Source organism: Megachile rotundata, chromosome 3 (assembly GCF_050947335.1).
Source record: "Megachile rotundata isolate GNS110a chromosome 3, iyMegRotu1, whole genome shotgun sequence".
Taxonomy (NCBI): Eukaryota; Metazoa; Arthropoda; class Insecta; order Hymenoptera; family Megachilidae; genus Megachile; species Megachile rotundata.
In genome coordinates this window covers 5,104,057-5,248,235 of record NC_134985.1, presented here as the reverse complement: position 1 = coordinate 5,248,235, position 144,179 = coordinate 5,104,057, and the positions used below count along the sequence as shown (strand labels likewise).

The following is a 144,179-nucleotide window of genomic DNA, read 5'->3' as shown; positions in this document are numbered from 1 at the left end:
GAAACGGTACTTCTTGGGTTTTTCCGGAATTTTTATGATGGGTCTGTAGCGGTACGCGGATTGGGATTAGGACGGATGACTTCAGGATTGCTTTATGATGGATGCTAAAATGTATTTTCCTATTGCCTTTTTAAGAGTCGAGGTTAATGATGAGACAGGTATAGCGACCCTAAGTTGTACGGTGCTGTGCCATCGTACAAAAATAATACCTGATTTTGATTATTGATAATTCTAGCTAACATAATATCAGCAAGCTTTATATATACTCATTGATTTAGTTAGTTAATAATTCAAATATCTAATAACATTGTAAATGAAAAATATATTTTCTATCCTTTTCTAAAAATTGCCCATTTCGGAATATTCCATACAAAATATGTACATTCTTCTATTTATTCAACTAAATAAAATAATACATAAATCTCGTGATCAATAATTCAATTTAACATTTAATTCATTAACTTGTAAATCATATACATTACTGTCTCGAAATAAGCAATACGCTTGGGACCGCTAGTTGCTTATTTCGAAGGTGGTACGCTATTCGGCTTGCGTTTGTTTTTTATATCACTATGTGATAGGATATTGTCAATTTGAGCTTCGTTGGCCTTATGCCGCTCCGCCGCACCTTAGCTTTCGCTTATATCGGCAGGTGTTGAAAATTCATAGACTCACCATTGCACAAGAGTCAGGACCCAGTCCAACCAACAAGGTAGGAAGACATCATTTGACTCCGTTGCCTGCTGTAAGGAATTTTATTCTAGGTTCCGTTACTGCTATTGGGCTAGACAGCACCCAACAGACTGGAGGGAATCACATCACTATGTGATAGAGTCAGAAAATAATACCGGGTGTCCCGTAACTAGTGTTATTCCCTGAAAGGGGTAGTAGAGGACGTCATTCTGAACAAGATTTTCCTTTGCAAAAATGGGGTTTGAAGCTTCGTTTTTGAATAATTAAGCAAAAACACGGACCAATCAGAGCGCGCTCAGACGCGAGAGCGACAGCTTCGAAAATGACAGTCGTGATCGTGAACAAGCGTATCGATACCACGTCGGTATAACGTCGGTATGATAGAAAGCTGTTAGATAAAAGTTACATTGAAAAACGAATGAAAAAATGTGAATTATTATTGAATTATCATTTATTAATGCATAAGAAATGAAGAAAGTAGTCCTTACTCGCGTAATCAGAATAAGTCGAATTTATTCGATACATTTATTTGTTAGCGCAAAGAAATAATAGATAAAATATGGAAAATTATTCTCGTTAGATATTGTGATGTTGAAAAAAAACAAATTCTTATTTTTAAAAAATGAAATAACCTTTCCATTCAACAAATAAAAATTTGAATTTGAATAATTAACAAATTTAAATGTAACTCACTCATTGAACCGTAAATAATCACGATGAAAATACATCTCTATCACCGGGTTGATCCACCGATTCTAACTGATAGCATAAATAAATCACTGTACAGAAACTCTCAAAAAACGCTCAAGTAACTTCACTGTTATCTTTCATTATTAGTTTTTATTATCACTTTTCTCTGTCACTTTTTACTAATTTTCACTAATTTTCTGTATTAGTCCGACACGTAAATAGGACGAATGAAAACACGTGAACGAATTCATAAATAATTTACACTATATTATCTTGAAAGCAAGAAAACAGAATTTTCGGTTAGAAACAACGATACATTTTATTTCGACACGTTTCTTTCGACAATAAACGACGACTGTTGATCGACGTCGCAGTCGTTCAACAGATCATCGTTGCATGGCAACCGTTCACGACATATGCCTCGCGATCGAGAACGAAACAGCGATCCGTGGCCAGTGTAACAATGTCTTCTAATAAAATATGTAATATAACTTCGATTTCTCAATTCGGATACTTTATGATGGGAATATAGCGTATCGTCAAACATACATATCTATGAATAATCGTTTACGCGTTTTCATTCGGTCCGTTTACCGGTCGTGCTTATGTTGTGCAATTATTAGAAGGAGACAGTGAAATAAATTGAGAGTTCATTGACCCTGCTAGGACATCAGCTGTTGATACTCTGATCGGTGGATCTACCCAGTGACACAAATATTTTTTATCGAAGCTAGTTTCTTCATGAATCAATGGGTAAGTTTTATTTAAGATGTTTTTGTATTTTTAAAATTAAATGTACGCAGCAATTGATTTATTTCATTTCAATGAGGTACTGCATTAGATATTCCATTCCAGTTTTATCCCATTTCATAGACAATTCGTTTTGAAATGTGAATTTATTCGTTTACTTCATTCGAAGAGTCGAAAAATTAATTGTCTTGAATTTATTCTTTTTTTTTTTTCGAAGGCGTAAAATAAATACAATATACTTGGTCTGGGTAAACAACAACTAATTGGTTTATCTCTCATTCATGAATTACAAAGAATTTAATATTATTCTTAACTTCTTAATTCATTATTCGATTTAACTTTTACCTAATAGCTTCCTGTTATACCGACGATATACCGACGTTATACCGACGTGGTATCGATACGCTTGTTCACGATCACGATCGACTATCATTTTCGAAGCTGTCGCTCTCGCGTCTGAGCGCGCAAAATCCTCGCGCTCTGATTGGTCCGTATTTTTGCTTAATAATTCAAAAACGAAGCTTCAAACCCCATTTTTGCAAAGGAAAATCTTGTTTAGAATGACATCCTCAACCACCCCTTTCAGGGAGTAACACTAGTTACAGGACACCCTGTATACATACATGTTCTGTTCTCTTCCCGCGACTCTTTCCATAACTTCTGCTTTAGGAACATCTCACTCCGTCGCCGATCTCTCACTCGGTGGCGGACTTCAATCAAAGAAGTGGGGATAAAAATTTGCTAATTTCGAAGCTCCAAACTGTTACTTGTTTCGAGGCAATACTGTAATAATATAATATTCGTAAATTAAAAAATGTTCATTTACTACCGACAGCTAAATTAATTCTTATGATAACAATGTCGCGGTAGGTAAAAGAAAAATACTGTTGATAATTAGAAACTAAAATATTAATTGGGAAAAATAAAAATGAAATTGTCATGGTGATACGAATGAAATGCAACAAAAATTCTTCAGGGATGTTACAGACCTGTACGATATACGCAAAATTTTATACCCCGAAAGATTTGCTAATATAAAACGATTACTGTACTAAAAAAGGAAGGAGGACTTCAAGGCTCTCGCTTCACATTTTCGTAAAGTTACAACATATTATTAATACACAACAGACGTACGGTTTGTCACGATACAATGGATATACATTGTTTTATAATACAATGGTATGTTCTGATGTTTTTCAAATAACACTTGACAGTAATAATAATAATAATATTTTTAGTCTTTAGCTTTCTTCGCTGCAGAGAGAAATCTGTTTCGTCTACTTTGGATAACATCATTTATAGCAATAACAACGTCCGCACTTACAAAATACCACATAACCTGGTATCAAATGAATAATGTAAGCTCGGTATGGAAGTTGAATTCATGTTAATGGAATATTTATCTAAATATAACTATAAAATGCAGATAAAGGAATTTCTAAATCGAGTCAGGCTTCATTGGAAAACGAATAATAAAGAGATACTTCGAATCATGCGAATACGTGCCTTTCACGGAAAACATCTAATAATAATTTTTACGGGTGAGGATAATATTGAATAGTTTGAAACTCCGAAAGTGTTTTAGTGAATTCATAATACGTTTTGCAGCTTTTGTTTACCCCTCAGCGTGTATGGCGATGCTATATCCCATTTTTCCTATTATTTTGGACAAAATTTTACCATTAAATGAATCTCGCCCAGTAAAATTTCCAGTAGATGTGGAATTCTTTATTGACGAAAAACAACATCCAATTATCAAAATATTTTTGCTATATTTGTTGCTGATGATTAACGTAACTATATTTGTTGGGACGGAATCACTAATGATTATGATCATCTCGCATATCACTGGTTTATTCGAAGTTGCTAGGTATTACATAAATTATTATTTGTAAAATAATTATTTGTATTATTTGTAAGATGCACGTACAATCTACATAGAATGAAACAAGATCTTCGAAAATAGTAAAGAATACTTCAAACGTGACGTGACTGCTATTAGTATATGAATACATCGTACGTCTTAAATGATATGTTGTTTTTGAATTATGAGTTTCTTAATCCTTATAAGACGTGAACTCCGTTTTTCAAACCCTACTGAAAACAATGTGATTATTCATTTCTTTCTCCACATTCTCATACATAATTATTCAATTGAAATGATAGAACATAACCTAACCTAACATGATAGAAGGGTCTAATTATGCATTATGAACACGCAAAAAATAAACAGATTTATAGATTTAAGATCGAACGCATGTCTTTAACGCAGTTTGCAAACACGGAATATGTAATTTTCAGTAGTGTGAAATGAAATATAACCAGTAAACAGTTTTTTAAAAGGAACATTAGAATTTTGTTTTCTAGGTTGCATCACGCAGCAAACACTACAAGCCAGATAAATTGTTTTGGTTAGGTCTTAATATATTTAAATAAATTAATTTTATACTTTTATTATCCTGAATTATCTACAGTATTCTCTCCGTAAGTGTGAAAAGGTCTCTACCGTCAGAGTAAAAATTTTATCTTCACTATTCAGAGAATTCCTCTCAGAATTAGTCAAACAACGATGAAATATCGGTGAAATACATACTAATTTAAGCGAAGGAAAAGATTACAATTTTTATATTTCTTATTATTTTTTCATGAAATTAGCAGAATCATAATTACTTATATAAGAGGTGATTAAAGTTTTTAATATGTAAGAGGACGGCGAACAAAAAGAAAGAAAGGTAGAATGTTGAAGCGGTCGGCAGACACGAAAGACTCGTGCATGTTCTTTCTTTTAAATTCAAAAATCGAAATTCTTTATTTTTTATTTTTCGTGAATGAAACTGTTTGCCGAATCTCAGTCCCTCTTTGTTTTTGTGCCGCTATCCTTTTCTACGTTTGGCTCACTACAAAGAATGTAGTACCTATTTTATAAATGTGAAACTTCAAACCTGAAGTTTTCACACTTATGGAGAGAATACTGTATTTCGTGTTTCTAATAGTTCGTTAATTTATCGTTCTTAGTTATCATTTCCAAAAAGCCATTCTTTCGGAATCCTCTGTGTCGCATCTTGGGCAAGATTCTGCAAATAACGAAAGTATCAGTTATATAGTTAATGGTGTTATTGCACATCGAATGGCACTTCAGTGAGTATTTTTCTTTTATATGTATACTAATCAATTCCGGCCTGCAATAATTTAAAATTTTTAACTAGAGATTCTCAGCCTTTTCTTCATGTTAATGCTTTTGTAAACAGTGGTTTTCTTTATTGACACCATAACATTTTCTGCTACAATGTACAACGCGCACTATAATCTTGATAGAAACAATAAACCATAATTAACCTAAAAATAAAGATTAAGTAATAAATGTGAATAAAATTTTCGTGTGGTTCATTACTTTTTCACTTTTCGCATAATTTCAGTCGTGTTTCATTGTGTTCCTGCAACTTACTACTTTTAGTGAACTTATTCTATACAAAATACATATGTATATTTGAAAGAAATATTAATAATTGTTAATTAGTCTTTTTCCCCTATATTGTAAAGATATACAGAAAGACAAACAAACGTTTAAATTTTCTAAATATGTTTATTACTATCGGCTGATTTCCTTCTTCACTACCGAATGAAAACAAAAATAGTAATGTCGGTCCCCGTGTTGTTCTGATTCTTTTTATGGGGAACGAATTCCTACCTCTTGGAGAGAAACTAATGTCACATTGTTGCACAGTGCCAAGGTGGCCAGGCTATATGACCAGGTTCCATATAGGCCAATTACCATTCTAATCGTGAGAGGCTAACTTTCATTTTTAGCGTGGGTTGTTAATGGGGCTGCCGAAGACAGCTACGGTCACCGCCATGTCGATAATAAACTCAGTCACTCACTTTTATAAAATTTACCTGTAATCAATGGTACTTGCTTATGCCAATCTACTCGTGGTGACTGTTTAAATATCGAGGAGCAATCGACTGTATAATTATAAATCCACCTTATAATTTTATCGACCCGAAGAAGGTCATGCTTAACGCGTAGGGGACCCTATCATGACTTTTGTAAGGAAGTAATATTTTACTTAACTTATTACGTATATTTTTGAAGATTTGTACGTGACATAAACAACCACGGCAAGATATACGCTTTTAATAGTATGTTTGGTGTGATTGCCGTAAGCATTCATTTGTTTTGCGTGAGTAATTCAAATTGTATCACATTATACCAGATAGTATGGACATAATTTTTTTTTAAAGAAGTCCATAGTAAGAATTTAGAAATCGTTTTGTTTGTTATAGCTGTCTCAAACGGTGTTTCGAACAGCAGATATTAAAGACACAATCTTATCCATGTTACTGATCGTTTCTATATTGGGATACATGTTTTGGATGAACCTTCTAATAGAATACATGATCCAAAGCGCTGGCAGCATCTCCCATGCAACGTAAATGTATTATAGTGTTATTTGCACAAATGTTTGTGTGCTGATTTTTACCGTGTTGATCCCATACCGTGTATGTGTTGAATTTGATCATATTTATGTTTGCAATGGTAAAAGTTCTCAAAGGTTAGACTAAACTAATATGTATGTTTGTCGCAAATACGGTACATAATTTTGACGGCATTTCAACGAACTTAACGTAAACTCTCAAAGTTTAGAAGAAATCAAATATTCATGACATTATACATTCTTAATAGCTCCTAATATTGTTTTCATTGATTTTTACCATTATTATCATAGTCTTTAATGTGCTCTAACATTTCAATATTCAAAAACTTGCGTCGTTATTTGTCACGCTATGTTAGAATCGCAATCGTTTAGTCATTTGTCCAAGGATTTCACTTGCAATGTTAAGAAACTATTAAAAGAAATTTCTTTCAAATAACACTTTTCAGGTCGTACTCCTTCTCGTTTAATTTAGTAGTGTATAGTTGTCTATAATTATAGGTATAACACCAATTGGTACGAAACATCTGTAGCAACGCAGAAATTACTACAGCTGATCATATTGAAAAGCAACAGTGGATTAACTGTTAAGTTTCTGAGCGTCTATGTTCCGTCAGTCGAAGGTTTTGCTATGGTATGTTTAATATCCAAGTACGATCCTCGAAAGACAATATTCTGTATTGGATCCTCATTTTTTAGCTTCTAAAGGCGTCGATATCTTACTTTACTGTTCTGCTGTCTTTACAGTGAACCTTCTACTTCTTTGGTAAAGTAAAAGTTTAAAGTAAAAGAAATAATAAATTTCTTTTATTTAGTCGTGCATTATTATTCCTTATTTCCGCCCTAACGTTACGATGTTCAATGTATAACTATTAAAAATTAATTGCTAATAAAATGTTAAATAAAATGTATAAAGCAATGTTATACTAATTCCTCGTTATCAACTGCGTAATAAAAAATTACATATTATTAAAGATTAAATTGCTTAAAGATTTGAATTATATATTTTACATCTTTTTTTAGTTGACCCTCATTAATTTTAGATACATTTTTTGTGGGACAGGACTCTTCATATGCCAATGTGACCAGGAATATTTATTAAATTAATAAAAATGTGAAAAAAACTATGTGTAACTATAAAGACTGACAAGGGACATCACCAGGTGTTACACGCGGATTTTAATGAAATTTAAATATGTGGTAGCTTTTCAAAAATCATTTGACACGTATTTTTTCATATCTGCTGGCATGCATGTTGAGGGGGTGAAAATAGCCCTCAAAGTTCGGGGCTGAAAACACGTTTCCTTCAATATCTCGGAAACTAGAGGGTGTAGGAAGGTGAATTTTTTTTTAAACTGTGTAATTTTTAGTCAGAAATTTAGCCAAGGACGAAAATTTCGGGAGAAATTATTTACTTAAATAATATATTAATAATTGAATTTTCTTCAATTTTTCACTTTAAATGCAGTTCGTTTTTTTGCAGTTTTGCAATAATTATTACCTCGTAGAAGTAATGATCATCCCCAGAAATAGCCACGGTCAAGGGTTGACGCATGAAGAATTTCCGCGTATTTTGGAAACTATTCGTAGCACGTACTTATTAAAAGTAGTCTTTAAAAATATTAAAACTTGGCAAGAAAGCAAAGGTAGATCCGAATAAACTCAAGGTTCTGGGGTAAGTGCCGAGAGGTCAAACTCAGTCCTCTTACCAAAGGCAAGGATGCCTTCCCCACTCCGTGGCCAGATCCTTAAGGAACAACGTTCCTATATCTTTAGGTAAAGGAATAACAAACTGACAAAGAACACAGTCCTGCGACATCTGATGACCACTCGACTCCAAGTCAATAGCCATCATCTGTCGCCTCACTTAGACTCTCATAAACAACCTTTCGCTTAAACCTCACACGGTCTATCCCTATCATAAATCGTTCAAAGGCAAAATAGCACAGGCTAATTGCCCTCGACGACGCTCCAAAATACGTTGACGCTAACATACTAAGCTAAAAAAACACACTGACCCTGACTACGATAGTTGAAAATAGTCGGAGGCGAAAATACTGAGGTATTTTTAATTTTGCGCCGCCTCCGAAAAGGTTGAAATGTATTTAATATGCTACCTAACGAGTAAATAGGTTTCATTCATATCTGTTACGTAATTGTATGATTGAATGAAATAGAAATTACTTCATTAGGAAATAGAAATTATTTTATACTTTTTAGTGCATTTCGAAGTCGGCGTATTTTTTTTCTTAAAATTATTTTATTTCACGCTTTTTAGTGGAATGGGGAGAATTGTATAGGATACTGTGAGACAGTTCTTCTGGGCTTTTTTTTTGTCTGTGTAAATGCCATGAACATAATTAAGTAAAAGACAACATGGATATTGGTTTTTCAATTTTTATTTTTCGCTAATATCTCGAAAACTAAAGCTTCCCGTCAATTATGCATAAGGAAAAGGTTGTTCAGAACCATGCCCCTAACAACATAATCGTTAAAATCGTTCGAAGTTGATTTCAAAGGTTAACAACAATTTTTCGCTAATATCTCGAAAACTAAAGCTTTCCGCGAAATTTGTATATGAACAAAATTGTTCAGAATCATATTCGTGATATGATATTAAAAGCGCACTAAAATCGAAAAAAGTTTATTTAAAAAGTTGCCGGTTGTTTTGCAATAACAATACTTTGCAATTAAAAAATGAAAATTTTTTTTATAATGGTACCAATGGGGAGTCAGAACCTACCAAATGCAAAAGGTTTCGTTCCGACTGGTCCACCCAGCTAGGCGTAATCGGCGAACATACATAGAAAAAAAAAAAAAAAGAAAGAAATATACTGATCGAATTGAGTAACCTCCTCCTTTTTCGAAGTCGGTTAACCCTTAAGTGCATAGGTAACAAAAAATCCCGTAAATGCATAAGTGGGGTCCCTAATGGACCCCAGATTAAAATGTACTTAATTGAGAAAACAGAGGAATGACATCTAAGAATCTTTATTGTAGAAGTAAAAACAAGTATTTTAATCCAAACATATAATCGGAAAGTCATAACAGAAAACAAAATTTCCAACCTTTCGCTTAGACGTCACGCAGTCTATCCCTGTCATAAATCGTTCAAAAGCAAAATAGCACAGGCTAATTACCCCCGACGACCCTCTAAAATACGTTGACGCTAACATATGTGTTCAATGAGATACTAAATATTAGGAACATGAATGCATACATGAGGTCCATTGAGGACCCCACTTACCTAATTCTGTGCTAACTTAGTTTAAAGCAACAATTTATATCTGTAAACACATTGAGCATAACATAAATGTAGACAGAAGCAAATAGCTGTACTTTCAGTTCACAAATGGCGCGGTTAAAAATGTTTACACAAAAAATGTAACACTGGGGTCCTTTGCGGACTCCACTCATGCATGTAGGAATAGTATTTGTAGAAGTATCCTTTTATTTATTTAATAGCACACAATAACAATTATAAACAAGAACACAATGGAACACAATATCGTATTGAACTTTAAACGTAAATCGTAAAACGTAAAACTAATTCGTAATTCGCGGCGTTTATAATACGTCTTGACCGTTCCGTTTCCGTTTCTAAACTAACTCCACAACAACACTTTTTTCTAAACGCTAGCAACTACTTCCGCTTAACATTTCACACTGCTTTCATAAATCGTCATTCACACTTGCAATCATACATATTGTTCGCGCCCGAATGCTCGGATAAGTATGATGATTGAGGTAGGGAAAAGTGATGTTCACAATTGCAAAGTGGACTGTATATAAAACTTTACTGTTAAAACTTAGACGCGTGACTTACATGTATTAAGGGTCTGTCCCTTCGAAAATACACGTTCGAGTCCGTAAGTGTCCGACGGTCGGAACACTAGCAAGCCCCTGTGGCTGTTGAGAAATTTCTGACGCTTTCCACGAAAATTAGGAATAAGGTAAACCCTTGAAGGTTCCCCTTCCAGAGATGTTAGACATTTTGGCGCTCAAGTGGGGTTGAGAACTTTCCCTATTTTTACCATGTGACAGGCAACTGTGATGTTTTGCACAGTTTTCTAATTTCTCTGCCTGCCACATGGTTTATAACATTGACCTAGACCCGAGTCAACCCTGGCCCAACGATGGGCTGACGATCCTGCCATAAATAAACTATTATTTATGGGCCCCTAATAAGTTCTCAACACATATCATACATACAATTTCACAACGATTATCAAACTACATTACAAACATTTAACAACTAAACAAACATAAAATACAATTCACTCCCACATGCATTTAAGGGTTAAAAATGCACCAGTCGGTATATTTTAGCCGTTCGAGGTTGTGATGGATCGGCGAGGGAATGGGGTAGATGTTGCCTGAGATGGAGGGCGACCAGGGAAAGTGGCCATCCACAAACTGAAGCTCACACCCACGGACGATTTCTACAACTGGGAGCCACTGTAAGTGCACGCGTCCGGGGGAACCCCCCCCATAATTTGATCAACCTCTAGAGAGATCATGGGGGCCCCAACATGACCTCTGGTTTAAATCACGCATTTTGTACATTCAACGTAATATTTCACTTAACGGATTACGTACATTATATCTTTGAAGATTTGTACGTGACCTACACAACCGCTGAAAATATCATACGTTCTCGCCATTGTATTTGATGTGATTGCCGTAGGCATTCATTTTTTTGCGCGACTAATTCACATAATACCACATTATACTAGATATAATTTTTTTTTAAGAAGTTCAAGTAAGGATTTAGAAATTGTTTTGTTTGTTATAGCTGTCTCAAACTATGCTTCGGACAACAGATATCAGAGGAACACCTTATCCGTGTTACTGATCACATGTCTCTTGGGATAAATGTTTTGGATGAACCTTACAGTCGAATATGTGATCCACAGCGCTGGCAGCATCCCTCTAACGACGTAACTGTATTGGCACGTTGTATGCACAAAATCTTTCCTTGCTAAGTTTTAACGTGTTCATTGTCAACTACCCATGTGAGATATGGAACGCTTGAGGAGAAAGAAAAAACTTTCAGTTTCACCTCTGACTTTTTCAGATTTTACTTCCGCGTGACAATGATCTTCGACTGTACGTTTCGACTCGCAGATACCAACGGAACTAGTGCATTCAAAAAACTCTCACCCTCACGCGACCTCACGCAGTCTAACTCGGAATCGTTCTTCCTTCGTCTAAATCGAATCGATTTTTACTCTAAACTAATCATTTAACGATACACGCGTATTTCTCAAGAGTTCTTCAAACTCGACCATCCGACGTGACACTCGAACCGATCATCCAAACATTCTGTCGCGAACACTACGTAGCATTCACTCGGATGATTTCACGCTGTCAACTAATTTATTCTTTTCATTCTCTCCCGCATTCTTTAACTTAGCCTAAACGTGGCAGGAACGTGGTGGTCGCTCATCGATGCCACAACTTCAAAGATCACCACAGCAACTGACAATTTATTTTTTATGACATTTCGACGAATTTAACGTGAAGCTTCAAAGTTTAAAAACAATTTGAAGGATGTTCGCGACATCTACCGTTGACGATCAGGAATTCTATCGATTGCGATCCGATAAAACCGGATGTTATATTACTCTGTTTTAATTCCCTTGAAATGTTAGTTCCTTAAGAGTTCATATGGTTTCGTGTAGTTAAGTCTTAGTTCTTTAAACAATTCTTAATTCTTAGTTATATATACAGATTAATTGTGAATAAAGTGAAATGAACAGAATGTTTGAGATTACTGTTTAACACAATTAAATGCCAATAACATTACCTATTTTTTATAATTACAGGAAATGGTCCTTCGTACGGATGTTGAAGAAATCATTGTTCAACGCGAACAAAAACGTGAGATACACTAGTTAAGTCTTTAAGTACAAATATCTTCTTTCCCTCATGTTGCGAACCCGTAACGGATCGTAACTTTTGGAAATGACCGCGGAGTTGACCGACTAATTCTATTGGTTCTACGCTATTTTCTTTTGCGAATTTCTAGGAAGTTTTGTCGGTAAACGTAGGGTCTGTCTCGGTTTAAACGAGTTTTGCTCGTTTCAAGTTTATTCAAAAAACTGAACGAATAACTAACAACATAATTGGTAATATATCAGTCCAACGTTCATCACCATGACACATTATGACTCGTTTCAGTTGTCTTTGATAACGTCCTACCATACCGTTCGCTGCTAGACGATACGCAGTAGTTTTCAAATACGTTGAACCTACGAAAGAACTTAATTGACTGAATAATTTGGATTCAAATTGTCTACTCTGATCAGCAGTAATTCGTAGAGGTGTACCAAAACGTGCGATCTAATCGCTTAAGGGGTAACACCACTCTAGAGCCCGAAAAAGAGGCCTAATTTTGACAATTTTTTTTTGGAAGAACGATAAACGGAAAAGAATCTCTTTTCAGAGGGTTTATTTAACACATATTGAACTACGATAAAATAATTTTTGATTGTCATTTTCGTACAAAATGGAGGCGACAGAGCCGATCGGCGGAAACAGCTTTTGTAAAAACACTCCTACGGGAGGACGGATTTTTCGTTATGTATGAGTCGTGGGATAAAAAATCAAAAGAATTTATAATCTATATACAATTGGTTTTGGAAGTACGTAGGGGTTTTTTGATTAATCAATTTTTGTGGAAGTTATGCGTTTTTTAAGGAATGAATCGACTTTTTGCATGAAAAATGAGCACTAAATTGTTTATAAAAAAAAAAGTTTACATTCAATCAAAAAACGGCTACGTACTTCCAAGGACAATATTGTTGTGCAGCTACTGTAAAAATTTCAATTCAATCCATGCAGTAGTCACCGAGAAATCCGTCCTCCCAGTATGACGAAACTGGTTTCGAGAAAAACGCGTTTGAAGTTTTATGAACATTTTGATCCTTAAATTCTCTGTTCACCGCTAATCTGCAATGCCTGTACTATACATTTGGCTATTCAAATAGGTGTTTGCTACCTTCTCTAGCTTTTTGGATACTTCTGTTTGTTCTGTAGGAAACAAGTAAACTTATTATTTTAAACGATAACAATAATACGAAAGCGATGAATTGCAACATACCGCGCGAGTACTCAGTGCGCGCTCTGAGGCGCTGCGGCAAAATTGATAATTGAACCATTTAAAATTTGTTTTCCACTATAAATCAAACGGCATTCTGTTCTTAAGACCTTAAAGTATTGTTTTAGCAAAGAAAAAAAAAATCGACTTTCTGAAAATCCTAGTGGTGTTACCCCTTAAGGGGGGAGACCAGTATGACACCTTAAAAAAAATCGATTTTTTTTTATCATCTTAAAAAATTCTCCCTTCTTTTCTGCGTATAATGGCGAAAACCGGGTTTAAAAATTCGAAAAACTCCCGTCGCTAGACCTGTTTCCGTATCGCACATAGCACTATCCCGCGTATGCACATATAACTTTAACCTCGTTTTTCTCGGAACACCATTTTTTGACCTTGCAACCAGCCTCCAGCCTAAACGGAGGTTCAGATCACCTTGAAATTTTTTGTGGTAGTATTTCAAATCAGTGGCTATCGGCCTAACCTAAAACATCCCAGAAAACAAATCTAATTTTGGAGAAAAAAAATAAAATGTTGGAAAAATTTGCGTAATTATGTGTTTTGCCACTTTGATAATTTTTATATGCCATTGGGTTGAATAATCAAATCAGGTCGGAGGTTAGGCCGAAAACAGCATCGATTTCCTTTACTTATAATTTTATTTTATGCATTTCTGACGACTCGTTTGATCTGTACCCTGGTTACAGTGAGGAAGTGCGCCGAAGTGTAGACCATCCATCTTTTTTTGTTTTTAACTATACCGTCCTTATTTGTACTGATTTTTTTTTTTTAAATATTTAAATAAAGGTTTATTTTAACCGAATTCATCAAAAGATTTGATTTTTCTTAAGCGACAAAACTCTGACGATCTTTTAAATATAGGCCCGTTTTAAGTTGCGTCATACTGGTCTCCCCCCTTAACAAAACTCTCGCGATAGTTTCTGTTTCAATGTTCTCAATCGGGAATACTCCTGGCTAACGAGTAAATTGATCCACGCAAGTGAGACAGTATTTAAGACGTCACGATTATGTTAACGGATCGACTAGGTCAATATAAATATGTTTGAATCCAGTGAACAGGGCTTACGCAATGCATACTTATTTTTGCGCTCTGACATTCCAAACAACTTCGAACATTTCTTGACCATTTGTGACAATCGTTCTCCGTTGACAGTCACACGAAGTGTTTATTTATATATTTTACTGTGACTTTAATACCCGGATGTGAAAGCCTATGCACAGATGCGATTGAAAGGAATCCGATTTCCTCAACTTAACCCCTTGCCCTACAACAACGTGTCACACTCGTGACGCACACTACAGTTTGAATGCGATAAACTAGCCTCGAATTTTCATTGCAATTGAGTTTTTTGTTCAATTCTGATTGTAGTCTGCGTAATCAAGAATCCCTGAACGCATAAAGTACCTAATATTTTAATATACTTCAGTTGTCTTCACGTTGGAAGGGTAATAAATTGGTTGCGAATGACGTAACTGTTCAGAAATTGTAGGTTAAGGAGTTAAGTTAATGAAAAATAAATAGTTCATCCCTTATTCGCGAATAATCGCATACTATTATTAATTGTTTTATTCATTACTTCATTTAACTTTGACGCAATCACACTATTATGGTACTTGTTCACGACCGCAATAAATTGTCACGCTCGAACCCATAGCTGGCACGGCAGGGTGGTTTTTTTTCGTTCATAATATACAGCCAACATCCTCTGTAATTATGCCCATTTGTACCCATGCGTATATGTTTAAACAAACTTATTACTTGTGCCATCCTTTCTTGTACTATTGATCGCATCAATAAACATATGAATTTAAACAAACAAGATCACTTATCCGCTTAAAACACTTGTGTTTCATCTATTTGTGTATAATTGAGACGAATCGTAGAACTACTTTTTTTATTATACAATTCTCTATAAAATTACGCTCCCTGTAAAGCTATATTTTGCGTTAAATTTTTGGATGTTAATTATTGCAAATGTTGATATCCTTTGCGGTGATGTTGATTTTAGAATGATCCTCTTCTAAACGCACATTGATGATTTCGTAGCATATATTATAAGATGAGATGTTAAGATATTTATATTCTTATCTGATGCTTGAAGCAAGTTAATATCTAAAAACTGATTTTTACTAAGCCTGAAATAGAACAAATGTAAATTATACTGCTCATTAGTCTCTAAGGAAGTCAAATTAGGAGGTTATAAATTTTAAACTTGTATTGAAGTTATAGTCTAGTCAAAAGATGCATATGAATATTTTCAATAATAATATTGCAAATGCGTTTCATTCTAATTACTGTAGAAATATCATTTTATTATATGGCAATTTTTGGCTCAACTATATGACTCTTGCTCAACACTCTTACCAACCTCATTCATACAATACCCTTACCCACTCATTTGTTTTTTTAAACAACCTTACATATTTTACAGTAGCAGAAAATTAAATATATCCTGGTAATGAAAAATAAATAATTGCAAATAAATATATCATGCAAATAATTAACAGATAGCAATCATTTAAGTCATTGAATTTCTTATATCAAATTATTTATCATTTTATTCGAGTGAAATAACCGAAATAAAGAAATTATTTGGAAATATTTTACTTGTATTAAACACAGAATAAAATTATATTTGTTGCATCATTTATATAGTAAAAATAACAGTGTATTTGAAATAATAATTTGTTGATGAATTATTTATTATTTGTCATTTTATTTGAAACAAAATATTCCTGATCTGACTATATGAACAGATTACAATATTTTCAGATATGGCGCTTTTATAAAAACCCATCACCTTGAATAAAACTTGAAATACAAAAATTAAATATTATTCATTAATTCAGCACACTTTGCAACAAATATTCACTTCCAATGTGGCAATGAACGTATTAACAATTTTACGCTATACGGGTGACGGGTAAAATTGTGTTAGGTACTCATACTATTTACCACGATTAGAATTTCAAAATGTTCCACAATAAGTATTTGTTATAGTTGTAATAGAAAACTTATTAACACAATGTTTTGACTCTTGTTTTCAAGTATTTTACACTGTGATACATTTCACACTGTGTGAAATTCTGATAGATACACTAATTAACACAATTAGAATTTAAATAAATGTCATAATAAATGTTTGTTATTGTCGGAACAGTTAACCTGTTAAAATAACACTTTGAATTTTTGACTTTCAAATCTTTTACATTATCAGAGTGAAATATGAAATCTTATCAGATATTAATACTAATTAACACAACTAAAATTCCAATACGTGTTATGACAAATACCTATTATCAACGTGTTAATATAACATTCTTTGCTCTCGAATTTCAAATCTTTTCCACGATCAGGACATAATGTGAAAATATATTGGATAAACAATTAAGTGTAGTTACAATTTCGATACAATTCAAAATAGATACATACTGCCCCCGTAGCCGTCAATACATAAACACAACGTTTCACTAGAGTTTCACATTGACACCATAAAGCTTGCACACCCTTAAACACTGTTCTATATTAAAATACAACACTGATAAACCATGTTCAACACTCCAGTGGATTGCAATGAAAAGGCAGCAGCAACGCACAGTACGTCCTTTCCCTTCGAAGAACCGACGCCGACTGAGACTAGAAGGGGGTAGTAACACTTATACAAACACTGTATCCAAGGGGTACGTAGACTCGGTTGCAACGGAGCTATAAGGTAAAGAGAGGGGGACATGCTAAGACATGTGAAAAAAATGCGTAAAGAAAATATTAGTTTTCCGAGGGTGTTGAACTTGATGTATCTTCTACCACCTGCGATTCTCTGCAGGGGCATTTGGTATAATTATCTACCCTATTTCAACGATTTGCTGAAAATATATATAAGTTACATATAATTTATACAAAACATAGAGATATGGAAGGTATACAGATATAGGGGATATGTGTCGCGATATGGGGAATATAAGAATATTGATGCTTTAAAGTTAAAGGACTATAAATATATGGAATTCAGTGATAAGGGGCACCCAAGAGTATAAGGACTGAAATCTGAAAATATAAAAACCTATCTTCCCTAGGGATAAAATAATTTTCGGAAAAAAAATACACCGACTTCGAAATGCACTAAAAAGTATAAAATAATTTCTATTTCCTAATGAAGTAATTTCTATTTCTCTGAATCATACAATTACGTCACAGATATGAATTAAACCTATTTACTCGTTAGGTAGTATATTAAATACATTTCAACCTTTTCGGGGGCGGCGCAAAATTAAAAATACCTCAGTAAACGTTGCTGCCAATAACCAGTTGATTGTGGTATGGCGTATTGGAAATTAATAAATCTCGAGAAAGAATACGAACCATTATAGATATACCTGGTAATATACGTAAATGTAATGTCTGCATCTTCATTTGATCAACGTTTCTGATATAAATGAAATTGAATCGACTTCGTTCGCGTGTAGAAGCCATGGATCTAAGAACCTTTTTTTGTCCGTTCGTACAGGCCACAGGCTTAATTAACAATAAGAATGAATCAGTGCCTCGTCGCCGAGGCGATGGTACCCACGGCTCTTATCTTCTGTTTAGTCTATGGCGGGGCCTCATCCCGCTGGTGGCGATAAGGCCGGACTGCAGGTGGTCACATAACTCCTCCCTGCCGAAGTTCAATAACGTCCTCGTTATTGATTGTTTGGGTAGGTTGTCGTACTTTGCTTTTTCTCCTGTATGTGAAGTAGATTAAGAGGCCTATAATAATTAAAGATATAACTGCGACACTGGTTACAGACATATAAAATTCAATTCCAGGCTTTTGAAATGTAGGTATGTTTATTGCAGGTGTGGTTAAGGTTTTCAAAGGTTCCAAATTCAATTGATGATTCTTGATGATTAGAGGCAAGATTTCTGGTTGCTTTAGCTCTCCGAGATTCTCATCAAGATTGTAACCTTGTACTTGCACATCGTTTCCTTGGACAAAGTATGTTCCCTGGAGGATGGTTTTGTTTTTGTTGTATTCAATAGTTATCGGATAATTGCATGATATTAGTGTCGAGTTATTGGATAGCTGATACGCCAATACTAGAGTTACATTCGTTAAGATGTAGATTGGTCTGATCTCTCCTGTGATAATTCGATAACATAGATAATCATGATTATATATTAGTTGACATTTATGAGCAAATAATTTGACTGTTGGTCTTGTTAGTTTCCATGGTGTAGTTATAATTTCTGTTTGATTATTATGGCTGATTGTAGCAAGTCTTTGAAATAAGGAGAATTCGATAGGGTTAAGAATCGGGATTTTAAGTGTATAAATAATGGAGTTAGGGGCGGTTACGATTGATCCTTGAATAAACCGGAAATTCAATAAATTATGGTAATGTAGCATTCATTCTTTCCGAGAATAAAGTTCTAATAAATGTGCTTCTACATCTGACATTTGTTTATAAGTTAGTATTTCTAGGTCAAACACCTCTCCTGAGAAAACGAACGATCTTTTAATTTTTTTCAAGCAGATTTAGAAAATGTTGTTTTTGTGTGATAAGAATAATAATGGCTTCGAAGTGGTCAAGTCGAGTACTTTGTTTACTAAGAAGAGTGTTTGCAAGATTTTGTAAATTTTTGTTAATTATTTCAGTGTTACCATTTATGGTATTGCTTACCGTATTCATAATGCTTACTATCTTACTAAGAGTTAATATATTTTCGTGTTGTTGGCGTTCGAGCGAAACCAAATAATTGTTTATTTTGTCAAGATCATCAGCATCTGGGTTTCCAAAAATGTACTTACTTACTGTACCCAATCCATTTATTAATCCTCTTTTCACCTTTTCGTTTCGTGGTGCAATTTGTTGTAGATTTTGATCAATTTCGTTACACAAGGATTCGGTTTGCCTGAATAAACTTGAATTTCTGAGCTCCTTTTGCCCAGATAATATGGTATAGCTGATAAGAATTTTGTTGTAAGTATGTTTAAGGAACATTATATTTATGTAAAAATGTAGATAGTGATAATTTTCCATAATCCTTCCGGTTCCTTGATGATAGTTATAATGTGTTGTGTTTGGATCAATCTGGATACTCTTCGCGAGTGTAATTGAGATCATCAGGATCAATAAATATATTGTTTTCATCCTCCTGCAAAAACGAAGACTTTTCTTAATCTTTTGGCATCTCTTAAATTATAGCGGCGTTGCTGTCCGTGTATATGGCAGTCTAATGAGGGGCCTTGTTGTCTCTCTACAAGTAACCTCTGATATCGGGGGGCGGTTTTATCACGTTGTTGTTGATGCGTTATAACGAACATTTCCCTACTTTCCAACGTTTTATCCGAATTGTTAGGTAGACGCTGCTGTTCTAGTTGTTTTTGGTATAATTTTTCATACAACGGTAAAATTTCATTCTTTCTAATTTCGTTATATTTTTCAACGGTATTGCTATCGGGATCTATAATATGTTTATGTAATTCGTCATAGGGACCGTACAAGAGAGTAAATGGGGCGTAATTTGTTGAAGAGTGCATACTTTGGTTATATATTAGAATAGCTGTAGTCATGTGCTTTTTGGTTGTTTCCCTCGGATTTTGATCTATTAATATACTCAATTTTTCCTTTAAAGTAGAGTGTAATCTTTCTATGGGTCCATTTGACGTATGTCTGTTAATAGTGGTTTGATGATAGTCAATTTTACGAATCCTGCAAAATTCCTTAAATACGATCGAATTAAATTCGCTACCGCTATCTGTAGTAATTTTATCGGGAAAATTATGATGCGAAGAAAAATGTCGTAACTTATTTAATATAGTGGTGGCATTTCAGTCAGGCAAATGATAAGCTTGAGCGTATTTAGAGAAAATATCAATAATGGTAAGAAATTTTTCCTTATTGCAATGAAAAATGTCCATGTGTATATGTTGAAGCGGTCTTTTGGCAATTATAGGTCCGTAAGTTTCTGTCTCGTAAGGTCTTCTTTCATAGTTATACTCAAGACATGTCTCGCATTGATTTATGTAATTTTTAATAATTCTATCCATATTAAGTGTATACAGTTTCGTCTTAAAATGCGCTATTGTTTTTTGTATTCCATTATGGGTTTGGTTATGGTATTTTTCAAGTTTTTTCACAAAGCTATTTCGATTGACTGAAGGTGTGCAGGTATTTGTCCTAATCAACTTTGATTTCTCGTTGAAATGTTCCTTTAATATCTTGTAAGCGGTAACTCCTAATTTTTCATTTGCAAAGTAAATGCCATATTGCTTATCTGGTTTTACATTTTCATTAAGAAATTTAAGCAATTGCGTTTCTGCGTTTTGCTTATTAATTTTTACTATATGTATAGATATCCGCGCCTTCCTTTGTAAGTAATTTACATATTTTGAACATGTGCGATGTAATTCACTTCGCTTTTAAAACTTGCGATTGTACTTCATTTCATACATGCCACTGTTTTTGAAGATTTTGCAGTGACTACAAGGCCCACATGCAGTTCATGTATACTCCTTTGATTATACTAGGGGTAACTACTCTGAGCATAAATTTGGTTTTCGTAAGTAATTTATATTTCCAGCGTTACTCGCAATAATCAATATAATGTTGTGGAAAAGAAAATTATAGGATTATTTATTTTTGTTGTTTATTTCAGCTGTCTCAATCGGTGCTGCATTTAGCAAATTTCAGAGGAGCAATGATCAACTTCCTATTAGTTATTGCTGTAGTACAATATATGTTTTTGGTGAATCTTGCAATTCAGTATGTGCTGGATGCTGCTGCTAGGATTTCTATAGCCATGTACATGTCTTGATGTTATACGTATACAGAATTATTCACCTTAACTTGTTACACATTCGGTAGTAAATAATTGGAACCATTCATGTTCTTCTTCCAACTTCTCGAATCAATTATATCAATACTAACTCTGTTACTATTCTTATTTTGAATATATTCATTTTATTTTCGCACATTATAATATACTAGAGCGAACATGTAATATAGAACTTTTTATCCATTCCGTGCTGGTATTAGATAAAGATCACACTTTGTGATTAAATACTTTCACTTCAAATACATGATTTATAATTTATTTAGAATATTGTAATATTATTTAATTTATTTAGAATATTATAATCGCTATAATTTTCAATGAAAGGTTATAGAATTTAAAATGCGTAAGACAAAAAAATAATAAACTTAATCTTGGACGAATTGTTTTAACAACATGTTAAGTATTTATAACATTCTGTAATGAAAATTCTAGATGACATGAACGGAAAGTTTAGCACGAAGCGCATGTGCAATACCATGAAACGTATTAATTTGTTTTTCATTCTCTTATTTAGCACGTGGCTATAATGTTATGTGTAACCTGATAAATTACTATTTTTATTGTAATTTAAAATGATCGAGAAGGTATAGATTAGATGCGTATATGTATATGATATTCATACGTTGATATATATTATAAATAAATGTATTGTACTTTTAAATCATCAGTAAGAGGTCTTCATAATTTGTCGCTGACGAATGATTACATAGGTATTCGTTGATATTCACAGATACAGTACAAACTGGTATGAAACATCTGTAGCTACGCAGAAATTACTACAGATGGTCCTATTAAGAAGCAACAACATTACTGCTTTCAAGCTGTATAATATCTTTGATGCATCATTACGAGGTTTCTCGGTGGTATGTTATTATAAATTCTATTAAAAAATTACTCACCCTTTAACTTTTTGCACTCCTATATCGAATAAAATGATATTTTAATTTATTTATTATTTATAATAAAACAAAAATATATTTGTCACATACCCCATTCTGTTTCAATACATTTAATTCAGAAACCCTTTCTTGATTTATTTTATGAATGAAGAAGTTGGCAGGACATACAAATTAAGGAGTGCAAAGGGTTAAAATGATATATTAAACGAAATATTCATATTTCAGCTCTTTCAAACGTCGTTATCCTACTTTACGGTGTTGATATCCTCATAATAATGTTCGGTTAACTGCACGGTGTTGATTCCGCAGCATGCCCATTTCTGCAATGTTATAATGTAAGGCGTTATATGATTTTTCATTATAAAATAAGATGTGAAAATCATAATTTGATAAATTATTATTTATTTCCAAAACAAAACGAATATGAAATAAATGAATTATTTTCCTGCAGGAACGTTAAGCTAGTGAGTTAAAACTGGTAAGTCTTTCTGACACGAAGTTGTATATAAAACAAACTACAACCTTGAAAGTACTGTAAACTATCGTTATAACATTGCAAGACAATAAGGATTGTACCAGTTTCAATTGCATTACATAATGCTTCTACAACTAAAATGTTAACGTTACTTAATGTTACTTATGCATACGTATTATATATTTGTATTTTCTCTACCATCAGCCAGATAATCCTTGTACGATGGCACAGCACCGTACATCATAGGGTCGCTATACCTGTGACATCCTAAACATCACGGCTCAAAAAAGGCAATATAGAAATACACTTTATTATCCCACCATAAAGCAATATCGAAATCATCCGTCCTAATCCCAATCCGCGTCCCGCTACAGACCCACAATAAAATTTCCGGAAAAACCCAAAAAATACCATTTCCCTTGTCATCCCTACTACTACATTTCTTCCTCCACTTTTTACTTCCACCCTTGCTAATTCCCAGGACTCCTAACCCAATCATAACTCAAAATTTCCCTCTTTTTTGCATAATACCCTCCTCTCTTTCCCATCATCCGATAACAGATACCTACTGAAAAAGTTTTCCTTCTTAGAGACACACCAAAACACAGACAGAACAAACCAAACCACGAACATAGACATTTGTAATCATTAGTGCTAAGAGTTAGTTTTAAATAAACTAAGTGTTGAGTTTTAAATACTATCATTTTTTACCATCATACCAAACTTATCCTCACGACATTAAGTTGCCGTCGAGCACAACGATCGAGTAGGAACTCAATTCATTTTTTTTTTATATATCACCATGCGAGTTCGCAATCGTACATTCGTCTATTCGTGCAAGTATCTATAATTTATTATAGAATACCTCGTGATTTGGCTTGATCTCATACCGCTATCCTGGAATACTTTCCATACTGTCTTTTTTAGTGTTAATTCGAGTATCTTAAATGATTATTCGTATGCCAATGTGAACAGTCTAAGAGATAATTCGATATCTTTTCTGTTGCTTTCACTCTAATTCTTGATCTCACTGTTAAATTATTTCACTCAAGAACTCTGAAATCCAAGAACGGAAACATTGGTGGTGAAATAATATAAATGTTGTACCTTTATTATAAACATTGAAGAACATATAAATCAAAATAGTATAACGGATTAGATGAAAACGTAAAAAGATTGACTTTCTCATACTCACGCCATGATTCTTGGTATACAATTTCCCGCGCAATTTTAAGGATTTTTTTCACCACTTCAAAGTGGATATGCGCCGATGGAGTAAATACGCGACAAATATTTTTTCGAGTTCTTTAACATATAAAAATTTCATTAAAATCGGCTTGTATTAATTGGGTGACGTCCCTTGTAGGAAACCTGATATTTTAACTTCCTTACCAGAAGTTTTGAGGGCAGGACTCATGTCTGCATCATGAATTCGTCTCTGGTACTAGAAATGACTTGGTCAATTAACATAATACCTCAAACGATGACGATATACTTACCCTGATCGCGAATTACCTATGTTAGCAATGCTTCTTTTACGATTTATGGATGTCCGTCGAGGACACTTACCGTGACACCTTCCCCATACAATTCTGCCTAGAGTGCGTGGTCTCGAGGACGTCATCCCTGATACTAGGATCAAATCCCCACACCTCAAGCTACGGTCCCGCTGCGCAAATCCTGGGAGTCCAGTCAAAGAAACGCCCAGCATCGCGCATTTCTCCATCACTACAGGTGCATACAATCGATAATTGCACTTTATCCAGGTTCCTGGGATTGCGCAACACTATATGCGGTTGTTTCATGGATGCGTGGTTTCGTGTTCTGGCCGTGGCATATCTTCTCTTTCTTCAGGCAAATATGGTACACACGTGAATCCATAGATAATGATATGGTTGTCAGCGGCTGTTCCCGAAGTCTACCATTATACGCTGATTGCCGCAGTATCCTTTGCATGTTGCAATCCTCCGTACATTCAAATATTGGCTTAAACATCTTCTTCTCATTAGCATCGAGAGCGACAGTTATAGCGTATTCATCTCAACAAAAAGTCTTGTGAAGGTAGTTTAAAGCTCCGCTCGAACTAATTGGCATTAACCCAATAAATATCATTAGTAACTTACAGGTTAGACTATTTGGGCGCAGACCACCTGCGGGAGGTAGTAACCGATCTCTTTCAGTAAATTACGAACCATGCTTATGCGATGTAGAAGCTCATACTCCATCACAAACTCACAGGTGGCACTTCAGAGTTCCGATATAACTCCTGAATCCTTGCTCTGTCGTTTGTGAGGTCTGAAAGGTGGTAGATGTAAAAGACATCAGTACGGGGTTGGTCTTGAAAAAAAAGGTACACAGTGCACCGTCTTTCCGAAGTACTGCAGTAAGTTGCAAGAATACGAGGTGTGACACAAAAGTAACGAGACTAGTCCAATAAATCATTGCACCTGCAGAATCAGTTCTCCGTGACATTATCACCTTCAAAGTAGTTCCCTTCAGCATTCACACACTTTTGCATTTGGTGCTGCCATTGCTGGTAACAATTCTGGAACGAGGTTTTTGAAAGTCCCTTTATAAGATTCTCCGTTTCTGCCTGAACCTCTTTAACTGAGGTGAAATGGGTTCCCATTAAGCAAAATTTAACTTTAGGAAATAAAGAAAAGTCTCATGGAGCCAAATCAGGTGAATAAGGAGGATGCCCCATCACAGTAATATTTTTACTGGTCAGAAACTACTTGGCAGACAGTGCCGTGTGAGCGGATGCATTGTCCTGGTGCAACGACCATCCATCGCTTCATAACTGTGGCCTTTCTTTCCAAATTTTTTCACTAAATCTTTTTAGGACTTTAATGTACTAGTGTTGGTTAACAGTCTGACCACTGGGAAACCACTCAATCATTACAATTCCATTAATGTGGAATTTTGATTTTGACATGCGTGCTTTTTTGGGTTTTGGGGATCCTGGAGACTTCTACTCCATTGACTGGCGCTTACATTCTGGGTCATAGGTAAAAATCCAAGTGTCATCACATGTTACAAAAGATTTCAACAAATTTTACAAAAAACTTGATGTTTATATGCTGTTCGATTTTTACGTTAGACATTTTTCCGGCAGAATGCAGTTGCACGTGTTTACTAAATAACGCAATACTTCCAAATGGTATGACCGATTCAATCGAAATTGGCAACATGGATAGAGGAGGTATGTAGGATGATGCCACAAAAAACAATTGCTGCCAATTCCATTGTTTTTTCAAGCTACAGACCTAGTCTCGTTACTTTTGTGTCACACCTCGTATAGTCATTGCATTATTGTTTGGTCGGAAGGACTAGATTAATATGAGGTATTTCTTCCTGTTTCTAAAACCTTTATCAACAGTTGATACTTAGCAGTATATAGTTGTAGAGTTAAAGGTTCTGGAGCACCTCCACTGGATTCTGTGCGGATAGTTCAGGATCCGCCAAGCGCAGGTTTCCGTTAAGCAGTAGCAAGCCGTTGTAGCAAAGATGACTAGATTTATATCCATACAGCTTCATAACCATGTATGCTCTGAAAGCAAGTGTCTCACAGGGGTCGCGGAACGAAGAAATCATCAATGTGGACAGTTACCTGATGGTTCAGATTGGGTTTGCTGGCGACGAAATTCAGCGGAACCCATACAAGGTTGTTAAAGTCTTAAGCGGGACACCAATTCTTTTGTCACCAACGAGATTTTATTTTTAGAATCCATCCAAATGCGTATCAGGATTAGTTGGCTAGCAATACTGTGGATATACATATAAGCGAGCAAGGCCTAAAAATACTGCCCGCCATTGCTCCCTGCCTGGGAAGGCGTGTTATACCGCAGTGTATCATGGAACATCATGTCGTGTTTCTCAAATCACTGTTGACAACGCTTAGGAGAGAAACAATTTTCAATGAAATGCTTACCTATGCAACTCAGGCATTGTTCGAACAACAAGGTAGAGCTTTTTTACCGTATGGACCTTCTTGGTGAACAGATCACAGTAAAATACTGGAGGCAACCTACGAGATGGCACGTAAGAGGCTGATCCAGGTGTCCAATTATGGAGGGCTTATGGTTCCAGTCGATTAAAACAGAAAAATGGGCACTTAAGATTCACAAATATTTTCGACGGTAGGTACTATTGGCTCAAGCGAAATTGCTCTAATTGTACTGGCGTAGATACATTCATTTCTTCTTATATGTTCAGGAAAGTATTAGCATTAATTTTAATATTTTCATCTAGCAATAAACACGTTTTAATACACATTACTTATTGTATAATTGCTTAATATTCACATGTGCTTCTTATTTTAACTGGAAGTGTCACTTTCCGTATTAGTTTTTTGCGTTGAGTGAATACCATCACTGAATTTTCCAAATTTTATTTTTTAGCTATATTGTTTAAATAATTTTGTTATAAATTGTTATAATATTTTGAACATTCTTAATTAGCTCCATAAAACTAACAGTAAATGTCAACAGTTCATTTTATTGAATTTTGAAAGTACTACTTTTTCGAATTTTCGTCCGTTAAATTGAACTCTGACGATCTGATTTCAGATTCAGATTCAGAGACTTAAAAGCCGATATATTAAAAAAATCGAACAGTTGAAAAAGTATTTCGCAAAGTGTTTCATGCGTAATACCAAGCGACCGCAGTAATTTAGAAGTTGTTTGTCCCCCAACAATAGTTAATTTGGTTTGTTCATCTGTATAATAAACACCTTGTACAGTAGCATACGAAATTCCAGGTTCTATACTTTTGAGAAATAATGAGTTGCTTTTCATACCACGTCGGAAGTAGAAGTATCAAATATATTTTTTAATAAGTATAATCTATGACATTTTTTATTAGAAATAAATAAACTGCGTTTCTTCATTTTTTTTTTTTTCAAAATCTTCAACAAACTAAACATTGATTACACTGTCCAACAGCCAATTGGCGTTTCTAATTTCGACCAGTTATTCTTATAGGTTTTTTCGTGCTGATTACGAATCTGCAACCCGTTTTTCTCCAGCATGTACAGTTTTTGAGAAATTTGAGTTTGAAAAAAAAAACATATTTTTAAAATTTGAATTAATTTTGTGAGGTAACTATAAAAGATACTAAGATTCTGTTTACATCAAAAAATTCTATAGACTTTCCCGAATACAACGATATCTGCGTTTTATGCATTCTGAATGCTTAAACATGTTTAAATGGCCATTGAACGCCGAGAGACACGGATTTTGCATCAATTTTTACGTATATTTTTCAATTTATCTTAAGGAGTAAGGGTCTAGCGGAAAATTGAACTATACCACGCGATAGAGCAGATTTTCACCTTTAAAATGCACCCATAGAAAGTTGCAAAATCGTTTTTTTTACGATGCCAGAAAGCAAAACAACAACGCGCGACACGAGATGAGGCCAGTGGTGCTCCGCATCAGAGCGGCCGTTCCGTATCGCGCCTCTATTAACGCGATGCGAGCGCTTTAATAAACTGCATCAGTTTATTACAGTTATTATTATTACTACTATTATTGTTGTTGTTTTTATTGTTAATCTTGATATTATATTATTTATTCCTTGCTATCAGTTTATTTGTTATTAAAACAATTTTTTCTAGTAAAACTAGATTTATTATTGATATAATTTTATATGCTTATAGAATGAGCATTTTTTCTAAGTAATGTATTTTATGATGTAATTAAAAACATTTTTGTGAAAGCTCATAATTTACTTCAAGAATTTTGTTAATGTCACTAATATATAATAAAATATAATTTATGCGAGATAATAGTTGGTTTATATTTTAATAATCCTGGTTTATGATCCTCCTTACTCCAACTTCCTCCATAGAGGTTTTTGCCGTTGTATTTTTGAGAAAGACACTCATTTGTTCATGTATTGTTCATAATGACAAATGCCGTATAGTACATATGCGTTTAGACAACGCAATTCACGTGTTTTCAGTTTCCCTTCAGTCTTGTCAGATCATTGAAACAGACCATTAGCGATTTGAATTTTTTGAAAAAGTATTACATATTAAAGCCTAACTGTAAGGCGTTTAGTTTGATTATAATTGCCTCATTACTAGTTAATCTGTTATTTGTTAAAATATATTTATTCAATTTCATATACTATTTTACTAGTTTAGTTTAAGCATTTTCAGTTTATTATAATTAATATCGTCTAATATGTCGCGTATAGTGCTTCAACAATCCGAACTCATTTTGTTATGTGTGTGGTGAATTAGTGTTAAAAGATGCACAACGGACTATAACTCCAGAAATTGAAATAGCTTATAATGAATATTTTGGTATTAAACTTGGTGACCAGGACAAGTATTGGGCTCCTCGTATATGTTGTCGAAGATGTGCAACAGCACTAACTTCATTTATGAAAAATGGGAAAAGAACAATGCCCTTTAATATACCGTCAATATGGAGGGAGCCATCAAACCACAATACGGATTGTTATTTTTGTTTAATCAATATTACGGGATACAAAAAAAAGGACAAAAAGAAGATTACGTATCCTAATGTTCCATCGGCCATTAGACCTGCTCAAGAAGACAAAGTACATCCACCACTTGTGTCCCCTGCGTGTGATATATTAAACGCATCGAGTTCATCCGGTGACACAACTTCAGAATTTCTTCAAGGCAGTGAAGTGCACTTGATTAATCAACAAGAGCTAAATGGTTTAGTAAGAGATTTAAATCTGACCAAAGAAAAAGCAGAAGTATTAGGTTCCAGACTCCAGCAATGGAATTTGCTTGAAAAAGACACAACAATCACGCATTTCCGAAACCGGACAGACGAATGTAAAAAATATTTCACGACTGATGATAGGATTTGTTATTGCTGTAATATAGATGGACTATTCGCAAATTTGAAATATCATCATCAACCCGAGGAATGGAGACTGTTTATAGATTCCACAAAAAAAAGTTTAAAAGCTGTACTACTCCACATTGGAAATATTTATCCTTCCATTCCAGTCGGATATGGCGTGAAAGTAAAAGAAACATACGAAATTTTCAAACTACTACTTGAAAAAATAAATTATAGAAAATATATACATAGTATATATTTAAATATATACATATGTACATAGTAGCAGACCTTAAAGTAGTAGCAATACTAACAGGTCTACAAGGCGGTTATACAAAATATTGTTGTTTTTTATGCGAGTGGGATAGTCGAGCCAAAAGGGAATATTATAAACAGAAAACGTAGCCAACAAGGCAAATTTCCATTCCAGGCGAAAAAAATATAAAATATGAAGCACTCATTGATTCCAATAAAATATATTTACCTCCGCTACATATCAAATTAGGTCTAATGAAAGCGTTTATAAAAGCTGCAAGTAAGAATAGTCAAGTTTTTGAATATTTAAAAATGAAATTTCCTGGTCTATCAGAGGCCAAGATAAAAGAGGGCATTTTCGTGGGTCCGCAAATTAAAACTTTAATTGGAAACGAAGATTTTTTTAATATAATGGCGCCACATGAGAAACAAGCGTAGGTAGCGTTTGAAAATATCTGCAAAAACTTTCTTGAAAAACATCGGTCAACAAATTATATACAAATAGTAAAAGAGCTAATAGATAATTTTCATAAATTAGGATGCAACATGTCATTGAAAATGCACTTTTTACATTCACACTTAGACTTTTTCCCATGTAACCTTGGTGACGTCAGTGACGAACACGGTGAAAGATTCCATCAAGATATTTCCGTTATGGAAAACAGATATTGTGACAAAGATAGTGCTGCAATGCTAGCGAATTACTGTTGGAACTTAATAATAGAATCACCCACACCTCACAAACGTCAGTCTAGAAGAGAAAAATTCTAGGTAAGTTTACAAGTTATAAATATTCGTTTTGTTTCACTTTTACTAGAAAAAATTGTTTTAATAACAAATAAACTGATAGCAAGGAATAAATAATATAATATCAAGATTAACAATAAAAACAACAACAATAATAGTAGTAATAATAATAACTGTAATAAACTGATGCAGTTTATTAAAGCGCTCGCATCGCGTTAATAGAGGCGCGATACGGAACGGCCGCTCTGATGCGGAGCACCACTGGCCTCATCTCGTGTCGCGCGTTGTTGTTTTGCTTTCTGGCATCGTAAAAAAAACGATGTTGCAACTTTCTATGGGTGCATTTTAAAGGTGAAAATCTGCTCTATCGCGTGGTATAGTTCAATTTTCCGCTAGACCCTTACTCCTTAAGATAAATTGAAAAATATACGTAAAAATTGATGCAAAATCCGTGTCTCTCGGCGTTCAATGGCCATTTAAACATGTTTAAGCATTCAGAATGCATAAAACGCAGATATCGTTGTATTCGGGAAAGTCTATAGAATCTTTTGATGTAAACAGAATCTTAGTATCTTTTATAGTTACCTCACAAAATTAATTCAAATTTTAAAAATATGTTTTTTTTTTCAAACTCAAATTTCTCAAAAACTGTACGTGCTGGAGAAAAACGGGTTGCAGATTCTTAATCAGCACGAAAACACCTATAAGAATCACTGGTTGAAATTAGAAACGTCGAAAAAAAGTTAAAATTTGTTGGACAGTGTTATTTTAAGTATATTTTCTTGAACTTGCATTCTTTTCTATCAAGAAATTGACAGAATTTACATTGCCTTTTGTTAAATAAATGGTTCTTTTTCAATCAAAATAAATGGACCAATACACTCTTACATACCTTGTTTATGAAAATAATAGTATTTTATTTACTTATTAATTAGGATTATTAATATAAATTTTGATAACCCGCACCGCAGCAAAACGCGTCTTCATGTTAACTATCCGACATATTCGCAAAGCGCAATTCATTTGTTCTTTTTGCAAACGCGTTCTGCAAGCGCTGCACACACATACATATATACATACATATTCACGCGTAGCACACAAAAAATACTTATATCTCAATACCTTTTTCACTTGTGCTTAGTGCATTGAGGCAACAGTAGATATGATAATGACCTCATATTACTGAAACATACAAGTTAATGTTCCTGAAACCACAGTTCAATTCATAGCAATTGATCAAATGTCTGGAGTTAACGATAAGACTATTTACTGCATTCGAAAGGTTTCTAAAATATTCTTTCTTATCGATACTCACTTTTCAAGATTGAGAGCGTAATTATAATTACTTACAATTTTACTTGATTTCGCAAACAGACAGCAACTCGAAAAATTGTATAACTTTTCCTTACAAGGGTTCCTAAACTACAAATTTCGTAGTTACTATTTTCTTATTGAAACTGATAGGTAAGGAGATATTCATGATAAAGTGCTTCTTTTAGTACTTCTCAGTACGCATATTATTTTTAACATAAATCACGTTGACAGAAGTTTCGAATTGTTTATCAAAGAAGTACAGGTTCATATAAAAATTTTGTCTACTAGGAATGATTTCACAAGTTCGCCACATTTTTGTCTCTTTCTCTTAGAGTAAATATAGTCTAGAAATCATTTCGTTACATAGTTTGTTTGTTATTAAGTATACAGGGTATTTTTAAAATAGGTGGAAATGTTAAGCTAACTCCCGGAAATGCGTGGTAGGGGACATGAGTCTAAACAACATTTCTCTTTACAAAAATAGGGTTTCAACCTTCGTTTTTGAATTATTAAATAAAAACATGGGCCAATCACTGTTGCGCCTCGCGGCTGAATGCGTGCATCAACAAGCGCTTTGCTCCGAGACAGTCTAAACTTTTAATAAGAAGCCCGTATATCAAAAATTAAATTAAATACTGAACAGTAATTAATCGAGCAAATTAAATTTCCATAACTCCTAATGTACACAAAATTTATAAGCAATTAAAATAACATTCATTCATTGCTTAAAAGTAATCCTGCTTCATTGAAAACGGACTCTTGTAAGTAGATCATTACATTGCTCGTAACAATTTGTAAACTATATACCCCACAATAGTTGATATCAGAGCTAGTTCACTTCATCATCATTTTTCATTATCACTTTTCACTGCAATATTTTCCTGTCACTTTACACCAATTTTGTAATGTAATAACGATGTGTTACGTCCCTGGTACTAGAACCTGGTATTTTACAGCGCTTATGAAGCAAAGAGCGGCTTTTGCTTATTAAGCGACTCGTTTTTACTATAACTAATTCTAAAAGAATGTGGGATCGTGGTGGCGTGTGGTTAAAGAGTGAAATCTACAGGTTAATACCTTTCATTAATTAGGTTTATTCAAATAATGATAAGAAAAAGAGTTATAATTAACAATTACTTTAGTAAATATAAAAATGTATATGTGACTGAATTCTATAAGCAAATTGGAGTATAATAGACTTGTTGTTGACGCAAATCGCAGAACGGCAGCTAACTACTTCAATTACGCGGTTTTAATAATAATAATATGCGCAACGCGAGAAAATAACGCAATTTATAATGCAATTTAATAATGCACGAAAATAACGCAATTTACAATGGATCTAGATCCTAACAAAACTGACAGAACAATATTTGGTTAATTACAAAACTCTAAAATTTGTATTAAACGTGGAACAGTTATTCCTTGTTTTGACTCTAAACTAATTAGATTCATGGCCCTTTTTGTCAGAACACAAATCGACACCCAAAACCTGATCGCTTAATTGGGGAGCCTGCGTTAGCTAGCTGCAAGAATTACCCAATGATGCAAGAATCAAGTGACCGACGTGTGACCAACAGGGTTGCAAATAAAAATGACTCGACTTTAATTATTTATTGAAATTACTGAAACGCCACCCAAAAGACACGGGCTTCAGAGACCAAGCCGCTCAATGATGGGGAGCCTGCGTTAGCTGGCTACTAAACTACCCAGAGCGAACTCCGAGAATCTGACGGCGAATTAGTAATTCAGGAAAATAAGAAATATGTATGAGTGACTGGCGAGCTCTCGTTGATGTCTTAGTTTCTTCTGGGGCTCAGCATAGCACTCTCCTTACGGAGTTTCAGATATAAGACCGTTTGAACGGGGAGCCTGCGTTAGCTGGCTACTAGAACTACCCAACGATCGAGTATCCAAATGGCTGATACCCGCTGTCCAGTCAAAACTAAGAATCTTGTAGGCTCTTACCAGTTAAAACTGCTCCAGTTAGTCGCCTCCTAAGAGGTCCGGCACGTAGTACTTCCAAGATTGTTTTGCGCTCGCAGCCGCTGCTGCACGCCCTTTTATACCCAGAGATTCATGGGTTTTTCCCGCTCAAAAAGTAGTTATTCTTTTATTACGCTTTATTTAGTAGTAAATATATATTAGTTTGATTAATAAAAATACGCTTTGATTTATTATTAATTAGTTTTTCACAAGTTTTCCCGTTAAATCGTATTTTTAATAATTTTTAGATACGCAAATTATAAGTGTTTTAATAGAAGAAATAATTAATCGCAAACAATACATAAAATAATAGCTAAAAATATAACGCAATTTATAATGAGTGAATAATTAATAATATATATAATATAAACATTTAAATAATAATTTATAATAACTTTGTTTCGAAGTATATCTTCTGTCTCTTTCTAACTAACGCGCGCGCCATCGATCGCTGATCTACTCTAAACAATGTTGCACGCGTGAGCTACCCCATCCCATTACCACGCGAATTTTTATGGTGCAGTCGGTAATTTGCGGTCGGTAATACAATAGAAAAAGATATACGTATTAGCACATGTTTTCATTTATCTACAGGATTCAATACAATGTAGCCGGGGACGTTACAGATGGGTAAACAAGCAAACACGCGTGAACAGTTAGTCAATTTCTATGAGTTTTTCCCTTTTACGTTGTGCTTCGGACTTTCTGTCCTAAACTGCCGATCGTATCTCCAAAAATTTCGAACGGAAAAAGGCAAAATTTCTGGACGTCATCTTCGGTCGTTCGGACTGTCGAATTATGGAATCACAAAATAATTAAACAGTTCCGTGTTTCTGGCTCGGCGGTCATTTCATAGGCGTCCGAGAAAACCCTTATCCCTTTCCCTTCCTAAAAGGCAAAAACGGTTTTTACCTTTTTCTGAGGAAAAGCATACCCCCACTTCAGTTCGGGTGTCAAATGTCTTTGTTGCTAGGAACTCTTCCGTTTCTGCAATCGGCGGTTTAGGAGAGATCGCCGGGTGTTCAACATCAAGGAGAAAATAAAAAGTTGCTAAAATTATTTATGAATAATCATCTATGTGTTTTCATTTGCATTCTTTATGTGTAGTTATCTCATTCGGAAATTACTGAACAGTACTACCAGAATATTACAGTTAAAAATACCAATTAGGAGTGACAATGAAGTGAAATGAGTTCGGCGACCAGATTGTGACTTCAGATATTGTGCAGTGTGTTTCTTTACAAAAGATTAGGGTCGATGAAGTCATGAGAACACAATTTTACTGGAACAGGATTATTTTTAAATAATAGGTGAGTCTGATTCAAGTTTTCTTAGCACGTATTCACAAAAAATGAGTAAGTCAACATTATTTGTAACTCTTCTGTTAATTATTTAACTGAAATTTGGCGTAAGGGCTTCTTATTAAACGATTACCCTATCCCGGTGCATAGGCACTTGATCATAATCACGCTCATTGTCAGCTACACGGCTCAAAACTGTTACTTCTGCTTCTCGGCGCGCGTAATCCTCGTCCTGTGATTGGTCCGTGTTTTCCTTAATAATTCAAAAAAGACGCTTCAAATCCTATTTTTGCAAAGGAAAATCTTGTTCAGAATGACATTCTTTACCAATCCTTTTAGGGAGTAACACTAATTACGACACACCCTGTATAGTAGGAAGTACCACGTTCTTGGACACTCGTTCGATATGGGTAGTTCGACGAATGTATGTTGTATCGTCGAAATCTTTCCAACATGGAGAAATTTCGTGTTTCAAGGAATAGATGAATTCGATTGAGGAAGAGGGTAAATAAAAATTGTTTAGACACAATTGAGCCTGAAAAATCGTGATAGTTTATTGGCTCTAGCGATTCGAATTAGGGGAAAAAGCCTTGCGGCATAAAAAACCCCTTACAAAATTATGTATTCGTTAACGATTCTACGGTGAAAATGTGTACGAGTATGTGTACGTTGTGTTGATTGCGTATTGAATGAGGAGAACAAGGTCTCGCTCAATGTTGTTCGATTGGAGGAGAACAGGGTCTCGCTCAATGTGGTTCGATTTGAGGAGAACAGGGTCTCGCTCAATGTGGTTCGATTTGAGGAGAACAGGGTCTCGCTCAGCGTTGTTCGATTTGCGTGATAATTCACGTTGCGTGAGATTATTCACGATGATCGATTCGAGGAGTGTAGGACTCACTCGAATCATGTATGATTTAACCACCCTACCGTGGCCTGTTCGAGGAGTGTAGGACTCACCCGAACAGTGTGTAATGTACGATTTAACCACCCTACCGTGGCCCATTCGAGGAGTGTAGGACTCACCCGAACAGTGTGCGATGTATGATTTAACCACCCTACCGTGGCCCATTCGAGGAGTGCAGGGTCTCGCTCGAATGGTGTTGTGAATGATTTCCGAACCATCCTGCATTGGTTATGCTACGTTGCGTTATACGGAACTTTCGAACTCACGATTGACTTTTTTGACTCTCGATCCGAACCGTGCAAGCTTCAACGTTCGACTGTCCTTTTCGTTGTACGAAAAATCGCCTAAATACCCTCGCGTTTCCGAAGGTAACGGTTAGGAAGAACTCTATGCTTTTGTTTGCCCAAAACTGTTTTTAAAACGAAAAACTCAGCTGTTAACTGATTTATGGTATGTACATGTCTACGGTAAGATTCGTTCGGACCGGATCTGTTAGACAATAGGGTACTCGGTGACCCGTACTCCGAAGTAAAAACTATTGACGGTGGCCTACGCGCCGACCGCTTGGGCCCTGCAATAAATTGCTTAGCCGCGGCATAGGTTTCGGTTCGCGGCCGAACATATGTCGGCCGAAAAAGGATATGCTAGAGTCTCGTGGCCGCTTGGTTAAAACGAGTCATGCAGTCGAAAAATATTGAAATATAAATTTTACCGTGCGTGTGGTGATCCCTCTTGGTCGGTGTTGCGCTATACCTCCCTGCAGCTTAGAATTGACAAATAAGAATAATTGAGAGTTACGCGGGTTATAGTTACAAAAAAGATATTTTATTGAAATATATAATAATTCTAATTAATCAAATAAGATATGTTCGCCGTGTTTAATGATTTAACGGGATTTCAACATACACAAACAAAATAATATAATTTTGTTTGTGTATGTTGTATATTTTATAAAACCTAATTTCCTTGTCAAACGTTCCAATCTTTTCAATAAATCCAGTTTTTAACATTTGCCTATCCTGTGAACAATTTCTGTCACCTCTACCGGACTTTATAACTTTCAACTATTATCCGATTAAAGTCTTTTCCCTTTTTGTCTTCTATTTCAATAAACGCGTGCATATAAATTCCACATTATCCACTCCTAACCCTCCGGTTATATCAATGTACGAAGGAAATTTTTTCATTTTGTAATTATCTTTGTTGCTTGTAAAAATTTCTAATCTTCTTAATAAATCTTGCTTTTAACGGGTCAATGTATATCCTGTTTAATTATGTATATCCTGCTACAATAGTAATTACTATTATCCTTCAGTTTATGATAATCATAATTTTCTAATCTACTTCCTTGCTTCACAATTCATTCTATCAATACCATACATCCGTACCAGAACTTTCAAATTTGATATTGGATACATAATTGTAAGGAAATATAAACTCACCAATATCTATTACGGCTATATTACTTTATAACTTTCCACTACTGACACTTGTTTGCTACTGGACACGTCTACTCTCTTCGGAGGAAGTAAACCGACTGAAGGCGATCGAACAATGCCACCGCCCCCCCCCCCCCCCCCCCCCCCCCCCCTCGTAGACTTGCTTCGGAGAAATATAAAATATAAAAATTATTCGAAAAAGTTTCTTCTCTTATGACTTCTTGCACCCCATAATTTTCCCACCGTACCAAGACGAGCTGTAGGTATTGCTTTACTCATACCCTTCCTAAATATGAATAAGTAATTTTAGAATTGTAGAATCTGTCAATCATTTTACTCTGGTAAGAAACTTCCTGCAACATTTTATCAAAATATTCTTTGAAAATATGATGTTCTTGCGGAGCTAAAGAAAACAGAGGGTGCATAAGTAACTCCGAGATCAGTTGTGTTTGAACCCACACACGCGATGGTGCAATTGACTGATTGCAATAAACTCTGTGTCTTTCTTTTGTCAGTGCTAGGACTTTGGCCGTATGAAAGCAGAATGCTCCGACTGTTTAAAAATATTTTTGTCGGCTTTAACATTGGCCTCTGTATATCAGTTCAGGTATCGAGTATAAGCTTTGTTTAATTTATTAATTCATACGTCCATGACATTTTATTCACGCTGTAGTAGAATAAGGTAAATGTAGTTTTTCGTAACTAATTGTTTATTTCATTCTTTTATGAATACTAATTAAAATAACCGAAAGATCTTACACGATCGCAGGTTATAAGTACATTTAGGTAACAAGTACTGAAGTGTCTATTGCGAAGAGTAAGTACGGATTTTTATATAAGTCAATAATTACTCATATTCCTCAGACCATCAGTTTCGCGAAAATATGGCAGAATTTACGGTATTTTTATTAAAATCAACAGAACAAACGGTACTTAACAGTATAATAACAGGAAGTATTTAATTTTTATTAAAATTATAAAATAAAGAAGATATTAGTCCAAGTATAATGTTCACTCGTAATTTATTGATAAATATACAATGTGCTGTTTGAAAACTAACTGACTCAGGAGCTTAGAACTAACATTTAGTTATCGCTATATTATGGAGAAATCTGTAAATATCAATAACAAATGAGTATTTTTAAATATCCAGTTTATTACATATCCGGGTAAGGAAATCATTTACCTTATCAAGCCAAAAACTCGGGCAAGGTAGTATTTTTATTAGAATATCCACGGATTTTGTTTTTTACATTGGATCATTATTTTGTGTAACGATGTCACATCATTCTGGTTTTTCTATTTTATTGCTAACCAATTATATATGTTGCTTTTTTACTCAATCAATGTAACAGTTGACGGTATAATAAAATTATTTAGGTTTTAGCCGTTACCACTGTGGAAATGACATTGTACCGTGTGTTAAAGAACCTGACGATTATGACTGTGACTATGGGGACACTTGTAAAATATCATGCACTTTGCTATCATGTTAATACAGTAAGTTACAAAATATAACAGTAAGTTAGCAATATAAACATTACTGTAAAATGCAGGTAAAAGGAATAATGGATCGAATTAAATTCCATTTGCAAACGAAAAACAACGTGATACACCAAATTATGCAGAAATACAACTCTGTGGGAAAACAGCTGTCAACACTTTTTGCGTGTAACTGAAGATTTTAAGGTTGGTAACTTGTAAAGTACAAAGCTAATGATGTCGTATGTCTTACAGCATTTGTTTATTCGGCGGCGGGCGTAATGATATTATGCCATCTTTCACCTATTGTTTTGGACATAATTATGCCCCTCAATGAATCTCGTCCAATAAAGTTACCAGTAGATGTGGTAACTTTCTTCGACAAAGAAAAACATCCTATTATTATTACCACTTTTTACTATTTATGGATAGCGATAGTTTCAACTACATATGTTGGAACAGAATCATTAATGATTATGATCTGCTTACATGCCGCCAGCTTATTTGAAGTTACTAGGTAATATTATGTGACAAATAAATCAAATAAACATTATTCATCATTAAATATACATATAGAGTGTTTCACATTGAGTGCAAGAGCCGAAAATGTTTGGTAGGCGGGACGATTCTGAATAACTTTTTTCTTTGCCAAAATATTGGTTGAGACTTCATTTTAGAGTTATGAGGAAAAAATCACTGACTAAGGAGAGCTCGCGTGGACCGGGCGCGTGTGAGCGACAGCTTCAAGTGTGACAGCCGATCGGTATAATAAGATGATACTATGAGGGTCGGTTTAATAGGAAGCTGTTAGATGAAAATTATGTCGAATAATGAATACAAAAATGTAGTGTAAACATAATTTTATATTTTCGAGTATTTTAGAATATTGGGGTTTGCCATAGTAACAATAAATGACCAAGGAACTATTACTTGTCCGTTTTACCAGTTGGTAGGCACATTGAGCCCAGGGTTGGCGTAGTTGTATTTCTTTTTTTCGGTACATGTAGTTTGAAAAGTCGAGGCGATCCTTGGGTTTATTACTGTCACGGTAATTTGTATGTCGAGGGCCGGATGGGTCACCGGTCAACGGTTTTGGGCCGGGTGACCGCCGCAGGGGAAAATGGGAATTCCCGATTTCGGGAAACGTCATCCCCATTCCCACTCCGTGTTTTTCTCCCTTCGCAGCGTCCTGGGAAGACATAAATACTCTGTACAGGAAGATGCGCGAGAGTCTATCCAGAAAAATTGAATTGAAACATTAAGTACCCTCCGTATCCGTTATTTGTTAAACTGTTGCTCGGCCTCTAATTTATTTTTTTTCTATTTCCCACCTTTAACCCGGAATAGTCTACAAATGTTTCCTGTTAATAACTCCAAAATAAAATCTGAACCAATATTTTGGCAAAAGAAAAAGTTGTTCAGTATGGTCCCGCCTACCACCCCTTTTCGGCTATTACATTAGTTGTATATTATATGGCATCCTGTATATTATTTATGTATACAACATCCCAATTTTATTCAAACAGATTTTTGAAACAATTACAAAATATTGTAAAAAAATGGGTCATTCCACACCAAGTCGATCAACTTTTGATTTCATTATCTGCGATATTGTTTTAATCAAAGTATGTTTTAGTCTGAATTGGTTGTGTGGATTAATTACGCGAAGTGTAACTTAAACTACCTTATTAGAATAAACACTTAATTAATTTTTACAGACTACAGTAATAGTAATAAACTAAGAACTAGGTACTATAAACTAATACACTATAAAATTAGACTTTGTACAAGAGACATTGACTGGTTGATTGATTTTTTTTTTTCCCCAAGATGGCGATGAGATGTTGAGGTAGGGCAACCACAAACCCGAGGTGATAGTTCTCCCTAAGCACAATAAGTGGCGGCCTCCTCTAGAGTCGTTCCTGCCAGCCTTAGCCGGCTTACCGACAGACATGAAAATAAAATGTCGTTAGCGACCTGAGATTAGAAATACTAATAGTGACCTGAGATGGGATGTGAAAAATTTACAAAAAACCACAAAAAATGGAATAAGTAGAGAAGAGATGAACAATCACGGCCAGGGGGAGGGGCCGGTTATGAACGAGTGAAATAAGCAGCCCGTGAGAAAGGATACGAAATTCACAGGAAAAACATTCCAGAGGAAAATAGATAGAAGAAACTCAAGAGAAGCAAAGCAAAAATAAAACTCAGGATGATAATTAGGTTAAGCATGGTTGACTAGTTGGTTGAACCTATTAATAAGAGGAAATCTATGTTTAATTCTGTATGGAATGTTATGAATATTGAAGTTTTTAAGGTCGCGAATAAGGAGATTTTCAGGAACATCAATGTTAAATCCTTCAGAAAGGCGTAAGACATATTCGTCTAAACGAGGAGTGCGAGCCATAACACATAGGTCAGCTGTTCTAATTACGAATGGGAATTCGGGAATATTCAAGATAAATTTGATAATTTTGTTTTGCACACGCTGAAACAGAAGCTTGCGCGAGTCTGAAACACAATCCCACCGGGCCCGTACGTGAGCACGGGTCGGATGCACATGCGGTACAAGGCCAACCTGATGTTAGAGTTCAGGTTCGAAGATCTCGCGATGTGTGGCTTAAGTACTCCGAAAGCCTTCCAGGTTTTGGCTATACGGTCGTCAATGGCCGGGATCCAGTTGAGTCTATTATCAAATATGACTGCAAGGTATTTCACCGAATTGGATCACTCAATCGAGATGCCGTTCACCTTAACACGTTGAACGCCCAGCGTAAATCGGTGGAGTTTCTCCCAGGGCCCAAATCCGGGAGTGTAAAGAGCGCAGTAAGGAAAAGCGATACAATGCAACGCGTCATTTAACACTAGAAAGACTGAAACTTTGATTCATTTTGACTGCTTTGGGGCAATATAGGTATAACACATATATATATACCGGAAATGAAGGAGGGGGGAGATAACTACAATTATTAATAAACGCACTTATATGTTGTACAAAAAGTCACAAAATTCTAAGAAGCAGTGTCATTCTATACACAATTGTTTTTCTAATTGAAATTGAAAAGCAGTCAAAATGACTGCCTTAGGCAATCTACTGTTAAATGTAACCACAGTTTATTTTGTAATGTATGAAAGGATGTTTTTTGGAAGATAGGTTTTTGGTAGGTATTTTTGTTTTTAGAAGATATTTTTTATAAAGAGTTTTAGAAGATAATTTTGTGGAAGATGCATACAAAGTATAAAGGGCCTCGAAGTGGGGAATGTGGCAAGCGTTCCGCGAAAACAATCGCGAAAGCGATTATGCGTTGGGCGATTCTAGTAATCTGGTGTAAGGTGGAATGTGACTTCCTGAAACCGAACTGTTGGTCAATGAGAATTTTTTGTTCTTTTAAATGACTATTGATTGATCGGGAGATGATTATCTCAACCGTCTTCCCGAGAATAGGGAGAGGCTGATGGGCCTGTAGCTCGAAGCCTGGTCGGCAGGCTTGCCAGGCTTGTGGATGGGGACGACCTTCGTCTGTTTCCAGTCGACAGGGAAATAGGAGTTAATCAGACAGAACTGGAAAATGTAGAAGATCTGTACTATGAGTTTTTTGGAGGCGTGTTTATGCATAACAGCAGAAACTCCATCCTTCCCAAGAGCTTTAGAATTTTCAAAGCCTGAGATAATATCAGAGGCAGCCCTCGGCGTTAGATCAACCCATGATGTTGGGGAGGGGGTTCGGTTCCTGGAGAACTCCATGATGAAGTTGTCGACCGTTGATTGAAGGGGAGAGCTAGCAGCGCTAGCCTCGATGTAGACTGACTCAAACTGGTCCGCGAGAATCTCAGTTTTTTCAGGCGCACTAGAAATAAGCTGGCCACCCCTACTCAAGACAGGAAGCGGAGTACTTGTAAATTTACCGGCAAGAAATTTATAGACTGGCCAAAAGGTAGGGTTAGGTTTTTGGAAGGAACCCAGTTTATTAATCCAGTCCTTATGTGTAAGATATGAAATTTGTCTTTTGATGGAAGCAGTGAGGTCGCGAACAAACCGATGTAAAAAGGAGGATCCAAAACGCTGGGCGTGCTTTCTAAGATGCCTCCTTTTCCTGATGAATGAGAGGAGATAAGGATCATTTTGAAGTAACACGTGTCGAGTGCGAGATGTGTCAATTTTCAGGGTGACTATGCTCCGGAAAACATCATCGATATCCCGCGGACCAGCGAAGGCAGAACGCATATTAAAGTTGCCCGTCAGAGATCGATACTTCTCCCAATCAATCTCGACATCAATCCCACGGGAGGGGCTCTCCGTAGATGCAGCAAGGGCCACTGGAGAGTGGTCAGAGGGACCCGGGTCACGGGTGTCACATATGAATGAAAGGTCCGAGTCTACCAGAAAGATGTCTAAGGTAGAGGGGTTCACACCAGGGGCCGACCTGTTGAAATGGTTTGGGAAAATCACGTCATAGTTGTTGTTGGAGAAGTGCTGATATAATATCTTCCAGCTGGGGTTGGCCCTGGAATTGTTACAATGGCGGTGCTTGGCATTAAAGTCCCCACCGATGACAAATGGAGAACCAATACTGGTCAGATTTTCCAAATGGGACGAAGAGAGAGTGGTGGAGGGTGGGACGTAGGCCACCACCACATAGAATTTTGGATGCCTCAGTTTAACAGCGCAGAACTCGTCAATTCTACCCGTCAACTCTATTCATGTTGATCACGGAGTGAGCGAGATTTTTATTAAGCAGAGTAGCAACCCCGCCTCCAGTGCCAGAGATTCTATCCTGTCTAACCATGGAAAAGCCTGGGATGCTGACGACATCAGTGGGAAACAGAAAGGTTTCTGTAATCAGCACAATATCAGGTTGTTCCTTCGAGACGAGAAGGAGAAGCTCATTTCTGTTCCGTTTGAAGGACCTGATATTCCAAAGAAGAATGTTGGGGAAGAAAGCCATAGATTTTATTTTAAGCTATCAAGAACTGAGATAAAGACTTGAAACTTTTGTGCATCAGAATTACAGCCACGAAGACGAGCATTGAGGGTTTTGACGGTCGACAACATTAAGTCAACATCTACCAGCGAGTGGAGGGCCTGGAACTCGCTCATTAATTCATTGAGCTTAGCCCCATCGTCGGAAGGAGCCGACTGAATACGGGGCAGTGGCCCATACCTAGCAGCATCAGCGTATGATAACGCACGAGGCGCGGGCTCCTCAAACGAAAGAGGACCCATGGGGCGGGATGGCCTGGCGGGACGGCTAGGAGGGGAGGTCAAACTATTCAGATTTTGCCGGTTTTCGAGGCTCGGAAAGTCAATCGCCGACGGAGGGGCAAGAGGCTTGGACCTCTTGGAATCTCGACGACTAAGATAATCCAGTGGCGAGGGGCAGCCGGAGTAGTTGGCTGTGTGCTGCCCGCCGCAGTTCGCGCACCTCGCAGGGGTATCGGGCGTCTTGGAGCAATCCGTAGTGTGATGTTTGGCACCGCATTTAACACACCTCGGGGGCATGTTGCACTTTGACGCCGAGTGCCCGAAGGCCTGGCAGCGGAAACACTGAGTATGATTTTTATTGGAGTAATATCTGTCCCAATAGACCCTGGTTGAAAATAAGAAGCCAATTTTATTGACTTGGGAGAGACTGGTACCAGCAGGGAAGTTGACACGGAAGATTGGCTTGGAAGTCAACTTGCCAATTTGCGATATGGAGGCTGGCAACAAGCCGTGATTCCTGATTTCAGATAGGACAGTGTCCGTAGGGGTGGCAGGGAGGCCACGAAGAACAACGCTAAGGACCTTCTCGCTGTTCCTTGTAAACGTGAAGAAATTCTTATTGTTATCTTTAAGGAAGTTGATCATTTTATTATGCGAGTCAAGATTATCAAATTGGATGCGGATCCCTTCTTTGAGCAACTTAAGTTTGAAGGTTTTGCCGAATAAATCTGTGAGTTGCTTCTCGAAAACCGAGGCTGAGCAAGAAAAGTGGGAGGCATAGATTAGAGGAACTTTCTCCGAGGTTCGGCGTGAGTGGCTGTTGGGTTCCGCCACCGGTATATCAATGTCGGTATTAGAGCGACCGTCGGTAATAGTACCGGCCGAGGACGAATTCTGCAAGGGAGCGCTGGAGTTCGCCTCCAAACAATCGAATGCGTCAGCAAGAACGCTGAAACGGTTACTTGTAGGGACGCATGGGATGGCGCCCATTTTTCGAAGGCGGCGCAAAATTAAAAATACCTCAGTAAACGTTGCTGCCAATAACCAGTTGATTGTGGTATGGCGTATTGGAAATTAATAAATCCTGAGAAAGAATACGAACCATTATAGATATATCTGGTAATATACGTAAATGTAACGACTGCATCTTCATTTCGCAACGTTTCTGATATAAATTAAATTGAATCGACTTCGTTCGCATGTGGAAGCCATGGATCTAAGAACCTATAAACGGAGCCCACAACGCGGAATTACCAAATTTGCGGCAGATCGGCTCTATCTTTATAGAATATGCGGCGATCGATGCTTTCCGTCGCATACTCTATGAATCTAGATAGACCATAGTTCCATTCTATACGCACTAACACCTACTTCGCGGCATGCTGTCGAGTTATATATATAGAAAAAAAAATAGCTATACAAGCTTTGCCTATGTTCGGCTGTCCAAAGGTTGACATGTTCGAGAAAATCTTTGAATTTTGCGCCGCCTCCGAAAAGGTTGAAATGTATTTAATACACTACCTAACGAGTAAATAGGTTTCATTCATATCTGTGACGTAATTGTATGATTGAATGAAATAGAAATTATTTTATACTTTTTAGTGCATTTCGAAGTCGGTGTATTTTTTTTCTTAAAATTATTTTATTCCAGTTTAGTGTGATATCAATTTTCGATACTCATTTTAACTCATTTTACCTTCCGAAAGCTCATTTTAAAGGTAAAATTTCACGAAATATGACCGTATTCTTTTAAATTTAAGTTCTTTACGCCCCTCATTGAAAGATATAAACTTCATTGTTAGAGTTAAAAATATTATTTTTTAATAGTCCAATCTTTAAGTAAAAGAAAAACAAGACGTAGCTAAATCGGCTAATAGTTCCTGAGAAAAAAATTCGTGACTGAAGCCTGCTTTCGCCAAAACGGCGAAAAATTGCAAATTTTGAAGGTTTGTTATTTCTTAAAAAATTGGAAAAGGATTCATTTAAATTTTTGCATCAAAGATATTTATGCAAAATTCATTTTCATCGAAATGGTGACTTGTACTCGCCTTAATTTCACGTGGGCTATAACATATTTCGATTAAAACCAACTTGCAGATGATGATATCAAAAAGTGATGGATTTAGAGTGGAATGAGCTAACATAAATGATTAATTGTAAGAATATCTTCAATGAGGATACAATTCATAGCTAATAAGAAGACACTGTTTATAACTAAATAGGTGGATTACCGATTATTACACTGATTATTACTGATTATTACTGATTATTACACCGTTTATCTAATCGAAATCTTTACAATTATTTTCAGTCACTTTTTCCAAACAGCTATTTCTGTCGAAGTAACTAACTCTTGTATTTCCTGCAAACTTACGAATAATAAAAATATGAGTTACTATATTAAAGGTGTGATTATGCATAAAGAAACTATTCAGTGGGTATATTTTTATACGCATGCTAACAAATTCTAACAATTTTAGTAAATTACATAATATACAAACAACAGAGAACATATCAATATTGTACAGGGTGTTCGGCTACTGGTGGGCATAATTTCAGGGGGTGGTAGCTGGGGTGATTCTGAACAACTTTTTCCTTTACCAAAATGCTGGTTAAAGCTTAGTTTTTGAATTATTAATGAAAAACACTGACCAATCAGAGCGCGAGAATAGCGCGCGCTCAGATGCGAGAGCGACGGATGCAAGCGTGACGGTTGACCCTGCTCGTGAACAAACAAATCGCGCGATATCGGTAACATAGTTACCATCATCGGTAATATGTCAGCCGGTAAGTAGTTATAAAATTCACAACTATTAATAAGTATAAATTTATTAACGAAACTAATTGTATGGATGAAGCGAAAATAAAGGTAAAGATCAAGCGCAGTTTTTTTAGATAATTAAAAAAAATGACTATTTGTTTAACGACATAAAATTAAAGAATATTTGGACGCTTACCTCATGAGTGAATTTACGATGCGAAAATTCTTCATTAATTTTGAAGTATATCGTCGTATGACAAGAAACCTATTTACTCGCTAAAATCCACAAGAGCATATCAATACCCGCTCTATGGGATTGTCAAGTAAAAAGGGTGACTGTCATATTTGATGTCTTCCGTATAATAATAGTACAATTTCCGAAATCCACACTAAACAAACACACAATCACATAAGCACCACGATTGTCCAGTCCTTAGTATCGAAACGTTAAAAATATCCACCTTTTTTACACATCAATTCGTTTACGAAAGTTCCTCGCCATGTACACATTACACATTATGCGCGATGAGTAAAGAATCAGTTATTGCAAAATGTATTATTGCGATCGCATAACTCGTATTACCGACAATATTAAATTTATTTATTTATTTGTTTTGATGAGTCGAAAAATTTATGTTTATGACACGAATTACTTTTAACGAATATGCACAGATGCGTATTTGCACGGAACATTTTACTATAAAGTTTCAAAATAAACAAACATCACAAAAGAAGAGCGAAACAGTGACTCTATCTCAACGGGAAAAAAATTCCACAATAACCTAAGAAGCTCGCTCGTCGAGAAATGTAACCTGATCAGCCTGAGGAGGGGTATAGTGGGAAGACAATACCAATGCCAGTTTTTTGTTTCTAAAATTCTGTACAAAACGTCAGTTGGTTGTCGATAATCGAACGAGAGTGCTTAGAAGAGAATGGTGCACATTTCAAACATTAAAGTAAATTAAATATTATCGGTAATATGTGTCATGCGATCGCAATAATACATTTTGCAATAACTGATTCTTTACTCATCGCGCATAATGTGTAATGTGTACATGGCGAGGAACTTTCGTAAACGAATTGATGTGTAAAAAAGGTGGATATTTTTAACGTTTCGATACTAAGGACTGGACAATCGTGGTGCTTATGTGATTGTGTGTTTGTTTAGTGTGGATTTCGGAAATTGTACTATTATTATACGGAAGACATCAAATATGACAGTCACCCTTTTTACTTGACAATCCCATAGAGCGGGTATTGATATGCTCTTGTGGATTTTAGCGAGTAAATAGGTTTCTTGTCATACGACGATATACTTCAAAATTAATGAAGAATTTTCGCATCGTAAATTCACTCATGAGGTAAGCGTCCAAATATTCTTTAATTTTATGTCGTTAAACAAATAGTCATTTTTTTTAATTATCTAAAAAAACTGCGCTTGATCTTTACCTTTATTTTCGCTTCATCCATACAATTAGTTTCGTTAATAAATTTATACTTATTAATAGTTGTGAATTTTATAACTACTTACCGGCTGACATATTACCGATGATGGTAACTATGTTACCGATATCGCGCGATTTGTTTGTTCACGAGCAGGGTCAACCGTCACGCTTGCATCCGTCGCTCTCGCATCTGAGCGCGCGCTATTCTCGCGCTCTGATTGGTCAGTGTTTTTCATTAATAATTCAAAAACTAAGCTTTAACCAGCATTTTGGTAAAGGAAAAAGTTGTTCAGAATCACCCCAGCTACCACCCCCTGAAATTATGCCCACCAGTAGCCGAACACCCTGTATATGTAAAGTATTTTTATCACGAGTAATTTATATACTTCGAAAATGTACACTGTAATCTGCTAACTCACTTTATGCTTATTATTATTACAATTAGACTTTACTTAATCGATACTATTATTTTTTAAGGTTTTCCAGTGAATGTGAAGCCCAGTTTAAGATAACATATATTCCTTTGATTATATTGGGGGTGATTTCTCTGAGCATAAATTTGTTTTCCGTAAGTTATTTCTGCTTTCAGTGCTATCCGAAGTAAACGATATAATATTGTAAAAAGAACATTACAGGATTATTAAATTTTGTTATTTATTTCAGCTGTCTCAATCGATACTCCATTCGGCAAATCTTGCAGAAAATATGCTGCACTTACTATTAGTTATTGCTGTAATACAATATATGTTTTTGATAAATCTTGCAATTCAGTATGTGGTGGATGGTGCTGATAACATTTCTATATCCATGTATATATTTTGATGTTTTATGTATACGAAATTGTTTTCCATACTTTGTTACATATAATTCTTATTGCAATTCGGTGGCAACACATTGAAACCATTTATGTTGTTCCTGTAACCTTTTTAAACAATTGTATTAATGCTAACATGTTTCCTTTCATATTTTAAATTAAATTGTACTTTTTATTTTCACAATAAAGGGTATATTAGAGCGTATTTGTAATGTAGAACTTTTTAATACATTCCGTGCCAGATCGAAATATTATGTATGCCCAATGTTTTATGATTAAATACTTGTACTGCACATACATGGTTTGCAATTTATATAATACAATAGCACAATGACTCTAATTATCAAGAGACGGTCGAATAGTTTAAAACCACAAGTCAACAATGTAAAAAATTTAATTTTCAACTAATTATTAATTAATTTAATTGATTTCTCATTCTTTTATTTAACACGTAGCCATAATATGATGTGCAATTAGTTAAATTGCCATTTTTAGTTTAATTTGAATAGTTCAATAGGGTATGGATTTCATGCATATGTTTATGATATTCGTACGTTGGTATATGATGTACATAAATGAAACATATTTTTTAATGACTTAAGATTATGAATAATTTGTCACAGTCGAATGATTACATACGCATTTCTTGATATTTACAGATACAATACCAACTGGTATAAAACGACTGTAACCACGCAGAAATTACTACAGATGGTTATACTAAGAAGCAATAGAGGTTTTCCTATTACACTTTATAATATCTTTGATGCATCATTGCAAGGTTTTTCGGTTGTGCGTTATTATACATTCTGGTAAAAAATTACTCACCTCTCAAAATGATATTTTAAACCAAATCTTCATATTTCAGCTTTTACAAGCGTCGTTATCCTATTTTACGGTGCTAGTATCCTTATAACAATGCTCGTCTAATTGCACTCTTTCGCGGTACCGCGAAATATGTAGTATAATGTGGTGGAATAAATAATGTCGGATGTAGAAACGAGATGACCGTCAACAATTAAAGTCATATTGATTTACAGTCTACTTATTTATCTTAAAGAAATCTCTTCAAGGATATTTGGAACGGAAACCGATCTACGTATAATTTATTGTCGCACTTTTGAATTGTATATTCTTTAGAAATCCAGAACGTGATTTTAGCTTCTACAACTCTTAGGGAAACTACGCACACAGAAACAATAACTTTTCTGATCTTTATGGCTTTTTTCACATTAAAACATGTTATTAAATGTTCCAAACTTTGCATTTTCAATGTTCAAAAATCTTAAAATAGTCAATTTCTGATTTCCGGATACTTTCGTCTTTCCATTCAGTCTTGGGAAAACTCAAATGTATATCACAGAACTGGCTTGCTTCATCTCTGACTCTCTGTTTAGTGCCGTACCAGGGTTCGTCTGGTCAAACATAATTCCAATACGCTACTTCCAACTGTGTTGAGCTTGAACCATATACTAGTTATTACGTACACCACAGCAACATGATCTACAGCGGACATAGAATGAAAGCGTCTACGGGGTCTGATTTGCTAGTCAAGCTAGCTTATTAGATTTTATCAAGATTAAAAATTACACTGACTGGTTACCTTCATGACACCCATGTTAAACTAACTCCCTGAGGCTCTTTCGTTGGTTAGGTGGTGAGCCGGCAGAGAGGTGCATTAGTTTACAAGAAACTAACTGTCAAGTTCAGCTTCGACAGTCGTACAAATTTCACTTCAATTTCAGTAAAACAGTCGATCAAATTTGTATCACACTCATGTAGCGATTAAGGGGTAACACCACTCTAGAGCACGAAAAAGAGGCCTAATTTTGACAATTTTTTTTTGCAAGAACGATAAACGGAAAAGAATCTCTTTTCAGAGGGTTTATTTAACACATATTGAACTACGACAAAATAATTTTTGATTGTCATTTTCGTACAAAATGGAGACGACAGAGCCGATCGGCGGAAACAGCTTTTGTAAAAACACTCCTACGGGAGGACGGATTTCTCGTTATGTATGAGTCGTGGGATAAAAAATCAAAAGAATTTATAATCTATATACAATTGGTTTTGGAAGTACGTAGGGGTTTTTTGATTAATCAATTTTTGTGGAAGTTATGCGTTTTTTAAGGAATGAATCGACTTTTTGCATGAAAAATGAGCACTAAATTGTTTATAAAAAAAAAGTTTACATTCAATCAAAAAACGGCTACGTACTTCCAAGGACAATATTGTTGTGCAGCTACTGTAAAAATTTCAATTCAATCCATGCAGTAGTCACCGAGAAATCCGTCCTTCCAGTATGAAGAAACTGGTTTCGAGAAAAACGCGTTTGAAGTTTTATGAACATTTTGATCCTTAAATTCTCTGTTCACCACTAATCTGCAATGCCTGTACTATACATTTGGCTGTCCAGATCGGTGTTTGCTACCTTCTCTAGCTTTGTGGATACTTCTGTTTGTTTTGTAGGAAACAAGTAAACGTATTATTTTAAATGATAACAATAATACGAAAGCGATGAATTGCAACATACCGCGCGAGTACTCAGTGCGCGCTCTGAGGCGCTGCGGCAAAATTGATAATTGAACCATTTAAAATTTATTTTCCACTATAAATCAAACGGCATTCTGTTCTTAAGACCCTAAAGTATTGTTTTAGCAAAGAAAAAAAAAATCGACTTTCTGAAAATCCTAGAATGGTGTTACCCCTTAAGTGTATGTGTGAGAGAGTGATTTCGGAAAGACGAATGAGTAATTGACTATTTGGCACGGAGCGAATGATAGCCTGGGTAAGGAAAGAACGAGAGGGAATGAGTGAAAGAGCGAGAAGAAAGCGCGTGAACCGTTGGTTACGAACGGCGAAGTGTGGGTCAGATGATAAGTGGACGTAGAAAAGTGACTGGTGTAATAAAAATGTAATAAAATATAACAAACTACAACACTTATTTAAAATAAAAAGACATTAATTACATTTACAAAATACATCTTAATATCTTTATTGCTGTAAGGAAGCGCGGTAATCAGGTATTGACTCAGGTATTGACTACTGTATGTCTAATTTGATCATGTTATACCGGGTGTTTCATAACTAGTGTAACTCCCTGAAAGGGATGAAAAAGAACATTATTGTGAACAAGATATTCCGTTGCAAAAATAGGGTTTGAAGGTTCGATTTCTAATTATTCAGAAAAATCACGAACCAATCAGACCACGAGGATTACACGCGCTCAGAGCCGAGAGTGACAATTTCGAGCCTAGCGACTGAACGCGAATGTGATCGCGGCTTTGCCTCAAAACAGTCTAAGCATCTAGTGAGAAGTCTTTACATCGAAACTCAGTTAAATAAGGAACAGAATAATTAAAAGTAATGTTCATCTATTTATTTCTCATGAAGCAGGAAAGGAATTAGTTATGTATAATTATTTGAAATTCTGCAAATGAAATTTCTGGAATACTACCATTCGTTATAAGCGAAGAATGTGAAATTAAATATCGCAAATTTTTTTTTTCTGACACTAATATTAACCTCTGAATTACCCCTTTTTGATAGAAAATAGTTATTTCTGCTTACAATTAGAGAAAAGAGTTTCAATGTAATATGTAATAAATATATTAACCCTCTTACTGTACACTTACAGTTGAAATTTAGTGAAATAGGATTCACCCATTGTTTGAAAATAATCCGCCAGTGAAAGTGTTGGATCCTTATGACTTGATTTGGTCGTTGGTCGCCGACACAGTTCGCGTCTTGCCACGAGCCGACTCGATGCACAATATAAACTAATTATTTATCACTGGAGCAAGATACGAGTATATCATGGTGCCATTGACGTCTTTGGCAGTTTTAAACTTCTGCTTGAGACTACCGTTAACGTGTTTTTTCCCTGTAGCTAACTTTGCTCGCCTGTCCAATTGTAATTTAACCAGGACTGGTCTCTACCACTGGAACAACGGCAAATTCTGGAGTACGAGCCAGAATTTACTGTACAATACAGTATTATATAGTATTATATTATTATAGTATCATAGTATTATGTTGTACTGTATATTATCGTTACATTAATGCTTTGCAAAATGGATCAATGTAAATTTTTCATGGAATGATTTTTCTTCGCGTTAGTCTTGAGTTGTTGAACAGTTTCAGCGCGATATCAAATAAAGTGATTTCAATCAATGGGAAAGTTAAACTCTTCAGCTAGAACATACAGCTTCAAGAGAAAGAGAAACGCATGTCGTACATAGCAATTCAAATTAATTCACTTCCTACATGGAGATGTTATATGATAATATGACAAGTGGGGTTAACTGATCCTAATCGTCGTAATTGTGCAAGTAATGACTAATATAATGCAACCGGACAATCTGATTGTGCTCCAGCACAATGGATTTGTCTATATGTAGAAGCTGTAATATTATGTATCTTCCAAAATTTGAACAGTTTGGTTTAAAAAGATGATAATTCTGTCGATTAATAGAACTCCTCATGGTGCATCATATTGTAAAATAAGGTGTCACCATTGCATATGCTATAGTTGTTGTTTGAATGTCTGATATTGAAACTGTGCCGCAATATTTTGTTACAATAAAATGCGTTGTAATAAAATTGTCATTTGCTGTAATAAATAAAATCTTATATTATCTGCGAATTTAAAATTTACATAATTCAACGTTAACGGGTGGAGAAATAGGAAAATCCTACTGGTATAACTTTTTTTGTCGCGGTTATATATATATTATTTATAACGTTTTATTATTTAATTATTAAACGTTTAGATGCTTCCGCAAAGGAAGTCTACAATTATGTTCAGTCATCACGCTTGCATCACAGTCATCGAAACATTTGGTACGTCAAAATTAATGCTGAATCTTGGGTTGCTGCGTCCATTTCTCTGGGAATTTATAGTGGCAAAAGTGCAACAGCCAATTTTAGCTGAAGATTTTCTGAAAAGGTATGGTCTTCTGGTTGACGTACGTAGCAAAAGACTGATGACGGACTAACGAAACTTATATTCCATTGAACAGATAAGTACCATTTTACAACCGTCTCTTACTACACTTTGCAATACTAACCCGTACCAAGATCTTTTAAAATAGTTTATTGAAATTACACGACCGATACAGCGACACGACGTACCAAAACATAATATACAACACCACATCGCCACCAATAGGCTAGAATGCGCAGAATGAGCTCGGAGATTCGCTCCGGAAAAGCTGAAAGCGGCATAAAAAGATATCGATCACCTTCTGGCTCAAGGGATTTGTAGATCATCTACTAATCCTTGCGTTAGCGCTCGGCACATTGTATCCAAGAAAACTGGAGACTGGAGGTTGTGTGGAAACTACAGAAAACTTAACAGTTAGTATTCTGTCCCACATATACAAGACTTTGCACACAAATTAGACGGGATGACAATTTTCACAACTTTAGGTTTAGAGAAAACTTATCACCAAATTCAGATAGCGCCAGAAGACTGGAAAAAGACTGCGATAATAACACCATTTGGCCTTTTTGAATACAACGTGATGAAATTTGGCCTTAAAAACACTACGCAAACTTTTCAGAGATTTATTGACGTCGTACTCCGAGGATTAGATTTTGTACTTTGTTATATAAATGACATGCTGATAGCTTCCGCCAATGAGCTGGTACACAAAGAACACTTAAGACAGGTCTCCGATAGGTTGAAGCCGTATGGAATTTCTATTAATCTCAGCAAGTACAATTTTGGAACTCCATCAGTATCGTACTTGGAGTACCTGATCAACTCTAAGGAAGCCAGTCCAATACCGGAAAAAGTGGAAAATATAGTAAATTATCCCAAACCAAGCACGGTCGTGGGTTTGCGCCGATACCTTGGGACGTTAAATTTTTACCGACCGTTTATGAAGCATGCTGCTAGGAGACAGGTTGCACTAAATAAATATTTAAGAGGTTCAAGAAAAAAAAGTAAGGGACCTATCGAATGGACCCCGGAAGCAGAAAAAGCTTCCGAAAGATGCAAAAGCTCATTAGCGAACGCAACGTTGTTGGCACACTCAAAAAGTAATAAACCGTTGCTTTTACAGACACACGCTTCTGACCCGACTAGTGGAGCAGCGCTCCACCAAAAAGTAAATAGAGTATGGGAACCTCTCGGCTTTTATTCAAAAAAATTTACATCAGGAGCAGCGTTAGAGCAGATATGACAGAGAACATACTACAATTTTTAACACGTTGACTGCCACGCGTGTTTACAACAAAATCCCCGTCAGGCCACCCGTGCCACTGTAAGATGCGTGTCATATATTTATCTAAATATGTTCGGAAATCCTTTGGAAGAAGTCACCCGAATACGGATCACGTGGCCCGATGAGAACTCTTGCTGTCACCCGAATATGGGTGACGTGGCCCGATGAGAACTTTTGCTGTCACCCGAATACGGGTGACACGGCAGTCAACGTGTTAAAGCAATTAAACATTTCAAACATTTCGTAAAAGGACGTCACTTTACGATACAGACAGACCTCAAACCTCTGACTTACGCGTTCCTCCACAAATCTGATGAAACTTCACCAAGACAGTTACTAGACAACTAGACTACATTGGACAGTTGTCAAATATAACCCATATTCCCGGATCTGCAAATGAGGTAGCTGATGCTTTGTCACGGTTGGTGTGATAAGTCGACCAGTCCTGGTAAGTAAACAGCAGCTAGCCGAGCATCAGAAGATTGATACAGAACTAATACAATTATTACAGGGTAATACAGCTTTGGACCTGAAACAATCAAGTCTGAACGATACAGACGAAACTGTTTACTGGGACATTTCAGGTACCAACATTAGACCATATGTGCCAGCAGCGTTACGGAAGATTCGATAGCATGCATAACTTTGCTACACGGTATTTCGCGGCTAGCTCGGTAACGGCCCGCGACCCCGCTTCGCCCGCGAATTCTCGATCGGCCCTTCCTGACAGTGCCCGCGACGATGACCGTCGCGGCGCCTCCGCGGATTCGCGCGCGCGTAGCACTTCGGCGCCCGATCCGAATCCGTTCGATATCGCTTTATTTAATTTGATAATTGGGCGCCAGACGCTTCTCAGCGTCGCGATAAAGAACTTAGTCGCGAAACGAGACTCTCGAGCGGAAAGATGGGAAAACCGTTTATGTCGGTCTCGGAAAAACGCGGAAGATTCGAATCGGCGGCGGAACGGCTCGGTAGCTCAGTATCCGAACGCAATGGTAGAGTGGCGGGATTCTTTAAGGGTAAAGGAGCTAGACGCGGAGGCGGACGAGAGTACGTGATTCGGGATAATTCGCGAGAAACCTCAATTTAGCGGTATTTGTTAACAGCGGTGTTTTATTTAAAATCTAAATAACCTAGGCGTACAGTGTGATCCAGTATCGGAATTCGATTTAACCGTAACACTCTCGGCGGAAGGCCGAGATACGATCTCCGCGAGATTTTAACCACGGAAACGAAATATACAAGTTCCTAAGCGGAATACAATTTTTGATATTTCCTCGATACCCGGAATGGTACGCGACGCGACTAATTTAACGGAAACGCAACGCAAATACTTAACAAAACGCGACGCAATTATTTTAACGGAACGCAACGCGACGAAACGCGACGAGACGCGACGGGACGCGACGAGACGCGATTATACTAAACGCAACGGAATCTAACGCACTTAAACTTATGCGAGACGCGATTTAATTCTACACGCGGAACGATTCTGTATCGGCGACCGTCTAGAGAGAGAAAGCGAGAAGTTACGCGACAAACACGAAATGTCCGGCACGACAAACATGCACTTTACGTTCTAATCCCGTACCAAGAATTCGCGAAATCGAGACGTGGGAGAGTACAATATTGGCAAAGGCCTACTCGAGACGATACTTTGATTGTAGCTTACGCTGTACCATTCCCCGGTACAGGTTCGGTGATCCGGCCGAGTGGCGATTCGAGAGATCGAGAAGCGATCTCTCGACGACACGAAAAAGTCTGGACGTCGGGATCCGTGACCGTCCCGGACAGGGGCCCCCGGGTTTTTTTTTACCCTTCTAACTTAAACTAATTTGCCTACGAGACAAAGCCACTCCCGTCACACTTTGCAGAACCTGCCCGTGAATGGCAAGCCAGGTGGTCTACAACCCACGATATGACAATCTCGATTTCGCGCTCTTTTACAAATATATAGCGGTAATTGAGGGGGCTTACCAAGGTGTCCAGACACTGGGCGCGGAAACTCGGGATGGTCCTTTTGCTGTCCTCACGGAACGATACTACACGAGATACTTTTACTATGCGGAACTAAGCAATTGCCAGATACAGAATAGGGATCCGCGAGCCCTTGCACCGGTATTAGGACACTTCGTAGCTTACCCCCACCCTCTGCCGGAGTTTCCGAATTCTGTCGAAGTCTTCTTCGGCAGGGCTTCTTCCGTCTCCGCAGCCTCTCTTCTTCTATCGTAGGGCCGGAGCGGGAAAGCGGCAGGGAATCGGCACTTTCCTTCGGCGTACGTCGGTATCTCGCTGGGTTCTCTCCTCTTACTCCGCTGCCTCTCTTCGTCTATCGGAGGATCCGAGCGGGGTAGCGGCAGAGCAGCGGCGTTTTCCCTCGACGTACGTCGCTCCTTCGTTGACAGTGACGTCATTCTCCGGCGGTACATATAAAATAGTATAGCGGCAGAATTGGTTCTTACGATATTATACGCGCTTCGTTCTCTCTCTAGACGGTATCTGACGGCGACCTATGACCCGTCCGGTCTCCCGAGGAGGCTCCTTGTGACGGGTATAAAATACCACGTCACAACTTTTTGTATCTGTGTGGCAGGACAGCAAAAAAGCTTATCACTAGTAGGTTCGTTTGGCCAAGCATGGACAAAGATATTTTGCAATGGGATAGAACCTTTCTACCCTGTTAACGCAGTAAAATATCAAAGCGCACTATAAATACTCCCCAATATATGGTTATTCCAGAAAAACGTTTTAAACATGTTCACATAAACATTGTAGGTTCTTTACCGCCAATAGACGGATACAGATATTGCGTCACCATAATTGACAGGTTGTCCAGGTGGCCTGAGGCTGTTCTCATCAAAAACATGTCAGCTAACACGGTAGCAAAAACTTTTTGTGCTGCATGCAGTACCAGGTTTCGAGCTCCAACTACTGTGACGACAGGCAGAAGATCACAATTTGAAGGAGCAGTTCTCTGGGAGCTTACCAATTTAATAGGCTGTAAGCATATTCACAGAACGAAATATCGCCTAGTCTCAAATGGTGTGGTGGAAAGGTGGCATCGATCCCTAAAAGCTGCAATAATGTGCCAGGAGAAGAGCAACTGAGCCTAGATTCCCCTATGGCGTTGCTCGGTTTAAGGAACAGTTTTAAAGAAGACATCGGTGCTACAGCAGCAGAATTGCAATATGGAGTTCCCCTCAGGTTACAATTTTTGTTTAGACATATTTCGAGAACAAATGCGACAGATTAGACCGAGACAAACGGCACACCACAGTACACAGAAACATTTCATTCCAAAAAATTGATATAACTTGTGACGGGTTGGTAGGAGAACGGGGAAAAAGTTCCCTGATAAAGAGGACGACTAGGGAAAGTAGCCCGCCACTATCCGACGTTCACACCCACGGACGATTTCTACCTTAGGGCGCCAGTGCAAATGTACACGTCCCACAGTGGTTCCAAATCGTAAAAACTTGGTCAAAACCTCGAAAATGAATTTTTCATTGGGGCTATTTTAACAACTGAGTTGTACACTCTAATACTGTATCTATGGGAAAACAGAGGAGTAAAGGTTTTATTACTTATACCTGCAAAATGGTGAGTGTTCACTTACCGCGTTCATTCGTCACACAGTTTTTGTACAGTGAAGTTCAGTGTGCAAGAACAAAGTGTAAAGTGAATAATTGTAAACAGACTATATTAATTTCAATTCTGCAAAATGTATGCTGTTCCTGGAAGTAAATAGAATGTTTTTCAGTACTATTATATTGAAAATTGTTAATGGTAACGGTGTATGATAGGGATATTCAATATAAATAATAAAAGGTGAAACTTCATGCGCGAATGTTAAAAATGTGGACTAAAAGTTGTATATTCCACAATATCCCGCTAAAATTTTTGTTCAGGCTTGTAGCTGATACTATTAGCTTGCAATATTTGCAAAAATTAGCTGCCACTAAGTGCCATCAGGATCGTATGACCATTTTTTATAATGTGACGTAGGCGCGATGTAATGAATTTTTTTTAAGCTGATGAAAGTGTAACGTCCCCGGAAAGAATTTTTTTTTTTGGTTCAACATCACGACAATCTTGGACCCACTGACTAGAATAATCAATTATCGACTGTAGTTGCCAATTACCGACAGTATGTCAGATATCGATTATCGATCTATCAAATTCGACAGTCGGTAATCATAATATATATATACTAGACTACTGTTGATAACAGTGAAGTCTGAGCGTGCGTATATAGATTGATTGTGCTACACCAATAAAAATCAATCGTTCATTCTATGATTTGAAAAGGTATAAATAGCATTAGCCTCGAGCTTTTTTTTCATTTTATGCTGTTAAAAACTTCTATAACTTTGATAATATTTAGTTTGTTTATTTTATCGATTATGCTTCATGTATTGTTTTAAAATTTTTTTATTTTTGTGGATGAAATTTGCGATATGTGAACCCTCGCAAGCGGACTTACGAGCACAATAGACAGTGTCCGGACCACTGGACTACCATGTACTCTATGAAAACAATTTGATTAATTTCATATTTAATCTACATAAATTGCACCGTGAAATAAAAATTTTAATTTGCAGTTGACTTAACTGCAACAAAATCATTGACCAACTGCATTACCAAGAACTGGTTTCGAACTTGGACCATTTAAATTTAACTGATTTATGGCTCACACCATTAAGCCAACAGTTAATTTATTCTATTGTAGCATTAAAATGCTTAAATCTCATAAAATGTACTTAAGAATAAAAATTTTATTCTAGAATACCTTCTGTTTGATCAAAAGTTATAAATCAAATCTTTGCCACCAGCTGGTCCCGAACTCAGGTCACTCATGCTCATGTGAGCTATGGCTCTAACCAATAAGCCATAGGTTAATTTATTTAAGTTTTATATAAAATAAATATAATCTTAACCAAGATATTAGGAAATATTACATTATTTGATTCTATTATAAAATTTCAACTTTCATTTCAATAATTATAAATTAAAAATGCCAAATCTGTTATTATATGCAATTCGAATATACAATTTAATTAATTTAATTTAATGCAAAATTTCGTCATTTTATTAACCATCTATTATGCAAAAAAAGAACTAATTTTGTCAAAGTGGGCCAATCTCAACCAAATTTTCATCTGCAATGCCCCATGCCATGAGGATGCTAAGTTCAAAATTTGGTTGAGATTGGTCCAGCAGTTTTGGCCCTAGCGTGGGTAATTTCCCTACATTTTTCATCTTATAGTCTTCGCTAACGCTCAGACAATTCGCTAACGCTCAGACAAGTATCATTTACATTAATTAGCTTATAATTTTGATTTAGAGTAGGAAATATTTTGCGCGAAAATAATTGAACATTAAGTTTGAATCATTAAAACAAAATTATGTATTATTTTATTTTATTTTCTAATAAATAGTTTGTATGAGAAATTTCCGTTACGCTATGATGTGCCTACGTGCCGCGATACTTGCCCGAAGTCCTTGAGATCAGCGCTAATCCTAGAAAAGGATAGCGATACTATTTCTATTTTCGGCATTTTGGACATTAAATTAATTAATTAATTAAATCAATTTATATACGTAAAATCAACCAGTGCTAAACTACTCATGGCCGGAACCAAAATTATTTCCTTAAACTAGAAAGCTGTAAATCGAAATAGACTCGCCTCTGATAGAAAAGGACAGAAAATGTATTTTTCGTTAAAACACCATTAGAGTACCATGTTAGTATCGAAACGATAGCCAGAAATTAAAGAGCGACATTTAAATCATAATTAAACCGTTCGATTTTATAATTAATATATAATAACGAAGTTATATGAAAATTTAGATATTCTGACGTCACAGAAATTCCAGAAATTCGGCGAACCTGCGAGTATAAAAGGGCGAGCGAAACCCATCTAAGCAGCAGAACAATTTTCGAAGTCGAACGCGATAGAAGTCTCTCTGATTAGTATTAACCGGAATAATTTTCGCTGTCAAAGAGCCAAAACTTGACTGGTCAAGCGGATATTTGCCATTCGGTTACTTGATCGCTGGGTTGTTTTAGCAGCTGGTGAACAACAGGCTCCCCGTTCAAGCGATTTTGTAATTGAAACTCCTTTAGGAGAGTGCTATACTTAGCGCCAAGAAAGGCTAAGACATCGAACGAAAGCTCTCAGCTACTCATATTTTTGTCGAATTGCTAACGCGCCTTCAGTGTCTCGGAGTCCGCTCTGAGTTACTCCCCCTCATTGAGCGACTTGGTCACTGAAGCCCGTGTCTTTTGGGTGGCGGTTCAGCAATTACGAGTTCATAATTAGAGTCAATTTTGATTTGCTACCCTGTTGGACGTATATTGTTCATCTGACTCTGGATCGTTGGGTTGTTTTAGCAGCTGGTGAACAACAGGCTCCCCAATTAAGCGATCTGGTTTTGAGTGTCAGTGTGCGCTCTGGCAAAAAGGGCTATGGACAATTAGTTGTCGAGTCAAATTAAACAAGAGTAATTGTTCCGAGGAAACTTATTAACTTTAGATAAATTTTGGAAGTTGAACTAGTAAAGGAATATTGTTCTGTCTCTAGCGTACTGTTAAGCCGCAGCAAGGAAACGAAATCAAACACTACCAAAAAATTACTACTTTCAAGGTTTATTGCAAAGGTCCGAGATCACGTACAGAGCACTGTGGTAAAGATGGACAGACTCAGGATAACTGAACTGTTTTGGGGAAATGTTCGGGGTTTTTATGCCCTTCGAAATACAAACTATGACGCTTAGATTGATAGGGCGGTTGTGACGCATGGAGGATGACGACGGTGTTGGTTTCGGTTATCGGTGCCCTTTGAAAGTATACGATGACTATGGAGGATGAGACATCGATGGTAATGTGTCATATCATAACACTCCTCCTCTTATTTTGAATTTTCGTTAAAAAATTCATAAAGGTGGTACTTGGAATCTGACCGTTGGTTTTTTATGTCGGCGGTTCGTTGATATTGGAATTCTTGCTGTTTCTTCTTCTCCATTCTTTTCTTCTTCTAAGGTATGGTTATTGGCCGATGCTGAATAGGTGACTGTCTGTGGTGCTGTTGTGTATCTATGTGTACCTCCCATCGTAGTGTTGTAACAATTATTATATGTACATGGTCTCAATCCGCAAAGTTTCCAAATTTTGAATTTAAAGGAAGCATATATAGTAAGAACAAGTGTTAACGCTACTAATAAACCTTTTACTGTCATCCATGTGCTTTCATTTCTTGAAATACTTCTAGTTTGAAGACTCATACCAGAAGCTTCACTTACTATTTCATCTAACGATCTAGAAATTTCATAAATTTCCTGAGGTTTCACTAATTCCTTTGTTAATTCTGGAACTCTTGCGTATGCTTTTACAGAGTCATTTAAATATACTAGACTGACATTCATAAAACCTAATGTTAGCTGTGTTTCTTCAGTGTTTTGTACTGTATTTGATGGGAATAAAGTTAAAGTAGTTGTCTGACCGGTACAACCTCGCTGAATTTTAACTAAATTTACTCCTTGAATGTGATAAGTTTTTACTTTTGTTACGCCCTCGCATGTTATGTGTAAGCTTTCCGGAAAATAAGACATTGCAATCCATTCACTGTTTGAGTGCAATTGAATCCAAATAGAATTACTCCGTTTAATCATATGCATTGGACAAACTTCTTCTGATGCTGGTAGACCATGAAGTGCCTTTTGGATACATGGATCTGGTGTGTTTCCAGTGAATGAAGGGCTATGCCTTTCACAGATTTTTATATCAAATATGTTTAAACAGTTGGTTACATCGGTGTCTGACATATACGTAAAGTGTCGTGTATTTTTTTCAATTAGTATGTATCGTTCTATTGTATTTAATAAGTATATGTAGTCGCTAGTTAGTTGCGGTATCGGTACCATTTAATATAAAATGTAAATTTCTTCTTCTAAAATAGGAAATCTTATTTCGAAACAAAGTTTATATGATGATAACACAAGTACATTGATTGATGCTGACTTGAGAAATCTATATGCATACTCATCTGTGATTGGAAATATCATTCTATTGGAACCGTACTTTTGTTCAATTGTTTTCAGTATTTGTGTTAACTGTCGCGGTTCGACTAGTAAGGGATCGATTTTTCCTTGTTCTCCGTTTACAACAATATTACGCAAATTACTGATTAATTCGTTGTGTTCTGATATAATTTCATTTAGTTGTAACAAGGATTCCAAGACTATCTCGCGTTTGTTTAGTCTATATAAATTATCATTAGTTGTATTCGTTAATTGTTCTACATAGTTATTAATCTTACTATCAAACGCATTCATATTCTTTAGCATACTTCTAACAATAGTAGTTTCATTAGCAATTAGTGTATTAATTCGTTTATTATTCGCATATAATTTGTCGATTTCGTTATTATAATACTCTGCGTCTTTACTGCTAAGTGTACCGAATAAAATGTTTGCTACCTCACCGATGGGGTTTAACCATCCGCGCTTAATCCTATTATGTTCATTATAATTAGTTTTTCTATATCCTAAGCTACTTAATAATATATGTTTATATCCAACCCCCCTTTGAAACCTTTCTTTCATATGTTCCAGGGTGAAGTGTGTCACTTTGTTACCTGACTCTAGAAATGAGTGTCTCAAGGCTTCTTTTATTTGGAGTTCTATTGTTTTAACATCCCTGAGGTCGATGTACAGGATTGTCTTCCATTGCTTGTGGTATAATCTCGTGGTGCCCATAGGATCAAAGTGGATGTTGGGTAAATTCGTTAACTGGGTGACAGTTAGTCGGTCTTCGTCCGTTAGGCCTGGTTGCCAGAGGAGGGCGATGGCGAATCTAGAATAGAAGACATGTTGGCGTATTTTAATCTATTTAAGTGTACCAGTTTGTCCTTTCCATTTACTATAACGATTGCATTAACGTCTCCTTGTAATTCTTTAATTTGGTAGGGCCCTAGATATGGTTTTACTAATGCTCCCAGACGATCTCTTCCTTGATTCTTAATCCAAACCCAATCTCCTGGTTCCAATAGTAGGGGTTTTATATTCTTGTCGTACTGTTTTTTTACCTTCTCCTTACCATGGATTATTGCATCCGAAGCTCTGAGATGCATTCGTTGAAGATTTGCTCTCATACTTTCTACCAAGTCGCAATATGTGACTTCTGGTTCTTCTTCAAGTTGGTTCATTGGTGGTGGGTCTCTTCCAAAGGCTAGTGAGAATGGTGTTACTCCTGTGGCTGAATGAATCGTTGTGTTATATGTGAATATAGCGGCTTGTAGAAAATTACTCCAATTAGAATTATCATTTTCTTCTCTTGATAACTGACTTTTCAAATAATCCTTTATCACAGCATGAGCCCTTTCGAGAGATCCATTTGATTCAGGCCTAAACGCGGTTGTGTGTTTTAATTCAAATCCAAGCGCATCTGCTAACTGTTCCATTAATTTACTTGTAAAATTTGCTCCTAAATCTGTGAGTATCAATTTAGGTGTTCCATATCTTAAAATCCAAGTATTTAAAAGAGCTTGAGTTATTGTTTCTGTTTTTTGATTCGGTATTGCAACAGCTTCTATATATTTTGATAATTGATCTTGTATAGTAAGGATATACTTCATATCTATTGAATCTCTTTCTAAAGGCCCAACTATGTCCATGGCTATTTTGTCGTTAAAAGTTCTAGGCGTATCGGTAATTTGAATTGGCATTTTTGTGGGATTTCTGACAATTTTGTTTTCTTGGCAAATGAGACATTCATTTATATATTTACTCACGTCTCGATGAAGTCCGGTCCATGTATAGGAATTCTGGATTTTGCTTATAGTTTTCCGAATGCCTGTGTGTCCTCCAAGCATTGTATCATGGGCTTGCCTAATGATTTCCAGCTTCTCGGCTTCTGTTTCTGGCTGTCTTAAATCTTTGGTTAGTAATGTCACATGAACAGAAGGGTCGTATAAATATTCTAGTAAAAGATTCTGCAATGTTTTATTATCAACAAGGGCTAATTTTTGTAGGGTGCGGTAATCTAATGTTAATCTACTAATTTCTTGAGCTATTACGGTATCTCTAATTGCTTCAAAGGTTTCGCGTAGTTGTTCTTCTTTATATTCTTCGTGGAATACTTCAAAATGTTCCTGTTCTTTAAATATTACTTCCCGTCGGCCTATATGGAATCCGATAAATATACTATTGGGATCTATTTCTTCACTGTAAACAATTCCTTTCCTTAGTGGTTTCTTCGGGGTTTTTGTGATTAATACAGTCTCGTTGTGGTGGTCTATAGGATTTCTGCTAAGTGCATCGGCATTGGTGTTAAGACATCCTTTCTTGTAAATAATTTCATATTCATACTCCATTAGGAAGACTCTCCATCTTTCTTGCATTGCGCCAGGTGTTTTCGATTTGTCCATGTAGGGTATCGGTTGATGGTCCGTCAAAATTTTAAACTTCCGTCCGTACAAGTATGGCCTGAAATGCTTCACGCTCCATACTATAGCCAGGGTTTCTTTATCTTTCGTTGAATACTTTAATTCTGCTGGATTAAATGTTCTGCTCGCAAAACTAATTGGTCGTTCTTTTCCTTCTTCATTTTTCTGTGCTAACACTGCACCAATTCCTTCTCCTGATGCGTCTACTGCAAGAATAAATTCCTTATTAAAATCAGGATATGCGAGTACCTTGTCTCCGAGTAGTTCATTCTTAAGGGCGTCGAATGCTTTTTGCTGCTGTTCTTTCCATTCAAATTTCACATCCTTCCTCAGAAGCATGTTGATTGGTTTTGCTATTTCTGAAAACCTTTCGATGAACCGTTTATAGTAATTAGCTAAACCTAGAAACTCTTGAACTTTCTTAGATGTTGTTGGCACGGGAAATTCGCGCACTGACTTTAGGTTTTCGGGATTAGGTTTCACGCCCGCGGGAGTGATTACATGTCCCAGATATTTCAATTCCGTGCTTAAAAATTCACACTTGTCAGGTTGGAGCCGCAGTCCTACCTTCCTTAGACGTTCTAATAGTAGCTTCAACTTATCCCGGTGTTCCTCCGGTGTCTTGCCCCAAATGATGATATCGTCCAGATAAATTAAACAGATTTTTCCTATTAGACCTCGCAAGGCTTGATTCATCATTCGTTGAAAGGTAGCCGGAGCGTTTCTAAGTCCAAACGGCATTCTATTGTACTCATAATGTCCGGACGGCGTTGAGAATGCAGTTTTCTTCCTGTCATTAGGGTCCATTTCAATTTGGTGAAACCCTGAGGCCAAATCAAAAGCTGAAAAATACTTAGCATTGCCTAGTTGATCAAGAATTTCTATGATGTTCGGTAGCGGATATGCATCATGAATAATTTTGTTATTGAGCCCTCTGAAATCAATGACAATTCTCCATTTTTTCTTACCACTTGCGTCGGGTTTCTTCGGAACCACCCATAGTGGGGAGTTATAGGGAGAGGTAGAATCCCTCAGGATGCCTTTATCTAACATTTCATTTACCTGTTTACTGATTTCTTCTTGATGCATAGGTGGATATCTGTATTGTTTTGTATTGATCGGTATGTCATCCGTTGTTGGTATTGAATGTTGAACAAGTTTCGTAGCCGGCAGATCATCCCCTGGGAGAGTAAACACATCCTCGAATGATTTAATTACTTCCCATAATTTCTCCTGTTCTGCTTGATCCTTGATGTGGTTAAGTCGCACATTTTCCTTAAGTTTCTTCAGTCGTTCCGGATCCGTCCGCAGACTAAAAATCCTGTGAACTGTTTTGGTTAATTCAATAGTTTTTTCTTTACGTTAATTTCTGCATCTTCGGCTTCCAAAAATGGCATGCCTAGTATGCCATCTTCCTCGATAGGAAAGTCGTCTTTAACAACGGTTAACGCGTGCTGTCTGTCTCCTATATCCAGTCTCGCTTCATATTTTGTCTCAATTGGTTCATTAGTTACTCCATAAAACTTATTAGGCTGTCGTCTCCATGGTATTCCACTTTCTCTAACCTTAGTACCCTTGATGATATTAATAGATGCACCGGTGTCAATCAGAAATCTTCCGGTAATGTCCCTGCCATTGTTGTCCGTTCCCATTTTGACGTCAATTCTAAGTTGTTTACTTTGGTCTCGTCCGAGTTTACGTACCTGATGTCTGGCGGTCTTTGGTTTCGGGGTTTCTGAAAATTTTCTTGTTCTCTGCAATTCCTAGCTATATGACCTGGTTTATTACACTTATAGCAGGTAAATGGGCCAGGTTGTTGCCTAGACCTATCTGGTCGCGGTTCACTGTGGTTTTCTGTTCTTGCTACAGGATTCGGTCTCATAAATCTATTAAATTTTGTATTTAACTCTTCTTCGCGTTGTTCCTCATACGCCATATCTTGTGCTTCTCTTAAATTTCGCGGACGCGCGTGTCTAATGAGTGATCGTAACGGTTGTGACAAATTCCGAATAAATGTTGCTAATGCAGATTCTTCCTCGACTTCGATTAAAAGTTTTAATTCTGTAGATGTATATCGACGGTTATTATTTATAACGCGAATAATATCTTGATGTAACGAATTAAATCGTTTAATATATATTCTAACGTCGTCTTTTCCTTGTTTTAAATGATTCCGTTCATTAATTAGTAATTCCTTAGTTTTAGAGATACCAAATTCTCTTGACACGGCGTCAAATAATTCTTCAGCGGTTAGTATTTGTCGATTGCTTAGAAATGAGTCTGCTACCCCCGTGGTCTTGTGAACAATGACTAACGCGATAAACATATCTTGGTTAGGGACGATACTGAGGCCTGTTTTTATTTGTTGGATCCATTTCTCAACTGGCATATTATAACCGGAAAATTCTTTTACGAAATCTAGTGCCGATTTACATAGTTTTCTTTGTCTTTCTAATACTAATCTATCTCTATCGCTAGATGATGTTAAACTACCATCGAACTCGTCTTCTGATAATTCCGGTGTTATCGGTCTCTTAACTTGACTTCCTTCCATAATTCTTCGTTGCTTCCTAATTTCTTTTAATTTCTCTAACAGAACGGTTTCACTGTCCAATAATGCTTCGATTTGTTCAGAAATATCGGATTGCTCCTTCAAAGTTTTACTTGTAGAGGGCTTGTTATCCGTCATTTTTAGTCCGTAAAAACTTCGAGATATTTCACTAATGTCAAAGTCTTCAATGGAATACGATTGCTGACTGTTTTCTGAATCGGTCTGATATTCCTTCGAGATTCTATATGTATTGAACGACATCTACTTACAGTAGGAGTATCCACATATTCCGTAGGTCCTTTCAATTCTTCTTAATTTCCTCTGCAGTGATCCTGGCAGGATCGCCAATAAAAGTCTCCTGTTAAGCCGCAGCAAGGAAACGAAATCAAACACTACCAAAAAATGACTACTTTCAAGGTTTATTGCAAAGGTCCGAGATCACGTACAGAGCACTGTGGTAAAGATGGACAGACTCAGGATAACTGAACTGTTTTGGGGAAATGTTCGGGGTTTTTATGCCCTTCGAAATACAAATTATGACGCTTAGATTGATAGGGCGGTTGTGACGCATGGAGGATGACGACGGTGTTGGTTTCGGTTATCGGTGCCCTTTGAAAGTATACGATGACTATGGAGGATGAGACATCGATGGTAATGTGTCATATCATAACAGTACATTTCCGAAGTCGACTACACCGCGTTAGATAGTAGATAAATCTGTCTAATTTTGCGAAAGCGTATCCTAATACGTTTAGGGAATCTCACTTAGGTCGAATTCCTCGCGGCGGTAGACTATAAAAGCGCTACCATTACTAATTTTGTAAAATTTCATTTATATTAAGTTAGAAACCGAATCACACTTAGGTAGGATTCATTATAAATTACAAGCGTGTTCATCAAGTAAAATCTTGTCATTGCGATAGCGTCGAACACAAAAATCAAATATCAAATTTAGTTAATATTGCGAATGCGAAGTTTGCTTTATCAGAGACCCGACTCAGATACGGTCCAATACAAAGTATTGAATAGCGAGTTTCAAATCGTTAAATTCACAATTGTCAATTACATATTATTTAATTCATCAAATATTATTATTATTATTATTCAAGATCTATCTAGTTTCTCTATTGTAATTAATCATTTATAATTTCTATACTTTTCCTTATTTGTTGTTATTGTTAATTGTTAGTTTCATTTTCTTATCGTTTTATTGAATAAATCTAATTGTTGAAAGATTTTGATCTGTGGATTTCACTCCTTAACCGCACACCACACGAATCCCACAATCTTAATTTGTAGAATCGAGTCGTTTAGAGGTAAAAGCCGCTCTTTACCTTTTAGCGCTTGTAATAAACTGAACTTAGGTTCCAGGGTTGTTACAAAAGTACTGATGATGACTCTGACAGTTCGGATAATTCGATGTAACATTTCATTTGATGTTTACATTCTTTATTTATTGCTGTATGTTCAAGGAACGGTCAAGGATCGCTCCCGAAATTCCCAGAACATTCTTACAATCATGTTTTGGTTTTGACGAACGATGTCTCGACGTGCTTCCCTTCCGTTTGTGTACTTCCCGCCTCGTAGGTCTCGGGGAGAGTGGTGCAGGGCGGGAGGGCGGCCGCGAGACATCGTGAAATTTCGAGTAACAGAATAGTTCTGGAGGATTCTTGGAAATCTATTATAAAAGGAGGGGTAATCGCGGTCGCGAGTAAAGTACGTAAATAGAAGCGAGCGAGTAAACGTCAACAGTCTTTTTGTGAACTTATATTCTTTAAATACATTTAAATCTCTCTTTAAAATACACTCTTTCAGGCTTCCAACCCTTACAAACGAATAACGAGTAGCTTCGTTCGTGCAGACCGGCAAATTTTCATTTCGGGCAGACAATTTGAATTCGAGATTTCTCTATCGAACAAATTCCCCGAACACTGTATATAATTAATTTAATAAATGTAATATAATTTGTGACTTCAGTATTCTCATTTACAAATGCCTCATAATTCCATCACGAGTTACTATTTGGATCGACTATTTAAAAACAATAATTTTATCATTTTAGTTCTTTAGAATTCTGTAATTTTAGTTTTTATTTAGAATATTTGGAGCTTTAATACCGATTTAGCGATTCGAAAACATCATTATCCTTTTTTTCGAAAAGTACAAACAATTTTTCAGTATACACAACACTCATATCGATTTCGCCATTTTGTTTTTTTTAAACATTGACTTCTGCTTTGTAATCAATAACATTAAATACTCCTATACAGTAAACTTCAGCCAATTTTAACACCTTTTTCGTACATATATTTACTACGTCAGATCCGCCATTTTGTTTTTTGTAATTCTGACTTTTGATTTGTAATCACCGACTTCGAAAACCCCTAGGTACGAATTTTCACTTGTAGGAAGGTCTCTGAATAACAACTAAGTCTTTAAGAATCAGGATGGTATCTATATTTTAAGAGTGATCTCTCTAACGAGGAACGGTGACAGACTGACTTTCCCTCAACCGGCGCGGAATAAGGAAAGCTCTTTCACCAAAGGGCCACGTGACCCCGGTCAAAGTGGCTTGTCCGTCACCCCCATACAGTTAGGGATAGGCCCACCACTTAGGCCCTAAGTAACTGCCCGTCCAACCGTCTACAAATGTAATATGTGACGAGGCAAGCTATGTTTTCCACGAAGGGACAGGGAAGCATGACAGCTTCACTTTTCCGCCGTAGCATATCCTCGCTGCCCGGGGTAATATCGGGAAATGTACACACGTGCGCGTTTGCGACGTTTGTCTGTGTTTTGTACGATTATTTTTTTATTTTGTATCGCATCCGGGAAAAAACTACCCCTAACAACCACAAGAAATGGGCCCCAGAACTCGACCAACTAACCAGGACATGGTAACCTATTCTCCACACTGAATTCCCGACGGAAGGGAAAGACCCGTGCGTCGGAAAAACGACGAAATGAGAGAAATAAGTGAGCAGCGAACGAAGACCAACTTGTGACAAAGGACCCCGCACAGATCTTATGGAAAATGGGCCCCGATTAAATTAGCTGAATTTTTGATATGATGTAGTTCATGATGTCCTGATCAAAAGTTCCAATGGGCACAAGGTCGTAAGTTGAATAGTTTCCGAGATATGGAGGGTCAAAAGTCAATAATAATTTCTTATTCGAAACTACCACGTTTAAGCATATCTGAGTGTAAGAAGCATTGTTGCGCACTGTCCATTTACTTGATCCCTTAAAACCCAATGGTAGTATTGTGGGCCCTTAAAAAATATGACCCCTTGACCCCCCGACCCTTTAACTCCCCTTCAGGAGTCAAAATAAAAAATCCCGCAAAAGGTAAAAAATGATTCTCTTTTTCTTTCATCGTATAAAAAACATGAAGCACCGTCGGCATTAGCATTACCCAGTGTGCACCACGAGGAGGTTACTCGATCGGATTTTGCGCACTATATGGCCCTAAAAAGGGACATTTTTGTAGTTTTTTCTATTCCTCCGTTAGAATTTCAACGCTTATATTCTCTTGACACTCTCTATTAGCGGCATCTCTGGTCATATTTAAAAGACTGCCATCTGGATATTTAACCTTTCCGGAGGCGGCGCAAAATTAAAAGATTTTCTTGAACATGTCAACCTTTGGACAGCCAAACATAGGCAAAGCCTGTATAGCTATCCGCGTTGCCTCCGAAAAGGTTGAAATGTATTTAATATACTACCTAACAAGTAAATATGTCTCATTCATATCTGTTACGTAATTGTATGATTGAATAAAATAGAAATTACTTCATTAGGAAATAGAAATTATTTTATACTTTTTAGTGCATTTCGAAGTCGGCGTATTTTTTTCTTAAAATTATTTTATTTCACGCTTTTTAGTGGAATGGGGAGAATTATATAGGATACTGTGAAGCAGTTCTTCCGGGCTTTTTTTTTGTCTGCGTAAATGCCATGAACATAATTAAGTAAAAGACAAAATGGATATTCGTTTTTCAATTTTTTTTGCAACAATAATCCTTTGCAACTAAAAAATGAAAAAACTTTTGGTAATGGTACCAATGGGGAGTCAGACTCTACAAGATGCGAAAGGCTTTCGATCGCACCACCCACCTAGGAGAAAAACCGGCGAACATGCATAGAAAAAAAATAAGGGACACTCTTTCAGGGACAAATACAAATTAATTACATCATGATTGAGGGTGCTTCGTCCATTTGTTCTTTGTTAACTTTCTTTACAAAAATTTACTGCGCATGTGTATCTCTTACGGTTTAGGACTGCGCAAGGGTCAAAGTATCCGTAAAATAATAGCAGATCCTGCGCAACAAATTTTCTAACAAATCAAATTGATGCATTTTTAGAACGATACGGAGACTGTACCAAGCAATGGGAATAATACATTAATGTCAACGTGAACTCATCTTGCTGTAGAAGTCGCGTGTCAGAGCGGTAAAGCTTAGTTAGTGTTTTGGTACAGTGCATTGCAATTGCCCTTTCTTGTCTTTCCCGTGCATAGCACGGGGCGTTCCACTAATATTTAATAAGTATAGTTTTTCGCTAATATCTCGAAAACAAAAGCTTTCCGTCAATTATGTAAAAGGAAAAAGTTGTACAGAACCACGCCCCTAACAACATATTCGAAGGACATTAAAATCGTTCGAAGTTGATTTTAAAACTTTTCAACAATTTTTCGCTAATATCGCGAAAACTAAAGCTTTCCACGAAATTTGTATATGAACAAAATTGTTCAGAATCATGCCCCTGATAACATAATAAAAGCGCACTAAAATCGAGAAAAGTTTATTTCAAAAGTTGCCGGTTTTGCAATAACAATACTTTGTAATTAAAAAATGAAAAATTTTTTTATAATGGTACCAATGGGGAGTCAGAACCTACCAGATGCAAAAGGTTTCGTTCCGATCGGTCCATCCAGCTAGGCGTAATATACTGATCGAATTGAGTAACCTCCTCCTTTTTCGAAGTCGGTTAAAAACTAGCGGGACGGGAACGGGACAAAGAGAGTAGGCCGCTAGGACCACCTAATCTCCACTTTTCGACTCACGCGTAACTCCCACCGTTCATCCGTAATGATGTGGTTTTACATAGGTATAGAAACAGATATTGCTACTATACAGGGTGTTCGGCTACTGGTGGGCATAATTTTAGGGGGTCGTAGCTGGGGTGATTCCGAACAACTTTTTCCTTTACCAAAATGCTGGTTAAAGCTTAGTTTTTGAATTATTAATGAAAAACACTGACCAATCAGAGCGCGAGAATAGCGCGCGCTCAGATGCGAGAGCGACGGGTGCAAGCGTGACGGTTGACCCTGGTCGTGAACAAACAAATCGCGCGATATCGGTAACATAGTTACCATCATCGGTAATACGTCAGTCGGTAAGTAGTTATAAAATTCACAACTATTAATAAGTATAAATTTATTAACGAATCTAAATATATGGATTAAGCGAAAATAAAAGTAAAGATCAAGCGCAGTTTTTTTAGATAAAAAAAATGATTATTTGTTTAACGACATAAAATTAAAGAATACTCGGACGCTTACCTCATGAGTGAATTTACGATGCGAGAATTCTTCATTAATTTTGAAGTATATCGTCGTATGACAAGATACCTATTTACTCGCTAAAATCCACAAGAGTGTATCAATACCCGCTCTATGGGATTGTCAAGTAAAAATGGTGACTGTCATATTTGATGTTTTCCGTATAATAATAGTACAATTTTCGGAACCCACTCTAAACAAACACACAATCACACTAGCACCACGATTGTCCAGTCCTTAGTATCGAAACGTTAAAAATATCCACCTTTTTTACACATCAATTCGTTTACAAAAGTTCTTCGGCATGTACACATTATGCGCGATGAGTGATTCAAAGAAAAGAATCAGTTATTGCAAGATGTATTATTGCGATCGCACGACACGTATTACCGACAATATTAAATTTACTATAATGTTTGAAATGTGCACCATTCTCTTCTAAGCACACCCGTTCGAATATCGACAACCAACTGACGTTTTGTACAGAATTTTAGAAACAAAGAACTTACATTGGTATTGTCTTCCCACTAACCCCCCCCCCCCCCCCCCCCCCAGGCTGATCATGTTACATTTCTCGACGAGCGAGCTTCTTAGGTTATTGTGGAATCTTTTTCCCGTTGAGAGGGGGTCACTGTTTCACTTTTCTTTTGTTGATGTTTGTTCATTCTGAGACTATTGTAAAACGTTCGGTCAAAATACGCATCTGTGCATATTCGTTAAAAGTAATTCGTGTCGTAAAGATAAATTTTTCGACTCATCAAAATAAATAAAGTAAATTTAATATTGTCGGTAATACGTGTTGTGCGATCGCAATAATACATCTTGCAATAACTGATTCTTTTCTTTGAATCACTCATCGCGCATAATGTGTACATGCCGAGGAACTTTTGTAAACGAATTGATGTGTAAAAAAGGTGGATATTTTTAACGTTTCGATACTAAGGACTGGACAATCGTGGTGCTTGTGTGATTCTGTGTTTGTTTAGTGTGGGTTCCGAAAATTGTACTATTATTATACGGAAAACATCAAATATGACAGTCACTATTTTTACTTGACAATCCCATAGAGCGGGTATTGATACACTCTTGTGGATTTTAGCGAGTAAATAGGTATCTTGTCATACGACGATATACTTCAAAATTAATGAAGAATTCTCGCATCGTAAATTCACTCATGAGGTAAGCGTCCGAGTATTCTTTAATTTTATGTCGTTAAACAAATAATCATTTTTTTTATCTAAAAAAACTGCGCTTGATCTTTACTTTTATTTTCGCTTAATCCATATATTTAGATTCGTTAATAAATTTATACTTATTAATAGTTGTGAATTTTATAACTACTTACCGACTGACGTATTACCGATGATGGTAACTATGTTACCGATATCGCGCGATTTGTTTGTTCACGACCAGGGTCAACCGTCACGCTTGCACCCGTCGCTCTCGCATCTGAGCGCGCGCTATTCTCGCGCTCTGATTGGTCAGTGTTTTTCATTAATAATTCAAAAACTAAGCTTTAACCAGCATTTTGGTAAAGGAAAAAGTTGTTCGGAATCACCCCAGCTACGACCCCCTAAAATTATGCCCACCAGTAGCCGAACACCCTGTATGTTAAAAAACTCTATCTTTTTCCTCTTACGCGATGCGTAAAACCTTTGGACACTACGACAATGGAATGCCGCTCAACGTAACGCTCGTTCTGTCTAGCTTGTTCTACATATATCTGACCCACTCTCCGCGTCATGCGACCAATTAGTGTATGTGTTGTAACGAGGCATATTTTCATTATGTTGATTAACCTTCTTTTGCTAGCCCCGCTTTTCTCCCCCCCTTCTGCCTCCAGCCACCAAGAAGGAGCTACCGTTGTCCCCGGTCGCGGAGGAACTTCTCCTTGAGCGACGGAGGCGCGGGATGGGCCCACCGACGAAGACACCTGCTGTCCGGTCGCGGCGCCACCCTGTCATCCTCCGCGGGGGCAACCGGCAGCCGACCACCGGGAAACGCCAGGCCTGGGGACAAGCCACCCCCAACTGCCACCTCGAGAGGGCCCCAGGACCTGGCCACCAAACATCACCGTGGAATGGCCCATCCTCGACGCCGAAATCCTCGGGGTGGGGGAATACCGTGAACCGGGGAAGAAGATCCAGGAGAAGCAAGCGAGCAGCCGCGAGATAGAGCTGCTTTTCGCAATATTCCCCGCCGGAAATTTGAATCTTTTTCTTTTTGTTGTGCCTCATGTTTTTAGTTTTGCATTTTTCTTTCCTTTGCTATTTGTAGTGCGTTCCGTTCCTTTATTGCTTATTTCTACTGTTTGTGTGTGTGCCTGTGTGGATTTTTCGTCGCCGCCCCAGTGTGGACACGTCGGACCACAGCGCCAAAAAGGTAGGTGTCTTCTCCTTACCCTTCTTCTTTTTTTGGTATTATTTATTTGCGCGTGGGCGAGGGCGATAGGACACCTGGCCCCAGTGACGAGGACCCTAGAGGCCGCGAACGGTCTACAACGACACCGTTCCCCCCCCCTTACTTTATCTCTTTTCTTTTTCGCTGTATTTGGTATTTAGGACCGACGTCCCCTTGTTGTCCACGACACCTAAGAGGGCGTGTTCCTTCGCGGACGAATACCTCGGCGTTTTTTTTTATTTGTACTTCTCTATCTTTCTATCTTTGTACTCGCGCGTACCGTGTGCCCCCGCGCCGCGAAAGCCTCCCTCGTAATTGGCGAGTCGACCCCCTTATTCCTCGACCGTTGCATGTAACGCGTGGGGCCCACGCGAATTCATTTTCTGTTCTGCTTACGTGGCCCACTTGGAGGCCCGAATAAAAGTATTTGTCTTTGTTGGATACAAACTCGCGGGTCTTTTACTAATTTTTTTCTGATCCCCTCTGATTCCCGCTCCCGACAGAGCAGCCGGAAGGGCGATTACTACGGACGAGTGCATTAGCACTGGCGCCCCGTTAAATAAATCGGCCGTGGGTGTGAGCATCGGTGCGTGGAGGGCCGTTTTCCCTAACTGCCCCCACTCCAGGGAACCCCCTTCGGGCTTTCCCCCCCCACCGATCCGTCACAAATTTGGCGCCCAACGTGGGGCCGAGTAAAATTGACCACAGGGACGCGAGTATCCACCCGTACAGATTTCCTTTGTTCTAGTCAGTTTGAAATTTCCGTTACTCGTACCGTTGATTTCAACGACGAGTCTTTGTTTTCGCATCTAGCAATAGGCGATCGTTTTTGCTTCGTTGACACCTACCTGTACCCTGTGTGTTCAGGTGGATATCCGATATTATTGCCGCGATTGTCTCTAGATCGAAACTCTGTAACGGACTCTTATTGTTTGTTTCTTTCTTTGATTTCTAACGGCATACAAGGCCGATTATACCGAGCCTTTGTTTGTGTTAAGAGTCGGCACCTGTGACGGTTTAAGCTGTCGGTTGTTGTTTCTTTTTTCTTGAGCGTATATTATTGCTTCTTCATCGTCAGCTTAACTCCGGGTTAGAGATAGAAAAAAAAAAATTCTTCATTATGGCCGGCTCCGAGACCACTGAGACTGACCGCGCTCGCCGCTTCGCCCTGCGGGAACAGAGGACTGAGCTGCGGGAGATGTGCTCCTCCCTAGTGGACCGACACAATGCCGTTGACGTGATTATGCTAATGGAAATGTTAGGATTCAGTACCGTCGGTACGTGGACCGCGTTGGCTGACCGATTCAGGCGTTACCATTTCCGCTTGAAATTCGGTCCCAACGCGGCCGGGTGGGACCCTGCAGTAGACGAGGTGGCCGGCGCGCAGACCAATAGATCGCTTGAGACTCTGGTGGCCGGCAGCAGAGGAAAGGACTTGTTCGCCCGATACGAGTCCATCCTCCGTCTCTCCCCCTTGCACGGGTCCGGGTATCCACTCGGAGCGCGCGCTAATTTCAATTTGATTCCCGCCGCCGCCCCGACCTTGATCGTGACCGAACCTTCGCACCCGGTCACGGAGCGGCCAGCGGAAAAAAACGCGTCTGCGCTGGACCAACCGGAGGATCCTGACACTCCCGAATTACCGCGCGGATGGGTGGAGGACCGCCAGTGGCTATATAGCGTGACGAACGGCACGAGAGGAAAAAAGAGACTCGCGACCCCGTGGACAACCTGGCGTCCCGGGGTTATCCCCGTGCTCCCTCCCCATGCGGGGATGGTTACTTAGAGCGCGTGGACTACCGTTCGGACGCGTATCGCCGCGCGGATGACCGGGACCTTGCCCCGAGGGCGCTGGTGGAGGCGCCCCGTGACCACACACTAGCGACAAGGAGAGGGGAGGAAGAAGCTCGTCCATTTTCGGACGAGCCAGGCTCCCCCCGCTCCCGCCGTGTGCTGCGACACCGGGATGTGGACACGGAATACGAGAGAGACGCCACGGTCCATCGACGACAATCTCCTGTCGGTCATTTCCGGGGAGATCAGGCGATAGATGTGCTGACCAAATGGCGCATTTCGTACTCCAGCGAGTTCGAGGAGGGGGCCGAAACATTTTTGGACCGCCTCGAAAGATGTCTGGACAGCTCGAAGATGCCTGTTCCGGACATGCTGGCCGCGTTGTCTGCTGTTCTACGAGGAGACGCGGCGAGATGGCATTGTATCTGTGGAGTTTCGTGTCGGGGCTGGAGCGAATTTGCCCGAGCTTTTCGGGAACGCTTCGGCGCGCGCGACTTCCAGCAACAACTTAAGAACGATGTCAAAAATCGCACGCAGGGAGAACGAGAAACGATCAGCATGATTCTTGATAGCTTGGAGCTGATCTTCTCGCACATGATTCCCCCTCCTTTGTACGTAGAGCGATTAAATACAGCATATGACAACCTGTTGCCATATTACCGCTGAAGATTCCGACGTTCGGAATTCACAACGTTCAAGGAGCTGCGCGAATTGGGTAGGGAGGTGGAGGAAGGCGCGGCTAGAGAAAGAGCCGGGCATCGACCACCCCCTAGCGCAGCAGAACTTGCGTTGGCGGAAACGGCGTACAGGCCACCTCCGCGAGGAGCTTCTAGTAGTTTAGCCGCGTTGGACTCGCCGTACGATTACGAGTCGCTCGCCGATGCCTGGAAGCAAGGAGAGTCTGCGAGAATGCGGGACAAGAAAACGGGCTCTTCAAGGCCCGTGGTCGAGGTCGAAGCGGAAGGACCGGTACGCCTCGACCCCCGCGACCGCGAGAACTCCGGCGGCGGTACCGAAGGCGAGTGTTCCGCGCCAGCCACCGCGGACGCGCACCCCGCCGCGACCTTCAACGTCGCAATTAGAGCGGAGGAGCCCCGCGACGCCGGCTGCCACAGCACCCCCGCTCGCAACATCTACCCCGTTGACGTTTAGGGGGGGGGGGGGGGGGGGGGAGTGCTATAATTGCGGGCAGCCTGGATATTGGGCTGCCGACTGCCCCCTCCCCCGTAGGATCCGGGTGTGTTACGGATGTAACAGAGAGGGGGTTACCATCCTAACCTGTCCCGATTGCCTCGCTAGGCGTTCGGGAAATGCACCGCGGGGAAGTCGCCAGAGGCCTGCGACCACCCGCGTGAAGACGTGGAGGCCTCACAGACAGGCACGATTCAGGTGGAGGAAGAGCCAACGGATCTGAACCTTTGTGCGGAATTTCCGGAAACCCCCAAAATTCTCCCTGAATTGACCCTCCCGTCTCTTTCGCCAAAAACCGTGGGGCCACCCTCCACTCCACTTTTGGAAAGGAAGGAGGCCACCTCCCGATCCCTAATTTGTCTATGTGACGGCCTGAGGGCTGGTTGGACCAGGGGAAAGGGAGGTGATAATTGTTGTTCCGCGGAACCTCTTCCGGCACTTCCACTTACAGAGACCAAGGAGGAGGTTACCACCATGTCCCTAATTTGTCTATGTGACAGTTCGAGGGCTGGTTGGACCAGGGGACAAGGAGGGGATAGCCTTCATCACGCGGAACCTCTTCCGGCGCCTCCTCTTAAAGAGGCCAAGGCGGAGATTGCCTCTCGATCCCTAATTTGTCTATGTGACGGCCCGAGGGCTGGTTGGACCAGGGGACCGAGAGGGGATAACTTTTATCCTGCGGTACCTCTTCCGTCGCCTCCACCCCAGGAGACAAAGGAGGAGGTCACCTCCGAGCCCCTACTTTGTACATGTGACGGACGTATACTCGGTTGTACCAGGGGGCAAAGAGGTGACGATTTCGATCTGAAGAGACCTTTTTCCGTTCCTCCACTGGAGGAGGAGAGGGAAGAGGCCACTCCCCGATCCCTACTTTGTGCATGTGACGGCCCGAGGGCTGGTTGGACCGGGAAAAGATGTCCTTCATCCCACGGAACTTCCTCCCGCGCCTCCACTTAGGGAGACCGAGGAGGGGGTCACCTCCCGATCCCTAATTTGTCTATGTGACGGCCAAAAGGCTGGTTGGACCAGGGGAAAGCGAGGTGAAGGTCCCGATTCCGCGAGTGCATTACCGCGCCTCCACTTTTGGAGAACAGGGCCGTAACCACCTCCACTGATCCCTACTTTGTCCATGGGACGGCCAATTTGCCGGTTGGACCAGGGGACAGTCAGGTGGTCGGAATGGCTCGCGAATCAATTAAATTTCGCCGCGATTTTCCGCCGGGATATGTTGACCGCCGCTATTATGTCCGCTTACTGGTCGCTGGACATCCGCTCTGGGCTTTAATTGATAGCGGGGCCGCGCGTTCCTATTTGGGACCGGATGCGATTGCATGGTTAGGGTCGCGTATAGATCCCACTTTTTCCGGGGAAATGCGAATGGCCAATGGCGCACAGGACCATATCTTAGGCGAAGCGCCTCGACAAATAGCGCGTTATTGCCGAAAATGCGTGTGACAAAAGGCGGCAACGTTACAATCTAACCACTGCGATGCTCTTTTCGTCCCTCTAGCCCCGTTCCCGCGCCGCTAGTTTTCTCTCGTACTCTGGACAGTAGTTGACACAGTTGACCTTTCCCCCTCCTCTCCCCCGCTCCGTCGGTCCCCGTTTTGACACCGGTTTCCTCCCTTGCAGGTTTGAGTCGTTTGATCGGTCGTGTCTATATTTTGTTTCTCCGCCTCTTCCACTCCTGCTCTTCCTCTTCTCCCTCTCGCTGTTTTCTTGCTTCTTCCCCTCCTCTTGCCGTTTGAAAAGCGCGCCATGCCTCCGCCACCTTGCTTGCTACCGCATCCTTTCGCTTCACCCTTTAGGACCGCTCTCCAAGCGCTTGCAGCGTTCCTTCCTCCGCCATGTTGGATATTGCGAACCGGCCTTTTCGCTCTGCGCTTTCCCTCGCGCGGAGATGCCCACGTGTTCGTTCGATACATCAAAGTTTGCTCGACCGATCTATTCACCGTCAAATTACAAAAAAAAACTCAAAAGCTAACTACCGCGTGCATGCAATATGCCACATTTGCATTATTTAATTTATTTAATTTTGAGACTTTCTCTCGCAACTTCTACATGTCGCACGACCACGTGTTCATGCAAGCCCTTCTTCGAGGGCAACTTTCACCCTTAAATTGCACTATTTTCACTCGCGATATATAAAAATAATCGTATTTAAGTCGCGCACATATTTATTTTATTCCGCGGTCGGCCCAAACACTCGTTTCCTCGCTCTCGACTTCTCATGGGTTTGCACCCTATGCTTTCCCTCGCGTCGCGAGGGGGTAGCCATAACCGGAATTTCGTTTTTTATTTATAACTTCATTATTTCATTTCCGATTTTCACAGAAATTTCACCGCTCACTTCCCCCGAGATTTCCCCTCACTTCACAACATTATTTACCACACTTTTACCACTTTCTCAACTTAATGTACATCCCTATCTAAGTCCGCGAACTACTATTTACATCACGCAATCTCCAGACAATAACAGATCATAACTAATCTCCCTTTATCTTCTCTTCTGACACCATCGGGCAACATAAAAAGCCTAGTTCGAGTAGCTTCGGCAGCAGTAGCAGTCCGATTAATCACAGGGTTCGATCCCCTCGTGCTGGTCTCTGCTAGTTCCCATCCTAATTCCACCCATTTCCTACCAACTCCAAACTACGCGTTTCATTATATTACAATTTGTAACGTTGTTGCTTCGTGCGAACCTTCTTAAATAAAGAAACTCCCGATACATCATTTTATTCTCTTACCGTTATCCGTTAAAATGGTACGTTATCTTCTATGATAATTACAAGATCTCCAACTTTCGGTTGTTCCCTGTGTGACCTCCATTTGCCGCGTATATTCAGTTGATTAATATATTCTTTGTGCCAGCGAATCCAAAAATATTTCTTGACTTTTTGTATGTGTTGCCAAACAGACAATCTATTGCTAAGAACTTGCTGAAAATCAATCTCTGGCACGCTCACTAATGATGCGCATATTAAAAGGTGTGCAGGAGTTAAAGAACATGAATTTAATATCGCTACAATTTCAATTACATACGTATTTAATTGTTTATGCGTAGACAATTGTTTGTTAACTGTTGGAATTAAATGGTGTTTAAAAGGTTTAACTAATGCCTCCTATAGACCTTCAAAACGTGATGATCGTGGAGGGGAAAAGTTCAGACTTTAAACGACTCATAATTTCACCATTAACATTTGTTGAACTTACAAATTTTTTATTTTAGTGCAATTCATTTTTTGTTCCGGCGAAATTGGTTGCATTCTTAGAATAAATACGTTGAGATTTACCTCGACGTGCAAAAAATCATTTCGAACTTGCTATGAACGCTTCTGTTGTTAAATCACTAACAAGTTGTAAGTATGCAGCTTTCGTAACAAAATGCACAAATACAGCAACGTACATCTTAATTTTGTTTTGATTTCGAATTTTTCGTTCTTTTATAAATAAAGGGCCACAAGAAACAACCTCGACAATCTTGAAGGTCGTAGATTGTATAACTCGATTTTCTGACAAATTATTACATTCCGAGTAATATTTTTACAACCGACAAGCCAACATTTTTCTCGAATCGCATTTAGTGTAGATTGTATACCGCTGTGAAACATTCGAACATGATAATTTTGTATGATCAACTTTGTAACATGATGAGCGCGAGGTAAAAGAATAGGATGTTTTTGACTAAAAGCTAAATTTGTATGTTTTAACCTGCCACCTACTCTTAAGAAATCGGTAGAGTGGATTAGTGGATAGAGAGGATTACCTGAATTTAAATTATCAATTTCCTTGTTAAAATGCTGGATTTGAGTACAACTAATAATATGATTGTGTGCCTTATTCAATTCGTTTGTAGTTAAAAAATTCTTTTGATGATACCGCTTTGAAATGATTTCATAAAATTGTATACAATATGCTACAACTCGTGTTAGTCTATTCCAAGATGTTCAAATATGCTATCGTCATATGTTTTGAGAATAACAACTTTGGATAATGCCAGAGTATCAATAGGATGAAGCACGGTTGGCTGTCGTGGCGAGCGCACGTGTTCGGGGATCGCTCCGCGATAAAGTTCAATTTTGATAGGAAAAAGTGGTTAAAGTGTGATAAATAATGTTGTGAAGTGAGGGGAGACCGTGGGGGAAGTGAGCGGTGAAGTTTTGTAATAATCGGTGGTGAAATAATAAATCTATAAATAAAAATCGAAATTTCGGTAATGGCGACCTCCACGCGACGCGAGAGAAAGCATCGAAAGCGAGGAAACGAGTGTTCGGGCCGACCGCGGAATAAAATAAATATGTGCGCGATTTAAATACGATTATTTTTATATATCGCGAGTGAAAATAGTGCAATTTAAGGGTGAAAGTTGCCCTCTAAGAAGGACTTGCGCGAACACGTGGTCGTGCGACATGTCGAAGTTGCGAGAGAAAGTCGCAGAAATTAATTAATAATGTAAATGTCACTAGGGATTTAGAGTGCGGGAAAGGGCGAATGAAGCATACTGAATGCACGTGGTGATTAGTTTTGGCTATTTTCGTATTTTCGTGATTTGATAGTAAATAAATAATGGCGTCGGTCGAGCAGCTTCGATATATCGTACGAACACGTGGGCATCTCCGCGCGAGGGAAAACGTAGAGCGTAAAGGCCGGTTCGCAAACATCCAACATGGCCGGGGAAGGGACGCTGCAGGCGCATGGAGAGCGGCCCTTAAGGATGAAGCCTAAGGGCGAAGCGAAGGCACGCGGCAACAAGCAAGATGGCGGAGGAAAGATCGCCGCAAGCACATGGAGAGCTGCCTTTACGGACGAAGCCTATAGGTGAAGCGGAGGCACGCGGCAACAAGCAAGATGGCGGAGACATGGCGCATTTTTCAAATGGTAAGCGGATAGGTTGAAGCAAGAAGACAGTGAGGAGGAGAAGAGGAAGAGGCGAGACGACACGGAACGAAGTGAAAGAAGGAAGTAATTAATTAATTAATAAATAAATGAAGTGAATGAGATTAATAATAATAATAATAATATTAATTAATTAATAATTAACGAATAAATTATTATAAATAGTGAAGTGATTAGTAGATTAATAAATAAATAAATAAATAATAAATAATTAATAATTAACAGATAGGCAACTAATTCGGTGTAGTGTTAGGAAAGTGTTGTGGGAGTGCAGTGGAGTGCTAGGAGTGTTGCGGGTACAGGGAATATACGTGACCACGTGCGCGAGTGCGGAGGAACAGTGCAAAGCGGGAAAATGGCGGAAAAGTGTTGGAAGAACTGCGGAAAACGCTTCTGCACTCTGGAAACTCCGAAGTCGCAACGATGGTGGAGAAAAGGGGCCGCATTGAGAATATCCAGCATGGCGAAGGAAGGAACGCTGCAAGCACTTGGAGAGCGGCCCTAAAGGGTGAAGCGAAAGGATGCAGCAACAAGCAAGACGTCGGAGGCATGGTGCGCTTTTCAAACGGCAAGAGGAGGGGAAGAAGCGAGAGGACAGCGAGAGGGAGAAGAGGAAGAGCAGGAGTGGAAGAAGCAGAGAAACAAATATAGACACGACCGATCAAACGACTCAAACCCGCAAGGGAGGAAACCGGTGTCAGCCTGGTCATAGCACCATTAGGGGGCACAAATCGGAGACCGACGGAGCAGGGGAGAGGAGGGAGAGAGATCAAATCGAATCGAGCACCCTTCCGATCAACTGTTGATTCAGCAAGGAACCCAGTCGTCAGCCTGGTCATGGCACCATTAGGGTGAGACAACGGGGACCGAGTGGAATCGACAGGCGAGAGGAAGGAGAAATTTTTACCGAGAGCAATGGGCTCATGTAGCGTTGTGGAAGAAGACTGGGGCGTAATAGGAAATGCGGGGAAAATCGGTAAGCGGCGATAACACAAAGGGTTAAAAGGGCGCAAAGGAAGGGGAAACAACGCGAAAACGCGATGGAAAGCGGTGCGTGGAAATTTAAACATGAGCGGAAAATCAGATGTCGGAAATAGCGTAGGATATACAGAGGTGACAGGATATACTAAGAAGGCAACTTTCTTGTTGGGAGAGGGGGGTGGGTGCGAGGGTGGGGGCCGGGAGCCGAAATTTTCGAAACGCGAGAACAAAACAGATAATTAGAAAGTGCGATGAATTAGAATTAAGCATAGGAAAACATATTATGACACTTAGGTGGGAAATGGTGGGGAGAGGTCGCGGTTTTTTGCCGTATGTTCGAGCCCACCGGGGGGCGGTGCCGAGGGGGCGTTGCAAGGTCAGCTGGAGGTCAGCGCATTTTGCCCGGGAGCCTCCCCTAGATCTTGACGCAGCCCCTAGGACCAAAACCCTTTGGTTGAGAGCATCCATTCCCCACACATGGAACACATACGCGAGGGGTGGGGGCGGGGGGAGGGGGAAGTCTTTCTTCCACAACTGCGAGCGATGGCCTAGACCTGGTCTACTATGCCCATCCGGTAAGGAAGCCTGGTGGGTTGCCGCCAACCTCCGCCCTTGCGGCGGGGGCGGGAGACAGTTTTAGTGGGTATGCGCCGAAACCATCCCTCTTCTAGGGGCGCCAGAAGCGTGAGTCTTTCCACACTACCTGGGCTGTCTTCCCAGGTGTCCGTAATAGGATTTCTGTCTTCCTCAAACAAAAAAAAAAAAAAAAGAGTATCAATAGGATGATATTCTACAAGAGGCCATGTATCTTTTGTTTGATAGAGTTATACCGGTTTGTTTAACTGTAATTGGTTTTTCAAAAATTCGGAAGGCATATGGCCTTGTGATACGACATCGGCCAGTGTTGCATCGCCTTAGAGTGCGATGCAGCTATTTTTCATATTTTACAAGGCAATAGACCGAGAATTTCGAACTGACCGTAACGGCAATCAGTTTAGGAAGCCATTGATCATTTTTCGTTAAGAAAAAATACTTTCGTGGCGACAACCCAAATTTATTGCTTGGGACCAGCATGTTAATTTCCAATTCCGTTATTTTTAATCATCGTAGTCAGGGTCAAAGTGTTTCGTCATTTTATTACCTGTTATGGGTTTTTCCCAAATCGCGGAATCCCTCGTGCGTCACCCCTTGGTCCCAACTATTTCCTGGGGTGACCATTACTTGTACGAGGACGGTAACTCTTCAATAATCACGACCAATCAACAAACACATCCCCTTCCAAATCATCAATTCAGAGGTGATGTTGACGGTTACCTTTACGAAAAACGACATAATCTAACCATATCTTTCACAAGACACGTTTATAACACGGAAAAAAACGAAATGACCTATAACACAAATCGAACGACTTATAACACGGAACAAAACGCTAATGTCACGATCACGTGTAACAATCGCTCAAAACGTATCAGTATTAATAACGCGATTCAAACATATTCAAACACGAACTATCATTGTAATTAAAATCAGAGCTCACTAATTGTAAGTAGAATCTGTGACCTGTACGAACAGAGAAAAAAATTAAAGAAACGTATTCAATTCAAGTACTGTGAATTTATTTTAAATCCATCGACTATCCAGTCACTTAACTGGCGTTGCGGATAGGATACTGCGAGACTGTCGAATCCGGATTCTTCTTCAATTGTGTGACGAAAATCACTGACGAGGAAGCAGCTGGTGTTTCAACCCCATTGTCGCAGTGTCAATACGATCAGGCCATCTTTCGGCACTGGCATAGAAGAGTAAGTCTTTGAAATTTCCTATCTATACGTATATACATATATCATATCCCCAATTTTACCCTTATCCAATACTATTGATCACGTACATTAACTTTGACCGATTATAAATAAGTGTAAGTGAAATAATGGCTTAATTAACATTTGATCAATTTAAAATGAGATTATCTGTATGGCGCGACGCGATCCCAATGTACAAAGGAGGGACAAGTCTTCTGTCTCATTTTATTCAAACGTGTGATAAATTCACTGAAAATCTTATAACAAACGATAATGCGATCAACGAGTCGTTGTATGCTCTTATCAAATCGAAACTACGCGGAGAGGCACTTGATTTGGTAGTTGTTAATAAACACATAGACTGGCCCCAATGTAAGACACTCTTAACACTTTATCTACCGCTAGCCTATTAATCGGCTTTTTGATTGCTAATGCTTGTCGAAAAATTGAATTACTGTTACCTTGAATTTATTTTATGAATGTTAGTTTATACGGCCCTTTATTATATAAAATAAATGCAAAATAACGTATAAATATTAATAAAATTACATTCCTTTGAAACAAAAGGAATAAGCACAACACAATGAATAGCGAAAATTTAGCCGGTACTGAGAGTAAGTGCGCGCGCGACTCAGCCGGTACTTAGTGACTGGCAGCCTCAAAAACGACCGGTCAATAAAGTGTTAATTAATAGATAAGGCGACCCTAGCTCGGAAGAATTATTATTTAACCGACTCAGTACTTGTTATCAGCAAACCAATCAAACGTATGAACAATACGCTGATGAAGTCAAAATTCGTTTGAACAAGCTAAAAGAGCATGTACAACTAAATAATCAGGATAATAATATAATTGCTATGAAAGGTAACTTTTATGATAATATTGCGAAAAATGTATTTATTGATGGAATTAAACAGCCGTACCATTCACATCTGACGCATTTTGAATTGACTGATATCGAGGATTGCCTAACAAAATGTAGAAAATACGATAACCACGAGCAACAAGCAGTCTTTCTTACCATCATGAGACAACGCGAAAATAAACCCAAAACGAATATATTTGATACAGCAGGAATTTCGAGGAATACTAATCTATTTACACACGGAACCTCTGGAAACATGAACCCGTTTCAACAACGTGCAGCTATTGCACAGAAACCATTTGCACCAATAACCTTTGAAAACAGTAATAATTATAGACCAAATAATAATCAACCTAGGAATCAAAACCCTCAGCCTACATCTATGTCGATTAGTACAAGAAATACTAATAGACCGAGTAGTAACTTTAATAGACCCAATAACAATTTTATACGTCCAAGCAATAATTTTACAGCGAGATCAAATAATTTCTTCAAAAGCATTGGCCCCCCAAACTTCGTAGCAGAGGAACTTCATCATCAGAAAGAACAGCAACAAAATTTAGAAATTCAGAAAGAAGTTGATCACGAAAATTTTCCACTGGATCCCGATGTAAACCAAGAAACGTAGTAAACCTAAATTCGATTGGAAATTCGCCTGAACTTCCACACATTATCACGACTGACCCGCCGCTTAAAATTCTTATTGATTCAGAAGCGTCTTCATCAATTATTAATCCCGAAATAGCCTATCGCCTATTTTCCGAGTATATTTTTCCATATAATTTCGAAATAAAATCAGTGCATGAAATAACAAAGGGTACACGTGCACTCACTTTTCCGATTTTACGTGAATTAGGAGACGAAACACCTATCACTTTTCTTATAGCGCAGTGGCATTCCACTTACGATTGCCTAATTGGAAACAAAGATTTGCAAAAATTAGAAGCGAATATAAACTATAAAACTCAAATATTTAGTACGACGAAGTTCGAAATAAACTATTTAAATAATATACCGGACAAATGCAAGACAGCTGGAATGAATCATCATCGAGAAATAATAACACAGATAAGCACAAGTCACATGAACAGCGAGGAAAGGGATAAGATTACAAGTCTGTACCATCGATATAAAGACTGTTTTTATAATGAGAATGAGAAATTATCAGGTACTAGTGTAGTTAGCCACAGTATCCGGACAAAAGATGAATATCCAATTTACGTCAAAAGTTTTCGCTACCCATACCATTTAAAACAGGAGATACAAGAACAAATAAGAAAACTACTAAACGACGAAATAATTCGTCCTAGTAATTCGCCTTATTCTTCGTCAGTTTGGATTGTACCAAAAAAAAGTGATGCAAGTGGAAGGAAAAAATGGAGAATGGTGATCGATTATCGTAAGTTCAACGGCAAAACTATTGAAGATAAATATTCACTGGATGGATGACATCTTAGAAAATCTGGGTAAATGTACTTATTTTAGTACATTGGATTTAGCTCAAGGCTTTCATCAGATTCCTGTACACGAAAATTCTATAGAGAAGACAGCTTTTACAGTGGAAAATGGTCATTATGAGTATTCTCGAATACCCTTTGGGTTGAAGAATGCCCCCCCCCCATCATTCCAGAGGATGATGGACAAAATTCTTATGAAGTATCTGCACAAATTCTGTTTTTTTTTACATAAATGATATTGTAGTATTTTCAAAATCATTGCAGGAACATTTACAGCATCTAAAGCTCATATTTGATGAATTAAGAACGTACGGTTTAAAAATACAACTAGATAAAAGTGAATTTTTACGAAAAGAAGTGCCGTTTTTATTACATATTATCACACCTCATGGAATTAGACCGAATCCAGACAAAATTGTTGCCATAACAAAGTATCTCTTACCAACTACGCAAAAGGAGGTTAAAGCATTTCTAGGACTCACCGGCTACTACCGGAAGTTTATTAGAGATTATGCAAAAATAACCAAACCTCTCACGAAAGTATTCAAGAAGGGAGAAAAAATCGATTGCGAGAATAAAGATTTCATCGAATCATTTAATAAATGTAAAGAATTAATCACCAACGCACCCATATTAAAATATCCCGATTTTGAAAAACAGTTTCACATCACTTCAGACGCAACGAGCGTCGCGACCGGAGCTGTCTTATCGCAGGAGGGACACCCCATATCATACTATTCAAGGACGCTGAATACAGCCGAACAAAATTACTCTACAATAGAAAAGGAGCTACTAGCCATAGTAGAAGCATGTGGACATTTTCGACCGTACATTTATGGAAGAAAGTTCATTATTGAAACTGATCACAAACCGCTTACTTGGCTCTGGTCTTTAAAAACGCCTAACTCTCGACTAATCCGTTGGAGGATCAAGTTAGAAGAGTACGATTACGAGGTGAAATACAAAAAGGGTTGCGAAAATAATGTGGCCGACACTTTAAGTCGGATAGAAATAAACATCAAACAATCCGAGCAGGACGACGCGTTATCGATGTTACCTCAAGCGTCGGACGACACTTCTCTCACTATCGAAGAAATGGATGAAATGCTCGATGATGCAACAGTCCATACTGCTGAAGAGGATCCGGTTTTCTCCCATATCAGATAAGAATATTCATCGGGCTAATGACTATAGTAGTCGACGCCCACAACAATAATTAATTAAACAAGGGAAAAACGAATAAATATAAACTCAAGATAAAATATATAGTAAAAGTTAATAAGCAAAACGCAGAAACGCAATTGCTTAAATTTCTTAATGAAAATGTAAAACCAGATAAGCAATATGGCATTTACTTTGCAAATGAAAAATTAGGAGTTACCGCTTACAAGATATTAAAGGAACATTTCAACGAGAAATCAAAGTTGATTAGGACAAATACCTGCACACCTTCAGTCAATCGAAATAGCTTTGTGAAAAAACTTGAAAAATACCATAACCAAACCCATAATGGAATACAAAAAACAATAGCGCATTTTAAGACAAAACTGTATACACTTAATATGGATAGAATTATTAAAAATTACATAAATCAATGCGAGACATGTCTTGAGTATTACTATGAAAGAAGACCTTACGAGACAGAAACTTACGGACCTATAATTGCCAAAAGACCGCTTCAACATATACACATGGACATTTTTCATTGCAATAAGGAAAAATTTCTTACCATTATTGATATTTTCTCTAAATACGCTCAAGCTTATCATTTGCCTGACTGAAATGCCACCACTATATTAAATAAGTTACGACATTTTTCTTCGCATCATAATTTTCCCGATAAAATTACTACAGATAGCGGTAGCGAATTTAATTCGATCGTATTTAAGGAATTTTGCAGGATTCGTAAAATTGACTATCATCAAACCACTATTAACAGACATACGTCAAATGGACCCATAGAAAGATTACACTCTACTTTAAAGGAAAAATTGAGTATATTAATAGATCAAAATCTGAGGGAAACAACCAAAAAGCACATGACTACAGCTATTCTAATATATAACCAAAGTATGCACTCTTCAACAAATTACGCCCCATTTACTCTCTTGTACGGTCCCTATGAGGAATTACATAAACATATTATAGATCCCGATAGCAATACCGTTGAAAAATATAACGAAATTAGAAAGAATGAAATTTTACCGTTGTATGAAAAATTATACCAAAAACAACTAGAACAGCGGCGTCTACCTAACAATTCGGATAAAACGTTGGAAAGTAGGGAAATGTTCGTTAAAACGCATCAACAACAACGTGATAAAACCGCCCCCCGCTATCAGAGGTTACTCGTAGAGAGACAACAAGGCCCCTCATTAGACTGCCATATACACGGACAGCAACGCCGCGAGGATGAAAATAATATTGATCCTGATGATCTCAATTATACTCGCGAAGAGTATCCAGATGCAACACATTATAACTATCACCGTGGAACCGGAAGGATTATGGAAAATTATCACTATCTACATTTTTACATAAATATAACGTCCCTTAAACATACTTGCAACAAAATTCTTATCAGATACACCATATTATCTGGGCAGGAGGAGCTCAGAAATTCAAGTTTATTCATGCAAACCGAATCCTTGTGTAACGAAATTTATCAAAATCTACAACAAATTGCACCCCCAAACGAAAGGGTTAAAAGAGGATTAATAAATGGATTAGGTACAGTAATTAAGTACATTTTTGGAAACCCAGATGCTGATGATCTCGACAAAATAAACAATTATTTGGATTCGCCCGAACGCCAACAACACGAAAATATATGGTATTAACTCTTACAATAAGTAGAACCTGTGACCTGTACGAACGGAAAAAAAATTAAAAGAAACCTATTCAATTCAAAGTACCATAAATTTATTTTAAAACCAATCGACTATTCAGTCACTTAACTCGCGCTCAGATATTATGATCGGTTGTTTTATATCAGGAGATCCAAAGCAATACAAGAAGATCTCGCATACGACTTAATGATTATGTTTATACCCTGAAAAGTATATTAATAGTCACTCGTCGTCAAAATATTATCCGCATCATTACTGGAAAGGCTGTTTGAGACGCTGGGAGTCTCCCCCATTGAAAAACGTAAACTGATACTATTGCAATCCTAGAATTTTTTTTTTTTGTTTGTTATCGAATTTTAAAGTGACACCAATCGTATATGTTTGTCTGGGTCATATTTTGGATCATATTTACTTATAATGACTTGTTGGAGTATAGTCCACAATCTAAGCGTACCCATTTGGAATTACAAAAAATGTACCGAATTACATCGTCTTTTTTTACATTTTAATCAGGAAAGTGCCACAAAAAAATGAAAAGCAAAAGAGTTTTATTTTTACAATAGTATTGCCGCGTTGTCCTTTTCTACGTTCGGCCAAACATTAAACATTGTAGAACATCTATTGTACATTACAAGCAAAAGTTCAGTCCTAAAAAACTTGCTTTTATTGAATAATTACTGTAATAGTCATAACTTTAACTTTCAATAGACTACAAATCGACATCATTATATGTAAAGAATTAGAAGTCACAGTTTCAAATGAGTTTTCCAAGAAATTTTCTTTCGTTCATACGATATCCCAGAAATCTGTATACAGCATATCGTAGAGATAGTGTAACTCCCGTAAAAGTGTTGTAGTTAAGATGATTTTTAACAACTTTTTCTTTGCGAAAATGAAGTCCGAAACTTAGTTTTTTAATAATTAACGGAAAACTTCGACTAATTGGAGCACGAGACTAGTGCATATCCAAGCGCAGGAGTGGCGGGGTTAAGCGAAAAAAACTGAATGTAGTCATGAACAAGTGTCTTTGCGCTGGCACAGTGTAATTATTTAATAGGAATCCCTTGTATTAATCTTCAGTTGAATAACGACTAAAATAATTCAAAACAATGTTGCATGATCATTCTGGGGCGAGATGAACTGGGACCGTAGGCCTTTCATAGTGCAGTCCGATACCTGGAGCAGTCTACTACACGCTAACTCATAGGTTGCCTCCAATACTCTGCGATCTGTTCGCCAAATAGTCTCCTATGACAATAAAGCTCCACCTTGTCATTCAAATAGTGCCTGAGTTGCATAGATAAGCATTCTACTAAAAGTCGTTCCTCACCTAAGCAATATCAACAGTGTTTCAAGAAGCATCACACAGTGATCCATGATGCCTTCACGAACACAGCATGTGCTGCGCTACAAAGCGCCATCTCTCGCAGGAAGTCATGACGGGCGGTACATGCGGGCCTTGCTCGTTCATATGTCCACAGCTTGCCGTTCAGCTAATTCCAGTGTGTGCTTTGGTGAATTTTGGAAGACAGATCTCGTTAATGACAAAATTGGTGTCTGGCCTAATACATTAGAGATTCCGTGCTGAGGTTTCTCCGAATTTTATCGTCAGTACCCTAACCTGGAACATTAGGGGAAGGATCAGATTGATGGTTTCCTCCCTCCACGGTCTGTGTGATATACTTACTTTCAGCATATACATGATTACGGATTTTCACAACTGCATACTGCTGGATAGAGTTTACCGAAGAGATCCTGAATTTCCCATCGTCCAAAACCAAAGTTCAGCTGGATACGCACTGAAACCATGTCAATTGAGGGGATCTCCGTCAACTCATCCAACTTTAATCCCAATGTGCATTTCCGCTAAGGAGAATTTGGATCAACTCGTGTAAAATTTCTGAACCGGAAAAGGTACCTGACGTCGATTGACTGTCCCCGGTCAAGCAAAAGCGCTGAGACTATTTTTTTCCAGCTTACCACCGTATTTTAGAAGTTCATACTGCGATTGGTTGAGCATTTTCCTTTCAAGCATAACCCCACACTAGAGTTTTCCAGATCTTGCGTCCCTCAGACCATAGAAATTACAAACTGATGATTAGAAAGCATTCTGGAGCTGCACAGAGCCTCCTGGAATTTTGAGACGAAATACAGTGAATATTCTATATACGCAAATCTTTCGGTTCTGAGGTTTTGCGTATATCGTACAGGTCCTACATTGATTGATGTTTTGCCGAACGTAGAAAAAGACAGAAGAGAAAAATAACACGATGGCCGTTTGCGTATATCGTAAAGGTACTAAATTTCGAGCGAAGGAGACCGAACGTAAACAAACAATGACCTACTAGAAGGACACTCCTAATGCAAGAATAAAACTTTTTTATTTTCGATTTTTATTTGTTTTTAAATTTTTTCCATCATATTTGTAACATGTTTCTCATTAAAATGACACCAAACACGAAGTACTTCGGGATTTATTTACTTGTAATTTAAAATGTTGCGCGTACATCGATGGCTTTACTCCAATAAGATATTGCAAGTAAATATAAGTCAAATTACGTCGTGTTTGGTCTCATTTTAGTTAGAAAAATGTCACAAATATGATGGAGAAAGTTGTATAAAAAAATGAAATGAAAAATAAAAAAGTTAACAATGCTCAAGTATTGCAAACAATCGAACAGACTTTTGATCTTTGCCGACTGCCACGGCCGCAGTGTCTCTTCTTCACTCGCTATCCCCTTCACTGCGTTAGAAACTTTTATCGTCAATTAAACCAGTAAATATTGTCCAAGTTATATCGTGTTTAGTCGCATTTTAATTGGAAAAATGTCAAGAATTAATTGGTAAACGTTTGATAACGAAAAAGTTGTAACGTAGCCGTTTCCTCCACCCGCGTTGCTAGGCAACGCGGTGGCGTACGCGGCTTACAGACCCCCTTGTGCCGGACGCTTCAGCGCGCCAGGGTTAACGCGAGGGGGCCGATCGCGAAAGGAAGGGGACTGGTCGCGGGTAAAAGAGAACACAGAGTTTACCAATTGACTATAATTTATTATCATTTGGGTCCGCCGGGGGCGCAGGTGGAGTCTTCGGTTTCTATAATATATGAGACGGTGTTAATAGAATCGGTGTTATAATATGGCGGTGGTGGAGGCGCGGGTCTTACAAACTAACGCTTACAATATATAATCTTACATACTACGCACTTATATACTACGCACTTATATACTACGCGATCCTATCCTTACATTCTATCTTACAACTAAGTCCGACACGGCTTTCGCGGTTCGGTCGGTCGGGGGAACGCCTCGCGGAGTTCGCGGTTCGGGCGGAGGAACGCGTTCGCAGGCTTCCCGGTACTTGTACTACGGGCCGGTGCGCGATCGCGAAGGGGAGGAGGGAAGGAAAGTAAAGAACACAGGGTAAGTGGCCACTTCTGGCCTTGCCTTGCTCTTATTAAAACCGAGATTGTGTTCCTGGAGTCAACTTCCCGGCGGTCCGGCAGACTCCGCGCCGTGGCCTGACCTCCGACGCAGTGTCCACCCCGACTTACCTACCCCGGACCTGGCCGCAACGGTAGAGAAGTCGATGGACCGTTGACTCGCGTCCTCCACTCCTACGGAGCTGGGCCTTGCCGCCGCTCCACGGCCGGTGGAGGTGCCGAGGGTTAGCGCGGCCAGCCCCGGTGCGTGGCCTGTCCTCCGCACCGATGCCAACCTCCGGCTTTCGCAGCCCGAGCCTGTCCGCAGACTGGGGAAACTTTATTCCCTTGGAGCGGGCCGAAGCCCCGAGCCAACTCATCGATCACGCGATCGATCGGTGATTAAATGTATCGGGTCTCGGTGGGGGGTCTCCACCTCGCGGTGCGCGGCTGACGGTGCGCGGTTGACAGAGCGCGGCTGACGGAGCGCGGCTGACGGTTCGTGACGCATACGTCACAAAGTCAAAAATAAAGAAGTTTTATATTTGCATTGGTATTGTCTTACGGATACACTAAGCCCGGATCACGTTACATTTCCCGATAAGCGAACCTCGGGCGTCTCGAGGGGTTTTCCCCCCAGGGGTTGGGGATAAGATTTTTGCTGATATCGTAAAGGACATTTTTACGAATATGGAATATGCACCATATGAGCTTCTGGGGCACATGATCATAGGTACGTAAAGTACGCCAAAGCGGACCGGTTGTGTCCTTCCACAACATGTCTTGCGCATCAGTATAATCACTAAGGTACTGTCGAAATTTCCCGTTTCTTTGTTTGCCTACAGCAGATTCATAGTTCGCAAGAAAAAACGATTTCTTTCTCCAACAACTCGTCACAGACAAAGCAAGAAGTTCAAAAATTCGACTATCTGCTGGCAAGGCTGCTAGTACAACTTATTGATGTAGTGACGGTCCTTAAGTTTCGCGAGTTTTTTAGTAAGTCGATGTCAAACAGTTCAATTAAGTACTTCAATTATTATTTTTACTCAAGCCCCATCTGCTACCCGTTCTGGTCGACATCTTGCTGAGCTTGAGACGACACTCTGTCGTTCTCGCCGTTGATGTGGATAAGTTCGACGAAATTTGGGAGTATCAACTGACCACCGTTACCTATTCGTCTGCGTGTGCACTATATCTAGCTTAAAAACATGGACCCTCAGGGAGACCACATTTTGTGGTCCATAACACTATTCTACAGGTAGGTACATGTGGTAGAAAAAAGATTTCGAGGATTTGCATGACGGAACCGTCGCATCGCTTAAGATGTCGGGCCTTGCCCTAATATCTGTGTTCCGAACGTGCGACGGTACACAATATACCGAGATTTTGTAGGTAGTTTACTATGGGGCCAAGTCGAACAGCTACTTTTGAAGGACAGAATTTAGCCATTGTCGGCAATATGGTTTTACCTTTTTTCGAACAAAGCCTTTAGAATTTCTAATTTTCATTTTGTCTTTAATACGTATTTCCGTCATAAACGAGGTTTTTCCCGAAGGGTCTTCAGTCCCTACATAGCGGTATTTTTTGGACAACGTGTACCTCATCTGGAGGGAAAAACCCCGGTATTGCAGACCTGCCAGGTTCTAACGTATTCAACGGTGTTTTTCTCGCCCTCTTTCAAAAAACCGCGCTAAGGGCGCAAGGGAGAGGAGCCACAACGTCAAGGGGCATATTAATCGCAAAATCAATGTTACTAATAAAAACCAGTCAAAACGAGAACGTATCGTCAGAATTTACCAACAAGTCAATCATTTCTGAAACAATTCAGAATAACATAAGAAGTCATTCGTTTCGGATGCAACTCAGAATATAAAGTGTCTATCGTTTCGGGCACACTTACAACACGTCTTAGCGTTATTCGTTTTTGAATGCATCTTTTTTAAATCGATTCGTTCAAAGTACACTGTCGTATAAAATTTCAGACACGATATATTATCAACTCTTGTTCTCAGAATTAATTTTTTTTCAGGGGAATTTGTTGTTGTAGCAACACTTATTTTTAACAAATATTATCTCATCTATTCCCCTAATGAATATCTGACTGCCTGTATGCAATACCTAAATGAAATTTGAGTTTGGAATTTATAGACGATAGCTAAATTTAATCAGTTGTGTTTGGGCGTAAGAGCACTCCGAATATGTAATAGTAAACTCTCCGCAAAATTACGAATGTGCATATAAATAGATTTTCCTTTTGTTGTACCCAAATAAAAAAGTTATTTTCGGTAATTTCTTAATTATTCTGTAAAATCAGCCTGATGGAAATTAAATATATTACATACTTTACTATTTCAAAAAAATGATTCGTTCTTAAATATATTAATTGTGATATTCAATCTTTAACATTTGTATCGAACTTTACGAAAAGACCAATGTCGGACTAAGTTGTCATTAGCATTCAAACCGATAGTCGATACATTACTTACTTGCGTGTAACTCTGATGTTATGAGGACTACTCCATTTGTAAACATTAAGCCTACGCCTAAAGTTTATAGTACTTCGCACCTTGCAGTGGGTTTTATATGTGGAGTGTGGAATTATTTGTAAATAGTTGTGAATATTATGTTTGAGAGAATTGATTGTAAATATTAGGTATACAAATGAATAATCCAATTTTTCTGCTTCATTCAAGATTTATTTTAAAAGTTACTAAATTGAATTGTTCAATCAAAGTAGTCGCCATTTCTTTCTATAACTTTAAGCCATCTTTCTGGTAGCTGATGAATTTCATCTCGGAAGAATATTACGTCTTTAGACGCGATGAAGTCGTCAAGGCATTTTCGGATCTCGTCCACTGATTGGAAGTGCATATCAGATAAGGCGTGTTGCATCGACCGGAATAGGTGATAATCTGACGGAGCAGTGTCCGGTGAATATGCCGGATGCTGTAAAACATCCCATCCAAGACTCATTATGACATCTTTTGTATTGGAAGCAATATGTGGCCTCGCGTTGTCGTGCAACAGTTTCACTGGTCGTTCTCCTTTGCCAGTATACGGTCGTTTTCTTTCCAATGCTTGACTCAAGCAAATTAATTGTCGCTGGTAGCAATCTGCAGTAACTGTTTCACCTGGTTCTAACAACTCATAGTAAAGCACGCCCTTGATATCTCACCAAATGCATTAATTTTATAACAGCTTAAAATAATTTGGATTATTCATTTGTACACCTAATAGTTGTGAATGTTGTGTTCGAGAGTTATCGATATGTTTAAAAATTGATAGCGAGACAAAGAAACGCGGAGAAAAAAACGGCAATCTCTGGGCGAATTTCAGAGGCGAAAGACGTTTCGAGAAAGTTGTCGAGAACGAATAGAAATACGAGGAAGTTGTCGAGAACAATTAGAAATAGCGTTTGAGTGTATTAATTTCGTTAAAAACAGTTAATTAAAAGTTTTGTTGTTATCCGTGTTAATTTCGTTTGTTAAAAATAAATTGTTTTGTGTGTTTTGTTAAAACCTTTGATTTAATTCCTACATATATGTAACTTCATTACATTGCGATGAAATTATACAATCTTAGAAGAATTGATCAATTTTAACCTTCTAATTTGATGTTCTTACCAGAAAATAATTCATTTAAAAGCATATTATTAGATATTAATTTATTAATTTACAATTTTAACATCTTATTTTATGATGAAAAATCATATAACGCTCTATTATACAACATGAGGGAATCGGCTTCCCTACAGAATCATAACTGTGCAATTAGACAAGCACTATGACAAAGACATCAACACCGTAAAGTAGGACATCGATGTTTGAAAAAGCTGAAATATAAAGATTTCAATTAAAATATTACTTTAATAGAACTAATTATTTTTTTAACAGAATTGATATCGCACCACCGAAAAACCTTGCAGTGATGCTTCAGCAATATTAGAAAATGTGAAAGTAAAACCTTGGTTGCTTTGTAGTATAACCATCTGTAATAATTTCTGCCAGGCTATAGATGTTTCATACCAGGTAGTATTGTATCTGTGAATATCAATGAATACCTATGTAGTCATTCGACTGTGACAAATTAAAATTCCAAACGGATCATTTCAAATGATATCTATGGTAAACCTTGTCGAATTTTTCAAATTAAAATAAAAATAATAATTTATCAGATTACTTATAATATTATGTTTAAACGAATTAGTGAAAATCCATTTAACACTTTTCGTGCCAGTATCGTTACGCATTAGGGTGGCTCTTAAGTATAGAGCTCAATTTTTTTCGACTTTTTCATGGTTCCATGCCCTAAAATTCTCACACTTGGTAAAAAAATGATAGTGTCAAAGTTTCAGCATGACTGGATCACAGGAACCCGAAAATTGAGCTGATGGTTTCAAATTTGCACGATTTCAGGTTACCGCCAGATACCCGTGGTCTTTTATTCTCGAAATACTAGTGAATATTTGATATTACAATATAATTTTTTGCACTGTAATAATAATGTTTGCATTCGGTTTTCTTGGTATACATATAATGTTGCGTTTGAGCTGCCTGAGATTGTGACTGCTGGGCAACTCATTGTGTAGTGAGCTGTATACAATTTGTTCAAAAGTTAACCGTTTCATTACGGGTGCCGCCTACAGGCAAAAAAGTATACATACAAGACAATCACAAAGTGGCGTTGAAAAACGTTAGTCCGAATATCGAAGACTACTGACGAGCAAAGTGCACACTTCGCGGCGCGGTGACCCGTTCAGTGGCGTCCCTCCAACGGAGCGGACTGCCGTAAGGAAAGGCTTAATGAATTTTCTTATAGATTTGATTGTATTAGTACTTATAAATGAATTTTTTAAAAATAGTTATAAACAAAATATTCTTTATCGATCCCCTTTCGATACACATCGAAGGAGGTCGACGTAAGAATTAATTTCGGCACTTTACATCTAGAAGCGTACCAAAGAGGATCTCTCTTAACTATTCAGCGAAAACGGTACGCGATCTGGAGGCCAAATCGGTCTGGTAACATAGACAAACCAGCTATTTACCCTGGACTCATACGCGTTTCAAACCAAGGAGTCACAAGTTCAAACCGAACTATGGCATTGCTGAAATAAGATTATAGAATTCTCTTTTGTGGACGTATACAGCGTAGTTGTCAAGCAAGAAATTTTGATTGTAGTAAAATGTACTTTCAAGTTGACTGTAATACAGTTACCAGTAAAGATGTAGAAGCTCTTTACATACTTGATTATATGTATATGTTACCGTGAAAGACCGAAATTGGAGAATGTTGACATTCACCGGTGAATGTCAGAAATAAGGGTATTTAGCAAATATTTCGGACATACACCAAGCGACTATGTGAATATCGACATTCACCAGATTTCGGTCTTTCACAGTAACATATACATTCGAGGCCGCGTCCCGCAAAGGTACGATAAAAATGTAATTTCGTTAACTAGATTTACAATGTAAAAATAAAAATTCCATTTTATCCATATTTTATACTTACTAGTATACTTTTCACATAAAAAATTACGAGAAGATACAACAACTTTTAAATAGAAAAATTAACAAAAAAGTGTCATATTTTAATATATTATTTAAACAAATGCGATTTTTTAAAATCCATTTACACAGTTGGATTCCGCAATAAAAAATACACAACTTTGCAATGTAAACCATCCCTCTAGCTCTACTGGTTCCCGAGATATTCCACAAAACGTGACTCTCCCCCCACTTTGAGGGCTATTTTCATCCCAGTAACATGAATGATGGCAGCAAAAAAAATATACGTGTCGAATATTTCTTCGAGAACTACATTATATCCAAGTTTCATAAAAATCGGAAAATATTACTTCGGAATGGTTCTTTACTAGGAAAATGCCCTGCCGCTGCTCTTTGATTGTACTCAAATGCCTTTGTGAGGAGGTGGACACGGCCGTGTGGTACTGCTATCTTGCTGTTTGATAGTAAAATTGTACAAGTATAGTTCATGATCATATTGGGTAACTGAAGTGTCGCTCAGCCCATACATTGTGCCTGTCGTCATCTTGTGGTTGTTTTCGATAGATTTATGAACTTCATCGTACAGGCACCGTTTAACTTTTCCCGAATTACTCAACAAGGTCGATCTGAATGTTTCTGTATTATTCGCGTTGCAAATAATGCGAACGGATTTGCACTGTTAGAATCAGGCGTTCGGCACTGGATATAATTCTCTCGATAAACTCTTAGGTGTCTCAACTTGGTTTTGATTCCGTACATGTCTCCAATAGAAAAACTCCCCCAATTTATCGGCCGAGTGTAAAAAGTGCTGCGACGGTCCGCAATAGTACTTTCCTCAGAAAAATTGACTCCAACAATAAATTCTTTCTATTTAGAAAATTCAATTTCTTTTCCACGCACAATTGCGTATCATAGTATTAAAACTCATTAAATGTGATGTAAAACACATTTTCGGACGTGTCGAAATAAATATTTGGGTAAGGATTTCTTGAAAAATTAGCGTATTATGTAAATTTATTTCTTCAATAGCGCGACCGGTATTTTACAAGAAAAATACGAGAATTTGCTACATTATCTTGAAGTCTGAATAACTGTAAATATTTGACGAAATATATCTGTTAGTATTTCTTATTACATCAATCGTTCCTAACTTCCTTCAACGACCAAATAGACCATTCCACTATCCAGTACCTGAAGGCACGAATCGCTCCGAATAAAATCTTTAGTAGAATTTAAGTTATATTAGCCTGACTTTCATTTATACATACACGCCCAATCTGGGCATAAAATTTGTCAAAATTTACGGAAAGTATATGTATAGTAAATATAACGTTTACAGTCCTATATACTAAATAAATATATTTCAATTCGATTTCTGCCATTCCATCATGCTGAAACTTTGATGAGACCACAAAGAATCGGAAATCGCGAAATAAGGGCCACCCTATTATTTACATGTTTCACGCTAAATTTTTCATTGGTGTCATTTAGAATTTTCTTTGCAGAACGTCGTAAATGTTCAACCAAGCGTTTGCTAAAACAATTTCCTGACATTCAAATTTATAAAATTGTTATCTTATGGATCTTAAACTCTGCAACCTTCTCTTGATAATTGTAGCCATTGTACCATTCCATAGAATGTGAACTATGTATCTGTAATAAAACTATATAATCATAAAGTGAGGGGCGTGCATGAAAACATGTTCCGGCACGGAATGTATTAAAGGGTCCTACAGTACAAGTTAGCATTGATAAAATAGATGACAAAAGATGCAAGAACGATATAGATCCAATTATTTTCTACCGATTATCTAATAAATTGCAGTGAAAAATTCTGTATATACAAAACGTCTAGAGATGTACATAATCATAGAAATATTAGCAGCACCGTCCACCACATACTGAATTATAAAATTGACCATAAACATGTACTGTATTTCGCCTATGACTAACAGTAAGTACAATAGTATTTCTCCGATATTTACGGAATGGATCAACGACTGAGACAACTGAAATGAACAATGAAACTTAGTAATTTTATAATTCATATTTCTACAACATTACGTTATAAGATAACACACACAAATATTACTTACAGCATATAAATTTATGCTAATAGAAGTCACCCCTAGTATTACCAGAGGAGTATACGATAACTTAAAGTAGGCATCAAACTGACTGCAAAACCTTCAAAACCAATAGCATCGAATAAATGAAGCACAATTACAAGTTTAAGAAATGAACTGAAATAGTAGTGTACGCTGTTCATGTAAAAACTATATAAATTGCAAGGTGCAATTTGAAATGAAAATATTTTGAATATATAAAATTAAAACTCTGCTTATTCCATGTAAATTAAGTTTTCTGTAAATTATGGATCTTAATAAAAATGTTAGAATTTGTTAACATAGGTATGAAAATATACTCACTGAATGGTTTCGTTATGCATGATCACACTTTTAATTAAGTAACTCATATGCTTATCACTCGTATGTTTGAGTGCAGTACGAGTGTCAGTTACTTCGATGGAAATAGCTGTTCGGAAATAATAACTGAAAATGATAGTAAAAATCTCGATTAGGTAAATAGTATAATACTCGACAATGGTGGTATACAACCAATTCAGATATGAACAAAGTCTTCTTATTCGATACTCGGAAGTACATCCTTGTTGGAGGAATTCTTACAATTACTCATTTCTTTAGAATAATTTTCAACTGTTTCAAAAATCTATGTTTCAGTGTAAATGGAATATTGCATACATAAATAATATACACATACTTAATTTGAATTACGTTTAAGTGATTAATTGATCACATAACATTACCTAGTAACTTCAAATAAGCTTGCAGCATGCAAGCAGATCATAATCATTAGTGATTCTGTAGCAACATATATAGCTCCAAGTATTGCTATCCATAAAAAGTAAATGAAAGTATCGGGAATAGGATGTTTCTCTTGATCGTAAAAAGCTTCCGTGTCTATTGGATACTTTATTCGACGAGATTCATTGAGGGGTGCAATGTTATCCAAAATGATAGGTGATAAATGACATAACATCATTGTGCCCCCCACCAAGGAAATAGATGCTGTAAGATGCACGGCACGATCATTTGTGTACTTTCAAAGTTACGAACTTTGCAAATTTTATTTACAAGCAAAAAGTGTTGACAGCTGCTTTCCCAAATAGTTGTATTTCTGCATAATTAGAAGTATTTCATCGTTATTTGTTTGGAAATGGAATTTAATTCGATCTATAAGTCCTTTTACCTGCATTTTATAATGATTGTTATATCTGTAAATAACTGCAACATTTTGTAACTTACTGTATTAGCTTGATACCAAACTGTGTGATATTTAACAAGTGAACCCATAGACACAGTCATAAGCGTCAAGTTCCTTAACACACGAGACAACGTCATTTTCATAGTGGTAAGGTCTAGAACCTATATAATTCGATTATATTCTCAATTGTTACTTCAGCTGAATACAAAATTCAAATACAAATTATGTGACATCGTTGCACGACGTATTGGTGTCAAATGGGAAACAAAAATCGTTGGTACTGTGATGAAAATGATTGTTTACCTCAGTTTCGAATTATCTAAAAGTATGGATATACGAAGGACATACATACAGATTTATCTGCTCAATGATAAGTAAGGTAAGTAATTCCGTTAATGTATAAATAACAAATTTGATTGTTTAATAATAGTCATTTGTTACTATTTTACTGACATGTAAATATTTCTGCGTAATATAGTGATCACTAAATACTGGTTCTTCTAAATTTTTGTTAAGTTATTTTAAACGTCATCTTACCTATGTACCGCTACATTATCCAAAAACAATTAAACTTGGACTAGTGATCTCTTTATTCTATAATTATAATAAAAATGAATCATTTCCTATTATTATACTCTTATATATATTTTTTCTATTAATTTTCATAAATCTATTATCAATTCAGACACCGCTTCATGATATTAATGGTCTGAGAAATACATAAGTTTTGATTTATCTTATAAAAATTCTTAATTCTTGTCTTTGAAATAGTTGTAACACTTCAGTTATTTTAGTTAACATTAAAAAAAAAATGAAATAAACATTCGGATACTAATGTAAATATGTTTGCCTTACTCCATTTCAGCAGAAAAATTTTATGAATGTATTAGTTAATAAATTAAATAAAGTTGATAAACGATACCTGTACAAGTATACAAAGCCAAACGTTAATGCCGATAACAATATTTTTAAAGAGTCGAATATTTTTGTTTCCGTACGGCCAAAGTCCTATCACCGATAAAAGAAAGACACAAAGTTTGTTACAACCGTTCAATTCAACCATCGCGTGTGTGAACTCAAACGTAACTGATCTTCGAGTTACTTATGCACCCTCTGTTTTCCTTAGCTCTCCAAAAACATCATATTTTCAAATAATATTTCGATAAAACGTTGCAAGAAATTTCTTGGCGGAGAAAAATGATTGACAGATTCTACAATTGTAGAATTACTTATTCATACTTAAATGGGATGCGCGTAAATCGATCGATACCTATAGCCCGACTCTGTATGATGGGCCATTAAGAAAATTATGGGGTGCAAGAAATTGTTACAGAAGAAACTTTTCCGAATAATGTTTATATTTTATGTTTCTACAAAGTAAGTCCATGTGGGGAGATATGGTTCGATCGTCTTCAGTCGGTTTACATCCTCCGAAGAGAGTAAACGTGTCTAGTTGCAAACAAGTGTTAGTGTCCAGCAGAAAACAATTTCGGGAGTACCAACTGCCTACGAATTGCCGTTTGGACCTTCAGGTAGACGACACATCTGTGAATCATAAATTTACGTAACACTAAATAAATTTACGAGACTGATTTGTTCAGGTCAACGAAGGTTGTAAATTTTCGTCCCACATAAGGTGACAGGTATCCTTAATGTCGTGGAAGGAGTTTAATTTGAGTTCGTAGTGCCTCAGAGACCTTCACAATGGTACGTCCAGATAAATCAAGGTTGCAAATTTGTATCCCACTTTGTACGAAACGTACTCTCGTACCTTGAGTTATAGTTGAATATCACTTGAATTTCTTGTACTGAATGTTACGATGGTTCTTAAAGGTGAATGTGTTTCACCAGAGATTTACCAAGACTGAATCAATTGCGTAAAACCGCAAGACCAGAGACAATTGGAAGAGAATGCCAGGTCGAGAAGGCATTTGCTGTAAAGAGCGAATCAAGTCAGTTTGCAATTTTGTAAAAGCATGTATTGACGATGCGACTCATTGAATAGGATCGCAAGACCTTTAGTCCTCACTCTAAAGATGTAAATATTGATAGTTGATATAGGTGACCCAAATACTTGAGTGATTTGGGTCCTTTAATGAATCTCGTCTATGGAGCAAACTGCGAGACTGCTGAATGATCAAGCTCGAGGGCATTAGCATTCTAATATTAGCCTAGAGCTAATGCTCGAGGGCATTAGCCCGCCGGGTAGAAAAGGACTTCATAGACATTGTACACTGCAGGAATGCACAGTTTAGGATGAAGGAAATAAACTTCTTTAAGGAAAGATATATTGGCACTAGATGAATGGCGTGCTTTTTGGCCTGTTAGTAAGGCTGTTAATAGTAGCTTAGAACGACGAGATATGGAGATGTTCACGTGAACATAAATATCCATTTAAAATTTCATGAATGTAACGTAGACACGTTTTGGGTTTGACTAGACAGTATAAATATTACGTTAATGTTATTTCGAGTTACGAGAATGGTGCAACTCGGAACAGGCCCGAAGTCGAAAGAAATTGAGTGAAAGCAGTAAACCATATCGAATGACTCTGGCGACTTTGCTGGTATATCTTCCAAAATTAATGCATTAAAACAAATATAAACTAAATACATATAATAAATATTATTCCACTGTGTAGAGTGTAAGGCACGGGTGAAAGTGACCGACACGTTCACTAAGCCCGTTTTTGGAAATACAGTGTATTCTACAGAAATGCGATCCCGAGTGCGAAGTCATGTCTTCTGATGGTCTTCCTAGAATATCCTCTTCCTGTTTTGCGAGGTTTTCTAGTCCTCTGCTAAACTTGAAGTCTCGGAGTTATTTTGTAGCCCGGTCGTCAAGGCGCCGAGCCTCGGTCGCGGTCGTCATTGGACGGCCATGTGTCGTTCGTTCCTGCTTTATTGGGGAGAATAATTTAGAATTTCCTAACAAGAGTTTCCTCTATAAAATTCCGAATGTGTATAATAATGGATTTTCCTTTTGTTACATCTAAATAAGAAAAGGTTTATTTCTATTAATTCCTTATTTGTTTTGTAAAGTCAACCTGATCGAAATTAAATATATTACATGTTTCACTATTTCCAAACATTATTCGTTCTTTAATACATACCTTCTGATATTCAATCCTTAATATTTAAATTACCATTAGCCTTCAGACTGATACTTGCTTGAATAGAAGATTACCTGGATAGTGGCATATAAATTGCCAGAATATGTGCGCGTAACAACAAGTAACGTTAACAGTTCAATTGCAGAGGCGTTGCATAATGCAACTGAAACTGATACATTACTTTTTTACGATCAGTTCCGATGTTATGACGACTAATCCATTTGCAAACATTAAGCCTAAATCTGAGATGATGCGAGTAATACTAGTTTTTTAACGCGAATTTGCATGTTAACCCTTTTGATTAACGCCCGCACTACCGCGCTTCCTTATCCCTTTTACAGCAATAAGGATAGTTAGATATGTCACAAGTACCCCTTTGAGTTAAATATGATTGATAATAAAAAATATTATGGACGAGATTCTAGTTGACTGTTGCTCCGTTACGTACACTAATTGGTTACACAAGTGATAGTCAACTTGACGGGTTTAACACTGAATGTGTCTGTCCATTATAGAATGAAGTAATCTTTAAGATTGTCTGAACTGAATTTGTTCTCTTTTCGGTTTCTTGCAAACCTATTCACCTCTCTATGACTAAGTTTCCATCGAGGGTTCAAATCGGGTCAGAGTCGGGTTAGAGTCGGGTTTCAGTCGTGGGTTGAAGTTACGAAAGGGTTGAACATTACCAACTGCACAAAGTCAACTACCATATTCTGACATGTAAAGCTGAGCAATATTAATTTTACAATATCAAAATAACATACAAAAATTATTTCTCAGATTACAAGATCACCGACAAAAAGTAATAATAACCTCTTCTACACCAATAATACAACACATGATACACAATGCAATTTGGATTTGTTATGTTGGCAACACGAACTCGACTCTTGTCGTTTCCACCGAACCTCAATTGAACGCTACCCTCAAATTTTATAGGGTAGAGTTCAATTAATACTTTGGTGTTTCCACCGTAAAAGCGCTCACCTCAACCCGACTCTGACCCGATTTGAACCCTCGATGGAAACTTAGTCTGTTGTCCTGTCCAATCTGATTAGCGAATGAGCTTCCGGAAGTTGGTCTAGTATGAATGTTATCAAATGTGTTCAATCAATGTAGTTGTTTCATCTTTGAAAAAATGTGATAAACTAATGCCGTAGACACTTCCCTTGCATGTCCGCCATAAATCTTGCTGCTGTGGTGGACGTGGTAACTGGTATATGGTTCAAGCCCGATACGTTGGGAACCAACGTCCTTGAAGTATGCTTAATGAGAGGACCCCTTGATCGGTCTCATCTCTGACTTCGCGGAAAGCACCACAGGAGGTTTGTTGAAGACACGGAACGTAAGTCAGATTTCTATATACAGGGTGTTCGGCTACGGGTGGGCATAATTTTAGGGGGTGGTAGCTGGGGTGATTCTGAACAACTTTTTCCTTTACCAAAATGCTGGTTAAAGCTTAGTTTTTGCATTATTAATGAAAAACACTGACCAATCAGAGCGCGAGAATAGCGCGCGCTCAGATGCGAGAGCGACGGGTGCAAGCGTGACGGTTGACCCTGCTCGTGAACAAACAAATCGCGCGATATCGGTAACATAGTTACCATCATCGGCAATACGTCAGCCGGTAAGTAGTTATAAAATTCACAACTATTAATAAGTATAAATTTATTAACGAAACTAATTGTATGGATTAAGCGAAAATAAAGGTAACGATCAAGCGCAGTTTTTTTAGATAATTAAAAAAAAATGACTATTTGTTTAACGACATAAAATGAAAGAATACTCGGACGCTTACCTCATGAGTGAATTTACGATGCGAAAATTCTTCATTAATTTTGAAGTATATCGTCGTATGACAAGAAACCTATTTACTCGCTAAAATTCACAAGAGCATATCTATACCCGCTCTATGGGATTGTCAAGTAAAAAGGGTAACTGTCATATTTGCTGTTTTCCGTATAATAATAGTACAATTTTCGGAACCCGCAGTAAACAAACACACAATCACACACGCACCACGATTATTCAGTCCGTTGTATCGAAATGTTAAAAATGTCCACTTTTTTTCCATATCAATTTATTTACGAAAATTCCTCACTATGTACATACTACACATTATGTGTGATGAATGATTCAAAGAAAAAAGTCAGTTATTGCAAGATGTATTATTGCGATTGCACAATGTCAAAATAAAAATAAAATAATAATAAAAAAAAAAAATATACTGATCGAATTGAGTAACCTCCTCCTTTTTCGAAGTCGGTTAAAAATAGATATGGAATCGTTTCAATCACCCTTGTCACTGATGCGGTTGCGTGGTTCGAATACACGGATTAATTAACTTAAACTATTTTATTAAAATAAACACTTAACTATTTACAAACTAAACTAAGTACTAGAGACTATAAACTATTGCACTATAAAATTAGTCTTTGCACAAGATATAGAAACGCGCGTTGACAAGAGGACTATTGGAGTGTTCGGTGTGAGAGCTGGACATTGACTGCTTGATTGTACGCGAATCGGCCGATTTATATAGTCAATTGTCTTTCTCGAAATTTCTTGCTCGCGAACGTTCTAGCGCGTGGGCTCGCGAAGGTTCTAGCGCGTGGGCTCGCGAAGGTTCCTCCACGCTCGCGCAGTATAGCGAGCGTTCGCGAATGTTCTTTTTCGCTCGTGCCACATAGCGAGCGTTCGCGCGCGTCGAGAATTTTCGGCGGCGCTCCGCCACATCACAACTGCTTGGACTTGTGTAACAATGTCATAAAACGTTTCTTTCATAGCTAATTTCAGTTTTGGAAAAAAGGAGTAACTGGATGGAGATAAGTCGGGCGAATATACACTGCTGGCCAAAATTAACGCACCACTTTCTTTAGCCGTTTCTTTCTTTACGTTCTGTTGGAGGTAGGACTTTGAAATTTTGAGGATAGTTGGGCACATGGGTTATTTCAATGCTCCAGGAGTGCCATTGTCGCCTGCCACCCCCTTGCGGTATCGGCGACCCCTTGAATGCTAGAGGGTCGGAAAACCGAAAAAAAACTTTGCTCAAACTTTTACCGAAGCTTCCTCTCGACCCCAGTTATACCTGGTAAAAGTTTGGTCGCGTTTGCACCGACCCCTTTGTCGCTACACGCTGTCAAAAAACCACCCCTTGCTGTTTTTTCATTTGGTTCACATTTCCAGCAGTTTTGTTGGTTTCTTCTTAGACAGGGTACCTTCGCGGCATCGCTGGAGGCGGTGCGGATCATGTGAGCGATTGCACCTTCTGAGATCGAAAAGAGGAGGGTTCAAACTTCGTGAGAGGCCCATTTGCGGGATGCCAACTGCCTCCAATAAGTCGTGGCTGCTAGGTGAACTTGGGGTTGAAAATCTCAAAATTTCCACTTTTTTGCATATCGCGCGAGAACGGTTCGAGTAATCGACTTGAACATTTGTACAGAAATGCTCCAATGATCCCTCAATCGATCGCATGCACCCAATTTACCCGCCCATCCCCGGGGGTGGATTGAGAGGGTTGGAAGTAGGAACCCCCTCAGCGGGGGTTGGTTTCACACCAGGCCCAAACTATCAACAGGAACGATACCGTTGGCACGGAAACAAGTTTTTCCGTGAACTGCAGGTCCAAAATTGACTTTTAACTGTGAAAAAAATGAAAAAATAGCAAGGGGTGGTTTTTTGACAGCGTGTAGCGACAAAGGGGTTGGTGCAAACGCGACCAAACTTTTACCAGGTATAACTGGGGTCGAGAGGAAGCTTCGGTAAAAGTTTGAGCAAAATCGAAAAAACCGCCTCTTTGGGAGGGGCGGAAAATTAGGGAGGGGGTTGGGGGTGTCGCAGGCAGTTGAGCCGGGCATTTTCGGAAAGGCCGCAACCTAAAGAACCTCATTCTGTAAAAAAATTTCGGATTTTTTCTTTTTTTCTGTCGAATTTAGAGCCTTTTTTTTCGGTTTTCCGACCCTCTAGCATTCAAGGGGTCGCCGATACCGCAAGGGGGTGGCAGGCGATAATGGCACTCCTGGAGCATTGAGATAACCCATGTGCCCAACTATCCTCAAAATTTCAAAGTCCTACCTCCAACAGAACGTAAAGAAAGAAACGACTAAAGAAAGTGGTGCGTTAATTTTGGCCAGCAGTGTAGAGGATGTTGAAGCAGACGGACTTGTTTTTTCACCGAAAATTTACGAACAGCGACAGTTCTGTGACATGGTGCATTATCATGCAATAGATTTAGTCTGTATCCGGCCCACCGAAGCAGGACGCGGATGTGCCATTTCACCCGGTCGAGTATATGCTACGTTCACCCCTTTTCTAGATTCCGAGTTCACTACCCCTAAGAGTTCATCTTCAAACAAACATGGCACCGGTCCGCCTCCCGATGGGGCTTTCCCATGCCTCCCTTAGTATCTGTGATAGCGAGAATGAACCTCAAGCAACGTTAGACAGGTCACCGTCGATGGCGTGGCCCCGAAGGGCGGGTTTCCTTTGCAGCAATTTCTGTCGGTGGCATCCGTTGCTCAAAAACCTGAGATTGGGCAGCTCCATAACGACAGTTTTATGGGTGGAAGTCGTGCTGTCTGCCTTACGGACTCGTCTTGGATAAGTAGGGCTCTTCTTACGGCGCGGCGTTTGACAGGAAACCGCTGAAGGCACTCATTGCGACACCTCTTCCACACAAGTCTGCACACCAAAAGCATCCGTTACCCAGAGTTCTGGGATTGAACAGCACCAAGGAGACTTTTTAGGGTAAGCGGTGCATGGTCTCCAGGATCTCGTTTCGGATACTAGGTTCAAGCCCCGAAACGACGACCCTGTCGCGAAAACCCTTGCGGCCGAGTCGAGATGGCGTCCAATATGTTCCTCTCTTCTCTGCTACACATACGAGGTGTGACACAAAAGTAACGGGACTAGGTCTGTAGCTTGAAAAAACAATGGAATTGACAGCAATTGTTTTTGTGGCATCAATCCACATACCTCCTCTATCCATGTTGCCAATTTCGATTGAATCGGTCATACCATTTGGAAGTATTGCGTTATTTAGTAAACACGTGCAACTGCATTCTGCCGGAAAAATGTCTACCGTAAAAACTGAACAGCGAAGAAACATCAAGTTTCTTGTAAAATTTGTTGAACTCTTTTGTAATATGTGATTATTATCACCTTGAAAGTAATCCCTTTCAGCATTCGTACACTTTTGCGTTCGGCGCTGCCATTGTTGTTAACAGTTCTAGAACGAGGTTTTTGGAAGTCCCGTCAGAAGATTCTCCGTTTCTGCCTGAACCTCTTCAACTAAGGTAAAATTTCCTTTAAGCAAGATTTAACTTTAGGAAATAAAAAAAGTCGCATGGAGTCAAATCAGGTGAATAAGGAGGATCCCATCCAGTAATATCTTTGTTGGTCAGAAACTGCTTGACAGACAGTGCCGTATGAGTGAGTGCATTGTCCTGGTGGAACGGCCAACAATCGCTCCACAACAGTGGCCATACTTTTCCTCATTTTTTCACGAAGTCTTTTTAGTACTTCAATGTAATAGTGTTGGTTAACAGTCTGACCACTGGGAACCTACTCAATCATTATAATTCCATTAATGTCGAAGAATACAACATTGCCTTGAATTTAGATTTCGACATACGCGCTTTTTTGGATTTTGGAAATCCTGGAGACTTACGCTGCATCGACTGGCGCTTACTTTCTGGGTCATAGATAAAAATCCATGTCATATCACATGTTACAACAAATTTCAACAAATTTTACAAGAAACTTGATGTTGTTTCACCGTTTGGTTTTCACGCTAAACCTTTTTCCAGTAGAATGCAGTTGCATATGTTTACTCAATGACGCAATACTTTCAAATGGCATGACCGATTAAATCGAAATTGGCAGCATGGATAGAGGAGGTATGTGGGATGATGCCACCAAAACAATTGCTGCCAACTCCATTGTTTTTTCAAACTACACACCTAGTGTCGTTTTTTGGGTCGCAGCACGTACACCTTTCAATACTCTTCATGCAACTAACTTGTCTACTCTAATTACAAACATTTTCTGCATTTCTTTAACAGCAACGGTGTTGGCAAGTATAGGGAAATATCATCAACTGTGTTTGTGAGAAGGAAAAGGGATATAAATTTTAAAAAGGACCATATGTATCTACACAGTATACGGTTATGCATTAAAATTCAAACATCAACTTATTTAACTAAAATTTAATAATTAAGATACGGTTAGATCACATTTATAGTAACATATAGAATGCATTTAAAAGATATTAGGTCCAATTTAATCAAAATAAATTTATTGAAGACATTTATACAATTGGTCAGTATTCTTCGAAATAATGCTCTCCTGGTCTTATTCCTGATGTACATTTATTATAGCGAGTTTATCAGACCGCATACACCTGCTGGAAATTCTCAACCGGCATACTGCGCAACCTACGTGTTACGACAACTTGCATGGTCAAAAAGGCGAATAAAACAATGTCGAATTGCAAAATTATATAGTTTTATAATTACGTACAGGTTCGTGCCGTTTAAGTCGAGAATTATGAGACAATATCTCGGAGTTTGTGTAAAGAACATTTAGCAGTTAGCAAACATTAATTAAAAATAAGCGCTACACTTAACAATAAGGTCAAATCGCCATGGTTAATCATTCATACATGATAGTATTTAAGTAACTGGCTTAAAACTGTTAATTAATAATTGAAATCTACGACTAAATACATTAATCACCCATTAATCAGAATTACAGGACTTGAAATAACGGGCTTCAGACAATTATTCATTCTGCTGTAGTTAAAAAACTTAGAGCTATTTAAAAAACTGTTAAATAAGGGCACCTGAATGGAATAATTTACATTTTTTCAATTTTCATTAATGGCCTGCGCTTTCGAAACATTACAAAATGATTGTAATGTGTTTGCTTATTATTAATTTGTTGAAAGGGAAATAAATGCATTCAAAAAATAGGAATTATCAAGAATTAAAAAAATAACCAAATTTTAAAGCAAATCAACAACTTAAAAATTACATTTGTAGAATCTACAAATACAACCATATGCAATACTTAACTTTCACAATATGTAAAATTAAATATATAGTAAGTAATATGTTTATTGGTGCAAATAATAATGGCTTAAAGAATTGTGTAATTGTACAGAGATTGCAACGTAATTATTTCGACTTGATACGTGAAACGTACGACACTCTCGACATTTTAACGCCACTCTTTGTTCGGGTAATCATCAACCGAACGAGGAAAGCGCATGATGGGAATATCCTAAGATACACCACCAACAGAGGGCCCCAGGACTCGGATAACCAATCGAGATGGTCCCTAAACGACGCGGAAGTCTGTGTGGAGGGGGAACACCGCGCACCTGGAGACACGAAATGTCGTGAGAGATAGACGCCCTCAAAAGTTCCGAGATTTTGTTTCAGTTGCTCTTTTCTTTTTTTTCTTCTGCGAGTTATATGTACGCACCAATTGATTCGGCGATTCCCCCTGCCACTGTTGCAAAACTCTTCTACCTCTTGGCAAGCATTTTTTTTTAGTGTATCTCGCTTTCCAAGGCCATCATTTCTTTTTTGTACACGATCCTTAGGCAGGGCGTGCCTCTTATCGCTTTCTTTTTACCATATACCGCGACTTCCGCATCGTGTTGCACCCCTATTTTTTTTTGTACAGAGAACCCCCGCACCGCGAACTCTTTTCCTAATTTGGCTTGTGGAACAACCTGTTTCGGCCCATACTAAAGCGTCTTCTTCTACTATTTTTGTTTCGAATCACTTGTGGGTTAGCTACTTTTTTTGGAAAGTATTGGTGCCCGGAGAAATAATCAGTCGTGGGTTTGTGCACGTCGGTGAGTGGAGGCCATTTTTCCTGTCGCCCTTCCCCACAAGGAACCTCTACTCCGTTTCCTCACCGGATACGTCACAGTACATATTCAAGTAGACAGAAAAGTTCATTTTCACAGCGGACTTTTTGGCAAAACATGGAATTCTACTTGAAGTGCTAGAACGTCGGGTTATCGTCGAAGACACGATCCTTTTCACACCTGGAACATTACTGACCGGAAGCGCAGAATCTTTCGTAACGTAAGTATTGAACAATGATACTGTATACAAATTAGTAAAACACTATGCGCGTAATACGTCCGTTGGTATGCAGCGGTTCACTAAAACACCTAGTGAGGCACCACATAGTTAGAACTCTGAAATAGCATCACTATTTCGACGTTTCAAAACGAAGTTCTGAAAACTCCGACGTCTAATCACGGACAGGTTCAATGAGGCAAAAAAGGCGTTTTGCACTGTGGGAGGGAAACCAGTGTTGCACTGCGAGAGGATTTACTGTACATGTAATAGCTAAAGTAATCAAGCTAAACTAATAATGCAAGTTGATATATTTACGTAGATTTTCTGCGAAATATATGCGTCTCACTGGTTTCATAATTTATTCTATCAATGACATATATGTATACGTTACAGAATATTCAAATTTGACATCGGAAACATGATTATAATGGAATGTTAACTCACCACTTTCTGTCATGTCTATCGGACCTAATTGCATTTCACTACTGATACTTGTTTGCTGCTGGATACGTCCACTCTCTTCGAAGGAAATAAACTGACTAAAAGCGATCGAACAATATCCTTCCTCGTGGACTTTTTTCGTAGAAACATAAATTATCAATATTATTCGAAAAAGTTTCTTCTCTTATGATTTTTTGCACCACATAATTTTTTTAATGACCCACCATACAGAGTCGGGCTATAGGTATCGATCGATTTATTCGCGCCCTTCCTAAATATGAATAAGTAATTCTAAAATCGTAGAATCTGTCAATCATTTTGCTCCGGCAAAAAATTTCTTACATTTTATGAAAACATTCTTTGAAAATATGATGTTCTGGAAGAGCTACGGAAAACAGAAGGTGCATAGGTAACTCGGAAATTAGTTGTGTTTAAGCCGACACTTACGATGGTCGAACTGAGTGACTGCAATAAACTCTGTGTCTTTTTTCTGTCAGTGTTAGGACTTTGGCCGTACGGAAGCAAAAAATTCCGATTATTTCAAAATATTTTTATCAGCATTTGCATTTGGCTTTCTATACTTGCACAGGTATCGATTAATATAATAGTTTGTTAATTTATTAAATCATACATCCATGAAGTTTTTCTACTGTAATGGAGTGACGGAAATGTATTCATTAGTAACCTATCGCTTATTTTATTCTTTTCTAAATGTTGATTAAAATAATTGAAAATGTTTTACATCGTCGCACTTACAAGAATTTTAAAGGTGGTGACTTTACTATGCTGTGCATTGCGGATAGTAGTTACAGTTTTTTGTATCTAAAAATGTATTTAGCAATATAATACCAGAAGAGTTCCTGAGTTCCTGAATGAGTATTAATATTAATTATAATTATAGAATAAAGGGGATATTAGTTCAAATGTAATTTTCGAAAAACCAACATTTTGTGATTACTATTTTATGCAGAAATCGGTACATGTCAGTAACAAATGACCATTTTTAAACAATCAGATTTGTAATGCATCCGATAAGAGATTGATTTAATTTAATTATTATCAAGCAAACAAAATTTGTATGTGTGCCTTTCAAGTTCTCATACATTTATATAATTTTGAATTTTATACAAGTTTTGTTTCTCACATGAGATCATTATTTTGTGTAACGATTGTACGCAATATTCATTTTTCTGCTTTATTACAAATTAACTGTATTTATTGTGTTTTTAACTCAACTGAGGTAACAATTGGCAATCCATTCAAATGATTTAGATTCTAGCCTTTATCTCCATGGACATGACGTTATATCGTGCGTTAAGGAACCTGCTGTTTGTAACCGTGTGCATGGGATCACTTGTAAAATATCATGCAATTTGGTATCAAGCTAATACAGTAAGTTACACAACATAACAGTAAGCTACAAATACAAATATCACCGTGAAATGCAGGTAAAAGGATTTGTAGAACGAATTAAATTGCATTGGCAAACGAATAACGACGTGATACTTCAAACTATGCAGAAACACAGCTATTTAGGAAAACAGCTGTCAACACTTTTTGCATGTAAATAAAAATTTCAAGGTTCGTAATTTCGATAGTGCAAAAATGAGCATAATATATATTTTGCAGCATTTACGTACTCAGCGGGTGTCATTATGATGTTATATCAGTTCTCACCTATTATTTTGGGTAAAATTACGCACCTCAATGAATCTCGTCGAATAAAGTATCCAATAGAAGCGGAAATGTTTTTCGACAAGGAGGGACATCCTATTCCCGCTACTATTGTTTGCTATCTCTGGATAGTGGTAGTTGGAGCTACATATATAGGAACAGAATCACTCACGATTATGATCTGCTTACATGTCGCCAGCTTATTTGAAGTTACTAGGTAATATTGTGTGGTAAATTAATCAAATGAACATAATTCACAATTAAATATGTACACAGCAAATCCTCCCACAGTACAATACTTGTTTCCCTCCCACAGGGCAGAATGTCGCGTCTTGCGCCTATGCGTGCGTCATATCTGAGCCTGTTATCCTCGCACGAGCCAGTCAAAATGTAACACGAAACTCATCGCGATTCCTTTGATACGAGTTGACAGATTCTTAGTTCTTAAGACAGCAGTATAATTTTTTAATATGTGCTTTTTTTACTGCAAACATTTTTAACATATTCGTGAGGTTTTTCCGGTTAAAATGAGGCCAAACACGATATAATTTGGATAATATTTAACATTTATTAAAAAATGGTTTACACCAACAGATCGACTCGAGAACAGTGATCGAATTCTCACTTATCAACGAAGAGCGTATAACTCCCCTTAGACTGACCCAAAAACATATACCAAATCCTCACTTTACAACGCGGAACCCATATCACATACCGAATTCTCGCTTTGCAATGTATCTCATACCCAGATCCAATTCCCGTATTGATTCTGAAAACACTGTTGGAATATCGCCAGACATTTAAATGTCTCGCCGACTTTTATTTCACTTACAAGGAAAGGCACGGGAGTGCCCCCTCCGATTTTTATGAAACTTCGTACATTTGTTAAGCAGGCAAAAATAATGGGCACGTACGAAACTCCGCAAAATACAAATTATAAGATTCTACGTTTTACGATTTTACTACGTTTAAAAGTTTAATACGTTATTGTGTTCTTTTGTTCTTATTGTGACTTTATTGTGACTTTATTGTTGTTGTGTTCTCTTAAATAAAAGGATAGTTCTAAAAACTCTATTCCTATAATAATGGTACATTTTTCGGAACCCACATTAAACAAACACATAATCACACAAGCACCACGATTGTGAAGTTCGTAGCAAGGAAATATTAAAAATGTCCACCTTTTTTCCACATCAATTCGTATACGAAAGTTCCTCACTATGTACATACTACACATTATGCGTGACGAGTGATTCAAAGAAAAATTTACAATAAAGTCTCAGAATGAACAAAGATCAACAAAAGATAAAATAATTTTAAGAAAAAAAAATACGCCGACTTCGAAATGCACTAAAAAGTATAAAATAATTTCTACTTCCTAATGAAGTAATTTCTATTTCCTTCAATCATACAATTACGTAACAGATATGAATGAAACCTATTTACTCGTTAGGTAGTATATTAAGTACATTTCAACCTTTTCCGAGGCGGCGCAAAATTAATTAAAAGAACATAGGCAAAGCTTGTATAGCTATCTTTTTTCTATACATATAACTCGACAGCACGCCGCGAAGTAGGTGTTAGTGCGTATAGAATGTAACTATGGTCTATCTAGATTCATAGAGTATGCGACGGAAAGACTCGATCGCCGCATATACTATAAAGATAGAGCCCACCTGCCGCAAATTTGGTAATTCCCGCGTCGTGGGCTCCGTTTATAGATTCTTACAAGGGACATTACCCAATCGCCAATCGCCGATTTTGATGCGCTTTGAGTATGATATCGAACGCAAAAAAATATTTGATACGTATTTTTTTTATCGGCCATCGTCCATGCTGAAGGGGTGAAAATGGCCCCCAAAGTTGGAGTTGCAAAACATATTTTCTCGAATATCTCAGGAACTATTAGGCCTAGACAAAAAATTAAAAGTGCAAATTTTTCTGTTTTAGAAGGCCAATAATATGGCCTAAGTGGATTTTTGAAAAATTTATTCGTTTAAAAAATATTAATTAACTAATTATTAATTTATTAAAATTATTAATTTTAACCTAATTATTAATTAGGTTAAAAATTAACATTATTTTGCAAATTTTTTTAATAAAAATTTGTACTATTTTGATCAAATTTCACGTATGTAAACTATAAGTCGAAAGACAAAATACGGATAAATTGGAATTTTTAATTTCGCTTGTGGAAAAAATATTATTGTCGTTGAAGTTATACGTACATTTTATACCTTCCGTTCGGTGCACAACTGATTTCTATACGTAATATTCTGGAAATTGTATTATATTACATTTTTTACACTAACTTATTTAAAAAAAGAATTTGAAGGCCCAAAGGTGCCTGTAAAAAAATATGCCGTTTGAGTGAGATATCGCATTTGAGTGAGATATCGCAATTAAAGGCATTACATCTGTTGATTAAGAATTTTCTCACGATTGTAAAATATATATTATTAGGTTGGGTAACTTTGAAAATACCACTTTTTTAATAAGTTTTTAATTTTATTAAATTTTGATAAGAAATATCATATCGCCAAATAAAACTTTGACAGGTTTAAGTATTAAAAAATCGCTACTGGATTAATACAACCTTCTGATGTATGTGGTTATAGAACATGGAAAAATTTCGCGCATTAAATATTAAATCTTTTGCCTGCGTTAGATTTACAAATTAACGTACGGGCATGGGACATAATTATCAAAATGTGTCCTTTAATTCATAATCAATTGTCCGCACCTAGGTATAAAAAACTGTTTAAGTACGCATGGTTACAGTATGGTTGCATCAGTAGCAGATTGGAACATTTTGATAATCCCGTTGACTTTAGTTTCAATCAAATTAAAACTATGTCACTTTTACAAAATATACGCTGACAAATACTGATATCCGTTTCGATTTTATAATGCATAACATCATTACATCTTTTACGTTTACTACCGTTTATAATACATTAGAAATTCATTTCAAAATAAAAGACATAATTTTGAAAATTATAAAAAGACTATAATTTCAGTGTTAATATATATCTTACAATCGTAAAGCAATTCTTGATCAACAGATGTAATTCCTTTAATTGCACGTATTCTACATCATTATGAAGATATTACACTTCGCACAAGTGCGTCGAATACTGCCACCAGTACGCGCCCATAACGCGGATCAAATGCGATATCTGACTCAAATGGCATATTCTTTTACAGGCACCTTTGGACCTTCAAATTCTTTTTTTAAATAAATTAGTGTAAAAAATGTAATATAATACAATTTCCAGAATATTACGTATAGAAATCAATTGTGCACTGAACGGAAGGTATAAAATGTACGTATAACTTCAACGACAATAATATTTTTTCCACAAGCGAAATTAAAAATTCCAATTTATCCGTATTTTGTCTTTTGACCTATAGTTTACATGTGTAAAATTTGATCAAAATAGTACAAAGTTTTATTTAAAAAATTTGCAAAATAATGTTAATTTTTAACCTAATTAATAATTAGGTTAAAATTAATAATTTTAATAAATTAATAATTAGTTAATTAATATTTTTTAAACGAATAAATTTTTCAAAAATCCACTTAGGCCATATTATTGGCCTTCTAAAACAGAAAAATTTGCACTTTTAATTTTTTGTCTAGGCCTAATAGTTCCTGAGATATTCGAGAAAATATGTTTTGCAACCCCAACTTTGGGGGCCATTTTCACCCCTTCAGCATGGACGATGGCCGATAAAAAAAATACGTATCAAATATTTTTTTGCGTTCTATATCATACTCAAAGCGCATCAAAATCGGCGATTGGCGATTGGGTAATGTTCCTTGTAAGTTAGTTATTTAAAACAAGATTTATGTATTATTTTATTTCATTTGGATAATCGTATTTGTTCTCTATGAAAATTTCCATGACGCTACGTACCGCGACGACGCACAGTGTGTCGTTTGGCCAATCTAGCGGGGCAAAAATCCTGCTTCAACGAAATGTCGATTATTTTTCGTTTTATTGGTTTTTTATTAATCAAAAACATGATACTTCATTAAACATTAATGATTATATATATTTGCTAAATTATTTAACAGTTAAGTAAACATAACAATAACATACAAAATCATTATACAAATTTTTCTATTATATTATACATTATTTATTCGATAAAACTAATATACAAAATCTTTCTTATAGTTTTTAAAACATGTACATATTGTTTAATCAGAGTTGCTTTCATGGAATACATCCTCTGAGGAACTGGGATCAATTAATTGTTCTTCTAAGAATTGTTGTATTTCTATTGCATTTTTGCGGACAGTTTTTGGAGAAGTTCGTAAACGTGAAATAAGCGGGTCTGAAGAAATTAATAATCTGTTTAATAAATCCTTATTAGTATTCATTCTTGAAGCTTTTCCATTTTTACGAGAAGGGCATGCATCAGCGCGATATGTTTAAATAAAAATGATAGATGTCAATGTTTGTCTGTAATGCCCTTTCAGGTTTATGTTGCCTATAAGTCTAGCTTTCGACACAAAAAGTGGGAACATTCTATAAAGTGGTATACTATGTTCAAAGTCTACGTATACTGTGAAATAGAATTTAAAATTAGAATTTAATAAAATGAAATTTTTGTAATTAGAATTTACTAAATAGAATGTAATAAAATGCTATTACAAAATATGACAAGTGTAGAAATCATTCTGAATGATAGAAGATAACACTACGTACACACAAATATTAATATTGGGTACTGGTACAACACAATTGTCAAGCGCGGAAAAAGTGCTCGTAGAGGCAGTTGCGTCAAACAACATTTTCAGATGCTATTAACAGATCATTATACATTGTTTTTTACATTAATATTTATATTTTCTTATAAAATAGACATTTTGCTATCGATACATAATGTCAGCGGACATATCTGTGTAAGTTGGAAAATTGATTTTTGTCCCGCTGGATTGGCCAAACGACACACTGCGCGACGCACAGTGGCCCCAAATCGCAAAAAGCTGGCCAAAAGTCGAAAAATGAAGTATTCAATTTTTACCTTTTAACTATTGGGTTGGGTACACTGATAGTTTATGACTTCAGTTCCAAAAGGTACAGGTGTCCAGTTCATCTACCTGCATTGGTATTTCAGTAGGAAATTGACTTTCGTTCGTGCAATACCTAGCGCACAAATCCAGCAAAAATAGACTTCATTAGAAAAATTTGTAACTCAGTCCCCAGTGCATCAATTTTGATTCTGTAAAATGCAAAACACAGCTAAAGGTAAGTAGAATTCATAGACACATTACAAGATCAACACTTACAATGTATAATACAACAATTAAACAACGCTTTTTAATAAAAATTCAAGTAAGTGACGACCTCGGTATTTATAAAAAAAGGGAAAAGTTTATGAGTTAGACGGAGTTGGGCTAAAAAACCAATTGTCATATTTAGTTAAGACTACAATGCATCAGAATTAACAAAAAAAATGCTGCCCATATCTGCCCCTCGAGTCTTAATGAACGTTTGAAAATGTAAATACTTGTTTTTGCCGTTGATTCATGCGTGTTAGCCTCTCTCTTTCTCTCTTTCTCCCTGTCATACAATTAGTCACTCGCTCACTATTTTTGTCTCCTTTTTTTCATACCTGCATAGAAATTACAAATAGGGGAGAGGGCAACATTCAGGTATACGTGACCCCCGGGCACATAATACCGAAGTACAATTAAGCAAATAAACGTTGAGTTTAAGAATATTCAGCATCAGTTTTTTCATAACTTTTTACAAATATTGATATGGGCGCCACAGGATTATTATAAATATTGTTAAAAAAAGTATAATATAAATCAGTCTATAGAATTTAACATTATGAATAAAAGATGTATTGATATGTTTGCGCGTGCGTTTATAATTACATTGTTGCTGAAAAGATTAAACTTGTTTAAAATATAGTTTAGTATAATATGTACATGTACATTTACATTTCAGTTTCTGAAGAAATTACTCTATAAAAGAAGCAAATATTCATTGCACTGAAAAGTAATTTGAATGGAACAAAAAGCAATTTAATAAACGCAATAATTATTTTTTTCGTAATTTTGTCTTTAATCTGTAACCTCGAAAACCACTTTGTACAAATTTTCAGCTAAATAGAAGAATTCTTTCATATTTTGGCCAGCTTTTTGCGATTTGAGACTACTGTGGCGACGCCCCGAAATCCTTGAAATCGGCGCTAATCCTAGAAAAGGATAGAGACACAATTTCTATTTACAGCATTATTAGACATTAAATTAATTAATTAACTAAATCAATTAATACACATAAAATCAACCAGTACTATACTATCCATAGCCAGAATCAAAATTATTTCCAAATTATATAATTAAATCATTCGATTTCACAAATAATATCTAATAACATCTAATATAATAATATCTAATGAAATAGAAATTCCAGGAATTCGGCAAACCTGCGAGTATAAGAGGCCGAGCGAAATCCGGCTAAGGAGCAGAACAATTTTCGAAGTCGAACGCGCTAGAGGTCTCCTAGATAAATATAACCGGAACAGTTTTCGCTGTCAAGGAGCCGAAAAGATTCTTGATACTTGATTGGTAAAGCGGGTATACGCCATTGGGGTACTTGGTCGCTGGATCGTTCTAGTAGCCAGTGAACAACAGGCTTCCCAATTAAGCGATCTGGTCTTGGCTATCAGTGTTCGTTTTGATAAAAAGGGTCATGGACAATTAGTTGTCGAGTCAAATTAAGAAAGAGTAACTGTTCCGAGTAAAATTCATTAGATTCATAAAAATTTTGAAATTTTGAATTAATAAAAGAATATTTTTCTGTCATTAGCGTAAATTCCGTAGTTGACTACACCGCGTTAGATAATAGATAAAATCTGTCTAATTTTGCAAAAGCGTATTTAGGTACACTTAGAGAATCACACTTTTAGGTCGGATTCCTCGCTGCGGTAGACTATAAAGTGCTAATATTATTTAATTTCATCAAAGAACATTTATATAAATTACAACCGTACAAATCAAGTTAAAATTTGTCATAGCGATAGCTTCGAAGACGACAATCAAATACATATGTCGTATATAAAATTTAGTTAATTTTATAAAAACGAAGTTAGCTTTATCAAAGATCAGACTTAGGTACAATTCAATATAAAGTATTAACTAGCGAGTTTCATTTTGTTAATTTCATAATTATCTATTACGTACTGTTTAATTTGTCGAATTCTATTATTTCTATCATTACTATTATATCAAAATCTATTTAGTTTCTTGTTCTAATTAATCATTTATAATCTACCGACTTTTCTTTATTTTGTTGTTATTGTTATTTGTTAGCTTAATTTTTTATTGTTTTATTGAATAAACCTTATTGTTGAAAGATATTGCTGTGGATTTCACTCCTTAACCGCACACCACACGAATCCCACATTCTTTAGATTTAGTTATTTGCGAAAATGAGTCGTTCAGTGGGTAAAAGCCGCTGTTTACCTTCCTAGCGCTTGTAACATCTGAACTCGGGTTCCAGAGTCGTTACATATGAAACATTCCATTTAAACTGATACATACATAGACTATTAAGTGGTTGAAAGATATTATAAGGAAATAATTAACTGTAAGAATTTTTTCAAGGAGAATGCACGTTGTATCTAAGAAGACTCTGTTTATATGTGAATAGGTGATATACCACTAATGCTGATCATTATACCACTCATCTAATCGAGTTATTTATCATTTTTTTCAGTTATCATTTCCAAGCAGCTATTTCCATCGAAGTAACTGACATCTGTATTCCACGCAAATATACGAATGATAAGGCTATGAGTTACTTAATTAAAAGTGTGATTATGCACGAAGAAACAATTCAGTGGGTATATTTACATATCTATGTTATCAACTTCTAATACTTTTAGTAAATTACATAATTTACAAAAAATTTAATATACACAGAATAGCCAGAATTTAAATTTTAAATAGTTAACATATTTTCATTTCGAATTGCAGTAAGTAATTTATATATTTTTTACAAGATCAACGTAAACTACTAATTCACTTCATTTCTTAAACTTGTGATCGTACATTTTTAATTCGATACTACCTGTTTTGAAGGTTTTGCAGTGATTTTAATGACTACATGAAATTATCGTATACTCCTCTAATAATAATGGGAGTAACTTCTCTGAGCATAAATTTATTTTTCGTAAGTAATTTATTTCATGAATGTTTTCGGAAGTAAACAGTATAATGTTGCAGGAACGAGAATATAGGATTACTGAATTTGGTTATTTATTTCAGCTGTCTCAATCGGTACTCCGATTGGTAAATGCCGCTGAAGTACTGTTCCACTTACTATTAGCCGCTGCTGTAGTACAATACATGTTTTTGATCAATTTTACAATTCAATGTGCGATAGACGGTGCTGCCAACGTTTCTATAACCATGTACATGTTTTGATGTTATATGTGTACAGTTTCGCACCATAACTTACTATGTATTTGGTAACAAATAATAATTGGAAAGATTGATATTGTTCTTCCAACTATTAATTTTAATAACGCAAACTCTTTGCCTTTATATTTTGCCTTCAAATTGCCCTTCATATTTTGAATTTATTTTTGCATTTTATTACCATATTCTCACTTTTGATAAATTCCGTGTCAGATCGGATTTTCATCTACGCCCAACGATTTATAATTAAAACTTTTATTCATAACAAAAGTATAATATTCTAATTTTATTTATAAGACAACAATATAATAAATTTAATTTTCTAGGAATTGTGTTATCAAACACGTGGTTGAAAACTTGCAACGTCCTACAATGAAAATTGTGAATTACATGAATGGAAAGTTTAGCGCTAGCCATTAAGGCGAGTGTCCCGTGGCCGCCATCTTGTTTGCATAGATCAGTCTCTGTCTCACTCATGCATCTTCGAAAATTCGACTTTATTCTGTACAGAGTATTTATTACTATTTAAAACGACCAGAGCGGCCTGTAGGGAAGTCCACTGATGGCCGCTGTACTCGTAAAAACTTTATTTTCGCAATATTCAAGCGTTAAAGTCGGATTTCAGAAAATCGAGTCGTTTAACGCGTAACAATCCGGCAACGATGTCTTCGCGTCATTTCTCTGCCAAAAGGTGGCGGGTAATAGGAATAGGAATAGGTGGGCAATAGAGTTTAGGTATATTTCTAGATCTAGTCGATAGATGACACGACGCGAGTTGTCTAGTTTATAAATTTTTTATTTATAGTATTCTCCGCTCATAGACATCGTCGCTTCGATCGATTCGGAGGTAAACAAAAACGGGACACTCCCCTTAATTCGCATGTTTTCGGTATTCGCTGAAACTACGACCGTTTCATGAAATACTCTCCTCGCTTGCCGTTTCGGCAACAATCCCACGCTCACACAGGCACACGCTCACTCCGAATCTACACGATCTAACGTAAACGCGGATAACGGCTGTAACCGATCAGCTGTTAACCGCGCGGTATTTTTGGCATCTTTCTTTTATTCCTAATTCGCAATTTTTCACTTTTCGCCTCTTACATGTGTGTAATATTTTTATGTTGATAAATAATATGCATAAATGAAATATACTTTGAAATGATCTGTTAGGAATTTATTTATTTGTCACAGTCGAATGATTACATAAGTATTTGTTAATATTTACAGATACAACACCAGCTGGTATGAAACATCTGTAGTCACGAAGAAATTACTACAGATGGTCATACTAAGGAGCAATAAAGGTTCTACTTTCAGATTTTATAATATGTTCGATGCATCACTGCGAGGTTTCTCGGTGGTACGTTATTATCAATTCTATTAAAAAATGACTCACCCTCAATTTTATTTTAATCTAAATCTTCATGTTTCAGCTTTTTCAAACGTCATTATCCTACTTTATGGTGCTGGTATCCTTACAATAATGATCATCTAAATGTATAGTTATGATTCTACAACATGGCCAATTCCGTCATATTGTATAGTAAAGCATTATATGATTTTTCACAATAATATGTTTTTCAAATCATAAATCAGTCAATTAATTTCTAATAATCTGCTTTTCAATTAATCTAAACTAAATCGAATATAAATTAAATAAATTATTTTCCTGTAAAAAAAAACACATAAGGTTAAAATTGGGTAATATTTTTAACACAATCTACACAAATTCATCGTAATATAACGAGGCTGCATTCAAAACAATATAAGCTTGAAAATATTTTAAAAATTTCAAGCGAAAATATTACTTGCATCATCTCAGGTTTAGGCTTAATGTTTGCAAATGACTTACTCGTCGCAACTGACTAAATTCAGCTATCGTCTATAAACCTTACACTCAAATTTTTCTTAGATACTGCATACACACAGTTAGATATTCACCAAGGGTTTCCCGGAAGTATCTCTACACAGTAAAATAATGTTTGCTAAGAAAAAATGTTGCGTTTCAATGTATTAACTTTGAAAGATACACCGGTAAAGTTGCCAGAATCATTCGATATGTTTCACTTCTTCCGTTGAATTTCCCTCAACTTCGGGCCAATTGGAAATGTTTCCTGCGAAAGTCAGATAGAGACATGTTCTTTTCTTTAAATGAGCATACGCGCATAGCTGCTACCACACCTCCATTTCCTTGCGAGTTTGTGAGAGTCCTTCTCCAAATGAGTTGTGGCACCGAGCCATTATGAATCTGGTGGAGCTGCTCTACAACTCTCCGAACCCATAATATCAGGATCATTTTTTAAACATTTAATGGGGCATTGTAGAGGCCACTTTGACAAACCTCTACATCGCCTCGCGTTTCTTATTACGGACTTGTCTCAGATATTAAACGTCGAATCAAAAAACTATCCTACAGCACGCTTCTCTCGACTGCCTCAGGTATATGCTACCTGTGGTTGCACTTGATCCAGGGTCTTGGGATCTTATGTAAATTTATGGTCTACAGTGTCGTCTGCCTGAGAGTCCAATACCTAACCGGACACCACACACGCCAATCTGTAGGTAGCAGTGGTCCGTTGATACTCCAGAACTTTGCTATGGTACGTGGTACGTCACATTTACCAGGTGTCAAACGTTCTTGTTACAAGGAACTGTTGCGACGCGGCATAGAAGTCGATACATGTCTAAATTTCCCGTTGAAGATGTTCATCGCGTTGTATTTGGCAGTTTAAGACAGACCACCGGCTTTTCAACAGCACACAGAAAATAAAAAGTCCTTCAAGTTATTTATGAATAATTGTTCATGCGCGTCCATTCGTATTTGTTATCCTTGGTTATTATATTAAGTAACTAATGAACAATAGCAATAAAATATTGCAGCCAAAAAAGCTAATTAAAAGTGATAGTAAAGTAAAATGAGTTCACTGACCAGGCTGTGACATCAGTTATTTTGCAATGTATGTCATCAGATCGATGAAATTGATGAAATAATTCAACATTATTTTTAATTGTTCAGTTCATTATTTAACTGAATTTTGATGACTTTTTATTAAGCGTTTACACTGTTCCGACATAAAGACGCTTGTACACGATCACGCTCAGCCGTCTGCCACTTTCGCGTTCAGATGTGCGTAATTCTCGCGCTCAGATTGATCCGTGAAAAATTAAAAAATTAACCTTTAGTCAACAATTTGACAAAGGAAAAAGTTGTTCACTATCACCCCAACTACTACCCCTTGAAATTATGCCCACTAGTACTTGAACACACCGTGCATACCTAGAATAGTAAAAGATCTTATCTTTGTTACCAGACATGCAAACACACGTTTGTTTTCAGGCTAGAGTATCCACGCAAATGGTATTCATCTGTGGCAAAACTTTCCCGTTGAAGAAGTGAAAAGTCATCCAATTACTGCTACCAGCACAAAAACAAAAAGATAAATATGGAGGAATATCATTACAACCGACTAAACCAGTAAATTGTATATATTTTCACAATGGATTTAGTTCTTGCTTAGATTAAATACAACATTAAAAATTAATTTAAATTTAATTATGAAATTTAATTATTTCAGTTTATCAGTGCGTACAAATTTGTTAAATTTGTTTCGGTTTTATGATGGTATACAAAATTGTAATAATAATAGAAAGTTTTTTTTTCAAAGTTAACCGCTGATTTAATTTGCGTTTGTAGACATAGTGTTAGATTTTAAGAGAATTTATAATATTGAAGGTTTGACATAGCAGTAATAAAAGGCCAAGGAACCGTTACTTGTCCGTTTTAGCATTTGGTAGGCACATTGAGCCCAGGGTTGGCGTAGTAATATTTCTTTTTTTTTCGGTACGTGTAATTTAAAAAGTCGAGGCGATCCTTGGGTTTATTACTGCTACAGTAATTTGTAAATCGAGGGACGGATGGGTCACTGGTCAATGATTTTGGGCCGGATGACCGCTGCAGGGGAAAGTGGGAATTTCCAATTTCGTAGAACGTCAAACTTTCCCCACCCCATGTTTCCTCCCTTCTCGGAGTCCCGAGAAGTTGATAAAATAGCATGTAAGAGAGGATGCGAGAGAGTCTTCGATTAGAATTTGAATTGAAAACATTATTAAACCTCCTCCGTATCCAATTTTTAAATAGTTGTCGGCCTCTAATTGATTTTCCTACCTCTTAACCCGAAATAGTCTACATGTTATGACTTTACATTAGAATCTTAATTTTTTGGATGCTTAATGTTGAAAAAGTAATCGTTTCGATTTAATAGCTTTCGAAAATTCAATTCTGTTATAAGACAGGTCCATAATCTCTCGACCTAGAATTTTCTTGAGTTTCTGTTTTTGATACATAAAAATGTCGGTCTTTTAAATTAAAAGGGGCAATACTCATCCATATATTTCGGAAAATTCTTGTTATAATGCAGTCGATGCCGTCGATTTACTCGAAGGTGTACTTCTTTTAATAAGAGCATTCCTTCAACACACACGCTATTATTAGTCTCTTACATTAATAGGAAATACCAGCAAAATATACAGACGAAAAGAAAGAAGAGTTGGAAATATATGCAAAATAAAATATGTAATAGAAAATAAATAAATAAATTGTTAAAATGTAGAGATGATCTTTAATTGACTAGGATAAAAATTCAGTGGCATTGACGCAAAGAATAGCCATTTGATCAAGTGAAACTGTTGTAGAAATTAGTGAATAGAAAGTTACAGATTGAAAATGTGAGTAATCGATATCTCGAAGATTAGTTAACGAGTGTAACCTCAAGTTCAACGACGGTAAAAGGTCTTCAAAAAATTTATTTAACATTCTTTCTAAGTTTCCAATATGTGTCAAGGTATTAAGATATTTTCGTCAATGACAGCGAATATGAAATTTTTAGAAGCGTTAAAGTGCAATATAACCTGAACGCAAATTTTGAAAAGGCATAGTAGCATTTAGTTTTGTACCAAGTATTTTTTGTACTTACTCATTTTTCTAAACATTAAAATAAGTCTTGAACATTGTACCGTGTAGTTAAAAATACGAAACGGATAGATTGTTTTGAATAGCACCCTATATATTTAAGCAAATTAACTTTATAATATCGTTACCCTGTAGTGTCTATTCCATGTTTCTGATAATACTCTAATTTATCATTGCTAGTTACTATTTCTAAAAAACCGTTCTTTAATGATTCAAAAACGAAACTTCAAACCCCATTTTTGCAAACGGAAATCTAATTTATAATTTAATATAGATTGTGAGATACCCTGTATATGTATTATGTTTGGTGTGATTGCCGTAACTATTAATTTGTTTTGCGTGAGTAATTCACATTGTATTATATTATACCAGACGGTATGGATATAATTCTTTTCGAAGAAGTCCATAGTAAGGATTTACAAATTGTTTTGTTCGTTGTAGCTGTCGCAAATGGTGTTTCGAACAGCAAATATCAGAGAAGCAACCTTGTCCGTGTTACTGATCACATACATATTAGGATACATGTTTGGATGAACCTTACAGTCGAATACGTAATCCACGGCGCTAGCAGCATTCTTCTAGCAACATAACTGTATTGGCACGTTATATACACAAAATTTTTCCTCCTAAGTTTTAACGTGTTGATCGTAAACTAACCATGGTAGGATGTGGAACGCATGAGGAGAAAGAAAAAACTTTCGGTTTCACCTCTGACTTTTCCCGACTTTAATTCCGCGTGACAATGATCTTCGATCGTTCGTTTCGACTCGCAGCAACTGAACTCACGCACTTAAAAAACTCTCACACTCACGCATCCTCACGCAGTCTAACTCGGAATCGTTCTTCCTACATCTAAACCGAATCATTTGCATTCTGAACTAATCATTCGACGATACACGCGTAATTCTCAGGCATTCTTCAAACTCGACCATCCGACGTGACACTCGAACCGATCACCCAAACATTCTGTCACAAACACTACGCAACATTCACTCGGATGATTTCATGCTGTCAACTCATTTATTCTTTTCATTCTCTGTCTCGCATTCTTTAACTTAGCCTAAACGTGACAGAAACGTGGTGGTCGCTCATCGATGCCACAACTTTAAAGATCATCACAACAACTGACAATTTATTTTTTTATGACATTTCAACGAATTTAACAGCCATTCGCTTGGGTTTGGGCAGTTGCTTGTTATGAATCCGGTATATTATTCCATTCACGAAATTTTACTACTATTAAAAAGGGAAAGCATGCTATTTTCTGACCTTGCCTAAAGAATAACATCGCTGTTCGGCCGATTACTTTATAGTTTACCGCTACCGTCGTCGCGCTCGGGATCGAAGGCAAGCCGAAAATATACCTGATTCGTAACAAGCAACTCGCTCGGGTCTGACGAGTTGCTTGTTACGAATCAATACTGTATATCAGTCTAACGTTTATCACCATGCCATTTTATGACTGTTTTCAGTTGTCTTTAAAAACGTCTGATCATACCGTTTGCTGCTGGATGATACGCAGTTGTTTTCAAATGAGTTGGACCTGCGAAAGAACTTAATTCACTGAATAATTTCGACTCAAGTTGTTTATTCTGCTTAGTAGTAATTCGTAGAGGTGTACCAGAATGTGCAATCTAGCCGCTTAACAAAGCTCTCATCATAGTTTTGGTTTCAATCGAGAACACTTCTGGCCAGCGAGTAAATTGATCCACACAAGTGAGACAATATTTAAAACGTCACGATGATGTTAACGAATCCAGTAAATCAATATGTATGTGCACGAATCTAGCGCACTTACCGACGGGGCTTATGCAATGCCTACTTATTTTCGCGCTCTGCCATTCTAAACAACTTCGAACATTTCTTGACCATTTGTGACAAACCTTCTCCGTTGACGGTCACACGAAGCGCTTCTTTACTAGTTTTACTGTAGCTTTAATACCCGGGTGTGAAAGCCTACATACGCACAGACACAATTCAAAGGAAATCGATTTCCTCGGCTTAACCTCTCGTTCTACAACAACGTGTCACACTCGTGACACGCACTACAGTTTGAATGTGATAAACTAGTCTCGATTTATCATTGTAATTTAGTTTTCTGTTCAATTCTGATTATAGTCTGCGTAATCAAGGATCCCTGAACGCATAAAGTACCTAATATTTTAATATTCTTCAGTTGTCTTCACGTTGTAAGGGTAACTAAACAAATCACCATATAACCTCCATCATTTTAACGAGTTTTGGAGGAGCAGTGAACGGGAGGCTAAAGCGTTCATCTACTTGAACAATTTACGTGAACATTTCCTTCCCTCATTGCAAAACAATTAGTTGGTTGCGAATGACGCAATTGTTCAGAATTTGCAGGTTAAGGAGTTAAGTTAATAAGAAATGATTAGTTTATTCCTTATTCGCGAACAACTGCATATTATTATTAATTCATGAATTGTTTTATTCATTATTTCATTCAACTTTGACGCAATCACACTGTCACGGTACTTGTTCGCGACTACAATAAACTGGCACACTCGAACCCATCGCTATCACGGCAGGGTGGTGTTTCTCGTTTAAAATGTACAGTCAGTATCTTCTGTAATAGCCCATGTGTACCCACGCGCATATATTGAAACAAAATTATCACTTGTGTCATCGAACTATTGATCGCATCAATAAATGAGATTGCAACGAAATGTTGCGTCCACGGAAATTTATTTTAAACATATGCATTCAAAGAAACAAGATCATCCATCTCCTTAAAACAATTCTCTTTCATCCATTTGTGTGTAATAGAGAACAATCGTAGAACTACTTCTTTGATTATAAAATTACGTTCTCCATGAAGCTATATTTTGCGTTAAATTTTGCGAACTTCAATTTTTACAAACGTTGATACTGTTGAAGTAAGCGAAAATTCATGTCCAAATATGGTAAGGTCCTGGCCGTTACTAGGGTTGTAAATTATGCCGGGAAAAACCTAGGATCAACTATGCAATTGTGTTTTACTACTGACCTTTTTGGACAGCTTGACTGTTTTCAGTCAGTAAGATAAGCGAGTCGGTATAGGCAGGACATACCTGGTTAAAGTACACTCCTCAAAAGAAATATGGCATAGAAAAATTTCAGGCAAAAATTGGCCAAATTTGACTGATGATAACTCCGTGAAAAATTATCGTAAGATTATGCTCTTTTTTTATATTAAAGGTTGAAATCTCTACTTTAAGACCGTATAGCTTGATTTTAGATTTACTGCATCCCTACCACAATAACACCGGAAATGTGGGGGCGTGTTTGCTGTTTTGAAAATTACCAAGTTTGACGAAATGCATGGATTTCCCACATTTTTTTTCATGATGCCGTTTAGAGGGGCATAATGTATAAATCTTTATCTTTCATTTCCAGTATGTGAAAGACCGCTGCCATTTTTTTTCGCAAAGATACAGCACTTTAAAGAAAGAGTTGCATTTATGGCATATACCGCCGGCATTAGCATTACCCGATGTGCATCACGAGGAGGTTGCCGGACGGATTTTGCACATCATATGGCTCTGAAAAGAGCCGTTTTTTTGTATGTGTTTATATGTGAGCCCTAATTTCTTCCTGTGGAATGTTATTCCAGATTTGAATTAAGACTTGCGACAACTCTTGTAGATCTGCAGGTTGCCTTGTTAAATTTCGCAATCTACGACCCATTATGGCCCATACATGTTCTATGATGTTCAAATCTGGACTCACTGCAGGGTGTGGAAGCAATTTGATTGAATTTTGTGCGATGAATTCGCTAGTGATCCGTGCAGTATGCGGCCGTGCGTTATCTAACATTAGGATGAAATTTGTTCCTATGCGTTGAATCAATGATAAGACGTGGGGTCGTAAGATTTCCTCAATGTATCGTACCGCAGTCATACCTGGTGCTGGTACAATGACTCAATTTGTGCGATGATTCCAGGAAATTCCGCCCCATACCATTACTGACCCACCGTTAAATCCTGTAACAGGAGCGACGCAGGTAGTATCATAGCGCTGTCCCTGACGACGCCAAACACGAGTCCCTCCATCGCATCCAGACGGTGAAAAACGAGATTCATCAGTGAACAGTACATCTTGTCATTGTCTTATTGTCCATCCGACGTGAGTTCGCGCGTACGCTAGGCGAGCTCGTTGATGCCCAACATTTCACATGGGGACACGGCAGCGTCTTCGCGATCTTCGACCAGCCTCATGTAATCGATTTCTTACTGTTTGGTCACTAATTTGCCGACCAGGCATGACTGCCTCTGCAGTTTTTCGCGCTATAGTTACAGGATTTCGCGCTGTAAGGTGGACAATAGCGCGATCTTCTCGTGCAGTTGTGATGCGTGAGCGGCCTTGCCCTCGCCGTGACTGTAAATTTCCTGTTTGTCGATAACGAGTCCAAATGCGAGAAATTGCTGATTGGTTTACACCAAGTTGCCTTGCAGTATAAGACTGAGAAAATCCTTCTTTCATCAGTGCAATAATTTGTGCGCGCTGATTCTGATTCAAGGGCCGCATTTTAAAATAAACACTTATCTCACTTAACTTTTTATCAGAAAGAAAAACTGTTCTTGGGATTGTAAAACTAGAGAGTGAATGCACAACGCAACGTAAATAAAATGTAAAATGTAATCGATGGCTATCGGTAATTACGAAAATTACTTGGAGTAAACAATATTGTTTTCTTAGCAACAACGTTGCCACGGCGACGATGTAAACCAATCAGAAACTTCTCGTATTTAGTACGATATGTTGAAGAATTTTTGTGACCTCATGTGTTACCAATGATTCGTCGCGAACGCACAAATTTCATCCTTATTCAGGATTATGCACGGTCACACAACGCACGCATTACTCGTGAATTTATGGCGGAAAATTCAATTCGATTGCTTCCACACCCTACAGTAAGTTCAGATTTGAGCCCCATAGTAATTTAACAAGACAATCTGGCGGTCTAAAAGACTTGTCGCAAATTTTAAATCAAATCTGGAATGACATTCCACAGAAAGAAATTAGGGCTTGCATTAACATGAGTAATCGCCTGCAAGCGGTAATTCAACAACGCGGGGGAATCGCGCGTTATTAGAAATCAAATATACACGTACAGAGATATTCACATGCAAACACATACAAAAAAGCGGCTCTTTTTAGAGTCATATAATGTCCTCGTGGTGCACATCGGGTAATGCTAATGCCGGCGGTATATGCCATAAATGCAACTCTTTCTTTAAAGTGCTGTATCTTTGCGAAAAAAAATGGCAGCGGTCTTTCACATACTGGAAATGAAAGATAAAGATTTGTACTTTATGCCCCTCTAAACGGCATCATGAAAAAAAATGTGGGAAATCCATGCATTTCGTCAAACTTGGTAATTTTCAAAACAGCAAACACGCCCCCACATTTCCGGTGTTATTGTGGTAGGGATGCAATAAATCTAAAATCGAGCTATACGGTCTTAAAGTAGAGATTTCAACCTTTAATACAAAAAAAGAACATAATCTTATGATAATTTTTCACGGAGTTATCATCAGTCTTTGGCCAATTTTTGCCTGAAATTTTTCTATGCCATATTTCTTTTGAGCAGTGTATATTTCACACATTTTTAATATTAAAGTTCAGTATTTTAAACTGTTTGTTTCATTTTAAATAATCCCACCTCCGTCATAACCTTAACAGATACTCTGCGCGGTGATGTTGATTTTAGAATAATTCTCTTCTAACTGCACATTGATGATTTCGAAACATATATTATAAGATAAGATGTCAAGATATTTGCATTCTTATCTGATGCTTGAAACAAGTTAATATCTAAAAATTGATTTTTACTGAGCTTAAAATGGAACAAATGTAAATTATACTGCTCATTAGCCTCTAGGGAAATAAAATTAGGAGGTTATAAATTTTTAACTTGTATTCAAGTTATATTCTAGTCAAAAGATGCATATGAATGTTTCCAATAATAATATTGCAAATTCGTTTCATTCTAATTACTGTAGAAATAACATTTTATTATATAGCAATTTTTGGCAGTGTATTTTGTTGGGGAAAATATTGTAGACTATTAATATCATAATATTTAATACGGAATTAATAAGGAATGGATATATTTTTACCATTCTGAACTTTTGTCACACTACGCGTTGAAGAAATTGTATCTTATCTCTCTGCGTACACTTCTCGTTAGGAAATCCCCAATCGTCTCTTGTTTTTTTCTATTAACACCAACCGGAACAATATTTCAATCATACCAACTTCTCTTGCTCAACACTCTTACCAACATCATTCATATAATACCCTTACCCACTCATTTTTATTGTGAAAACGACCTCACATATTTTACAGTAGCAGAAAATTAAATGTACCCCGGTAATGAAAAATAAAGACGCAAATTTCTTAAAAAATTAATTATTTATCATCTTCAAGTGCGACCGACCCCCAGACAGCCAACCGGAGCGCGAGGCAAGCTAACTCGCCCCCGCTCGGGTTCTCACCTCTCCCGAGAGGTATGGCCCTCGGTGTTATGGTGAGCACCACCACTCCCAAGCGGATTGGTTACCCCCGCTGCTACGATGATGTTTTTCATACCGAAACACTCATGATGCTCGACGAATGCGGCCACAGGTTTCCCCGTGCATGTAGGGCTTCGAGGCATGGGACTCGCCATGTCTGCTGCTCTTGACCAGTCGCCCCCGAAAACCCCGCTAATTTCGCCGAATCGTTTGTATACTTTTAAATTCTTGTCTTATGCTGTGATATTCCTCGTTCGACTATTTCTATCTGTAACAGCTCTCCAATTTCAAATCTTTCACACGATCAGGACATTATGTGAAAATATAATGGATATGTTACCGTGAAAGATCGAAATTGGAGAATGTCGACTTTCACCGGTGAATGTCAACACATACCAAATACGTCGCTGAAAGATCGAATATTTTATTACATTCTTGTACATTCGGACCCTCACCGGTGTATGTCGACAATCACAGATATGCTCTGGTGGAGGTCCAAAAGAAAGGAGCCGACAAAGAAGCGACTGGCTCTCTCCCGCCAAATCCTGTGTTCTGCTGGGTGTCAGTCAGCTTTGTCAGTCTTATGCAAGCTTTGATGATGCGAGCAACGTTTTCTTAATTTTTTTTTCCAATGCCGTAATTTATACTGAATGGATACTGCAGTAAATTGTGATCTTTCTCTTGAAAAATTAAATGCATTAATTGCGGGTAAACGAGAAGACAATTGTTTTCATTTTTCTCAAGAAAAGTACTCTAAAATACTTTCTGAAGTAGTTTGTGCTAAAACTAAATGCAACACACTTTTGGATTATAGACGATTAAAACATTTTGAAGTTTTAAAAATGAATGATGAAAGGAAATTAATTGAGTCATTAAAATCAGGGGAAACGAATATACAGTATTATGTTACCAATGAAGAATTGTTCAGTATACTATATGAAACACACACCAGAATAGGCCACGGAGGAAGAACACGTATGCTTAGAATGAACTATGTGTTTTAAATTCTTGGTCACTCCTCTCAGAAAAAGAGGCGCAAAAATTACGTTATCCTTGTGACGTTTTATAGCGACTGAATTACGGAGAAAAAAATTTACCGGCGTAAGTCAGAAATAAGGGTATTTAACAAATATTTCAGACATACACCAAGCGACTATGTGAATGTTGACATTCACTGGCGAAAGTCGACATTCTCCAGATTTCGGTCTTTCACGGAAACAGATGTACTATTGAGTGTAATTACAATTTCGACATATTTCATAATAGATACATACCACCCCCCATGGCCGTCAATACGTAAACACAACGTTTCACTAAAGTTTCACATTATTGTCACCATACAGCTTGCACATCCTTAAACACTGTTCTACATTAAAATACATATGCTAACACTGATGAACCATGTTCAACACCTCACTGGATTGCAATGAAAAGACAGCAGCAACGCACAGTACATCCTTTCCCCTCGAAGAGCTGACGCCGACTGAGATTAGAAGGGGGTAGCAGCACTTATATAAACACCGTATCCAAGGGGTACGTAGACTTGGTTGCTATGAAGGTATAAGTTAAAGAGAGGGGACGGCCAAGACATGTGAAAAAAATGCGTAAAGAAAATATTATTTTTCCGAGGGTGTTGAACTCGACGTACCTTCTACCGCTTTCGATTCTCTGCAGGGGCATTTTTGGTATAATTATCTACCCTATTTCAACGATTTTTGTATCATGCAACTGTGCCTAGTACAGTATTGATTCGTAATAAGCAACTCGCTCGGGTTTGGCGAGTTGCTTGTTACGAATCAGGTATATTTTCGGCTTGCCTTTGTTCCCGAGCGCGACGACGGTAGCGGTAAACTATAAAGTAATCGGTCCAGCAGCAATGTTATTCTTTAGACAAGGACAGAATATAGCATGCTTTCTCTTTTTAATAGTAGTAAGATTTCGTGAATGGAATAATATACCAGATTCGTAACAAGCAACTGCCCAAACCCGAGCGAGTGGCTTATTACGAATCGATGTAGAATCAGATGAATGAACAACAGAATCGCTATGCATCAGAGTGAGAAAAAAATATATATGTTCTGTCCTCTTTCCACTAAACTGTTCGGTCGCCCGTGAAAATTTATGACTTCTTCGGTTTCACGGACATCTCACTCTTTCTCGGATCTCTCACTCAGCGGCCGACTTCAAACAAAGAAGAGGGGATAGAAATTTGTTTGTTACGAATCACAAAACTGTTGCTTGTTACGAATCAATACTGTACAGTGGATATTCTATATAAGCAAATCTTTCGGGTCTGAGGTTTTGCGTATATCGTACAGGTCCTACATTGATTGATGTCTTGCCGAACGTAGAAAAGGACAAAAGAGAATAAAATAATTTTAAGAAAAAAAATACACCGACTTCGAAATGCACTAAAAAGTATAAAATAATTTCTATTTCCTAATGAAGTAATTTCTATTTCATTCAATCATACAATTACGTAACAGATATGAATGAAACCTATTTACTCGTTAGGTAGTATATTAAATACATTTCAACTTTTTCGGAGGCGGCGCAAAATTAAAAATACCTCACTAAACGTTCCTGCCAATAACCAGTTGATTGTAGTATGGCGTATTGGAAATTAATAAATTCTGAGAAAGAATACGAACCGTTATAGATATATCTGGTAATATACGTAAATGTAACGACTACATCTTCATTTCGCAACGTTCCTGATATAAATGAAATTGAATCGACTTCGTTCGCGTGTGGAAGCCATGGATCTAAGAACCTATGTATAAACAGAGCCCACGACCCGAGAATTACCAAATTTGCGGCAGATGGGTTCTATCTTTATAGTATATGCGGCGATCGAGTCTTTCCGTCGCATACTCTATGAATCTAGATAGACCATAGTTACATTCTATACGCACTAACACCTACTTCGCGGCGTGCTGTCGTGTTATATGTATAGAAAAAAAAGTAGCTATACAAGCTTTGCCTATGTTCGGCTGTCCAAAGGTTGACATGTTCAAGAAAATCTTTTAATTTTGCGCCGCCTCCGAAAAGGTTGAAATGTATTTAACCCCTTAACGCACAGTTTTTTTTTAAAAAATCGGACAAAAAAGTCAATTTTTATATACTGCGCTTTTGTTCTACGGAAAAAGGCTATATTTTATTCTTGAAGAAATAAGTGTTATAGCTTACAATCCCATGTAAATGATAAATATCAATGTTACGTCCCGGATCGTTGCCAACGTCAGCGATTTGCTTAGGCCCGGAACAGCAGATAATATGACGATCTTTTTGACCAAGCGGCACTTACGTCCGACATCTGTCAGGGATCCCAATGTGGTTACGACGAATTCGTGTCACCCCTTTTCCGTCACCACGATATGAACAGCTCTTTGAAAGGTTACTTACATATAAAACACTTGCCACTTAACAATAGGGTAGATATTAACCGCAATAAAATCGAAGGTAAGTTGGTTAGGTATAACAAATAATATTTGGATATAAAATAATATACATATAGGCTACGAAACGAAAAATGGAAACTTAAAGATTAACGCAAGTTTAGGAATTCGTAAAGTATTAATTACTAGCTACTGATGAAATTAACGCAAATTTAGGAATTCGTAAAGTATTAATTACTAGGAATTGATGAAATTAACGCAAGTTTAGGAATTCGTAAAGTATTAATTACTAGGAACTGACGAAATTAAGGGGTAACGCCACTCTAGAATTTTGAAAAAGTCGAAAATTTTTTTTTTTGCTTAAATGATGCTTTATTATGTATAGAATATGAGAAAAAAGTTTTAGGTGAGGGGCAGGTCGGAAACGAATTTTTTTACAATTTTTGCCTACAAACCGACGCTCGATGCGTAGAGTTTTCAGAACAATTTTTGAATGAAGCTTCAAAAATGTCGAGATTGAATCTTAGATTCAATAAGAAGGAAGAGGACATAGAGGATGTTAATATAGAAGGCCAAATGTATGGTGCAGGCATCGCTGATTAAAGTTATATAACAAATTTCTTATGCTGAATGGCAATCAAAACTTTAAACGCGTTTTTCTCGAAATCACTTTATTTGAACTGGCCGGACAAATAACTCGAAAAGTTTTTAACTAATCGACTTCAAATTTCGTGGAGAGGTGTAAAATAGTATAATGCAGTGAACATCGTACGGATTTTTTGATTAATTAACTACTTAACTTTTTATTAACAATTTAATGCCTAATTTTCTGCCGTTTTTCGAAACTTTTTGTTCATATCTACACTAAATTAACAATTATTAATATTTTTTAATTTCCGTATGATGTTCCATAGATTTTGGTATATAATATGAGAAATTTTTGGATTTTTTGATTTAGGACCATGCGTTAATGAAAAAACAGTCCGGCCATAAAGCCCTTTCAAAGAAATGGTGTTGTTGCTTGCTAGCACCTGCAGCCGCCATTTTTAATCCAAATTGTTTCTAAAAATTTACAAACCATCTTCAAAACATATATAATAAGGGCTTTTTTATTCTGACCTTATAACTTGTACGATTATTACTTTAAAAATTCCCGAAAATCACCTTTTTTTCTGACTTCTAGAGTGGCGTTACCCCTTAACGCAAGTTTAGGAATTCGCAAAGTATATCTGGACTATTCGCGGCGGTATCTCCGCATCCGACCCGCACCGATTAACTGAATAGACTGTGTGTTTTTTCGGGGAACGCGATGTGTTTTATATGTCCGAGGGCCGTTGGGGGAAGTATGTGATGCAATATTATGTTCATTCTGCACGTGGCGCGGTGTCGATGAATCGCAAAGGAGCGCGGTAATGCCTTTGGTGTTTTTGGTTGCGTCGCACGTGGCGCGGTGTCAGTGTGCTGCGAAAGAGCGCGGTAGCTTTTGGTGTTATTGGTTGCGTCGCACATGGCGCGGTGTCGGTGTGTCGCGAAGGAGCGCGGTAACGGTTTTGATGTTTGTAATATGATGTTATGTGAAGTACAAAGGAATCGTGCAGGTGTGGTGTCTGTGTACTTATAATCTAATATATACAGGGTGTTCGGCTACTGGTGGGCATAATTTTAGGGGGTGGTAGCTGGGATGATTCTGAACAACTTTTTCCTTTACCAAAATGCTGGTTAAAGCTTAGTTTTTGAATTATTAATAAAAAACACTGACCAATGAGAGCGCGTATAGACCAGTCGCGCGACAGCGTGAGCGACAGCTTCGAATATGACGGCCGATCGTCGTCGTGAACAAATGTATCGATACCGTCGGTATAACAGGAAGCTATTAGGTAAAAGTTAAACCGAATAATGAATTAACATGTTAAGAATAATATTAAATTCTTCGTAATTCGTGAATGAGAAATAAACCAATTAGTTGGTGTTTACAACAACCAGACGAAGTATATTGTATTTATTTTATGCCTTCAAAAAGGAAAAAGAATAAATTCACGAAAATTAATTTTGTCGACTATACTAATGAAGCAAACGAATAAATTCACGTTTCAAAACGAATGAGTACCTTGCCTATGAAATGAGATCGAACTGGAATAGAATATCTAATGCAGTACCTCATTGAAGTGAAATAAATCTATTGCTGCGTACGTTTAATTTAAAAAATACAGAAGTAACTTAAATAACACTTACTCATTGATTCATGGAAAAACTAGCTTCGATAAAAAATATTTGTGTCACCGGGTAGATCCACCGATCAGAGCATCAACAGCTGATGTCCTGGCAGGGTCAATGAACTCTCAATTTATTTCACTGTCTTTTTCTAATAATAATTGCACAACATAAGCATGACCGGTAAACGGACCGAATGAAAACGCGTGAACGATTATTCATAGATATGTATGTTTAACGATACACTATTCTCATTATAAGATATCCAAATTGAGGAATCGAAATCATATTATATTTTATAAGAAGACATTGTTAGACTGGCTACGGATCGCGGTTTTGTTCTCGATCGCGAGGCATACGTCGCGAACGGTTGCCATGCAACGATGATCTGTTGAACGACTGCGGCGTCGATCGACAGTCATCGTTTATTGTCGAAATAAAATGTATCGTTGTTTTTAATCGAAAATTCCGTTTTCTTGCTTTCAAGATAGTATAGTTTAAATCATTTATGAATTTTCGTTCACGTGTTTTCATTCGTCCTATTTACGTGTCGGACTCACAGTGAAAATTAGTGCAAATTAGTGAAAATTGAGAAAGAAAAGTGATAATGAAAACTCATAATGAAAGATGAAAGTGATAGGTGACAATGAAGTTTCTTGAGAGTTTTTTCAGAGTTTCTGTATGGTGATTGATTTTTATTAACAGTAAGGATC

At 37.4% G+C, this 144,179-nt stretch overlaps 3 protein-coding genes, 1 long non-coding RNA gene and 1 pseudogene across 11 annotated transcripts in view; 2 read left to right on the top strand and 3 right to left on the bottom strand.

Annotated features, from left to right (window-relative positions):
* Positions 1-20,668, bottom strand: part of LOC143264070 (uncharacterized) — a 33,296-nt pseudogene extending 12,628 nt beyond the window's left edge. The window contains exon 1 of the transcript XR_013037539.1: positions 17,120-20,668. The product of XR_013037539.1 is annotated as an uncharacterized LOC143264070 (transcript). The remainder of the gene's footprint in view (positions 1-17,119) is intronic.
* A 17-nt stretch (positions 20,669-20,685) lies between these two features.
* LOC143264071 (uncharacterized) lies at positions 20,686-26,629 on the bottom strand. 7 transcript variants are annotated; one of them, XR_013037545.1, is made up of 7 exons: positions 26,490-26,629; positions 24,272-26,429; positions 24,075-24,184; positions 23,745-23,935; positions 22,495-22,724; positions 22,405-22,423; positions 20,687-22,293 (listed from the first exon to the last, which is right to left on the bottom strand). It is a non-coding gene; the product is annotated as an uncharacterized LOC143264071 (long non-coding RNA). The 7 variants fall into 7 exon arrangements; XR_013037544.1 differs by having other exon boundaries at positions 20,686-22,423; XR_013037546.1 differs by having other exon boundaries at positions 20,686-22,724; positions 24,272-24,323; positions 24,395-26,429.
* A 12,475-nt stretch (positions 26,630-39,104) lies between these two features.
* On the top strand, positions 39,105-39,655 carry LOC105663776 (uncharacterized). The gene is made up of 3 exons (XM_012295058.2): positions 39,105-39,152; positions 39,209-39,323; positions 39,390-39,655. Exons 1-3 carry the CDS (start codon positions 39,105-39,107, stop codon positions 39,653-39,655), a joined length of 429 nt encoding a protein of 142 aa, XP_012150448.2.
* Positions 39,656-68,988: 29,333 nt separating this feature from the next.
* On the top strand, positions 68,989-130,322 carry LOC143264095 (uncharacterized). Its single transcript, XM_076529596.1, has 7 exons — positions 68,989-69,043; positions 76,047-76,532; positions 115,686-115,806; positions 125,664-125,786; positions 127,598-127,730; positions 127,804-128,970; positions 129,708-130,322. Exons 1-6 carry the CDS (start codon positions 68,989-68,991, stop codon positions 127,852-127,854), a joined length of 969 nt encoding a protein of 322 aa, XP_076385711.1. The 3' UTR covers positions 127,855-128,970; positions 129,708-130,322.
* Positions 99,504-105,727, bottom strand: LOC143264163 (uncharacterized). The gene is made up of 9 exons (XM_076530020.1): positions 105,518-105,727; positions 104,637-104,756; positions 104,466-104,580; positions 104,138-104,399; positions 103,740-103,862; positions 103,407-103,497; positions 103,115-103,319; positions 99,708-99,840; positions 99,504-99,632 (listed from the first exon to the last, which is right to left on the bottom strand). The coding sequence occupies exons 1-7, from the start codon at positions 105,656-105,658 to the stop codon at positions 103,122-103,124; spliced, it is 1,050 nt and encodes a 349-aa protein (XP_076386135.1). The 5' UTR covers positions 105,659-105,727; the 3' UTR covers positions 99,504-99,632; positions 99,708-99,840; positions 103,115-103,121.
* Positions 130,323-144,179: the final 13,857 nt, after the last annotated feature.

Excerpts from the sequence above, each read along its gene's own strand:
- LOC143264163 (XM_076530020.1), bottom strand. The coding sequence starts at position 105,658 with ATGGTTGAATTGAACGGTTGTAACAAACTTTGTGTCTTTCTTTTATCG. Across the intron at positions 104,757-105,517 it reads GGCTTTGTATACTTGTACAG|GTTCTAGACCTTACCACTAT; the intron begins GTATCGTTTATC and ends CGAATTATATAG. Across the intron at positions 103,320-103,406 it reads TTAGCATAAATTTATATGCT|TTGTCTCAGTCGTTGATCCA; the intron begins GTAAGTAATATT and ends TGTTCATTTCAG.
- LOC143264095 (XM_076529596.1), top strand. The coding sequence starts at position 68,989 with ATGACTACTTTCAAGGTTTATTGCAAAGGTCCGAGATCACGTACAGAG. Across the intron at positions 125,787-127,597 it reads ATGCACGAAGAAACAATTCA|ATACAACACCAGCTGGTATG; the intron begins GTGGGTATATTT and ends TAATATTTACAG. Across the intron at positions 127,731-127,803 it reads CACTGCGAGGTTTCTCGGTG|CTTTTTCAAACGTCATTATC; the intron begins GTACGTTATTAT and ends TTCATGTTTCAG.
- LOC105663776 (XM_012295058.2), top strand. The coding sequence starts at position 39,105 with ATGGGGACACTTGTAAAATATCATGCACTTTGCTATCATGTTAATACA. Across the intron at positions 39,153-39,208 it reads TTTGCTATCATGTTAATACA|GTAAAAGGAATAATGGATCG; the intron begins GTAAGTTACAAA and ends TGTAAAATGCAG. Across the intron at positions 39,324-39,389 it reads GCTGTCAACACTTTTTGCGT|CATTTGTTTATTCGGCGGCG; the intron begins GTAACTGAAGAT and ends TATGTCTTACAG.